General features: G+C 48.9%; 30 protein-coding genes across 30 annotated transcripts; 16 read left to right on the forward strand and 14 right to left on the reverse strand.

Moving 5' to 3' along the window:
• Positions 1-20,383: 20,383 nt before the first annotated feature.
• Positions 20,384-21,676, reverse strand: CLAFUR5_08141 (uncharacterized protein; the record flags this gene model as incomplete). Its single annotated transcript, XM_047907289.1, has 3 exons — positions 20,384-21,049; positions 21,103-21,312; positions 21,368-21,676. The coding sequence occupies 3 exons, from the start codon at positions 21,674-21,676 to the stop codon at positions 20,384-20,386; spliced, it is 1,185 nt and encodes a 394-aa protein (XP_047760015.1).
• A 1,493-nt stretch (positions 21,677-23,169) lies between these two features.
• On the forward strand, positions 23,170-24,626 carry CLAFUR5_08142 (uncharacterized protein; the record flags this gene model as incomplete). The annotated part of the gene is made up of 2 exons (XM_047907290.1): positions 23,170-23,387; positions 23,441-24,626. 2 exons carry the CDS (start codon positions 23,170-23,172, stop codon positions 24,624-24,626), a joined length of 1,404 nt encoding a protein of 467 aa, XP_047759049.1.
• Positions 24,627-25,528: 902 nt separating this feature from the next.
• CLAFUR5_08143 (uncharacterized protein) lies at positions 25,529-25,780 on the forward strand (the record flags this gene model as incomplete). Its single annotated transcript, XM_047907291.1, has 2 exons — positions 25,529-25,542; positions 25,594-25,780. The coding sequence occupies 2 exons, from the start codon at positions 25,529-25,531 to the stop codon at positions 25,778-25,780; spliced, it is 201 nt and encodes a 66-aa protein (XP_047760014.1).
• A 962-nt stretch (positions 25,781-26,742) lies between these two features.
• CLAFUR5_08144 (uncharacterized protein) lies at positions 26,743-27,510 on the forward strand (the record flags this gene model as incomplete). Its single annotated transcript, XM_047907292.1, has 1 exon — positions 26,743-27,510. One exon carries the CDS (start codon positions 26,743-26,745, stop codon positions 27,508-27,510), a length of 768 nt encoding a protein of 255 aa, XP_047759796.1.
• A 236-nt stretch (positions 27,511-27,746) lies between these two features.
• On the reverse strand, positions 27,747-29,011 carry CLAFUR5_08145 ((3aS,4S,5R,7aS)-5-hydroxy-7a-methyl-1-oxo-octahydro-1H-indene-4-carboxyl-CoA dehydrogenase; the record flags this gene model as incomplete). The annotated part of the gene is made up of 4 exons (XM_047907293.1): positions 27,747-28,127; positions 28,189-28,609; positions 28,678-28,939; positions 28,999-29,011. The coding sequence occupies 4 exons, from the start codon at positions 29,009-29,011 to the stop codon at positions 27,747-27,749; spliced, it is 1,077 nt and encodes a 358-aa protein (XP_047759048.1).
• A 695-nt stretch (positions 29,012-29,706) lies between these two features.
• Positions 29,707-33,498, forward strand: CLAFUR5_08146 (Folic acid synthesis protein fol1; the record flags this gene model as incomplete). The annotated part of the gene is made up of 4 exons (XM_047907294.1): positions 29,707-30,215; positions 30,265-32,155; positions 32,240-32,448; positions 32,502-33,498. The coding sequence occupies 4 exons, from the start codon at positions 29,707-29,709 to the stop codon at positions 33,496-33,498; spliced, it is 3,606 nt and encodes a 1,201-aa protein (XP_047760013.1).
• A 4,910-nt stretch (positions 33,499-38,408) lies between these two features.
• On the reverse strand, positions 38,409-38,967 carry CLAFUR5_08147 (uncharacterized protein; the record flags this gene model as incomplete). The annotated part of the gene is made up of 2 exons (XM_047907295.1): positions 38,409-38,603; positions 38,662-38,967. The coding sequence occupies 2 exons, from the start codon at positions 38,965-38,967 to the stop codon at positions 38,409-38,411; spliced, it is 501 nt and encodes a 166-aa protein (XP_047760012.1).
• A 1,005-nt stretch (positions 38,968-39,972) lies between these two features.
• CLAFUR5_08148 (Efflux pump dotC) lies at positions 39,973-42,133 on the reverse strand (the record flags this gene model as incomplete). Its single annotated transcript, XM_047907296.1, has 2 exons — positions 39,973-41,706; positions 41,768-42,133. 2 exons carry the CDS (start codon positions 42,131-42,133, stop codon positions 39,973-39,975), a joined length of 2,100 nt encoding a protein of 699 aa, XP_047759043.1.
• Positions 42,134-43,948: 1,815 nt separating this feature from the next.
• Positions 43,949-45,502, forward strand: CLAFUR5_08149 (uncharacterized protein; the record flags this gene model as incomplete). Its single annotated transcript, XM_047907297.1, has 1 exon — positions 43,949-45,502. The coding sequence occupies one exon, from the start codon at positions 43,949-43,951 to the stop codon at positions 45,500-45,502; it is 1,554 nt and encodes a 517-aa protein (XP_047759795.1).
• A 329-nt stretch (positions 45,503-45,831) lies between these two features.
• Positions 45,832-47,818, reverse strand: CLAFUR5_08150 (uncharacterized protein; the record flags this gene model as incomplete). Its single annotated transcript, XM_047907298.1, has 2 exons — positions 45,832-47,663; positions 47,770-47,818. The coding sequence occupies 2 exons, from the start codon at positions 47,816-47,818 to the stop codon at positions 45,832-45,834; spliced, it is 1,881 nt and encodes a 626-aa protein (XP_047759512.1).
• Positions 47,819-49,960: 2,142 nt separating this feature from the next.
• Positions 49,961-50,695, forward strand: CLAFUR5_08151 (uncharacterized protein; the record flags this gene model as incomplete). The annotated part of the gene is made up of 2 exons (XM_047907299.1): positions 49,961-50,506; positions 50,558-50,695. The coding sequence occupies 2 exons, from the start codon at positions 49,961-49,963 to the stop codon at positions 50,693-50,695; spliced, it is 684 nt and encodes a 227-aa protein (XP_047759513.1).
• An 835-nt stretch (positions 50,696-51,530) lies between these two features.
• CLAFUR5_08152 (Proliferating cell nuclear antigen) lies at positions 51,531-53,600 on the forward strand (the record flags this gene model as incomplete). Its single annotated transcript, XM_047907300.1, has 6 exons — positions 51,531-51,596; positions 51,658-51,865; positions 52,664-52,704; positions 52,754-53,183; positions 53,239-53,528; positions 53,583-53,600. 6 exons carry the CDS (start codon positions 51,531-51,533, stop codon positions 53,598-53,600), a joined length of 1,053 nt encoding a protein of 350 aa, XP_047759514.1.
• Positions 53,601-54,181: 581 nt separating this feature from the next.
• CLAFUR5_08153 (Putative pyridoxal kinase) lies at positions 54,182-55,266 on the forward strand (the record flags this gene model as incomplete). The annotated part of the gene is made up of 2 exons (XM_047907301.1): positions 54,182-54,245; positions 54,302-55,266. The coding sequence occupies 2 exons, from the start codon at positions 54,182-54,184 to the stop codon at positions 55,264-55,266; spliced, it is 1,029 nt and encodes a 342-aa protein (XP_047759515.1).
• Positions 55,267-55,748: 482 nt separating this feature from the next.
• CLAFUR5_08154 (uncharacterized protein) lies at positions 55,749-56,336 on the forward strand (the record flags this gene model as incomplete). Its single annotated transcript, XM_047907302.1, has 1 exon — positions 55,749-56,336. One exon carries the CDS (start codon positions 55,749-55,751, stop codon positions 56,334-56,336), a length of 588 nt encoding a protein of 195 aa, XP_047759516.1.
• A 547-nt stretch (positions 56,337-56,883) lies between these two features.
• CLAFUR5_08155 (uncharacterized protein) lies at positions 56,884-58,806 on the reverse strand (the record flags this gene model as incomplete). The annotated part of the gene is made up of 3 exons (XM_047907303.1): positions 56,884-57,190; positions 57,470-57,639; positions 57,691-58,806. 3 exons carry the CDS (start codon positions 58,804-58,806, stop codon positions 56,884-56,886), a joined length of 1,593 nt encoding a protein of 530 aa, XP_047759517.1.
• A 1,373-nt stretch (positions 58,807-60,179) lies between these two features.
• CLAFUR5_08156 (uncharacterized protein) lies at positions 60,180-60,499 on the reverse strand (the record flags this gene model as incomplete). Its single annotated transcript, XM_047907304.1, has 2 exons — positions 60,180-60,401; positions 60,452-60,499. The coding sequence occupies 2 exons, from the start codon at positions 60,497-60,499 to the stop codon at positions 60,180-60,182; spliced, it is 270 nt and encodes an 89-aa protein (XP_047759518.1).
• Positions 60,500-60,739: 240 nt separating this feature from the next.
• CLAFUR5_08157 (Serine/arginine repetitive matrix protein 1) lies at positions 60,740-62,180 on the forward strand (the record flags this gene model as incomplete). Its single annotated transcript, XM_047907305.1, has 4 exons — positions 60,740-61,111; positions 61,170-61,684; positions 61,733-61,856; positions 61,995-62,180. 4 exons carry the CDS (start codon positions 60,740-60,742, stop codon positions 62,178-62,180), a joined length of 1,197 nt encoding a protein of 398 aa, XP_047759519.1.
• Positions 62,181-62,937: 757 nt separating this feature from the next.
• Positions 62,938-64,153, forward strand: CLAFUR5_08158 (Altered inheritance of mitochondria protein 9, mitochondrial; the record flags this gene model as incomplete). Its single annotated transcript, XM_047907306.1, is given in 2 exon segments — positions 62,938-63,149; positions 63,166-64,153. The coding sequence occupies 2 exon segments, from the start codon at positions 62,938-62,940 to the stop codon at positions 64,151-64,153; spliced, it is 1,200 nt and encodes a 399-aa protein (XP_047759510.1).
• A 1,053-nt stretch (positions 64,154-65,206) lies between these two features.
• On the forward strand, positions 65,207-66,085 carry CLAFUR5_08159 (uncharacterized protein; the record flags this gene model as incomplete). The annotated part of the gene is made up of 1 exon (XM_047907307.1): positions 65,207-66,085. One exon carries the CDS (start codon positions 65,207-65,209, stop codon positions 66,083-66,085), a length of 879 nt encoding a protein of 292 aa, XP_047759511.1.
• A 337-nt stretch (positions 66,086-66,422) lies between these two features.
• CLAFUR5_08160 (Carboxypeptidase S) lies at positions 66,423-68,202 on the forward strand (the record flags this gene model as incomplete). Its single annotated transcript, XM_047907308.1, has 2 exons — positions 66,423-67,646; positions 67,693-68,202. The coding sequence occupies 2 exons, from the start codon at positions 66,423-66,425 to the stop codon at positions 68,200-68,202; spliced, it is 1,734 nt and encodes a 577-aa protein (XP_047760043.1).
• A 236-nt stretch (positions 68,203-68,438) lies between these two features.
• Positions 68,439-69,395, forward strand: CLAFUR5_08161 (uncharacterized protein; the record flags this gene model as incomplete). Its single annotated transcript, XM_047907309.1, has 2 exons — positions 68,439-69,299; positions 69,366-69,395. The coding sequence occupies 2 exons, from the start codon at positions 68,439-68,441 to the stop codon at positions 69,393-69,395; spliced, it is 891 nt and encodes a 296-aa protein (XP_047759975.1).
• Positions 69,396-69,756: 361 nt separating this feature from the next.
• CLAFUR5_08162 (uncharacterized protein) lies at positions 69,757-70,479 on the reverse strand (the record flags this gene model as incomplete). The annotated part of the gene is made up of 1 exon (XM_047907310.1): positions 69,757-70,479. One exon carries the CDS (start codon positions 70,477-70,479, stop codon positions 69,757-69,759), a length of 723 nt encoding a protein of 240 aa, XP_047759977.1.
• Positions 70,480-70,965: 486 nt separating this feature from the next.
• Positions 70,966-71,834, reverse strand: CLAFUR5_08163 (uncharacterized protein; the record flags this gene model as incomplete). The annotated part of the gene is made up of 2 exons (XM_047907311.1): positions 70,966-71,531; positions 71,603-71,834. The coding sequence occupies 2 exons, from the start codon at positions 71,832-71,834 to the stop codon at positions 70,966-70,968; spliced, it is 798 nt and encodes a 265-aa protein (XP_047759976.1).
• Positions 71,835-72,468: 634 nt separating this feature from the next.
• Positions 72,469-74,389, reverse strand: CLAFUR5_08164 (uncharacterized protein; the record flags this gene model as incomplete). The annotated part of the gene is made up of 5 exons (XM_047907312.1): positions 72,469-72,647; positions 72,699-72,873; positions 72,922-73,281; positions 73,332-73,470; positions 73,521-74,389. The coding sequence occupies 5 exons, from the start codon at positions 74,387-74,389 to the stop codon at positions 72,469-72,471; spliced, it is 1,722 nt and encodes a 573-aa protein (XP_047759979.1).
• A 219-nt stretch (positions 74,390-74,608) lies between these two features.
• CLAFUR5_08165 (uncharacterized protein) lies at positions 74,609-76,014 on the reverse strand (the record flags this gene model as incomplete). The annotated part of the gene is made up of 3 exons (XM_047907313.1): positions 74,609-75,010; positions 75,150-75,626; positions 75,676-76,014. The coding sequence occupies 3 exons, from the start codon at positions 76,012-76,014 to the stop codon at positions 74,609-74,611; spliced, it is 1,218 nt and encodes a 405-aa protein (XP_047759978.1).
• A 431-nt stretch (positions 76,015-76,445) lies between these two features.
• CLAFUR5_08166 (Ergosterol biosynthetic protein 28) lies at positions 76,446-76,961 on the reverse strand (the record flags this gene model as incomplete). Its single annotated transcript, XM_047907314.1, has 2 exons — positions 76,446-76,841; positions 76,890-76,961. 2 exons carry the CDS (start codon positions 76,959-76,961, stop codon positions 76,446-76,448), a joined length of 468 nt encoding a protein of 155 aa, XP_047759981.1.
• A 219-nt stretch (positions 76,962-77,180) lies between these two features.
• On the forward strand, positions 77,181-78,233 carry CLAFUR5_08167 (Very-long-chain 3-oxoacyl-CoA reductase; the record flags this gene model as incomplete). Its single annotated transcript, XM_047907315.1, has 2 exons — positions 77,181-77,327; positions 77,379-78,233. The coding sequence occupies 2 exons, from the start codon at positions 77,181-77,183 to the stop codon at positions 78,231-78,233; spliced, it is 1,002 nt and encodes a 333-aa protein (XP_047759980.1).
• Positions 78,234-78,685: 452 nt separating this feature from the next.
• On the reverse strand, positions 78,686-81,191 carry CLAFUR5_08168 (Putative ariadne-like RING finger protein; the record flags this gene model as incomplete). The annotated part of the gene is made up of 4 exons (XM_047907316.1): positions 78,686-78,757; positions 78,826-79,455; positions 79,495-80,960; positions 81,050-81,191. The coding sequence occupies 4 exons, from the start codon at positions 81,189-81,191 to the stop codon at positions 78,686-78,688; spliced, it is 2,310 nt and encodes a 769-aa protein (XP_047759983.1).
• Positions 81,192-81,606: 415 nt separating this feature from the next.
• CLAFUR5_08169 (uncharacterized protein) lies at positions 81,607-83,412 on the reverse strand (the record flags this gene model as incomplete). Its single annotated transcript, XM_047907317.1, has 1 exon — positions 81,607-83,412. One exon carries the CDS (start codon positions 83,410-83,412, stop codon positions 81,607-81,609), a length of 1,806 nt encoding a protein of 601 aa, XP_047759982.1.
• A 2,927-nt stretch (positions 83,413-86,339) lies between these two features.
• On the forward strand, positions 86,340-89,867 carry CLAFUR5_08170 (Plasma membrane ATPase; the record flags this gene model as incomplete). The annotated part of the gene is made up of 5 exons (XM_047907318.1): positions 86,340-86,407; positions 86,542-86,585; positions 86,659-86,771; positions 86,837-87,038; positions 87,268-89,867. 5 exons carry the CDS (start codon positions 86,340-86,342, stop codon positions 89,865-89,867), a joined length of 3,027 nt encoding a protein of 1,008 aa, XP_047759471.1.
• Between the last annotated feature and the right edge of the window lie 44,045 nt (positions 89,868-133,912).

A 133,912-nucleotide genomic window follows, 5' to 3' on the forward strand; every position in this document is an offset into this window, starting at 1 on the left:
AGTAACAACACCTGGGAAAATTCTGTTCCACCAAAAGGAGCAAATCTGGTTACATCAAGATGGGTCTTTGATATTAAGAGAAGCATTAGTGGAGCTATTGAAAAGTTCAAGGCTAGACTAGTTGCAAGGGGCTTCTCACAGAAGTTTGGTGTTGACTTTATGGAGACATTTGCACCTACAGTAAGATAGGACACCCTTAGGGTGTTTATGGCTATTGTGTGTAAGAAGGATCTTCATCTTCACTAAGTGGATGTGAACAATGCATTCACAGAAAGCACCCTCCATGAAGACATCTTCATGTTACCACCACCAGGAGTTGAGCTTCCACCAAACATGGTGTTCAAAATCCTCAAAAGCTTGTATGGACTTAAGCAAGCAGCTAGAGATTGGAATCAACTCTGTGTGTCAAAGCTCAGAGAGATTGGATTCACACAGTCAGAAGTGGATCCATGCCTACTTATCCATAAGAAGAGGGAGATCATAATCCTTATACATGTGGATGACATTCCAATTGCTGCACCAAAGTTGACAGATGTTCTCTGGTTCAAAAGAGAACTTGGCAAGATCTTCAAGATCAAAGATCTAGGTAAACCTGAAAAGATCCTTGGCATGAGAGTCACAAGGGACAGGAAGAGAGGAATCCTGAAACTTGACCAAGGACACTTTGTTAGGGACAGCCTAGCCAAGATGGGAATGAACCATGAGAAGGCAGCACCTACACACTCACCCATGGACAGCTATGAGGCCCTCAAACCTTCAAGCCACATGGATGAGAGGTGTGACAAGGCAGAGTACCAGAGTATTAATGGTACTTGGATGTGGCCAGCAACAATCACAAGGCCAGACATCGCTTTTGCCCTAGGAAGGATGAGCTCATTTGTGAGTGACCCATCCACCTACCACATGAAGGCTTTGAAGAAGATCACTAGGTACCTAAGATCATACCCTGATCTAGGACTTCAGTTCTCAAAGTCTGGAAAAGGACACCTTATTGGATACTGTGATTCTGATTATGCAATGGACAAAGCAGACAGAGTCTCAATCCTTGGGTATGTCTTCTTCCTCTGTGGGGCACCAGTTTCTTGGATGAGCAAGAAGCAAAAGTCTGTAGCAACATCCACAATGGAGGCTGAATACATGGCTATGAATGCATGTGCGAAGCAGTCCCAATTCCTAGCTTCACTGCTAAGGGAAATGGATTGTCCAGAGTTAGTGGGAGACTGTTCCCATCAACCAAGAATCACTGGAAACCAGGAGACTGTATCAAATTTGAGACCAGTCCAATTAAGAGGTGACAATCAAGCTGCCCTCACCCTAGTGAAAGATGCACATGTTCATGACAAGTCGAAGCACATTGACATTGCCTATAACGCTGTTAGGAAACTTTGGTGGAGGAGGCTTATTGCTGTTGAGTACACCCCAACCTCTGAGATGGTTGCAGACGGGTTTACAAAACCAAAGACTGGTCCACACTTCCAGAGGTTTGTAAGCCAGCTGAACCTGTCATAAAAAGGTCCAAGTACTATTGACAGGAAGTGAGCAGACTGTAACCTCCCATACGAGATGAGTGGGAGTGTTAAGATGTAGCATCTCAAAGGGAGTCAACAATCAGGAAGTGATCTGGCAGCCTGAGGCATCCACGATGACTCAGCTTGTAGGGAGATACCTTCTCTCCCCTTTAGCTTAGATAGACATCCAACACAATCAACATATTAGTTCCTGATATATTGCTGCATGCTCGTGCTATTAGTCAGTTAAAGATTGATCTCTTACTCCACTCCGCTACTATCCACCCGTACCTGTTTAACATCTCCTACCTTATAAGACCGCGTAGGTCTCCGGCTATGTTTCTGATAGTCGGCTTCAAGCTATGCTTATATGTACTTAAGCTAGTTAATGCAATGTGTATATACACGGCTTATATAAGTTGCGAAAGCGTCTATATCTTATTAGCTAATTTTCTACGTAGCTAGTAGTACGTCCGTACGGGTAGGTCTACTAAGAACTTCTATTCTTAGGTTTCTTCCTAAGGTTACGAAGAACGGTAACACGCCGGCAGTGCTTTTTGTGTTATTTAAAGCAAACTCCGCTATTAGTAGCTAGTCGTACTAGTTGTCTTAGGCATAATTGATATATATACGTAGGTACTACTCTATAACTTAGTTCGTACGTTCGGACTGACTATCGGTCTAAGGGTGCTATACCGTCGACATCTTATACTTAATGCCTAGGCGTTCGCAAAGCGTCTTCTAGAAGCGACTTACCTACTACGAGCCGCGGTCTAAGTAGATAGAGCGGAATAGGCCTTGATCCTTAATAACGTAGCGGATGATTATATCTATAGCTATCTCGGGCTCTATGTCGACGACTAGTATAAGGTACTTGCGCTTTATAAGACGACATATTAAGGTAAGGATGTTGTTATACTTGACGCCCTCCGGGCTATAGCTGTCTAGAAGTGCTATAATATAGTCTAGGGCCACTTCCTCGAATATACCGTTAGGTATTAGGATTTGCTTAAGGTTGCCCTAGTACGTATTATAGAAAGCCTTGGTTCTAGTGTATATATAACAGTTCTTTATATATCGTGCGATGTCAGCCTATATACTAGGCTAATAGTACGTACGAGTTATTAGCTCGTATATCTTCTCGCGCCCCGGGTAGCCGGCTATAGGGGCATTATAACAAGCGGCTATAAGTTCTTCGCGGATGTTACTACTATTAGGCACGTAGAGGCGGCCTTGAATATAAATCAGGTCGTGCTCTAGTTCGTACTCGCTAAGATTGATATACGTGTTCAATTTCTACGGTAGCCGACTATCGCTAGCTTATAGGCCTTTCTTAATTACTACTACGAGCTCGTCCTGATCGTAGGCGTTCTAGATCTCTTCCTTAATAGACGCCTCGTTCGCGTTAAGTACGGCAAGCGCGAGCTAATATTAGTCGCGAGCGTTCGTATACGTTATTATTACTAATACTCTAAGAGACTCCTATACTTTAGGGGCGAGGTTACGTTCCTTTAAGACCGTTTGTTATCTGTTCTTAATATCGTCTATTACGTCTATGTCCTAAGTACGGCGTGTTAGGGCATTAGGCTTACCGCCTAGCTTACCTAGTCGGTATTCGATCTAGAAATCGAACCCGGACAAGAATTCACTCTATCGTACTTATCGGCAATTCAGCTACTTAGTAGTTATAAAGTATTATAGACCGCGGTAATTAGATAACACCCTAGTCTTACTACCTATTAGCTCTAGCCGCCATTCCTTAAAAGCTCGAACGATGGCTATAAGCTCCTTGTCGTAGATCTTATAGTTATACTCGGCTAGATCTATCTTCTACGAATAGTATATAACTAGGTAAAGCTGTCCGTCTTCTCCGATCTATAAAAGAACGCTACCGGTATATCTATTAGAGGCGTCGTATTCGACAACGTAAGGCTTAGTTAGGTCAAAGTACTATAGTACTAGTTGCTTCGTAAACTCCGCCTTAAGCCTATTAAAAGCTTGCTAGCACTCTAGTATCTAGTTCCAAGTGTATTTCGTAGGTCGCTTTGACTTGTCCTTACTACCGACCCCCTTCGTAAGAGTAGTTATAGGCAGTACGATGTTCGAGAAGCCTTCTACGAACCTTCGATAGAAGTTCGCGAGGCCGAGGAAGGAAAGGACGTCCTTTACGCTTCTAGGTGTCTCCTACTCGAGGATCGTCTTGATCTTCTTTAGGTCTATCTTGATACCTTCGGTAGTAATAATTAGACTAAGGTACTTAACTTCCTTCTAGAAAAACTTGCTCTTCGCGATGTCTAATAGTAGTTTAGTATCGATGAAGCAGTCTAGCACCTTAAGTATATGTTCTATATACTCCTCTCTTGTACTGCTAAAGACGATCGTATTATCAAGGTATACGGTGACGAAGTCGTTAAGGTAAGGCCTTAGGGCTTTGTTAATGTAGGCCTAGAAGACGCTAGGAGCGTTATACAATCCGAAGGGCACTACTAGGTACTTAAAGGTCCTATACCGTGAGGTGAATATAGTCTTCTATTTATCGCCTACTCGGATACGTAGTTTATTAAAGGTAGTAACGACATCGAGTACGGTAAAGTATTAGTACCCGCTTATTCGCTATAGTGTCTCTCGAACCTACGGGATAGGGTATCAGTTCTTGATCGTAATAGCGTTGACTGCTCTATAGTCTACGTAGACGCGTAGTCTACTACCTAGCTTTCTAATAATAATGACTAGCGATGTAATACGTAAGGTGCTTTCTCTAATTTTGCCTTTCGTCTTCAAGTCGTCGATATACTTCTTTACGACTTCGAGCTCCTATAGGCTCATTAGATATAGTCGAGCGAAAGGCAGCTTAGTACCTAGGTCAAAGTCGATAGCGAGGTCGTCTCCTTTACGGTAAGGAGGTAAGGCATCGTCTCCTATACGTAGAACGAAGGCCTTACGTCGCGACTTGAATTTACGCGGAAGCGATATATCTAGGTCTACTTCGTCTTTGCCTTTTATATATTGTTAGAAGTCGGACGCTACTATAGCGCTAAGCTATATACTAACTTCTTCTATAGCCTCCTCCTTAGTTATAGGTAGCGCGTCGTCATTCTGCTCCTAAATCAGGTAGCCTTCTTATAGTTATTAGCCCTCTTTAAGCTAATCTTCTAGACATTCTACGGCCTCCGTAGTACTTATAGACGAGATGTCAATACCTATAATTACCGCTACGTCTGTCCGATCGGCACGCTATTACTACTAAGCTTGTGCTTGTTTTTCTAGTTAATAGCGTACCGTTATTAGTATTCTTTCGTAATAGTCTCCGTAGTAAGACGTGAATATAATAGTGTTCGTCTAGTTCCCGAAGTCTAGCAGGTGTTTCTATACCTACGGTATACTAAGAATGAAGTTATACTTAATGCCGGTAACAAAGTAGTTTAATTCTTCGACGTAACCGTTTAGGTCTAGAGTCGCTTTTACGTACTCCGTAGCTTCGTTCTTCTTAGACGGGTCTACTATACCGATTCTAAATAGAGTAGGTAGCTTTGTCCGATTACAATCCTTTATAAACTTCGTACTACAAAAGATCGACTATACGCCTAGATCTACTAGGCATCTAGTAGGCTTGCCTTTAACGGTACCGTATATAATGAGACGATTACTACGTAGCGGGATGTCGACTTTAATTACTCCGACCTTTATAGTCTCGATATCTATAACCTTAGGTATGTCTGCCTCCGAAGTCTACCGCTATAGTGAGTTGACCTTTTTGTTTCGTTACTAGGGCATCGGCGTAGGTTCTAACATCCTTAGCGGGCCTTTGCCTAACGGATGTATACTCGGTTCTTCTAACGTAAGGTGCTCGTAGATGTTCTTAGGAGGATCTTTGCTAGGCGTAATGTTAGCTATAGTAACAATAGCTACACTCTAAACTATACGCCTTAGTCTAGAGTTACCCCGTTTCTCTATTATTAGGGTTCGAAGTCGATAAGGTTCTAGTCGACCGTAGTAGCTACGTTACCTCTAGTATTACCCTTACGGAACTAGAACTATTCGTAAGATTAGTACTACTAGTTATAGTCCGGGCTCTTATATACGTAGTAGAACGTCTTATCCTTCTAGTACGCCGCTTTATCCTTCGTGAGCTTGCGATATGTCAAGCTAGTACGCTTAGCGGCTACTATGTCGTACTGTTAGTATACCTTCTCGTCTATACGCTCGCTACGCGGCTTACCTATAGGTCCTCGACCGCCGCCGCCGTCTCTAGTACTACTAGAGGAACCTAGTCGCGTATTACCTTAGCTACCGGTCTAGCCTCCTCTACTTAGCTTCTTACCGGGTAGTTACTACTACTAGCGCGGTATATCGTCGAGGTCGATCTCGATATTACGGAGAGTATCTTCTATCTCGGTTAGGCTCCTAAACCGTATACCCGCGATCTTCGCGCGTAGACGTAGAAGAATCTTCTCCTTAAGGTTCTCTATTAGTTCTTCGCGCCCGTCCTTAGTAGTATACTTCCTAAGGTAGTACGTATACTCGGAAAACTTCGTATAGAAGAGGTTAAACTTCTTACCCTACTTCTATTCGAGTTCGTAAAAGGCCTTACGGTAACGACGCTTCTCGAAGTAGTCGCTATATAATAAGTCGAGGATCTCGAGAGCCTTATTCTAATGCTTAATAGTGGGCTTATAAGGTCGAATACGGCCGAGAGCGTTCGTACCTACTAGGCTATAGAACATAATATATAATTCGGTATCCGATTAATTAGGTTCTATAAGTAGGTACTCGCTAACCTTCTTACGCTACTTAATATAGCTGACCTTGTCTTCCTTTAGGTCGGCGTAGAAGACAGGTAGAACCTTAATAGGGTTCTTCTAAGATATGTTAATAGACTTTATAGACTACGTACCTAGAGTTAGGGTAGGGGTAAAAGGACGCGCGTATAGATTAGGCGTATTATTAGCGTCGCCGAACCTACCGAGACCCCCTAATATCAACTAGTATAGAGTCGATGTACGTATATTACGGATGCTATCGTCGTAAGCGGTCTCGAAGTTATTAATACCTATAAATTCGACTTCTTGCCTACGCCCGCCTAGCGCGCTAGCCGTACGTTATAGTAGCGTAGTTCCGAGCTCTCGTAGTAGGACTTTCTCTATATACGTATTGACGCGAACACCTAGAGTGTTTCCTACGTCCTTCTTTCGTAAATCTAGGAGGGCGCGTAGCTTAGAGGGCTAGCGAGCTAGTGTCGTTAGTCTCTTCGGCTATTACTATTACTTCTAAAGTGCTTCGAGCTCCTTAATACGCTACTTTAGACTCTCGACTAACCTACGCTAAGTGTTGTTATCCTCTTATAGGCTCTCGATTTCTGCTATAGCATCTTCCGTATCGCCGTCCTTAGTCTATACCTTAGCTTCTAGTTCTTAGATTCGCCTATCCTTTTCCTCGTTCTGAACGGTCAGACCTTTAATAATGCCCGCCGCTTCTTCCGAGTCCTCCTTTTCTTACTAAAGGGCTGCCTCGAGGTTGACTTTCTTACCCGTTAGGTTAATAACTCGGTCGCGAGAGTTCTTAAGTAAGGCCTTACTATAAGTATATATCTATATCCTAAAGTCGAGGGCATTAAGCTAAGCTTTAGGTCTCTTCTTAACTAACGCCGCTAACTCTTCGTAGGTATATAGCTTGAATACTTATAGATCGTATCGGAACTAAGCGCCTTTAGTATCTTCTATAGGATCTAGGGGTATAGTATACGATAGGTCGAGCGGCGCGTACTAGCCTCCCTACCTATCTGCTCTCGACGATACATCCTGTCCTCTATCTTATTAGTAAATACGCTCACGCCGGTCGTACTTAGTCTTAAGAGTCGTATACGTGATTTCCGTCTTCTACTATTAACCCGCCGTCGCTTATCGTATCTAGTAGGTCTGATCTTAGCTATCGACTATAGTCTAACTTCTGTTATTCTATTAGGTCTACTACGGTTACGATTCGTAATTATCGGTAGCTATAGTCGCGGCTATCTCGAATCCTCGACGGTTCGGCGGATATTAATATTAATCCTACGTGTCTCGACGAACTCCTACGAAAGTGTCTACGACTAACTATGTCGTATCCTCCTCTTCTATACACTTCCTACGTATATAGGACACCCGATTATACTACTATAATCCGCCTCGAACTCGGGGTCTTGTTCGCTAACTCCTACTAAAGTGTCGTAAACCGGTCGGTAATGTCGCCGATAATATACGTACTTACTATAGAGGGATTTAGAGTAGTAGAACTTAATATTACGGGTCTAGGCTACTCTCGGTAGGTAAAAGGGTATCGTAGCTAAGTAATCGAATAAGTTCTACGGAGAAGAGAAGTTCTAGCTAAGGCGCGTATCGAAGATAAGCGCGACGTTCGCCGAGCCGAGGCGTTACGTTATGTTTACGAAGTCACGTGACCCGTAGGCCGTAGGCCGTAGGGCTATACCGTGACACCTAAGCTCGACGTTTACTTTATCGCGGCTTCGCGACTTTCTTATCTTCTCTTCTTTATAGAACTTATTAGATTCTAAGGTATTAATACGTTTGCGCCCTATCTTACGCCTTATCCGTATTAGTCTCGTCGAACTTATAGGTGTCCTAGTTAAGGATACTCCACTTCTCCTTTATATTACCTATAAGTAAGAACTACTTCTCTATAACGTCTAGATCTTCTATTAGGGCTCGCTAACGATCGTATCTACGTATTATACAAACCTTTAGCTCACGATACCGCCTAATAAACCTGTCTATCTAATTGAGACTAGCGGGCTTAAGACCCTTCTCTTATAGTAAAAAATCGGCTATTGCTCGTATACTAGCCTTTAATAGCGGGAAACCTCTAAGATCTAGCTCGAGTATATACTCAAGTATCACCCTCTCTTCTAGCTTTATAAGCTTCTTCGAATTAGGCTCGTAGTCACCCGGAGGAGGTCGTTTATTTAATCAATACCCTAGTATAGTTCGAGACGCGTCGTATACCTTTATAGCAAGTCAATTCGTGATTATCGCGTCGCGTTTCGTAGCCTAGACAGCTAAGGTCAATTTGGCCTCGTTTGAAGACAATACACGCTATAATAGTAGTTATATAGCTATATCTATAGAAGTAGTACAGTTCTTAGTAAAAGTAGCCCGCTCGGTAGTATAGCCCGCTTAGTAGTAAAGTACGTTATCTACTTTACTATTATAGTACTACTATATTCCTACTACGATGTTTCTAGTCCTAATACTACTAGACTAGGACGGATATCGCCGTACTACGCTTATAAGCCCGCTACGGAAAGTCTTAAGATAGCTTATATAATATAAAGTACTAGTAAGATAGGAACACTAGTAAGCTAGGAATTTTGTCTTAGTATAACTAACTCGTATTCTTTATTAATCGTTTTCACTACTATTAGATAGAGAACTAGTGAACTCAATACTCTTATCCGATTCAGAATTGTTCTCTTTGTCTTCCTAGTATGTTCGTACGTTATAGCTAGTCTAACCGTAGTTACTATACCGTCGTCTACTTAGCTAGCCCTCTTTTGTACCCTCTGACCTACGACTCTTCTTTAACTGTTCTATAGCCTTTAACGACTCGACGACTACCTATAACGAGCCAACTCTATACTCTAAGACCCCGCCGTACTAGAGACGCTTTTGTTTACGAGATTAGCGCTTTATAAGAGTCTTAACTTGTCGTTTAAGCTTAGAGTTACGAGCTCTAAGAAGCGTATTCTCTTATAGTATTACTTCGCTACCTTTTATAAGCTAATAGAAGCTATTATAAGCTGTTTTAGAGTTACTTAGTATAGCGTCGTATATAAGCGTAGATTATAACGTAAACTCCTTCGAATTACTTAGAGTTTAAGACTACTATAATGTCGTCTAAGGCGGGGTTAGTCCGAGCGGGGTTCGTAGGCGTATATTAAGGCGATTAAGTACTACTTACGCGTTAATAGGAACTAACCCTATAGCCTTAAAGGCCTTCTTATAGTTTAACGCGGTAAACACGTCGAAAAACGCGTCTTTAAACACCGGAAGAAAGGTTTCTTTATTAATATAGAAGACGCGTTATAAGTACTTTAGCTTTAACAGCGTAAACTAAACTACGTTAAGAGGCTATAGGATATATAACGAATACGCCGGTATATAGAGCGTAAGGATCTTATAGTCTAGATAGTAGTCCTTAAAACCCTAGTTTAAATAGCTCTTATAGCCGTCTAAAATAAGTAATCTATAGCTACCTATAGAACGCGCCTCTATATACGCGTTAAAGTGCTTTAACTACTCGAGGCTAAGCACGTTATTTATCTATCTATTCTCGGAGACCGTAAGCTTCTAATTCCGCGGTATATCTACCTCTTTATACTATACTAAAATGTGGACGCGCCCTTTATAGATAATAAAGGGCGGGGTCGAGTAGCTAGCGGTATAGATGCTCTAAATGATTATAACCTACTCTCTATTACTAGGCTAAGTAGCCGTAGGGCGAGAGCGTCGTTCTGAGCTAGTATCGACTTTTATAGAGCTAATTACGCCTATCTAAAAGCCCGTCTTATTAAAGTTATAGATATCCTTGTTATATACGCTATACTTAGTAATCGTCTCTTATATAGATAGATAGATATTTTATTAAGCTATTATAGTACCCTCTAGCCTATATAGCTATACTATCTTATTTTCGTATATATAGAGGGGAACCCGTATTAGTAAAAACCCCTCCTCTTTCCCGCCTATCTTTTCCCCCTCGTTCTCGTCTTAGGTTTCCCTTATTAAGGGTACACTAGTATTATAGGCCTACCCTAATAACTACCCTATCTACAACCCCTCTAGCTTCCGCCTCTGGTCTATCTACTCCTCCGTCTTACTAGCTAGGCTTAACTACTAGAGGTATCCCTACTATAAGTATCTACCGAGAGATTCGGCGAATATTGCCTTTGTCCCTAACAATTGACTTATAGTCTCTCCTCTCCGCTTAGTACCTCTAATTTCCCCTACTACTCGCTACTACGGGTATTATAGTAGTATATATTCTAGGTTTTACGATAGGTAGCTATACTAGTAGGCTAGGCTTTAGATATCTAGTACGCGTCTCCTAAATAGGGAGGCCCTTAATCTAATATATTTAGACCTAATTTGGATCGCTATACTTGCTTCGGCCCTTATTAGGTTCCTATATAGCTAGTAATTATGTCTCTAGAAGGCTCGGAGTACTATCGGGCCTATTGTCTTAGGGGCTTCCTTTTCTAGTCCTACTCCTATAGGTAGCTCGCTATCTATTCCGCTAGGCTTTAGGTCTTAGCCTTACTCCCGCCGGCCTAGCGAGCCCTACGCTCCTCCTCTTTTCGTACTAGCTATTCGGTACATATCTATACGGCCGTAAAGGTAGTAAGGTCATCCTTTTTTTAACTTGTCCTATATCCGGCCCCTCTCCGGTAGCGGCTTTCTATCTTATTCTTTACCTCCTAGATTATAGTTTATACTAGGTAATCTGTCGTCTTTACCGCGTATTAGATTCTTATTCCCCGGATATATTAGTCGATTAGTAGTGTTTCCGTCTCTATTTCTATCGTACTTATTAACGTTATCTTATATACCCCTAGTATACTATATAGATTACCTACCTACGCCTCCTATACCCTAAATCTGTGCCCCGTATAATATAGCTAGTTTAACGATCGCCTTATATATTACCCTTACCTTATCGAATATTACTCTCTATATAGACGCCGTAAGCCTCTTTATCGAGGCTTCGTTAACTTACGCTCGACTCTAGGCTTTCTTAATCTTTACGTTCTAGCTTAGCTTTAGGTCGAGCTAGATCCCTAGTACTCGTAGCTCCGCTAATAGCTTAGTCTCGTAGCCGTAGATTCTTACCGCCGCCTTTGTATTATAGTACGTTCTCGCTTTACTAAAGTATATAAGCTAGTACTTTTCGGGAGCGAACCGGGTACTATACTTCTTTACCTACTCCTTATATTTCTTATACCTATCTTTAAGGAGGCGACAGTTCTTCTCTATCGAGTCTAACTAGGCTAGAATGTTTATATTGTCTACGAATCCTAATACTAAGGTTTATAGAGAGGTAAGTAGGGGGACTAGATCAGACATAAATATTAGAAATAGAGAAGAGGAGAGAGTAGATCCCTAAGGTATTCTAGCCTCTACCTTTACCGGGTCGGACGTATACCTCCCTAGGACTAGGTATGTCGTCCGTTCCTAGAGAAAGGAGTAGACGAACTTCGTTACCTACTAGGGGATGCCTTTCGATTATAGGATATATATTAGCCTTTAGTATAAGACGTTATCGAAGGCTCCTATAATGTCGAGGGATAGTAAGGACGCCGCTCGGTTCCTACTATAGTACTAGAGGGTCTAAATTTACTCCGTGATTAGCTCTATTACTATTAGTATCGATCGCTAGCTTCTTCCCCCTATCTATATTACTAGGAGTACGTGGTTGTCCTCGGCTAGCTACGTAAGTCTCTAGGCTACTATCTTCTCTAGGACCTTCTCTATCGTATTTAGAAGTACAATTAGCCTATACGATTTAAGCTAAGTATAGTCCTCCTTCTATAGCTTACGTAGTACTACTGTTATAGACCCTCTATACGGCTTCGGGTAATACCCTAGCCGTAGGTACGCGGTAAATAGGGTTATAAGGCTCGGCGCGATCTCTTCTCTATACTCTTTTAGTAGTAGGTTTAGTAACCTATCTAGGCCTAGGGCTTTTCGTTCTTTTAGCTTACTTATAACTCCTATTACTATATTAGAGCTAACCGCCTAATCTATGTCTAGGAGTTCCGGATATATACTCGGGTCGATGTCCGTAAGGTCTGCCTCTACTTACGTCGAAAAGAAATAGTCGGCTAATACTTTTGCCTTACCCCGGAGCGTAGTCTAGGCAATCCCTTCGCGGTCTATAATTAGAGGGAAGTGAGGGGTTCGTTACTCTTTAGGTAGTCGTACCTATTTAGTTAGTCTCTATATCTATTCCGAGTGTTCTATAACGAGCCCGATCGTCGCTCTCTAGTCCTATAGCTTATTACGTCGTATCTATACCTTCTTCTGTTATATCGCGCGATAGTATTACTCCTACGCCTCTTAGGTATACTCCTTCGTCTACTATCGCCTTGCCCTTCTAGCCTCCTTTACCTTCGTAGAGTATTTCGGGGTCTAGAAGGCCTTCTACTACGTTAAGGGCCGGAGTAACGGCGTATATTGTTCTACTACCTACTATATAACCGAGGTAATCTATTCCGCTACTTAATCTAGCTAGGCTATCGTCTCGAGTTCCCTATACTATAATAGGTTCGCTATTAGGAAGTCTAATTACGAATATAGGTTAGTAGGCATATCGTACGGTACTAAGACTAACTTAGTATATACTAAGCTAGTCGAGACAATAGTACGGCAATACTACCGAGACACCGTACGAATAGTAGGAGCGACTTAGAGGACCTAAAGTCGCTTAGCTAGTTAGTACGAGACTATCGGAGGAACTACCGTCGTAGGATAAGATATAGGTAAAACCGATAAGGCGTAGTAAAACAGAACTAGGACTAGAGTAATATCCCTCTATATAGGTATAAGAGACGTAGTCTCTATACCGATAGTAGAGATACCTTTAGTACTAAATACCGTTCTACTATATACCTTCGTATACTATATTAGTCCTTCCTCCTTCCCTATTACGTGTCCTGACTTCCGTATATATATATATATATATATTATACCTGTTTAACAAGTCTCTTATATCGTTCTAGCGTACCTTCTTCTAGTTATAGCGTAGTTTACTTACTAGCTCCTCTATCGCCTTTACCCCTAGCGTCGTTTAAATAGGGATATAGTCTAAGGAGGCCTCTAGTACGTAGCTCGGTCGGCATTAGACTAGTCTCTCTTTAAGTTCTCGTAATAGAAAGTATAGGTCAATTATACTTATACTAATACGGGCCTTCTACGTCTCTTTTCCCTTTAGGGTTACTAAGGCTATTCCGTAGCGTACGGTTATATTATATAGCTTCCTCCTAGGAACGCGTACGGGGGAGTAAAGTCGAGTCCCTACTATAGGTAGTAGAGGTTAAAGTCGCCGAGGAGTACTTACTTCGTATCTTATCTTAGGGTCCGCTCTAGGTAGGCGAGGGTTCCTAGTTCCCTACTCGTTCGACCCTACGGTAGCGGGTTATAGACGTTATAGATCTAGGTAGAGCCTTATGTCGTATCGATCTAGATTAATATTATGTCTCCTAGATTACTCTACTACGGTAGTATAACCTTCTACGACTTAAGGTCTATAGTCTTACTTACGTATATATATATCCTTAGGATAACGCCTCGTTCGCCCGCGATTACGGTATAGTATCTCCGGTCATTATAAGTAGCTAGGAGTCCTACGTAGGGGTTGATCTATAGTTCCTATACCGTAATAACGTAGTACCGTAGCGGGTCTAGCTCTTATAGAAAGTAGCGCTAGACCTTGTCCCTACTTTTGTTTACGTTATACTATACGATAGTAATGTCGTCGTATAGTATTATTTGTTATCCGTAAGGTCTATTTCCGTACTAATATACTATGTCTCCTAAGTCTATATCCCGCTATCCGGCTAGCCCTAGGACCGCTAGGGCGCCCTAAAGATTTGTATTTAGCCTAGTTTATTAGTAGCCCGGTTAAGGTGTCGAGGCCTACCGGGAGGTAGATACGTATAAGGTTAGGTTCCCTTATTTGTCTCTTCTACCCTCTTCCTCTTACTCGGCTCGAAGCCCTTATATATAGTAGGTCCCTCCTACTATTGTTAGGGGTACCTAGCTAGTATAGAGATCCTTACTTATCTCGCTCGTTCTTATACTACTATTCTAGCTAGGCATTAGTTTAAATACGCTAGGTACCTTCGGCCGTAGTATATATACCTACTCTCCTTTTTTAGGCATTCCCTTCCCTAGTATAGGCCTACGTAGTAAGGACACCTTAGGGTCTTCTCCCCGTATTTTAGGGCTATATAACCGTACTGTTAGTATTAGAAGCACTATAGTACCCTATAGCTACTCTAATAGATCTCCGTGTCTATTCTCTCGTAGTTCTAGAATAGCCTATTATCTAGTATGTAGTTAGCTTGTTCCGCTGTCTCTACCTAGATAGTAAGCGATAAATACGTCTTCTCTCGGTCTACTATCTTATATAACTATACCGCCTTTATTAGTCGTACTCTTAGGGATATATTCTAGTTCTATACTTAGAGTTAGGGAAGGTCTTCGACCTTAAATGTCCTAGGGACCCCGTAGGCGATAACGGTATACTATTAGTAGGAGACTCGTACCGACTTCGCGACTTTAGTAGTCTACTCCTTATAGGTCTCGAGTTTTTGTCTATTAGACTCTTATACGGTAAAGAGTCTTACTACGCCTATTACCTCTACCTTCGCTCTAACTACCTCCTTCTAGCCGATTCTATCGACAATCTCCTTACTTATTAGGGCTACGATTTCTTGTTTCTCCGCCGGATTAGTAATATATAGGCGTACCGTATTACTTGCCTTCGTAGGAGGTTAATTCTTACCTACTACTACTCTTACCTATTTAGTTAGTTTTTAGGCTACCTTCTATATTACTTATAAGACTGTCTTTGGGATTTAGTATAATAGCGCTTTTAGCGCTCCTAGTAGCTATACTATAGTGTTCTTATATACCCGGGCTAGGTATTTAGTATCCCCTAGTAAGTTTTCCGCCTCCGTATATAGGGTCGTCTACGCTATATTATTTGTCGTTAGCCTCTACTTTCTATATAGTAGGCCGTAGCTTATATCCTAGGTTTTTCCTTAGTTTGTTCCCCGGTGAAGCTCTTAGTATAGAATGTTTATAAGGCTATAGCTCTCGTTAGTTACTATTCTCTACTACTATTTAGAGTAAGGTCCGCGCTTCCTAATTAGGAAGTTATCCTTCGTAACTCCGTAATTAAAGGGTCTACCGTTAGGAGAACGGAGCCTTAGTATTAGGGTTCTTTATACTACGATTACGCCGCCGCTAGCGTAGGCGAGTCGCTACTACTTAATTGAATTACTCGTCTTAATAAGGGCTATCGAATAGATAGTCCTTGTCGATAGCCTCGGTTTAACGGTCGATCTCGTCTCTTATATAAGCTTGAACTAGGCGCGAATCCTCGCGAATCGAGGTCGAGGATATATCGAATAATCGTCTATTCTTCGGTTAATGTAAGCTTATACTATATAGGGCGAGTATCGACGCGAGGAGTAACTCCGTAGTACCGGCTAGTTAGCGTCGAATAAGGTACGTAATATACTATAGCTACGCGTAGGAGACTTAGAAATTGGCCCTAATGATAGGTAGAGAGGGTAAGAGCAATTCTACCTTCTTTATTAGATAATTATATATTATATTATTAAGATATAGTAGGATAATTAAGAAGTTAGTTATACTAAGACAAAATTCCTAGTATAGCGGTTTATAGTCGTATTGATACAAAGTAGCTAGGTACGTAGGAAAGAGGAGCGCGAGGTACGCCGAGGCTATATATAAGCCGAGGTGTCACGCTAGTGCGCGCGGTCACGTGACCTACGTGCTAGCTGTCTATTCACTAGGCCTAGGGCCGTAACACCTAGCTTACTAGTATTCCTAGCTTACTAGTACTTTAGGTTATTACTAGTAATATTACTACTAACGTACTTTACTACTAAGCGGGCTATACTACCGAGCGGGCTACTTTTATTAAGAACTGTACCACTTCTATAGATATAGCTATATAACTACTATTATAGCGTATATTGTCTTTAAACGAGGCTAAACTGACCTTAGCTGTCTAGGCCACGAAACGCGACGCGATAATTACGAATCGACTTGCTATAAAGGTATACGACGCGTCTTAAACTATACTAGGGTATCGATTAAATAGACGACCTCCTCGGGGTGACTACGAGCCCAATTCGAAGAAGCTTATAGAGCTAGAAGAGAGGGTAATACTTAAGTATATACTCGAGCTAGATCTTAGAGGTTTCCCGCTATAAAAGGCTAGTATATAAGTAATAGCCGATTTCTTACTATAGGAGAAGGGTCTTAAGCCCGCTAGTCTTAATTAAATAGATAGGTTTATTAGGCGGTATCGTGAGCTATAGGTTCGTATAACTCGTAGATACGATCGTTAGCGAGCCCTAATAGAAGATCTAGACGTTATCGAGAAGTGGTTCTTACTTGTACATAATATAAAGGAGAAGTATAGTATCCTTAACTAGGACACCTATAACTTCGATAAGACAGGGTTTATAATAGGTATTATTACGTCTTAGAGCGTCGTTACGGGTTTAGAAAGGCGTAGTAGAAAGAGGAAGGTCGTTCAATAGGGCAATAGAGAGGGAGTAGAGAGATAGCGTATTAGATAGCTCTTATACGAAGCGAGATTAGTAAGCTACGTAAGTCTAACGAGGCCCTTATATAGCGGAAAGTACGAAAGCGTAAGTACATTCAGTCTAGAGGGTCTCTAACCTTCGATAAAGCGTCGTAATTGATACCTCTAGAGGATACTAGGAGGTAGGAAGTAAGTAGAGAGTCGCTAGATAGTGTTCGGCTAGTACTAAGGCTACGACGCTATAAGCGATATAGCGAGTCGGGGTATAACGTACGTACCTATTAAGTAGACTCGCTAGATAGCGAAGAATCTAAAGAGGAATTGTCCTCCTAGTAACGATTCTATAGGATGTCGTCGTGTTAAGATACCGTCGTAATTAAAGTAGAAGTAGTATAGTTCTTAGTAAAAGTAGCCCGCTCGGTAGTATAGCCCGCTTAGTAGTAAAGCACGTTAATATATTAAGGCTCTAACTATATCGTCTACCGTCTACTATCGCGCTCTAATACGTCTTCTATAGGATTATAGGTTTAAGGATATCCGGGTAAATCCTACTCTTTCTTAGACTCGTATTCCGTCTCTTCGTCTAAGAACTACTTGTCCTACTCTTTCTATATATTAAAAGGTATATCGACTAGTAGCGTAGGCGGTAGTAAGAAGTCTAATAGGCGTTATATAATAGGTTTATTAGTAGTTAAATAATCTAGTAGAAGTAGAAGTAGTAACGAGAAGATACGGGCTTACACTTTAAAGGCTTACGTAACTTACGATAGTAGTAAATACGACGGCCTAACTAGATTAATAGATACAATAACTTTAGGCGCATTAGATAAACACTTAATAAACATGATAGGACTGCTAGTTATATATAGAGAAATGAGGTAGTAGTAGTGTATTACTATAGAATCTTGAAGTTTGGTAACCCCGGTCAGAATTCGTCCCGACCCTTCTGTCTCTTCGAATACAGTCTACAGGAAGCGACGTGAACGATCTTGGCTAGGCTTTCATATGAAGGAGTTGTGTGGCAGTCTACTGTACCTCCGAGCATCACGTTGGCGAGTATCGAAAGGCTACGATCTGATCCATCAAGCTCATTGGTCTGTGTCATCATTGAGAAACATGGCGTATCTCATCATCAAAACATCATCTTCGGATAGCCATCAACGCAAACAATGTCCCGCTCATCGGTCAAGGCTTTCTCTCCTCGGCCTGTCTCTTGGTCGACTATGACGCAGAAACGTACACTTTGTGGCAAGCCAATGTCACTGATGACAGTCGACCCTTAGCAGTCGGTGGTATATGGTCAACACACCCGACAGTGAACAATGATACGATCGTTGATGCTTCCACTACCGAGTCCGAAACAGATCAGACCACAGAGGAAGCTTCGGACTCATCATCATCATCAACTTCAACTTCAACGGGTAATCTTACGACAGGAGCAATTGCAGGCATAGCGGTCGGTAGTACGAACTGCTCACGAGCGAGTCAGCTACGACCTATGTGCAGCAACACTTCAAGAGCGAGGCGATGATCGTGCAGACGTTCGAGCGGTTGGACGACAACATCCTGCGAGCCGATATGAGTCGGTACTTGACACTTCTCGCCGAGCGTGGAGCGTAGTCTGATATGGACACCGACTGTAAGAGGCCAGTCAGGGACTGGGTGCCGGCTCATCTCCTCAATCGGACCAACGTCGTGTTTGGTGTTGAGTACGATGCACGAGGCCAGGAAGTTCGGGCCGACATGTTGACCTTAGCTCAGACATGTCAGTGGTCTCTGATGTCCAAGCCAGACCATCCTGTCATCAGACACATCGTGGAGAGCACCCTGACGAAGCTGGAGGAACTCGGCGCCAACAACACGAGGATCGTGGCTCACACTACCGACGATGTTCTGGACTCAACAGGACCGCACGTCTTCACCAAGTCTGTCCTGGAAGCTTTGTCGTTGCAGATGGGTAGGTCGACTACCGAGACTCTCGAACATCGACGAGCCACGGCTGTTGGGAGACGTCCTCATCATGCCCATCAGCTCATTTGCATCTGGGCAGGAACATCCTGCCTGTGGCGCGTGGGGCAATGATCAACAGCTCATATCGCGTCACTGGAGAGGCTTCCAGGGCTAGAAGACGCATTATCCTAGCTGAATATCTTGAGACTGTTACATGACATTTCAGAGCCGCATGGCCGTGCTCAGCCACATCATGTAGGATGATACCAGGAACAAGAGTCAACAGCGGCCGGGTCGTGGTTTCCTTGTGATTTCTCGTAACATCGGGTGATACGTTAGGGCCGGGTGTAGCGGGGGGTTCATTTGGGGGTGTCATGATCTGCTGCGAACGGTACGATATACCAGAAGTATGACCGTCCTTCGTTCTGTTGGTCCAGGTGGCTGTAGAGATTCAGCTTCCATGTTGAATACCCACGCTTTCACTTCGTCCAAATCTGTACCAGATATGATTTGGAGAGTCTTGCGATGCATGAGTGATCACGCAACACTGCAAGGTGTCATGACGAACGTCAAAATGGGTCATCCGCATGTCCTTTAACATGTCAGTGACAACGAAGCTTTGTTGCAAGGCTTTCCTCCCACATCGGGCTGTGAGCAAAGTTTGTTGCCGGCAAGCGCGTCGTCGTCTTCACCACAAACATCGTCGCTTCAATCTGCCGGCGTACTAGAGCGATGCGTGGATACAGCGATCTGCGCGAGGCGTGGCGCGACGCCGGACCCTCATATCGAGTTTCCCAATTGTTTGACTCGGCACGCCAGGATTGCAAAGGCCATCCGTTACAGCAGTATGAGCGGCCATCAGCCTTGTGAACAGTCCTTGGTCCATCGGGCTTGTTGACATCCTCCAGTGCGCTGAGGACGGAAGCTGTACAGCACGTGCAATCCTGAGTCTTCCAAGCTGCTCGGCACTGTCTCGATGGTGAGATTCCTGAGCACGAGCATCGCAGTACCATTGTTCCACCGTTTTGTGCTGCCAGCGGCTCGACTGACCGAAATGCTGCGAGTCACCTCCTTCACGAGCTTCACCATTCCTGTCATTCTAGCGTCTGACCATACCTGGGCGCTACGCTGGACTCAACTCCGATTTTGCATTGATGCCAGGGTATCGGAGAACCACTCGTCCTATTTCAGCGGAAGCGAGCCGAGCAAAGGCGTCCTCACGCTTCAAGACGCTGTACAATCCATCGTCCAGGATATATCATGTTTCCAAAGGCCGGGCCTCGTCGTATCGTAGCCAGTACCAGCTGCTTCCGCCTTTGGGGACCCATGTTTGATGGGACTGTCGTGGCTTGTAGCAATGTCTTCGAGGAAGTCGTTGAATATCCCGTGCTCTCGCTCTGTGCATCCTGTCCATACCACAAGCCCAGCACGGTCCACGCGCCAGCCATCTTGTGTCGGTCATTCCAGGGATTTACCGCCCGGATTCTCGACCATCCCTTGTAGAAGTTTAGGCGCGTCGCTCGTTATGGGGTATCTTCACGCGTAGCAAGCGGCTGACAGTCTCCAGCTCAATACAGCTTGACATAATCAATCGAGTCACCCTCTCGACTTGTGACCCGGCTCCCTTTCGCGTCCTGCTCACTCCCCTCATAATGGACCTCACAAGTCACAGTCTGCCGTATAATCATCTCCTCGCTCCCGCCCGAGCTCCTAGTCGGCGTCGGTATTGATCTTACATGCGTGACATTCTTCCCATAGTTCGGCCTTAGAGCGTCACCTTCTTCCCCACTGGCATGACTTCGGTTCACCGGCGTCGAACCCTTCTTCCCATTCTTCCGTTCCAACGAATGTAGAGCATAGGACCCTCCACTGCTCCCGCCGTACCCGCTAATTCCGTGATTGTCGTATGTGCCCCAGCCGGTGTTGAAGGCTCCCACGAAGGGCTTGAGAGTGGGCATTGTCGCTGCCATGAGTGAATAGTGCACTTCGATGTTCATGCAGAAGAACGGGATGACAGCATTCAACAGCGGCTCGGACGTGCCGATCGATTTGGCCAGGAAATGTATCCGGAGCCCAGCAGCAACGACCACTGGCAATCGCAGCCAGAATACAACGACCACGGTGATCTTCCTCGAAAGGTTTGTTCGTAGTCCCCACACGAGCCATATGGGGAACATCAGGAGTGCGACTTCGATGAGGATGTTGAAGGCTGTGATTACTTGCCATGATAGGAGCTATTGACTGTCAGTGGTCAGTTCACATGTTCCTCCACATTTGATATACTCACCAGATTTCCGCACTGATCGCCAACAATCGTCCAGGGCGCATATCTCGTGCATCGAATTGCCTCTGCCAGGAAAGAAGCAAAGCCCCAGATGCAGGACGCTGCCACGACACCATAGCAAGCTTGGACGCGGCTCTTGATAAAGACGATGCGCGCAATCAGTAATGCAACAGTGCACTTCGTCAGAGTGTCCGTGACAATGTAGTAGACAGCCTATGCCTTCAATCAGCTCAAGCCACAAAACATCGCTCCACAACTTCATCCATACCTTCTCGGCCGCCCCGATCTGCTCCGGCGTCAACAGCACCAAAGCCTTCCCAAACCCGAATGATATTGCCGATGCCGACACAATCATCTGTATCACCCCAAAGACCGTCGCAACACTGCAGACAATATCATCCAGTCCAAAAGGCCCACTAACAGTCGCCCTCATATACATCCTCACAACAAAGCAAAGCACCACCCAAGTTGCCATAAGCGTACAGATCGTGAGCGCGATGCCTCCATGGTCCTGGCTCGTGGTGATGAAGTTCCTGGGTCCCTCCGGCAGTACCTGTTGCTCTTGCATCGCCGACATCTCTCGTCAACAGGGCCCTTGCTGCAAGAGCAGCTCATGCGACGGACTGGGTTGTAAGGACGAAGGTCCAGCAAGTTATGCCTCTTCGCGAGGTGAAGACGCAGATAACAGACGGAATGTCACCAAGGCCCGACAGCCGTTGCCCTAGCTAACGTATCACGATGCTTTGGGCCCAAGAAATAGGCATCAGTGGCACCTTGCTGATACCAAGCAGCTAGCGAAGGCGATCACAAAGGTTGTGCAGATCCCGGCACCGAACGAGTGATGTGGCACAGCTGCTGTGCTTCAGCAAAGACTTCAGCGAAGACCTGTCGATGGCGTGGGCAGACTCTTGCATGGCCCGACTGGCCAGCGACCAGCTGTTCGCAGGGATCTCTTTCCATCACAACTATTCGCCAGTCTCGAAGTGACTGACGAGAGCCCTTAGCTGTGTCCCTTGGAAGTTGTCAGACTAGACGACCGGACACCGGCACGATTCGCAACGATCCCGGACGAAAGTTTTACCTTGAGATCCTTTCAAAGTCTCGCCCAGAGACTTGAGACTTCTTTGTTCCCTGCTAGACATGCTCGTGCTGAGCTGTCAGTCGTCGAGCTAGCACTCAGGGTTTGGAGCATACTGTTCCTACAGTCTGTCAGCATCCATTGACAAGACATCTTACGAGAAGCACCTAGGCAAAATGCTCGTCGGTCGAGCCTTCATAATCTGAGCCAACAAACCCCATGGAGAACTGATCGGCAGTGCTACCGAGAAAACGCAAGCCACGTCCCCCACTATCACGCCAAGTTCAATGGGAGCGCTTTAAGCTTCCATTGCCGGAGCAGCGAAGTGCGTCGACCGAGGCGTCGTGGAACATTATATCCGTGATACCTCAAGGCATGAGCACTTCATAGCGCGCGTGCCCAAGGCATTATGATTCCCAACGGAGTCCAGATCATATCTTGTGCTTCAAGCGCTGTACTGGTTATTCCAGAGCATGAGTTCGGCACATATCACCAAGGGTCTCGCCGCGGAAGGGTGACTCTCCACAAGGCTCTCCCCGCTGGGCGCTGAGGGCGCTTGTGACAGCCGCGAAATACGCAGCCGAGCGAAGCAAACTTATCGGATCCTGCTGCATCTTCCCAGGTTCGTGCGCGTCGCTTGCGTGCAGGTGGTCACACCGTGGCACAGAGGTACCCGAACAATCGGTCGTCCTAGGCCCCACCCGTATTCTGCGGATGTCTAAGGTCTTGGAGGATTTGGCTCTAGTATCGTTAGCTCTGAGATGAAAGTCCAGTCCCAAGCAGGTAGGTGAGCGACCGATAGCAGCAGTGCTTGCGACTAGACCACAGCTCTCTTTTCCCAGTCTTCACAGTTCCATAATCTTGTTATCAATCTTTCTCCCTTCACAGCTTCCTCGCGGTCGGTCGCCACGTGGTAGCCGTTGCACGGGGTCTTGCATGCCGTGAATTTTTCTTTCTCCATCATTCACTCTCGACAGAGAGTCTTCACCACAATGGCCGGCTTCTTCGAAGGTGACAAAGTCGCATCCCAAATCAGCATGGACGACGCATTCGAGCACACCGATCTCCCGCCTGAGAAGGCCGGGACAGCGTTCGACAGACGAGACATGGCACGGATGGGCCAGGCGCAGGAATTCAGGCGAAACTTCAGCTTCATCCCGATCTTTGGCTTCGCGGCTGTGTTGATGATGACTTGGGCGTCGACTTTGAGGTGTGTTGGTGCGGAAATAGTATTTGGGACGTTGTGCTGATGGTTCGATGCAGCTCAGTCAGTTATATCCTACCCAATGGAGGACTGCCGGCCATGATCTATATCTACATCGTGACGCTGTTTGGATTTGGTGCGGCAATACTCTCAATGGCGGAAATGGCATCTATGGCGCCGACTTCTGGTGGCCAGTATCATTGGGTCTCGGAGTTTGCACCAAAGTCGTTCCAGAAGCTCCTCTCTTATCTGGTTGGGTGGTTCTGTGTGTTGGGGTGGCAAGCAGGCATTGCCGGGCAATGCTTCACAGTGGCACTCCAAGTTCAGGGACTGATCATACTCAATGATGCTGCGTACGTACCGCAGGCATGGCACGCTGTACTCCTGACGATTGCGGCTTGTTCTGTGGCGGTGTTATTCAACACATTCTTCGCCCGAAGACTGCCACTCCTCGAAGGACTGGTCCTGATCCTCCTGGTCTTCGGCTTCTTTGCGATCCTGATACCATTGTGGGTCTTTGCTCCGCAGCATTCGAATGCTGACGTGTGGTTGGACTGGACCCAAACATCGGGATGGCCTTCAATGGGTACGGCGGCATTGGTGGCCTTTACTGGTCCGATATATGCCCTCATTGGCCCAGACTCGTGTGTACACATGTCCGAGGAGGTCAAAGATGCATCGCGGACGATTCCTTGGGCCATGGTCTCGACGTTGTGCCTCAATGGCATCACCGGACTGGTCATGACCATTACCTTCGCGTACTGCATCGGCCCTATCGACCAGGCCACGATGCCAGCATACAATTTCGCATTCATTGGAACCTTTTATAATGCAACCCGGTCGCATGCTGGTGCAACCGTCATGGCATGCATCATCACCACTCTCACGCTCTGCTCGGCCATCAGCAACGTTGCGACAGCTTCTCGCCAGATGTTCGCCTTCGCTCGAGACGGCGGACTGCCTTTTGCGCGCATCTGGTGCTACGTCCGACCAGGATGGGATATTCCATTGAACGCTGTTATGCTCAGCTTCACCATCACCTGCCTGCTGCCCTTGATCAATCTTGGAAGCAGCGTCACGTTCAACGCTATCCTCTCGATCGGGGTAGTTGCCCTGCTTACATCGTACATGACATCGATCGGCTGCATCCTCCTCAAACGCATACGAGGCGAGGAGTTACTTCCTCGCCGCTGGAGCCTGGGAGTACCGCTTGGTTGGGCGTCGAACATGATCGGATTGGATTAATTTATATCATGATTGCGTACATTTTTGCATTCTTCCCACTGGGCAATTCTCCAACCGTCCAATCAATGAACTGGGCGTCGGCAGTATACGGAGGTGTGGCGATCGTTGCGGCAGTATACTATGCCGTCTGGGCAAGGCACAAGTATGTGCCTCCGGTGGCAAAGTTGGCGAAGGACTGGTAGGTCTGATTCCTGCTTGTTGGGAACCAGGCCAGTCTCTGTATGTAGCGATGAGCCATGATAGCATGTATACTCAATGTCGATGTTTCCAGAGTAGCGACAAGTGAAGTCCAGATAGTCTTCCCGCGTGGCTGAAATTAGCAGGTGGGTTCTGCAACATGATAACATCTGCCCAAAGCTTTGTTATGGATCCGGAGGCAGGGAGTCCTGACCATCGGCCTTGGCAGGAAGATTCAAGGACGGCAAGAAGCGATGAAGAGATGAAGAGATGAAGAGACGAAGAGATGAAGAGATGGAGAATGTGCGCGATGGCTTTGTCATCTGTCATCTGTGGCACTGTGGGAGCAAAGACGTCTCGGATGTGTATTTTGCGTCCCATTGGCGTGTCACCCGGTGAACATGAGCCTCACATGGGTCAGCTGTTGGTGTTGTTGGCGTTGCTGGCGCAAGTTGTGACCACCATGCCCGTGACACTGAGATTGACGGTCTGAGAATTAGTGAACATTACTGATGACCTCCGAGCAGGTCGCTGATACTGATTGCAAATCTTGGGATGCGTTGTAGAACGCATATTGTCGTCGCCCGGACTTTATTTAGCACGCTACCCTCGTATGTACCTCAAGTTATACCTAACCTCAACCCTAGTGCTACAATCTTGACCCACCCCCAGTGCTCGATCATCTCACCACAAACACCACTGCACAGGCCCCACCACACGCCACAATGTCCCTCTGGCAGTATCTCATCCTCGATCCACATTTCCAGCCTGATATCTAACACCATCCCAGATCCTACCGCACCATACCGCCCCGAACGCGAATCTTCATCGGCGCCGGCATTATGGCCTACGCAGCAGCAGGCCTCTTCCTCTCAGACAAAGCAGAGCAATCTTTCGGCTTCACACCGACAGAGGAGGACAAGAAGAAGCTTCGGCATGCTGTGCCGAAGGTGCATATGGTTGAGAGGGAGAAGTGAGAAAGAGACATGCGTGTTTGCCGGCATGAGCGCAGGCAGCGATGGCCACGCACAAGAAGATGGCGATGGCTCAGGCAGGATGAGTCGACAGAGTAAGAGGAGATGAATCCCAGTGTACCGGACAGGCAATTCTTTGCCAAGGGGAGTGGGATGATCAAGCCCCTCAGCATCGCCGACAAGATCTGCGACACGATAAGGACACAACTCCACCAAAGCTGTGCCACTGAACAGCAAGAAGAAGTCATCGGACTCGTGCTGAAAAGCATCGGTGAGCATCAGCAGGCACTACAGAGGGAACACAACGCCACACGACAGAAGTGCATTGGAGCTTTCCAAGACTGCATCGGCATTGTCCAGCAGCTCGGGCAAGATATCCAGGATCTACGTGCTTAGGCCGTGATCTCTGTCAAGGAAATGTTTCTACCTCTGGCAAGACAGCTGTAGCCCGAGTGGAGCAAGCTCAGATGTCCTGAGGGCGCTTTACGAGGAAAGGAAGCCGTATCTGGACGACAGTCTTGCATTGATTATGTTCTGGAGTGATGTGAGAAAGACTGCGACCAAAGGAGAGGATGGGGTTTGGATGCTCAATAGCCAGTTGAATACAGCAGGTGAGGAGAGTGCCGATGAGGCTGAGGAAGGTTGCGAGACCAAGTCCAACGTCTCCCGTAGCAATGGGTTCACTGCCACGCTTGAGGGCAAAGCCTCAGAAACAGGCGTAGAGAGTCTGGAAGCAAGGCCATAGATCACTCCTTTCATTCTTGCATCACCCCCGCTACATCACCTCTATATCTAGAACTTACTCCTGCTAGGAATGAAGCTAACATTCTTCTGCATAACCTCCAGTGGGGGACAAAGCGATTGGAACACATGCATGTTTGCTGGTACGAGAGCAAGCAGTGAGGGTGGGTATATGGATGTGGTGGAGGAACGATGGAGCTGAAGGTACAGATTGAGATCAAGAGATGGAGAGTGCGCCGAACAATCAGTTCTTTGGGAGGGCGAGCGATATGATCATGCTTCCAGAGCAGGGAGCCACAACCGAGACCGAGCCCTTCCCAGCATTCGATGATACCACCTTCGAGATATCACCCACTCCCAGCCCATCCAAGGCCACACCATGCCGCTCAGCTACAAATCACATCTCTCCATCGCGACCGAGTCCCGGCACCGCCCATCGCATTCGCGACAAAGTGAAGGCCCAGCTCAACGAGCGCTACACCGCAGAACAGCAAGAAGCAATCACAGAGCTCAACTTCGAATGCCTCGGAGAGCAACAACACAATATCCAACAAAGCCGCAAGACCACAGACGACGCGATGATCTACATCGAAGCTCTCAAAGAGTGTCTCGTCACTACATCCAACCTTCAGCGCGAAACCGCCGACCTGCATAAGCACGCCACGGAATCATTCCAGAGAGCATCAGAACGACTACAAGCACATCTGCGCTCCGTGGTCCCAAGTAACAACGGCAGCATGGGGTTCCCGCAATATCACGTCTTGCGACCACACCACGACGCTTTCCACCACGCGAATAGCTCCGCCGAGATTGCCACGAACGATCAAATCAGTCCATCGCTTATTCGAGACCATCCTCTCGGCATCATGCCAGTCAGAAGCCTCGAGACAGTGATTGAAGAAGGCGAACTTGAGACGCCAGAATCCATCCAACACAGCGCCTTCGCTCACGAGCTTCCTCAGCATGACTACCGACCCGCCCACCTACTGTAGCCACATCTCCCAGCCGAAGTAAGCCAGAGGATCACGGTGCAGGGAAAGGAGCCTGGTCTTTGTCGTTCTAAAGCTGCTGTCCTTGACAGGGAAGACGCTGGTGCGAGCGTTGGGTACTTCCATCCGGAAGCAAAGCTGTAGACTCAAGGGAAGATATAGATGTAAACAAATCGCAATGAAGACATAGATCGCACTCTCATATCATTTCGTACACTACCCGTATATCACCTCCACATCTACAACTTACTCCTGCTAGTAATGAAGCTAACATTCTTCTGCATGACCTCCACGGCCCCACCGACCATATCATCAATAATCTTCTTCGCACTGTCCCTCTCATTCACCACCGCAGCGGCCTTACCCATCAAGAACGGCCTTGCATTGTCCATAGTATCGTCATCAACGTCATCACCCATCCTCTCAATGTCCCACTCTACTGGGATGTGGCCCTTGGACGTGAGCTCCTTGATCTCGTTTTGGCGGTTCTCTTCCCAGTTCTGGATGTATGGGTTGTTGCGGACGCGGAGGGGTCGGCCGGTGAAGATGATGGTGCGGACGTTGTCGTCGAAACCGGCGGTCTTGACGGCTTCTTGGTGGGCCTTGGGGGCGCCGGCTTCCTGGGATAGTTGTTAGGAGGGTTGTTTGGGAAGAGAGTGTGGGGTGGGATTGGGGTCTTACCTCGGAAAGCACGAATCGGGTACCAACCCAGACAGCACTGGCACCGAGCGCGAGAGCAGCAGCGAGAGTCTGGTGGTTGAAGATACCGCCTGCAGCAATAACCTGCACTGGCTGTCCAGTCATGGGCGACTTGCGGTTCTTGCAGAGACGGACGACCTCTGGGATCAGGACGGTTGTAGGGACGTCACCGGTGTGGCCTCCTCCTTCACCACCCTGGGCGCAGATCATGTCGACGCCGAGGTCGAGGCACTTCTTGACGTGCTTGGGGTGGCCGATCATGTTCATGTAGAGGATGCCGGCTTTGTGGAGCTTGTCGACGATCTGCTTGGGGGGCACGCCGACGGCGGAGACGAAGAGGCGGGCGCCGGAGTCGATGACGATGTCGGTGAGCTCGCCGAGCTTGCCCTTGGTGTAGTCGTAGCTGTGGGGAGGGTGGTGTCAGAGGAGTGTCATGTGGCATGTTTGTGTATGTGTAGAAATTGTCCTTACTTGGTCTTTCGTGCGCTACCACCGACCTGCGGGAGGAGAAGATCGACGCCGAATGGAGCATTCTTGTCCTTGAGGAAGCCCTTGAGCTCTGCAATCTGCTCGCGGAGCATGTCTGGGGTGTAGCCGACACCACCAATGACACCGATACCGCCGGCGTTGGTGACGGCGGCGGCGAGCTTCGGACCGGCGGCGACGTTCATGCCGGCAAGCATGATGGGGTGGTTAATCTTCAAGAGATCGGTCGTGACGGTGCGGATCTGCTCTGTGTGGACGTCAGGCATTGCTCTCTGGCATACATGTATGATGTACGTGTGGTCTTACGTGGGCTGGCCATGGTTGCTGATACTGCTGTCTTCTGTCGTTAGGCGGTGTACTGAGCGTTGATAGATATAGATGGAAGCAGGGCGGGACTGATGCCTGTGGAGAGAGACAGTGGTATGAAAAGAGAGGGTGTTTGTAACATCAACACGAGTTGCACGACACGACTGAGTGATCCATCGCCTGGGCCGAGGCATCGCATGATGATGAACGATGAAAGCCGCGGCAGCCGATCACCGATCACACCGATCGAATCGCTTTCGTCCTGCACCAAGCGCAGTCACGTGGACCAGCTGCATGGTGTGCATTGCATATGACAGCGATGCCTGTCAATCATGTGAAGCAACATACATCTGAGTGAATGTCGTCCTGGTTGGTGTGTTGTGGACGATGCCCTGGCGACTGCCTCCAAGTGCAAGGGTCGCGTTGCACAACTTAGAACTACAGTCTGCAAGCCAGTGCAGGGATCCTTGGCGACCCACTCTGACTTCGCCGCGTCTGTCACGACCCGACGCGAGCTCACTATCAAACGTTCATCTGAGCAACAACTTAGACAACATCACCATCACGTGGACTTTGACATGCATCTGACAGCAGGACGTACGGCAGACCAACACAGCTGTCAATCATATACAACAATCTCAGCGCTGCGATGCGCCCTCACCCAAACTCACTGACCCGGGAAATAGCCTGCTCGAGTAGCTGAGCATAATGAGAGCCGGGCACGCCAAGTCTATGCAATGGTCAACCATTGCCAGCCCCGGTAGCCATCCTGGATCTCCAAAGTGTCTTCTGACCGCACGCACCTTCGCACACAAGCTCCAAAGTCGCCATCAGTTTTGGACGGGCCATGATCAGAAGTCCAACTTCCACGCCACGAGAACGCGTCTAGGCTGGCAGACCCTCGACGCCGGGCTTGCTCCACGCTCACAGACCTTGCGCGTCTCGAGAGCATTCGCTTTGCACGTGCTGTCTGCAAAACCTTACAACCATGCTCAATTCGGCGTTGCAAGAACCTGGGCAGAGCGCTCGCCTGTGCGATTGCATCGCAAGCGCGCGCTTTCCAGCGTTGCTTCTCCGCCGGCGGCCATGATGAGTGAGCCCCCGGACTCATACAATGCAATTGTAACTGATCACACCGGCGCAGACCGACGTGAAGATTTGGGAGCTCACGACGGTGACAGCTCGATATCCGGAGATCACAAAAGCAAGCATAAACTGTAGGTCGAATAGTAGAGACTAAAGGTCCAGTCCTGACGCAGAGTATAGACCTTCAGACATCAGCGAGAAGCTTGGCGTCCGTCGAACCATCTTGATCAGGGTCAGAGATCACTCAGCGGCTTTGGAAATGCTGGAGACCTTGAGCGAGAGGCTATACAATCGCTTCGTACAAAACGTCAGAAATTCGTCTAGACGAGGACTATCGTGCTGGGCCGAAGCTCTGTTGCAATGCTGCCACGAGTTCGGCGACTGCAAGGTCATTGCATACCATTCGCTTCAATGGGCTCGCATTCCCGGTGCCGTATGGAAAGGCAGACAGCGAACGTATTGGATTTGGGCCAAATTGGAGGCGGGGTGTCCTGCGATAGAGCTGGGGTTCTCGCACGATGTGGGTATTCAACAAAGTATCTCGCAGACTGCCGCAGATGCTCGCATCATTACAGACATCAGAGTGACACTGCTTGGTCGGATTGACGAGAGACGGCTGGCGCAAGCTAACCCGGCGGAAGCCATCAGCGGTCGACAGGAAGCGAATTTTCTGGCAGACATGGCAGCCACAGTAGCCAGCCGAGTCTGTGAGGCCATGAAGTTCCAGACAGTCGACGATGCACTATCTGCCATAGCAGAGACGATGCTGCGAGTATTGGAGTTCCGGTCACATCCACTTGTCTTGCATAGAGTAGGTCTGATCGCACGCAACGCCACGTCTCAGACAGTGACCCTCGTCAATGCAACATGGAAGACAAGCACATCCGGAGTTGGGAACGAGGTTGAAGTTACTTTCGATCACAAATCCTTTGTCCACAACCAGGACATGAGTACAGAGGCTCGAGATGAGGATCATGAAGAGCCTGGCGATGGATTCGACATTCAAGCTGATGTGAATCAGGCTTCTTCAGGGAAGAGGGAAGTATCGTCTGATGTCACCGGCCATGGTGCGCTACAGTCCGTCGACGACAGTGTCACTGCGCTCGCTCATGATGGGAACGGCCTCACATTGAGACCCGCTGACTTCCTCCCATTGCAAAGGTCGCACCTCCACGTGCCACTGTATCAGAACCAATTGGTCCTTGAGAGAGGAGACAAGAAACAACTGTCATTCCGGAAGTTGTCCTCCAAACCCATCGAAATTCATCTGGGCGTGCGAAATCTGAAAATTTCTCTCGCATGGTCACCTGAGCAGTGGAAAACTGTTGCCAAGGTCACCCCCCTCGAGCTGGCTCAGGATATCGAAGATCATTTGGTAAACAAAACCAAGAACAGCATCACATCGTGTAGCGAGGCTATGAATACTCTCATCGCAAACCTGCCAGGTAACCCTAGTGTTCGGTTCGAGTTCACGACCCACCTGGACGGATACGGTGGTATTGGAGAAGCGAAAGTCAGTTTCTTCCAACCGCACCACGACACCATACATTTATTCCTGCCGGGACTTTCGGTGAATAAGCCAGGGAGGCGTTTGATGGTAATGGTGATCTTGAGGGGGAACGTGGTTGCTCAGGACAGCCAGAATCAGTCTATCCAGAAGGCATTGCAATCCGTTGTTGACTCGCTCGAACCTTTCGTCAGAGATATCTTTAAAGACGCCCAGACACAGGATTCGCAACACGCGGCACAACTAATTGCCACTCGCGTTTTGCATGAACCAAGGGTCTCCGCGGGAGTGCTAAAGGTGAATCGTGTAGACAGCACAATCGTCACACAAGCTCCTGGTGAATCCGATAGTGCCGTACGGGCGAGTGCCGCTAGAGGTGCCAACAATGAAGCAATTTTCGTTGCGCTGGGCAGCAATATTGGGGATCGTGTCACCAGCATCGAGGATGCTTTGCGGATTCTGGATAGCAATGACAAGATCAGAGTGCTGCAGACAAGTCCGCTCTACGAGACAGAACCGATGTACGTCGAGGACCAAGAGCGGTTCCTCAACGGAGTTTGTAAGGTATGTGAAGCACCAAGCCTCATGTTGCGCTGACAAGTACATCGTATGGACACAACCGTCACGCAGCATACTGACTTCTTACAGATCGAGACGGAGCTGGAACCTGTCGAACTATTGAACACCCTTCAAGCTGTTGAATCAGGTCTTGGTAGAGTCAAGCTCATTGACAAGGGCCCACGAAATATTGACCTGGATATCGTTGCTTACGGACAACGAATCGTGGAAACAAACCGCTTGATAGTGCCCCATCGGCTGATGCTAGAGAGAGAATTCGTGCTGCGACCATTATGCGAGTAGGTACAGCTGTTTCACGTTCATAAAACACCACCCACTGACATCGACGCAGCCTGGCCAACGACTTCAACCATCCTCAAAGCGGCACAGAAGTAGCGGCACATTTACTGAGGCTCCCGCCTGCAGACACGCCCATGTACCCCCTGACGCCGCTCGCACCTGGCCTGGATGCTCACAGCCTGAACCCAGCAAGGAAGACAATGGTGATGTCCATACTCAACGTCACACCCGACTCGTTCTCAGACGGCGGTATCCACCAACCGACTGAAGTGGAAGCCCTCAAGACGACTGTCGCTGCCCACATCGCAGCAGGCGCCAAGATTATCGACATCGGCGGCCAATCTTCCAGACCCAACGCTCCCGATGTCTCGCCAGAAGAAGAGATTGCACGCATCCTGCCAGCGATTGAAGCCATCAAATCACTGCCAGAAGCTTCAAAGGTGGCCATCTCAATCGACACATACCGAGCGGCAGTTGCAGAAGCAGCAATCAATGCCGGAGCGCACATGATCAATGACATCTCAGCAGGCATGCTCGACCCCGACATGCTCTCAACCATCGCACGCCTGGGCTGTACCTACATCATGATGCACATGCGCGGCACACCAGCCACGATGCAGAACGACGAGAACACGTCCTACCCAGACGGCCTCATTTCCACCATCGCCAGCGAGCTCACAGCCCGCCTCAAAGCAGCAGAAGAAGCAGGCATTCGCCGCTGGCGCATCATCCTCGACCCTGGCATCGGCTTCGCAAAGGATACCGGGCAGAATCTGGACATTCTTTGTAAATTCCGTAGTTTACGCTATGATGAACGGCTACGCACGTATCCCTGGCTGGTAGGCAGCAGTCGGAAAGGATTCATTGGTAAGATCACTGGAGTCGAGAATGCTGCTGACAGAGTCAGTGGTACGGCGGCGACTGTGACAGCGGCCGTGCAAGGTGGGGCGGAGATTGTGCGGGTGCACGATGTGGAGGAGATGGTGAGGGTTGTGAAGATGGCTGATGCGATGTATAGAGGACTGTCTACGGAGAAATCGGTGACGTAAATGTCGTGGCGTTCAGCCAAATAAAAGGCTGTGTTGTACAGTAAGTATAGAGCGTGCATAGCGAGGCGTTCTAGGCCAGGAACGAATAGAACCATTCAAATCTAGCCATCAGCAAGCTGCTGTATCGCAACGGAGCAATTTGGCGACAACAACGTCGATGGCGGAATGGCGACAGCACAACAATGGCAAGCCCCGACAAGAGCTGTGCGACGTCGAAGAACTGGAGGCCATGCCAAGGAAATCATGAAACAATTGTGGCATCGGCCGCGCGGCGTGAAGACGCATGGCGAAGGACTGTGTACAACGAGCGCATAAACTGCGACCGTGGCAGACTCGGAAAGTGTCGACGTGCAACGAGAAACCTCAAGAAGAGCAATTGCGTGGCGGCACCGGAGGGTCACCGCGACGAGAACGGCAGCAGCGGGCGGAGAGCCTTCTTTTAAAGCACGGTGGGCAAATTCAATGGAGCGGCAGCGACAAGGTCAGCAGCACAGCATACGCACGAAGTCAGCAACAATAATAACAACGACCGAGACCCTTCTTCTCCAGCCGCCAGCAACAAAGCCAAGGCGCACTGATGAAAAAGATCAAAAAGTAGAGAAGGGAGGACTCGAACACTCCATCTCGTGAGTTTGGTACAGTACTGGCAAAAAAGAATGATGCCACCCTCAGCATGCCGAAAATGAACGATGACAGCTTTGGGCCCCTCACGGATCCTACCGTTGGACGATTTCTCCTGAAACAGAGTGCTGCAAGCAGCGGTTGGTCAGACCTCCAAAGAGGCGGATGGCGATGGAGGGAGTCGAACACCTCATCTCTCAGCTTGGTATGGTACTGGCAAAAACGAGTGATGCCACCCGCAGCGTGTCAAAAGGATGAGGCAGCTTTGGGCCCACTGAGGATCCTGCCGTTGGACGACATCACCGGGAAGTATTGATGGTCTGTGGTCCCGATGTCAGCGACGAGGGTGAGGGACTGCGCACTTACTCCACTTTGCAGAGAGGATGGTGATCTTGATGCTGCAGCAGCAAGGTTCGACACGAAGGACGAAGATGTTTAGAGCTCATGAGGCTATTGGCGATGGAGGGAATCGAACTCCTCATCTCTCAGCTTGAAACGGTACTGGCGTAACGAGTTGCCACCCTCCGCATGTCAAAGAATGAAGACAGCTCGGGGCCCACTGAGTATCCTGCCGTTGGACGACATCACCGAAAAGATTGTGTCAACGACACGGCCTCACAGAGGCGGCTGGCGATGGAGGGAGTCGAACACCTCGTCTCTGAGTTAATGGTACTGGCGGATGATTGCCACCCGTCGCATGTCAAATGAGTGAGACAGCTAGGGCCCCTCAGTGTCCTACCGTTGGACGACATCACCCGGAGTGTGTTTGATGAGCTGCGATGATGTTAGCAAAAAGAGCAAGGGAGGGTGAACTTACCTGACGACATCTCCGAAGAGACCGGGCCGCCAAGAAGGCGGATGGAGAAGGTGGGAATCGAACACCACATTTCATGAGTTTGGAATGGTACTGGCAATAGCGAATTTGCCACCTTTCGCGTGTCAAAAGAATGAGACAGCTAGGGCCCCTCATGCATCCTACCGTTGGACGACCTCCCCTTTGAGATGAGGTGCCATGGAAGGCAAAGGTAGACCTGACAAAGAAGTCATGTCAGTGAAACGGAAGGGAAAGGAGACTTACCGGAGTCACGTGGAGTGGTCTTGTGCTGGTGGTTGTGGTTGTGGGAGAAAGGAAGGAGGAAATTCTGGAGCGGGAGCTGGAGTTTTGTCCTGCTGCCAGTGGGTTCGACTGTGAGTCAGTGCTGGAGGTGGGCTAAATGCTGCGAATGCCTCGGATGGTATTGCTTACCAGCTGCCTATGCTTGGCCTTGGACCTATGGCATCAAGGCCGAAGCTCTTGGTAGGTAAGGCTGCAGCCCTATCAAAGAGCGCTTGAGAGATGGTGGCGGTCAAATGCTTTGATGTTATTGCTTACCAGCTACATATGCTTGGCTGGGGATTGCGAGCAGAGTTCAGCATGCAAGGCGCGGTGTGGCACAAAGCCATCTCGAGCGCCAAGACTGCCGGCCAGGCTCGTTGTCCCTGAGGCTGAGTAGCTTCAAGCTGCGGCATGAGGCTGGTGTGCCATGAGTTCGCGATTCTCTTGACGTGTGCGATGACAAGAGTCGTCCTGAAAGAGCGTGGACCTGTCTCTCCGCAGGTCGAATGGTGCGCAGAGACTTTGTGAGATTCGGACAGGGTGTCAGCATCACAGCCTTATTTGGCACATATGCTGGAAGCACCGAAGCACGATGCTGATCGACCGACGAGAAGGTACGTAAGGTAAGAACAGCAGCATTGGACATTCCGCAAGAAACAGAGTCAAGTGCGATAAGCTCTACCATCATGCCTTCCAATTGAAAGACCCCATGTCTGATTGTGAATTGCGACCGTCGGAAGGCGCCTGACATGGAAACATGCCGGTCGCGATTGACGACTTCTGATCTCCGAAGGTAGCTACTTGCGCACCAGGTGGACGATGCAAGCAGATCGATTGACCTGAGCAACTCTCACCCCAGGCTCTGACAGCGGCACTATTTACGGACGATCCTGCAACTGCTTCAACTGTAGTTGCCGGCTGAGCATACCATGTTCGCGTTCAGCGTTGTCGGTTTCCCGATGCGTTCGGCTTCGGCATGCCGAGTAATGACCAGCAGACTGACCGACCGAAGTGAACAACACCAGCAGCATCGGAGAATATCAAGGACTGCGATTGTATCAGTTCGCTATGCAGAGCAATCGCCGACTTCGCCTTCACCTCAAGGTGACCGATGGATGAGTGCTCTTGCCGAACGCTGTCGGCACTGGTCAGCAGGTCATGCGGGCGCATCTCATCCACTTTCACCGTCGCTCACGGCATCGACTGCCTTCGAAGCGCTTCTTCTCAAGGTGTTATGTCACGCCGTCCATAACTTTTGAACGCCTTTATCCATAGCTTCCCGCGATCGAAGCCAGATTTCTGGAACCCCTGACAGCCTTGCATTGGCTGCAGCCCCATCGCGACCTCACCAAGTCCATCACCAACAGCCCTCTGATAGGGTCGCAGTCTCATCGACCACGGTCCTCACCCTCACGACCACCTCTTTCGCCAGCATGTCCAGAAAAGCCAGTTCACGAGGTGGTTAAATTCCCGAACTTTTCCTCGCCTCCTTTCCTTTCCTTTCCTCAACTGAGTCAACAATCGGAAGAACCAACTATTATCAACAGCAACCATCAACCATCAACAACAATCAACAACATGGGTCTCGACTGCGGACTCTTCTACCCGATCGGCCTCTGGCTGAAAGCCAAGCTGACCCGAAAGAACAAATCGACAGCGCAACCATGCGTAGCAAAATGGTCGGCGGCGCATCCATGCGAAAAATGGACGGCTGAACAATGGGAGGTTATGAGGACGGAAGAATTACACAGGTATGCTCTCACCTTCCCCTTTCCACCTCTGACCTTCTCAACTGACCAACCTTCGCAGAGCGAGATACGGGTATTAGATAGATCCCAGGCTCAACGAAAGCTGCCACCGCGAAGTGGGTACGGGATAAGGACACTGAGGAGTGGAGGGAGGTGTCCCTCGCTGACCCGAACCAGCTTGATGCGTAAGAAGTCGCTTTGCGCTGCGGATGGCTGGGGCGGTCGGCGGGAGCCGGTCGATGAGCAGCCACCTTCGCGTGGTGACCGGTGTCAGTACTCTCCATATCCTCTTGGCTTTTTTGTGCCTTTGGGGAATGGACGAGGAAGCGAGGAGCTGCTTTGCATGTAGGTACCTGGCAATGTAATCGCATGTGCCTTCCTGATCGTTCTTTTCGCATGTCGCATGTCGCATGATGCTCGTGTTTCTGTTCTGCTATTGCTTGGTCTGGTGTGCTCTTGCCTGGCAGTGTGTTTCCGAGATCGGATACGGTGACTTGCGCATTGTCGCAGTCGCTACTGTTTCTGCTATCGTCACAGCCACTGCTTCTTGTTGTTGCACGTCGCGACGTAGTGCTTTGTGATGGTTCTCCGTCGTGCTTCAACTTTGCGAGGCTGAAGCGGCCTTGGCTTGTGTTTCATTGTTCGTCGCAACCACCCAACATGAGTCCCTTCGATCATCGATCCGCACTTGCCTGCTCAATCTGACGCTATGCTTTCGCGCAACCCCTCACAGCACACATCACTCACACTCCAGCGAAACGGCCGATGGCCCCTGAACCACGATCACGTGTCGAACGAAACCTTCACTGCAACAGCTCCTTGACTTGAAATTTCAGCGACATGCTGAATCCACACAATGCCATAAGAGAGTCGTGAATGCGGGAGTCTTGCCCCGGCGTCAAAGCCCACAAACAGTTCTGCCATTATAGTGTGCACGCGCACCAATGTGGTGCGAACATTTGAGCCTGATCCTTGACGCCATTCGCATCAACCTTCTCCCACACCCCGGATCACTCGACCATCCTGTGGATCTTTCGACCGAAAAGATCCTCGCCGAGCATCATGAGGTGGTTGATGCGCTCCAGGTCTTCGTCCTGGACAGTGTCGAGCTCCCAACCAGTGGCCAGTACCTCCTTGCTCTGCAGCACAGTGTTTGTGCACTATCGATGCCGGTTATACTTCATTCTCGACCTTGCAAGAGTCAGTCATATCGGGAGGTTCTCTTTGGAAGTTGTTGCGGGCTGTATCGCCTGAGAAGTCAGACGGCATGGCTTGATATCGACATTCAGAAGAAAAGAGCGAAGGAACGACTTACATCGGGAACAAGAGTATCAAACCCGATAGCACAACACAAAGACCTTTTACTCATGCTCTAAATACTACCAAGCAGATGTAAACGTCACGAATACTCGCAGCACACCGAACAACCTTCATTGCATCCGCCCTCAGTGATCAGAACACACCAGAAGCACGCTGCGTCCCTTTCCATCAAACCCGCCGGCACACTCCTCAATCTGTTCCCACCGATTCGCCTCGCTCAAAGTGCCTACTACCTCTCCTTGGCACTCTCTCTCCTCGTACACCTCGATGTAGCAGTACCTCTTCTTTTCGCCCTTGCCCTTCCACGGATCGTCTTGGGCCTGGAAGATTAAAGAGTCAGTACATCGTGTCAAGAAGAGGGATGAGAGGTATACTCACCGTATCCGCCTCATAGTGCTTCCTCGGCTTCCACTTGAAGTCGAAGCTCCCGAACGCATCATCACCCTTCTTGAACGATTCGCACCTCTCGCCGACATTGGGCTTGGGCCCTTTGATCCTAACGCGCTGATCGGTCTTGCCCCTGCGCCATCTGCCGTAAGGCTCGCGGCACTCGCCGTCGGAATAGCGCTGGAGGTCGATGTTGAAGTCGGGGGAATTTCTATGCGGGTCGTAGGCCTGGGCTTGTGGTGCGAGGAGGGCGAGGATGCCCGCGAGGGCGAAGTAGATCGATTTTGAGGAGACCATGGCGATAGATGTTGGGGTTGTGCTGCGAGGTTACAAGAGCTGTGTGGATGTGGAGGAGAGAAAGGGAAGGAAAAGTGCGAGCGAGGGAGAAAGTTATACTCGCTGTGCGCCCAGCAGTATGGGTATGAAATGCAAAAAGAATGGATCGTGGTAATGCCTGCGTTGAGCACTGGATGCATGTCAGCGACTGCGCAGCGCGAGCGGGTCCTCGTTGTGCTTATATCACGGCAGACATGCCGTCGCGACGAATGATGGCAGGCGTATTGGAGCATACCAGCGAATGGTATCTAGATGGCTTTGACCAATGACAGCGCTTTAGAGTTGCACTGTCGCACACACCCGTTGGGAAAGTCGCCAAGCATACACCTCGAAATCGAAGCGTGGCGCATTGTCATGTCGAACACAGCATGCTGAGCAACCGATGTCGACATGCGACCGTGCAGCTCAGGCGATCGCGCGATCCCTTCGGCGTAGTCAAAGAGCGACATGGTGGTATGGCGGTGGTGTCGCCGATGTTAGTACAATTTTGGATTGCGCGTGGTGCTCGCGGTGACAGAACCGAGTATCCCAAGCTGAACGATGCTCAAGATGTCGGGTTGTCGATCGAACTGGTCAACTCGGGAGCCTTGGAAGCAGCTCCTCGTTCTCGTTGTCACGAAGAAAGCGCAAAGCCTTGGCGGCACTCCCTCCCTTCCTCGCACCCATCTTGTCGGTCATCTTTGGCAATTGACGGCACCGGAATCAGCATGATACCTAGGCCGTCGCCCGGCTGACACAAAAAGTCGTGAAATCCTGTCGTACATCTATAGTTACATCGATCTGAGCACGCTGTACAGGCTAGCTATGCCTGCTATCGTGATTATTCCCACGAGGGTATCTTCCAAAAGACCATGCACAATGCCCAGCGGATCCAAAGCTCCCTCAACGCCTCGCCATGCATTGGACCAACCGGTCGCGACCCCAAAGCTTTTGCAAAGTATACAGTACGAAATGTCTTTTCAAAATTTACCCTCTTGATACATTCTCCTTCGACGAGTGCTCTTCCGGAATGCGCGGCACGGGAGGTCGTGGACCCGGCTCAAGATCCTTCTCCCAGGACGAGTGCGGCGTAGCTTCTGTTGGCACCTCACTCGTTGGTCGACTCTTGGGGTCCTCGGTGTCGCCACTGATGGGCCGGCCTTGGCTTCGTCGCTTGAAGGAGAGCTTCGACGCACGCTTGTCAGCTGATAACGAAGCCTTTGACGCTCGCTTCTCTGCTGCCTCCTGGAGTCTTGATTCTCTGTTGGCCTTCTCGGCCTCAATGCCTGTCTTTGTTTCTTCATGCTGTCGTGTGAGCTGCTTGCGCTTTATTAGGAACATCGTGACGAAGCCCACGGCGGCGAAGCAGGTGTACATGATCCACATTGGCTGCAATGAATCTGCAAATGCCACACGTACCGCTCCCTTCTGTGGCTGCGGAAGCTGGTCAATGAACTCGGTGTTCGCGCCTGCGTTGCCTCCACTGATTCTGCCGAGCTCCTGGGGGCTGAGGACTGTCGCAAGTCCGGGTATCTTCTTCTTCAGCTGATTCTGATACACCACCTCTCCGATCACGACCGATATGGTCGTTGCCAGCTGGCGGATAAAGCCCAGGGTGGCAGTGGCAGTGCCGATATCTCGTGGTTGAATATGCGCCTGGAGTGCGATGATGGGGGCCTGGAAGATCAGACCGACGCCGAGGCCTGCGACAACCTGGAAGAGGATCAACTTTGCCCAGGAACTGTAAGCGTCGAAGTTGATAAATAGCCCAAAGCCGACTGCCATCATAAAAAAACCAAAGTAGATTGGTGGGAGGAACTTTCCCGTCTTCGCTATCGTAACACCAGTCGCAATGGAGCCAACAGCAAGAGCTAGAGCAGTAGGGAGAAGATAAACTCCAGACAAGATCGGTGTGGCACCACGGATGGCCTGGAAGTACAGTGGCAGATAGTAGGAGGCCGAGATGAAGACGAATCCGTGCAAGAAGACGATGGCCAGAGTCGCACAGTTCGTGACACTCGAGAAGATGGCCATTGGTATGATCGGAAACTTTGCAGCCTTCCACTCCCAGACGAGGAAGATCGCTAATGTGAGCCCACCAAAGATAAGGAGACAGAGAACCAATGCAGAGTCCCATGGCGCTGTGACACCGCCATATTGGAGACCGAAAAGGAACATCAGTGTGCCGCCGACGACTGTGAGCGTGCCGATCCAGTCAACAGCTTTGAGTCCTTCCACAAGAGGTGTTCTTGGTGTCTTGATATCCAAAAAGACCAGCAGGATGATGAAGGCAATACCGTCCAGTGGCAAGTTGATCCAGAAGCACCATCGCCAGGATACAGCTTGAGTGAAGGCACCACCGATGATCGGTCCCACAGAAGATGCGATGGCCCAGACTCCTCCGATCACACCGTAGAAGGCGCCACGAATGCGCAGGGGGAACAGGTCTCCAATGACGATGTTGACCAAGATGATCAAGCCACCGCCGCCGAGACCCTGTACAGCTCGTGCCGCGATGAGCATGCCAATGCTATTCGACAAGGCTGCCACCAGCGATCCGATCATGAAGATGATGTTTGCAAGCAGCAACATGGGCTTTCGACCAAAGATGTCTGATACCTTGCCCCATGATGGAATCGAGGCTGCGTTCGCAAGCAGGAAGGCGGAACCAATCCAAGTGTAACCAGCCGATGAGTGGAAATGCTCGCTGATGGTGGGGAGCTGCGAAATATAACTCAGTATTCGTGTCTCGATTCATCAGCGACCATTGTTCAATACTTACCGCTGTTGTGATGATCGTCACATCCAGTGCTGCGAGGAAGACTGCCAAACACAGCGCAAGCATAATGACAGCGATCTTGCCCTTGGTCCTCCCCATGATCTTGCCATCTTTGTTATCCTCATCTTGTGCTGTTGCTGTCGGCTTTTCACTCTCTTCAAATTGGAGCCCTTGGTGGTAGGGGTGACTTTCTAGCCGTTGAAGCGCATCGCATCGAGGGTCCTCGACTGTGACATGGCCGATACTGTGAAGTGTCTCCGAACTGTCACGCACAGATGCTGGAGACACTGTCTTGCTGTCCGTACGACTGCTTTCTTCTGGTAGTCGTGAAGTATCGCTTCGACTCTTGTGATCTTCTGTCGAGCTCATGATGAAGCTTTCGCGTCGCTCGTCCCGACGGGCGGCAAAAGTCTGGAGCAAAGGAACACCGCCGAAGGAGTCTCACGCTGACCGTCCAGGCATTCGAGACTTTCGTGTGCAGTAGATGCAGATGATATCGATGTCAAGAATGTACAGAAATGCAACAGTCGCGAAGAAAGACGCTGCACCTGTATGAAACGGTTGAACGGCCAGATGCGACGCACGCGGTAGTGACGCCTTCAGATTTAATGCCGAAACTCCGTGTGCAACCTCGATCCGGCTAATCAAACAGCTTGAATCGTCGTACAATCAACACTGAAGCTTTTCGGCCCCGCCTGGCCATGTTTATTGATTCTGCTTCAAATAGTGCCGACCGCCGTCTTACCAAAGTTGTGGCGGTTTGGCATCTTCGTACAAAGGGTCGGTGATCTGCTGGTTCCCACGGTACTTCGCATACCCGTCCTGGCCGCCTTCGTACATGATGGTAGAGCAATCGGAGGAATAGCAGAAGCCGACGGGCATGTGTGCGGCCGCGTTGTGACTGGTCAGTTGTTTGCTTGTGATTCACGCTAGCATCTGGCCACATCTTGAGTTGACTTCATCGATTGAGGGGATCCCTTGCTTCTGCTGCAAAAAGGTTTGAGGCTTGCCATGGAAGTGTCACTGTGTCATCGGCTCTAAAGTTACGTACCGGTACCTCAGACTGCCCGTCAGTCCTCTGAAGCACGAAGACCGTTGAACCTCGTCAAAATGCTAAATGCGTCGGTCTCCAGGGGGTCGATGAGTGTTCATCGCTCAGCAGGCTTGGCATTGCAGCAACAGAAGAGGCAGGATGTCGTAGGGAGGCGCGAGGTGCGAACTGCCTCCAGTCGTAAAGCTCGCGTGGAACTGACAGCTAGCCACGTAGCTGTCGGCACCGACCAAGGCTGCAGGTACGATTGCGATGCTCTGCACGACAGCTGCACGGTAGACGTGGTATAGTGCCGAAGTTTATTGCGACTGCATGAAACAGAAGCCACCTTTGAGAGGTCGCTGCGACACAGGTCACTATCTGGTATCGCGTTTGCTGACAGGCCTTGGATTAAGAGCACAGCCAGGTCCTGAAAGGTCCAGAAGAGAAGCATGTTCCGCTTGCCATCGTGTCAACGGCCGGTCCGTTGCTGGTTGCTGGTTCGAAATGTGTCAAGAACGACAGGATCCGAAATCCCGAGGAATGAAAGAGGAGACCTTCGAAAGACGCCGTCTGCAGAAGCACTGGACTTGTACTCGTGGTGTCAAGCTGGAGATGGCTGCAGGTCATCGGTGCTCAGGCGGCTGCCGTGTTTGCGTGGATTGGTATCACTTCCTGGTGGATTGACGCGTCTTGAACTTCCGAGTACCTGAGGGTGGAGGCCGAGGCGCTCCCGCAGGTGTGCCGCCCATCGATAGGCGCGGTGTAGCCAAGCGACGCTGATGATTGTGGCATGGTCCACAAGAGGTCGCGCTCTCCGCATGCCCACGGCAAACAACAGTCCTGTTGCCATGTCTGGAGGATACTCGCATCGTGGACCATGACGATAGCAGCGACAAGAGTAGACCCAAGGACCAATATCGGTGCTGTAGATGATGACGGTGAAAGGAACGTGGTGAAGTGCGGACCCGTGTGGCGTCGAAGATGTAGGTTGCTTCATGAAGTCGCTCCTTCTCGCGCATGTGAGAGCGTTTGTACCCGCACATCCTTGTTGTTTTCGGCATTGAGCCGAGCAATGTCTAACAAGCACTTTAGGAAAGCACATCCAAGCACCACAACTGACTACCAAAGTGAAGACACTACATCACACCATTATGTGCTGGCAAGGATTCGTGCGATTCCGGTGTGGTCACACGCAGCTCATCGAGGAAGAATGCCAGCACGCGCGCGACCTCGACCTGCCCTTCTGGCTGAAGGTGGACTGTCCACACTACCGCATCTCCCACCGCGACCCTCGAATGGAATGCGGCACAGGGCACTTCTACTGCGCCGAGACAGCTGACGGCCAATACCTGCAAATGGTCGTCAAGCAGAGGGCAGAGTCCGAGCAGCGCCTCACGCAACTTGATGCCGCCCTAACTAATAAGCTGAACCCCTGGGAGGACTCAGTGGTACAGCAGCTCAAAGCACGCTACAGCAACCAGTTCCAGGCCATGCAAGCGTACAATGCACACCCTCAAATCGCCAAGATCAACAGTGTCAGGCAAGGTATTGAGCACGAGAGGCAGAATGTTCTAGCCAAGTTCCAAGACGCCGACAGTACTCTATACTACTCGGACCAATTCTTCAAGCTCAATGCACACCATGCTGGAGGAGGAGTCCGTCCACCTCTGCCTGGCTACCTCCGCCAGTACGGCAAAGTGCGTCACCTGGCCCAACCGCGGCGACCACCACACAATGGCTGGCTTGGACCACCGTATCATGGACAGGCGAACGTTGCCGGCCCATCACACATTTTGCCACAAAAGACAAACAACCAGACCATTCAAAAGCCCCGCGCAGTTGCAAAACACACCCCACCAGTCGAAGCACCTGTCAGGCGAAGCGCTCGCGGCAAGAAGCAGGTCAACTACGCCGAGGATGATGAAAGCACGGAAAGCTCACCAGCTCCATCACCCGTCGCGCCACAGAGCTCGTTGAAGGACATTATCCTCGAGCAGCGCCAGCGTGATGCCGCGCGGACACAACCCTCGAACAAACCCGGGAACCTGAGCTTCCAAGATATCATCCTCGCGCAGCGCCAGCATGACGCCGCGCGAAAGGAAGCTATGAACGAATTCTCGACACGGGCTAGCGTGGTCCCACGAGCAGCAACACCGGAGACAGCTAATGCACCGAGTGGTGTAACGGACTCTGGCTTGACCCAGAAGCAGTACCACGACAAGCTCCGCGAAAGCTTTGCGAAGCAAGTGAAGCTGCAACCAACCATCCTCACACCCCCAGTAACGAGAGACCTCACCGATTATACCACCCGGTCCACCCCCTCTGCAGTGACAGGTTCTCCGCTCAAACGAAAGATTTCCTCATCACCCGCAGTACCACCCAACAAGAGGCTGCAGTTCAATTTCCCGTCAGCCGCACCAGTATCCGCTTCCTCGCCACCGCCACGGAGAATCAAATACGAGCGCGCCGGCTCCGCAGCGTGGTTCGATGAGAACACGCGACCGTCTTCAGCTCCAGCACCAGGCGCGCAAAAGGCAGCCCAGTCTGCATCTCCGCAGCTAGGTACATTGCGTGGCTCGAATGGAATGGAACAAGCGTGGGACCAGCAACAACAAGATGCAACATCCACTTCTGCAGCACTAGGGTTACTTGACGACGGCTTCGACTTCAACATGTTCGCGCCAGATTTCTCCACATTCAGATGATAAAAACACGGCAGCGCTCAAACTCTGGGGGGCACGGGCAGTCAAAATAAGACAGCTTCCAAACGGAGGCGCGCGAATGCCACGAGCAGATGTTTTGGACAGAAAGATTATGTTCACAGTCCACTCTGTGTAAACAGAAAGCAAACAAGCAGCATAGCCACTGCATCCCATCCATGATAACTCCGTCCCTCCTAGCACCGTGCCAACCGCTAAAGCTATAACCAAGGAATAGTCCTGTATGTCCTTAAATAATAACGAAAAAGGGTATAATGCGTATGTTCTCTTACTCCCAAGCCAAGCATTCGCGGATTCTATCCATGCTGCGCCGATCAAATCGAGGTGATCCTCGCTGGTGTCCCATTCGCCGTGGGTTTCTTGGGTCGAAGGTTGATGACAGACTCCAGCTCGCGCAACATACTCGTGTTGGCGTCACGTTTCGCCCGCATCTGTGCTTGTCGTTCACGTTCTTCGTGCATTTTGACGATCCTCTCTTCTCGTGTGAGAGTCGTGTTGGTATGTGCGCGTTGCCGCGGCATAGCGACGGCTTCGAAAACCATCTCCTCTTCAGACGAGGTGGCCATGCTAGATCGATTCGACTTTGAGCCTTCGCCGTTAAGCACTCTCAGAGCGTCTGCTGGTCCGTCATACTCTTCCACTGCTGTCAAACCGCCGAGGCTCGAAACCGGTGATCGAATGCCGCTTGATGCCATCGAAATGCGTCGTTCTTGCTTGGTGATGTTGTTTTGTAGGGATTGCTTTCCTGCCTCCCAGGCTGCCATGAGTTCTTTCAAGTCCGATCCGATTGACTCATACTGTGCCATCAGTGATGCGCCGAGATCTGTCAGGTCGTCGGACTGTTCGATAGATCTGTTGGTCTCTTCCCGCAGGATCTGCATCTTTGCTTGCAAGCCACGAATGCCTGACGACAGCGCGCTGATCTTGCGGACCTGACTTCGCACTTTCTCCCTATTCGGCGTGAAGCAGCTCTTGATAGGTGTGGCGGGCATATTGAAGTGCTCGGTCTCGCTGAGGATGATTCGCAGGCGTTCTGTCGAAGCAGACACTGCCTTGTTGAGGTTGCGCATGACATCGATGGCGATCTGCCACCTGTAGTTATCTGGCTTTCCACCGTCGGCCTCGAGGGCCATGAGCGAGCACAGTAAGACTCTTCGAACAATTCCTGCTCTGTAGCTCAACACTCTGAGTGACTTCAGCGATTCTGGGTCATCTTCCAGCACACTGAGCGCGTCCACACTCAGTGTGTCTCGGGCGTCCGCAGTGGATATGTCGTACACTTCGAAGTATTTGTCGAGATCATCTTCTTCGATCAGGACCCGCAAGGCAGCACATGCATCGATGCAGGCTGGTATTGTTGACGCATGTGCCTTGTGGAGCGCCTTCCTGAGTCTGGCACATCGTCTTGAAGTCCCACTCTCTTCGATCCTTGACGCCGGTGGCAAAGGTGTGCTTAGCCGATATCCCTTCGACACAAGCTCCACCTCCTGGATGAATGACAAAGTCGAGCTGGAGGAGAGCTCGAACGCCTGCCAGTTGTTTGTCAAGACCGAGATAGACTCCACCGCTTGGCAGCGCAACATCTTCAACCATTTCCTGCGCATGTGCTGGTACCCGCCGAACGCGACTACCACCACCACTGTCAGCACTAAGGTGACTCTGCCTGTTGTCCATACACGGCGTGCCCGACTGTACTGCAACAGCCAAGCCAGCGCCAAAGCAACTATTGCCGCCAAGGCAGCTCCATACACGCTCGCTTTTACTGTAGAGGTGCCCGATAGGTCGACTGCTCCGTCCAAGCCGACTGTCGGTGTAGAGGACGGCTTTAGGGCGCCATGATCGAGGTACTCGTTGAGCAGTTGTGATGCTACGATAGTGTAGCGAAAGTGCTCGATGAACTTGGCGTTATCTGCACGGCCGACGTTCGCGTTCCATGCTGTTGACCAAGCATCGTGCGCGCGTGTGATTGCGCTTTGTGGTGTCGCTTGTGTCAGCGTGATCGGCTGGGGGATCTTGACTCGGGGGAAGGACGGTGTCTTGGAGGGCGGCGCAAAGGATGGTCGCTGTGCATCTTCGTCTACAATGATGTCGTTGGATCGTTCATCGTGGGGTTTGTCATCGAGATGCGGCTCGAAGGAACCCTCGCCTGCGGTAGGACATCAGCTCCTGTGCCCTTGCTTCGGTACATGTGTGCAGACGGTGGTATCCACGGTATCGCAGGCGCGTTGCCATGCGACGCTGTCTGGACGTACCTTCTAGATATGCAGCTAGTGGGCTGTCATGGGTGTGTATAGTCTCCATTCATCTGCTGTTCATTCGTGGCATGGTTCCATTCGAGATCGGTACGGGTCAATGTCGCCGGGCAGCCGCGATGGGTCGTGGGGCGGTGTCGAGCCAGACGAGCGTTTCTAAGCAGCACAGGGAAGATATCGTGTCTGTCGCCAAGTGGGGGACGAAGTGAGGGAGGTGGTGGGTATAGTCGGCGCGATTGTGTGTCGGCAGCATGCGACAGCGTCAGCAGGTGAAGAGCGCATGTACCTGGCACGCTGTACATCTGGCTGTCTCGTGGCTGACATAAGGTAACATTAACCGCCAAACGTTAAGGTATCTAGTCTTATCGACAGGGGCACGTAGCGACGCGGGTCCACACTGCGAATCTCAGATCCGTGTTGCTCATTTCCTCCATACGAACACCTGTCACTCTGGACATGACACAGACACGCCTCACAGTCTCACACATCATCGCTCGAACGCTGGTCGGGATGCAGTGATGTTCCACGCGTGCTGCATACTCGTCGTGGAGGCTCATCTGCTGAACGAAAGCTGCACGGACACGTCGGGATGGCTGAGCACACCAGCACCGAGGGCTGAAACAACGCAACTGTTTCTTCGCATAGGCCTCCAAGCCTGTCGTCGAAGTATCATGCAACTTCCCCAGGCACCACAGTCTCGAGAGTCGAAGGAGCGTCCATCGCGACCAGGGACCGCGCCACAGCTCGATTGCGTGCACATCATCCTGCCGCAGCGCCGCTGTTGCTGCAGCCCTGTGGACTGCACCTACCTCGAAGAGCAGTTGCGATACGCGAAACCTAACGCGAGGCTCATGCGCTCGATGATAGCAGCCCTGCAGCGTGACAGCTGTACGATCATCTGCACGCCGAGTCCTTGACTGCATTGCGAGAGTCGTCTACCAAGCACTGATGACACAGCAACCATCTACAGCCTTTGCAAAATGCACCCTAGCTTTGCTATCCATCTCGTCTTGCAGTATTGCTTGTGGCTGTCATGTGCTGAGAGCAACACGGAAACTGTCGGCTTCGTGCCTAATTCACACAATCGGATGCGGCGCAGCCAACAGACTTTCTTATGCTGACCCTACACCCAGGAATATCACACGGCCCGGACGATAGATGGGCGGGTCTTCATGGAATGGATCTATCGGGCTCGTGTCGTGCCGAACGATTGTCCGCGCGCGACGACAGGTACAGGCTGCCACTTCTCATACTTTCAGGTCCAGATTGCCCACAGCCTTTCATCCCAAGGATACTTTGTCAGCTGCGTAGTTAGACCATGTCGATCTATCCGGACGAACAGGGACATCATTAGCCCAGCAATGGCTCACTATGGCGGACTACTCGACACTACGCTGGTGGACCCCTCTGCGATGTCGCCAGGCAAGCTCACGGCGCTTGCTAATCATCGACCGACTAGAGCCTTGCTACACTTTCCCGCCTGCGCCATATGCTATGACTACCACGCTCTCGCGTCTCCTCGCACCTTCACGTTTGCGGACAGATGCATTACACTAGTCGACGGCTTGGCCATTCACACGCTGCGGCTCAAGCATCTCACCTACTCTAGACCCTCTGGGCTGTCATATGAGGTCGCTAGGCCGTCATATATCTGGACGAACAATATGCCCCGGCGGCTCATATGCGTCCAGGCTTCCACCTACTTCGGCATGGCCAATGCACTGTTCATCCTTTGTAAAACTGTATAGAGTGGCGAATCTTTCTATGCCAACACACCTCCACAGCCCTACCCAAGAAGCATGTCTACCAATTGATTTAGTTCCACTTTATCTCGGCAGGCTGCATCAGAGCGGTCGAAGTAATCGCTCTATCATATGTTGATCGCGTAGCTGCAACCCCAGCACGGCAGTACTACATCGCTAAAGCCTGGACCAAACACGTTGACCAAGAGGCAGACGATACTCTGCACCATCCCATACTGCCTCATGCTGGGCAGTAGAACCCATGTCAAGAGCAATCAAGAGCGCGCACGAGCATGTCTCTAAGCTGAAAGCTCGATGTCGAAGACGGCGCGGTCAGCATGATATATCTGCCAGTCCGCATCCTACAATTACTTCTAACCATCGCCAAAGCTATGAACGAATAACAGCGCATTACCGTGTGCAAGACCAGCTTGAGCCAGATCTACAACATGCTCCGCACATCGCCTCAAAATTGGCGCAGTTACCTGACACTTGCACGTACGATCATCACTCATCTGGACACGACCACTTTCGTGCGACAGGCGAATCGAACACAAGAACAGATATGGGTTGTCACAGGTCTCCAAAGGCTCGCACTCGTGGACGCGGACAGTGGAGGTGTACCTGACATCACGGCCTGGTGCTCACGACAGTGGCTTGTCATCGGCCATCGAGACGCCGACAATCTGGCAGCTCTCAAGGGCCTGGGTGAAGCATGGCTTTCGAAAGCGCAACCTGCCTTGGTCAGAATACACGAAGACGGAAGCCCATCTTCGAGGGCAGGGTCCGCGCACTCGCAACGCTCCTTTCAATCATTCAATAGTGTTCGGGATGGGGAGCTATCCACTCAGCAGGTCGCCGAAGCGGAGAGACGAGCTGCGACTACCGATTATGTTGAAGCTAGAGGTTATCTTCAGCCTGCGACAGACTACCTTGAAAGAGCTATCACGGCTGCCACTGCGCAGCGAGCTGTGTCAGGAGAACTACTTGCAACAGTAAGTGAGACCATGTCATGCTCTCAAGGACCTGGAGCTGATTTGTTGAAGTCTGCAGAAGCATACATGTCCATAGGCAACGCCTCCAGCCCACGTATGAACGAGCAGTACTTCAGAAGAGCTCTTCAGCTGCTGAGGGCAGCGACAGAGGTTGATGGATACAGCTTGGCTACATATCTACAACAGTGAGTGTCATAGCCGTCGCTGCTGGGTTGAAAGCCATACTGATTAGGGACAGATACCTCGACGATTATGGGCGACTGGTGGATTGAGTCGGCGGAGTCGGCGGAGTCGTAGCCTTTCTGATCATGATCGGTCGGCCATGATACTGCGTGTTCGAGTACGACATTCAATCCACAACAAGGCGACCATGATGCTGGACATTTCTGAGCCGCCTTGTCCAATTGTACTATCATTAGCATACTGTGTAGCCTAGTCGAGCAATCGTTGTCGAAGTGTGTAAACGATCGGTCTATGACTGAACGACCATCATACTCACGCGCTTTGTCGTCACGTCCTCGCAGTCGGGCCCAGTCTTCATCCTCTTCCGCGCTCGTAGATCAGACCTCAGCCGCAATGCTGCATGTTACTCTCGTGGCAGGTTAGCACATCGTGAAAGCAGAAGTGATCTCCGTGACGGCGTGACGTCTGAGCGGAGCTTTCAACCCGAACGCCGGGATTCCGTGCAGGGATCCTTTCGCGCTAGTAAGATGCGACAGAGCAATCTGGCAACCGGCGGACTTCATCGCCAACACTGTACATGCACATCACGGCATTGGAAACCACTCTTACGTCCGACTCATCCCATTCGCGAAGGACGCTGGAATAGGCTCTGTGGAATCATTACCCGCATACTTCGCACTCGCGCGCAACGGAGTTGACGACGTCGAATCAGCCACGCTCGGCAGGAACCATCAACGGATCGTCCTGACAGGCACCAGGAACGAAGTCGTCCACCTTGAGGCTCAGCACTCAGTCAGCCAGCATCTAGGTCGACTGCTCGCCACAGAGCACGTACTCCATCATGCTCGACGAACGCGAACTGGCCATCTCCCCCATCCAACCCGAAAGCGTCCAACACAATGCTCGCGTACGTCCCTACCCTGCCCTTTTCCTCCCCAAATCCACACTCTTCTAACACTCCCCTCCAGACCGTCTCCAACATCCGTGCCCTAACCGCCTCTCTCTTCGGCGTGGCTGCCGGCACTCTCGGGCTGGAATCCCTGCCTGGATTTATTTTTTATTTCCTAGGCACGGCGATCGTGTCGGTGCTCATCTTCCAATTGAAGGCGGAGCAGAATGCGAAGGCGTTTTTCTTTAGGCCGACGGGGGATCTGTGGGCGGGGGATATGTTTGGGGGTTTGATGAGTTTTGTGCTCACTTGGACGTTGTTTTATGGGTTGTGTAAAGCTTGAGAGGTGGCGGGAGGGGTGATGAGGGTCCTATGCACTCGCGATTCGATCTCTTAATCTGGACGAGATGGCTTTGGGGATGTGTACTCACGAGGCAGCAGTGCCGTACAGGCTGTAAGCACCAGAGAAATCAGCATGCGAGATGGGCTTGGTACTGATGTCTGCTGCTGTCTCGCCGCAAAGCTTATGGCTTGACGTTGCTACCAGAGCATGTAAGGGACTCAGCCGATATGGCCACCATCTCACTGGGAGATACGGCGAAAGACTATGTGGAGGCGCTGCTTGGGGTGCATCAGAGAGAAAAAAGGGAAGATGGAAAGTCCGGAAGAATGCAATAAAGAGCCCTTCAAACGCCGTTCCTGAGCCATAGAAATCAATTGCATGGAGAGATTCATCGAGCTAGATACTCGTCGACACGAAGTATTGCGCCTTGGGCACTTGTTGCAATCATTCACCGTGTATGTATCTCTTGCTGTAGACCTAGTTTGTGATTGGCTGGTTTGGCGATTCTAGCCCCGCTCTCAAACTCTAAGCGCGTGTCTTGCGCGCATATCTAAGACGCGTTCTTGATTTCGCGAAGTCGAGTTGAAGAAACCCCATCTTTGCAACCCCTCAAGCAGCACACTTTCACGGCACCAACACAAACACACCGCTCCGCTTCACAAACTACACACAGTACAGAACCCAATCTTCAAGAGTATGCGAATGTTCAGAGCGACGAAGAAGCACGACTGACATATCATAGTGTTGGAAGCACGTTTGGAGCAGGCCAACCTGCTGAAGAAGGCATGTACAACGTGTGCTGAGCTTAGCAGACTATGCTGACAATACCAAGGTCGTCGACGCCATCAAGGATCTGGTCCAAGACTGCAACTTCGACTGCAATGACTCCGGCATCGCCCTCCAAGCCATGGACAACTCCCACGTCGCCCTCGTGTCCATGATGCTCAAGTCCGAGTCCTTCTCGCCTTTCCGATGCGATCGCAACATCGCCCTGGGTATCAACCTCACATCGCTCACAAAAGTCCTACGATGCGCTCAAAGCGAAGACATCCTCACCATGAAGGCGGAGGACGCGCCAGATGTCGTCAACTTCACATTCGAGAGCGCCGAGAGCGACAGGCTCAGCGAGTACGACATCAAGCTTATGGATATCGATCAAGAGCACTTGGGTATTCCAGACACAGAGTACGCTGCCACGATCTCTCTGCCTAGCTCAGAGTTCCAGCGCATCACAAGAGATCTCAGCGCGTTGTCAGAGTCAGGTATGGCATGGACAAGCAAGATAAGCTGGAGTGTGGTATACTGATGCAACGACAGTCTCCATCGAGTGCACAAAAGACGGCGTCAGCTTCAAGTGCAACGGCGACATTGGTAACGGATCCGTCACTCTCCGCTCGCACACAAACGTCGAAAAGCCTGACCAGAACATCGAGATCAACCTTTCCGAGCCCGTCGCGCTTACCTTCTCCCTAAAGTACCTCATGAACTTCTGCAAGGCTAGCGGTCTCAGCGGAAGTGTCAAGTTGTGCTTGAGCAATGAGGTCCCACTTCTGGTCGAGTACGGTCTCGCAAACAACAGCTATCTGCGATTCTACCTCGCACCAAAGGTATGTTCGCTCATCCACATGCTATGGCGACAGGCACTGACTTTTGTGATCTAGATCGGTGACGAGGAGTAAGATCTCACGTATGTCAACGTTTACGACATCACAGCAGGTGTTTCGGTTGCATGTTATGTATGGCATATGAGGAGGCAAGTAATGGCTCACCTTCCTGAGCTGGCAGGATGCATGAGGAAGAGCACGATATGTCTGGAATGTGTCATCTTGCATGCAAAACTGAGAAAGAGCAGAGCTGTACATCGCATGGGTATATCGAGCATGACCGGCCTCGATCGGCAGGAAGGAGCTGAGTCCGCGCCGACTTCACGGATCTGCGTCGCGAAACTTTGCTGCGTCATCTCAGCAATTGAATAGATCGCGCGAGCACCACACATCAACCTTAGCTTACCCTCGAGATAACACGCAAAGACATACCTCCTCATCCTGCACACGACCCCTTTCACACGTTGTCATGGCGGCTGGCGAAAACGATGTCCCAGAGACTCACGTTCTGGCCATTGCCAGTCATGTGGGTGCTCCTCCTCAAACATAGGTAAGGCGATAAGCTAATCGCTATACAAGGTGACATCTGGGTAAGTCTAGGTCATGTTCTTCGATGCCAGCCATGCTAAAGGTAACGAAGCTATGTCGGGAACACAATGGCGACATTCTGCATGCAGACCTTGGGCTGCGAAGTGTCCGCAATTCATACCGTGAACTACAGTAAGGCATACAATCACATCACAACTGATATCTCCCTGACCACAACCACCTTTTAGGTAACCACGTCGGCTACCGCACCTTCACCGGCCGCAAAACTACCCCCGAAGAAGTCGCCGACCTCTACGCCGGCCTCAAGACCGCCCGTCTCGATCACTTCGACATGATGCTGAGTGGCTACTGTCCTACCGCCGCCACGGTCGAACAAGTCGGTAAGATTGGCAGAGACGCGAAATTCCGAGCGTCGACGAAGCCAGGCTCGTTCTTCTGGGTGTTGGACCCGGTTATGGGAGATAATGGGAGGTTGTATGTCGCGGAAGAGACGGTGCCGGCGTATAAGGGATTGTTGCAGAGTGCAGATTTGATCTTGCCGAATCAATTTGAGGTGGAGGTCTTGAGCGGGGTGAAGATAACGGGGTTGGGGAGTATGGAAGAGGCGGTCAGAAAGTTACACCAGGAGTACACTCTGCCGCACGTTTTGATCACGTCGATACGGCTGCCTACAACACCTGGCAGCGACCGCGATAATGACAAAGCAGAGCTATCCCTCATCGGATCAACCGCGACCTCGGACAACAGGCCGCGCCTCTTTCGAGTTACGGTCCCGGCCCTGCCTGTCTTCTTCTCCGGCACGGGAGACATGTTCGCCGCATTGCTCGTCGCGCGACTCCGGCAGGCCGCGGCACAAGCGGGCCTCCTCGAGATAGCCAGTTGGCGGAGTCCAGACGATGTTGCTGCACAGGATCTCCCACTCGCGAAGGCGACGGAGATGGTTCTGGCTAGTATGCATGCTGTGTTGAAGGACACGGCGGCGCATTATGAACGTGTCAAGAAGGGATTGGACGAGGAGACGGAGCTCAATGAAGGGAAGGGAGAGGAGGGGGCGAAGGAGAGGGAGATGGAGAGACATTTGAGGCTGACCAGGGCGGCGGAGGTGAGGGTTGTGAGGAATGCGAGGGCGTTGAGGGAGCCGCTGGATCTCGGGGACTTCAAGGCAGAGGCTGTTAATGTTAGCGACTCCTGAGTATGAGCAGTGGCAAGCGACTTGGACGCCGCCAATGATGGATGAGCTCTTCTAGGAGGCGACGATGGGTATGATACCGAGAACTACTGCTCACAGACCCTGCCCCAACGGACCGCGCTGTCATGCCATCATAAAGTCCAGGATTCGCTGATCATGACAGACATTCGATTCCGCTCAAGTGCGAGTGAGAGTAAGCCCAGGTCGCCCCTTCTTAGGTCAAGACGACCTCCTTTCCCAACAATCCGTGTTTCCTGTTTCGCGCCTTACACTTTCCTTTCGACAGCATACGTACCCATTTCCTCGGCTTTCACTCCCCACGCAAACATAAACATCACGGTGACTATTCATCAAAGAACGCCCATAACAACATCCACAGTCACTAGTATCAACTTCCACTCTCTACGCAGACACACACATCGCGGCGACTACTGAACAGCAAACACTGAGACCAATATCCACAGCAACCAGTCAGCTTCAACAACATGGCGTCCCTCACTATTACCACCACAGACGCCCAGCGCAACACATTCCCGTTCTTTGACCTGCCAGGTGAGATCCGCAATTACATCTACGACGAACTATTCATCGCATGCTCTCGACCCGCAAGCATCGATCTGAACCTCGACTGTAACATTGGCAACGTAACAGATCCGACCGCCTGCAGAATCAGCAAACAGTTCCGAAGCGAATACCTGGCGCGAGCCGGAAAACATCCCATTGTGACACAATTCACAGACCACATCGACTTCGATGGGACGCTACGCTACCCGATGCCTCGTCCTGTATACCGGACCGAGATTGTCAAGTTACGCCTTTTCGCCACCGCCGTTGAAGGCCATTCGCATCTGGATTGGCTCGAGCCTCTACTTGAAAGGCTCCCGAGAGTCACAGAAGTGGAAATCAAGGTCGCGCTGCGGAAGGAAGTTGTCGATGAACAAAGCGAAGAGGTCGAGCGGTGGATGGTGTTGCGGAATCTACGCAGCGTGGTAGTCTATTGCGGCCGAGGACGCAAACTCGAGAACTTCTTCAGCTTCGACGAGCCTGTCAAGCATACCACGGTCAAGAAATAGGATTTTGAGTATAGACGGTGGGAGCATGTGAGGAACCTGGAGTTTGGGTAGGTACTGCCGTGGGGTGTTATGGATATTGCTGGTCAGTGGTGCAAATCAAGTCCGAAGGAGATTGAGTCCGGTTGAGGAACAGAACAACTATTCTCTTGGGAGCTGCGCTGTGCTCACGAACAGCACACCGGTGGGGTTGGTCTCGGGCATTGTGGCCACATCATCTTCAGAAGAGCGTTCTTCGAGTCTTCCACTTGGTATCAATGCACATTTCATGCTTGCCGTAGCACCGAGAAAGAATAGTCTGAACGTACTCGCTGTCTTCAAGCTTTCTTAATAGGAGTACCCCTTTCAAAGTTCAACCTGCCGATTCAGACCTTGAGACGTGTGACGTCTTCCATTATTTCGAACTGTCAGACGCCATCCAAGGGGGTATCATCCGTAGCAGAGTCTATCAAAGGTCCATCTACAAGGTTCTAGAATTCCGCAGTCGACCTCCACAGATGTCGGTACGCCAAAGGAGCCTTATGCTCCTCCCCCAGACTCACATCTCCCCTTATACATAACTCCCAAAGACCTTTACCCCCTTCCCTTCCCTCTTATAAAGCGGACTGGTCCGCCCCTTCAACCCTCTCCACGAGTTCTGTCCAGCGCCCCGCTGGAAGAGAACTCGATCTGCATCACCACTGGCATCATACTCCAAGTGGCAGTAAGGAGCGAAGTCTTGGCCGATGATTGCGAGACCGAGGAGGTCGCCTGCCTTCACGGTGCTGTTGGAGGTTATGGGAATGGTGGCGGTGTCGAAGGTGTAGGATAATGCGGTGGCGTTCAGAGATGTGGTGCCGAGAGGGGTCCATTTGTATCTGTGGGAGTGTGGTTAGTGGGAGAGGGTGAGTGCATATGTATGAAAATGGTGGTGGGTGCAGATGTGGCGGGTGGGTTTGGGGCAGTGGTCAGATCTGCTGCGTGATCAAAGCAGCAGGACCCGGCGTTTCTTCTTCTTCTGCCACTCAAGAGCGAGCATGAGTGGCAGACTACGAAGACGTCTGCAGTGCTTCTGTTCCAGACCTGCTTGTCCATTTTCGCTTTCTGCGCTGCGTCCGAGTTCGGGATGAGATTGATTGGCAAGGGAATGCACTTACTCAGGCATGATCAGATCATCGTAGCTGTCGAACTTGAACACCGTCAGAGCGAGCGGTACAGTCTGCACACTCCTCGCGATGTTGACAGCAACACTTTTCAGCGTGCCGTTCTTGCTCACTTTCCAAGTCTGGTAGAGATCAAACTGGTCCGAATCGCAAACAGGCGTATACTGTGAAGCCGTCAGCACCAAGATCAAGCCTGTTCTTCTACAAGTACTCACCACAGCATCCCTTGGCGTTCCATCCACACAATCAGTAGCATTTCCCGTTGCCACGCTCCCACTGCCGAGAGTAAGTGGTACCGTGAACTTCGCGTCAGCAGTACAATCTAGCTCCTGCACACTTCCATCTTCATTGAACTTCAGCGGCTGGAAGATATGGCCGCCGAACCCTGTCCTTGGTCCACCAGGAACGCTCGTCGAGTGCCATACATAGCTAGTTTCCTTCGTCTTGGGGTCCGTCAACGGCAGCACACCCTCATGCTGTCCATTACAGCTGTAGCCCGCGATGATTTGCCTCGACCATGGACCCTGCCAACTTCGAGAACGATAGATAAGACCGAGTGAACCATTACAGTAGCCACATGTGTTGGAACCAGAGACGTAGTGCCATCCGTTCCTTTCAAAGAAATCGGGAGATTCAGCTTCTTCATCGATCAAGTCATTATCAGCGGACCTAACGGGGTAGGAGAGGGAAGTGGTGTTCTCGTAATCTGATGTGAGCTCAGAAATGTGGAGCCCTTGAAAGATAGGTGGCCAAATCGAACCGGCGCGAGGGTCGCGGAAGTTTAGGGCGCCGAAGATGAGGTAGCCGGTTCCATTGGCGAGGGTTGTGACCATGTGGTCCGAAGGCTGAAGACTAGCCAATTGAGGGTCGATCGCGGCGGTTTTGTTGAGGAATGTGAAGGGTCCGGAGGGAGAGGTGGAAGTAGCGACCATATAGCCGGAAGAGCCTGCGTTGGCCCAAAGGACGTATTGCTTGTTTTGCTTATTGTAAACGATGTGAGGGCGGCCATAGCCACCGAGTTCGTGGTAGGGTGGAATGGAGTTTTGGTCCCAGAGGAAGCCGTTGTACTTCCAATTCTCAAGGTCAATGGAGGAGTAGGACTTGACACCGAATGCGATGCCTTCTATCGAGAAGCTGTTTCCGTAGAGGTAGTATGAGCCGTTGAAGAAGTTGACCTTGCTGCCATACGCGTCAATCTGGTTGCCGTCGGCATCGAATAGTAGGCGACGACTGTTCGTGAAAGTAACGTCTCTAGCTTGCGAGGAGCCATAGCCACTGTGTGCTGTCGCAACGCCAAGAATGCTCGCCAACACAAGAGACTTAAACAACATGATGGAGAAATACTGCCACTCTTCCAAGCAAACTCAAGAGAGCTTGGTCTACCTTATAAATCTGCATACTTTCGCCTCCACGTTTCAGCACTGTCAATGGCGTCGCTAGTTGAATCTTACTACATCCGACGAACTGTGAGATCCTCGGATGCGAGCGAAGAGCCCTAAGTCTGGGCGTGCGCCAGGGCTTGGTATTGTAGACATCATCCATGCGCGAGCCTTCAACTCAGTGGAGATCTGGAAGCAATACCGGATGCAGGCGGTCTCGCTAGCGCGTCCAGTGCGCGGGTTGGAAGGTGGGGAAGGACATCGGGTAACCACATGGCACTTCAGCCGGCAAATGCCTCGTGCTCTTGCACGCCGAAGTAGTGGATCACATTTCGAACAGCATCAAGCTGACTTGGTATGTGCTGGGTCTTTGAAGCCGACAAATTGTCCAATGTATGGAGAGTCGCTCTTGAAAAGGTCTTCGGCAAGCAAGTCGGCCACATCTTCCAGCTGTGTGGAGTAGCTCTTGATGACCGGTACCAGATTGAGATGGGCCCCGACAAGGGGTATGTATCTGATCCAATGATTGTGGTGTCGAGCAGCAGATTATGCTTCTCTGGGCCTGAAAGCAATTCGACATGCTCAGACCTGGGATACATCATTGCCACGCACAACAGCGACCATCTGATGTCCAAGGTGGACGTGTCCTTCATAATTTGTTCTGTTCCACGATGATGTTCGGACATCCATGCTGGCAAATAGTCCTAGACCTTGTAGCCACCAGTGCCAGGATATTCGAGCGATCACATACCCCCAACAATCCAGGCTCGCAATGGCTTCTGCCTCTCTCGTCCAACTGTTACGGTGGCAGCTACCCCAGATGCCACTAGCTTGCCAAGTGTCTATTGCTTCCATGGTGACTCGCGATTGCCGGCTGTGTTGAGCAAGGCGTCGCAGTCATGCCGCCGCAAAGTCGCGGCGACCGATTCGATGTCGAAAGCATCGCCTTGTTCTATCTTGATGCATTCTAACAGGGATGTCGGAAGCATAACACGAAGCTTGTCTGCCGAGCGTACATACGCCACAACCGAATGACCATGGGCCAGCAACGCAGGTACAACCCGCGAGCCAGGATTGCCAGTAGCGCCAAGCAATAGGACCTTCATGTTGTCAAGATGCCTTCCCTGTCGAGTAGATGCATAACACGAGAGATGGGTGTTGACGAGAGCATAGATATGTTCCAGCTGAAGCGGACCCCGGTCTCCTTTTCTTGGCCGCTGCCGAGCATGGTCACAGCGTTCCTTCAGAAGCTGGCTGTGCCAGCGTAGGACATGTCACTTCTGCTGACGAATATGCTGCTGGGAGTGTTCCAAGGCGTACGTGACTTAAAGCGTTCTCAAAACCCTAGCCACGGCATCCCGAGCTTGGTTGAGATCCTTGTCTGTTCCATCCTGATGAGCGAGCTTGACAGTTCCATGAAGCTCGAGAAGATCTTTCGCACGTTTCAGATCAGAATCCTCAATCTCCTTGCTCTCTGTGGTGCCATTGCCCTGCTCAGGAGAAGGTTCTGGTCGTGTGGATACCAGGGCAAGTGCAGCATTAGGATCCTGAACATCGCGTCAGCATCAGTGAAGCTGGGCCATCGAGAGATACTCACGCAGACTTGTAGAGAGGTCAAGTCCGACAGCAGCTCGGCAACTCTCATATTGACTACGTCGTTGCTGGCGTGGGGTATGTTAATGGCAGGTCGTTGTTGATGGCGCCGAGTGGGTGAATGTCGATGGCAAGCGCGAACAAGGGGACTCATCCTCGAGATTGAGTTTCGGTCCAAGCGGGCCGATGATCGGCTCAACGATGACAGAAAGCGCCAATGTCCACCTTCCCGATTGTGCTCTTCACAACAACTCCTACATCCTCACAACACAAACACGAGACAGCTTTCAAGATGTCGGCGGCACTCAAGACATCCGCCGAAGCCAAGGCGATGCGTACGACCAAGTACCCACCAGAGTTCCAGCGGAAAGTTGACATGGGCAAGGTCAATCTCCCAGTCATCAAGAAATGGGTGTCGGATGAAGTGGCCAGACTGCTCGGCAATGACGATGATGTTGTGATAGAGATGATCTTCAACATCATCGAGGGCAGCAAGTCACCAAACATCAAGCAGCTACAGTACGACCTCACAGGATTTCTCGACAAAGACGCGCCGTCATTCTGTCTCAACCTGTGGAAGCTATGTCTCGATGCTCAGGACAGTCCGAATGGTATTCCGAAGTCACTGCTCGAGGCAAAGAAGCTCGAGCTGATCCAAGAGAAGGTGAGGGCGGTATAGAACACGCTGTTGAGAATGAACAGAGGACACTGACACGCAACAGCTTGCTGAAGACCGCGCACGAGAGCTGGCTGAACAACGACAGAATGAAGAGCGGGAGCGAGAACGAGAGATGACACGAATGAGAGAGCGCGAGCGTGGCCCACGTCGAAGAGGCGGACGAGGAGGGCGTCGTGGTCGCGACAGAGACTCACGCTCCCCACCGCCGAGACGACGGGACGGACGAGGCGAACGAGGCGGACCACCACGCGTGGATAGCTACGTGCCCGGAGGCCGTGGACGAGGCCGAGACGAGCCATCACGGCGTAGACGTTCACCTTCATACGGCGGCAGATCGCCTTCGCGGTCGCGCTCTCCACCAAGACGTCGGAGGCGACGCAACTCGTCTTCGGACATCAGTGACAAAGCAGATAACAAGGGTCGGAGAACACGCTCACCATCACCTAGGAGACACCGCCGCTCGCCATCACAATCGAACGACGACCGTTCGCCGCCACCTAGGCGCAGACGTCGCTCCCCATCACGGTCGAGATCGCCGCCTCGCAAACGTCAAAGCAGGTAAGCAATAGCCACTCTGACTCCGCTGGCCCCACTGATGCTTCTCAGAATCGGTTCTGGCGATCTGATGTCCAACACCGACTGCAAGAAAGACCGTTTGGAAGCACCACGCCTCAGCCGCGAAGGCTCCGAGGTCAGCGAACATGCAAACGGTGGTGCGAAACCAGACGAGGTGGGTGCGAATCGCGACTGATCTACATCCTTTCCCACGAAACGGCCTTTATTGTAGCAGCAACAGTCTACCATCAATGACAAACCCACCTACACTATTGAGCAATGCTCAACTCTGGCTGCCCGCTGACACTTCCAGTCTCGTCAGCCGTTCACAAGGCATACTCCCCTTCAAAGAACCGCATCCCGCGGCACCAAACCTCCGATCCCGCTAAAGATCTCACGCGAAGAGCTCGAAGCACGTCTGTCAGTGGCGAAAGCTGAAGCCGCCCGTAACGCCAAGCGAAAGGACAGTGCCGCGACTGTCACAGAACATCCGGCATAGTCCAGAGGAGGTAGGTATGGTTCTCTCATTGATTGCAGCGTTTGAGCCGGTATTGTACTACATGGGTTGGGTAAGGCATCGTGGAGCAGCACGTGTTGTATAAGGTGATTATCAAGTCAAGCGTCGCGTCACAAGAGCTCGATGACTTTTGCCAGGCTGCCGAAGATAATCTCAGCAGGAAGACTGCTTCAACAATTGCAGCGCGCGCAGGAACGAGTGTGGTGTATATCTTTGTACAATGACATACATATACAGGAGCTCGCATTCGTCATCAAGGCTGGCAACTTTCGCCATCAAGTCCATGGCACGAATCGCACGATGGGTTGACAAGCCGAAGTTCGGAGCATGGCAGAACAGTGACCAGACCCAACACCAAGCCAAGCCACAACAGGAAGGAATATGGTCTAAGCCGCGAGTCGGCTGAGAAAGAGGCAGCCATTCACGTTCTTTCCATCTACATCATCAAATTACGAACTCATGTCATTACCATTAGACGTCCAGCCCCCATTTGGGAGTGTGACTGTCTTTCGCAATGCTCTCCCATCTAACGACTGCTCTCAAGCGCTCTGTCGCTTCACGTGGACCCGCATCATTGATCAACCATGGCCCCGAGACGCTTTTTAATTACACCTCTGGACGCTGGCTCTGGGACGAGGAACTGCAGATGAGATGCCAACGGCGAAGACTCAACATCGCAGAACTTGGCCAGGCTGCGATGCCGGCGACTGGGTCACGGACCTGCGTCAAATTGGCCAAGATGGCCGAGGGCAGTTTCAATAAAGCATTTCTGCTCACTATGGACGACGGCAAAGAGCTAATCGCCAAGCTACCCAACCCCAATGCAGGTTACGGGCATTTCACCACCGCGAGCGAAGTGGCTACGATGGATCATGCACGGAACGTTATTGGTGTCCCTGTACCCCGAGTCTACGCTTGGAGTTCGTCTGTGGATAATCCTGTTGGCGCAGAGTACATCTTGATGGAGAAGTGTTCTGGAGTTGAACTGCATAGGCTTTGGGACTCGATTACCGATCGTCCAGAAAGCTGCCATCATTCACAAACTTGTGAGCTACGAAGCTCTTTTCGCGTCATCAGATTTCCCCAAATACGGGAGCCTCTACTACGCCAAAGACCTGAGACCTACCGATAACCCCGAAGCCTTCAATGTGTCTCTCGGTCAAGACACTAAACTTCCAGAATTTGCCATCGGCCCAACTACAGACAGGAATTTCTTCGAGAATGGCAGGGCTGGTGCAACGGCCAATCAAGGCCCTTGGTCGACGGTCGAAGCATACAATCTCGCGATTGCAGCGCGCGAACTAGCATGTTTACGAAAGTCTTCAGAGTTCCCGGACCCGCAGGGATTCTACAATGGCCCAAGACAATACCAGCAGAGCCTTGAAACGAAGATGCGGACCTTGCGGAATTACGAGAAGGTTGCCGGATATCTGAAGCCGGCAGATCCAATACTCTCCAAGCCAGTTCTATGGCACACAGATTTACATTGGGATATCATCTTCGTCGATGAGAATGATCCGAAAATAATCACAGCTATCATCGACTGGCAGGCAGTTCATGTCGCTCCACTCTTCGCACAAGCCCGGCATCCCACTTTTCTTGAATTCGATGGCGAGATTCCAGATACTTTCGATGCGGAAGCTATTACGCTCCCCGACAACTTCGAACGTCTCAGTGAGACAGAACAGCAGACTGCGAAGAAGCTACGCAATGCGCAAATCCTGTGGAAGCTGTACGAAGTCGAACTCGTGCGTCAATGCGAAGATGTGGAAAGGGCTATTCGCTTTGGCCGAGGCCTGCTCGGTCGGATACCTAGTCTTGCGGGAAACATTTTCAGTGATGGCGAGCTACTCGTCGAGGATCTCTTGATGAGTCTACAACAGGAGTGGAATCAAGTTGTGGACGACCCTGTTGCGAACCCTTGCCCGCTGTCCTTGCCCGCTGTCATTTACTGATGATGACAAAAGTGCCCATGATGAACAATACGTCCTTTGGACGCAAAGTATCGAGCTCATGACCGATTTCCTGACTAGCATTGGCGGGTACCGTGGCTGGGATGATTCGGTATCTCACGAGCAGTATCATGCGGGAAAGGAGCATATGGAACGTTTCGAGGAAGATTTCATTGCTCGGCATTCTTCGACAGAGTCAGAGAAGATACGCTGGTTGGACGTCTGGCCGCTCCCAGACCAAGGGCATGAGATTGCTACCACGACTATGACCAGTCTACGACTGAGTCCACTTCTCGGTGTGACACTCGGTCCACCCTGGCTTTCCAGGCGATATTGTAACATGAGCTCGACTTTGGATCTCTCCGCTGCTACTACGCCTCTCTCTCAGCTTCGCATCAGCGGGACCGCCTGGAAAGTGCAGGGAAGTGCGGTAATCGCCGCAGACCTATGACTGACAGTTGCATGCCGTGCTCGAGTGAGGGACCTTGCTATCGACGATTCGTTGCAGCTATTGAGCGCCATAAGGCCGCCAAGCGACTATTGAGCGAGACACGATGTCCCCATGAGATACGCCTTGTGACGACGCCAACGAGTTCCTGATTACTGGTATTCAGGCAGAATCATCAGCGGCGTTGACACCGTCCTGACGTTCAAAAGTTTGGAGAAAGCGTGGAGAAGGTCGTACGGGGACGAAGCAGTGATCGGCACTCGAATGCTACCATTGGGAACGTAGGCAAGTAACCATGCTTTCGTATCCCCGCGTCCGCATCTTCTAGAGATTCAGTAGCTGAACTCTGCGGATAATGTCAACAGCTGCCTCATGCGTCATTGAACATGATGCCGGACTCGAAGTCTACAGCAGTTCTCTGCCAAAATAACACCAAATGGCACGGTTACAGAGCGAGGAAATACGAGGTCGCACTGGCCATCTCCACTATCGCTTTCCAATCCACGCGACACTGTGCATAGCGTTGACCAAATAGCGCTCTGTTGCGATACAAAAGAGTCGCCAGTGCCGTCACAGTCAACGCTGGAATCCCATCAAGCAACATCAAGATGTTTTCCAAGACTAACAAGCTCGCCGCCCTGGGCGCCACCCTCTTCTTCGCCGGCCATGCCATCGCCGAGGAGATCAAGGCCATATACCTTTTCGGCAACGTCTCCAACTCCAACACCCAAGCCATCAAGACATCTGGCTTCAACGCAGCCATCATCTTCGCTCTAAACCTCAAGGACAACGGCGACATCGTCTACCCAGCCATCACGGCCGGCGATGTGGAGACTCCCCTCGTGACCAATGGCGTCTACGTCGGCGGATCTGCCTACTCCGACCTGGTCAGTGGCTACAAGACTGGCGACACCACAATCGACCGCACAGAAGTCACAGTGGGTCCCTACACCACGATTCAAAGCCTCGTCAACTCCGCCGGCACCGGCGCGGACACTTATCTGGCTAAGAGCCTTGCCGCGCTGAAGTCCGCGTGGAACCTCGACGCCGTCAACAACGACGACGAATCCCTCTACGACGTTTCCAGCACCGTGAAGCTTGGCGAGCTGCTAGGCAACATCGGCTTCAAATACACCACAGCCCCATACACCAACATCGGCTTCTGGCAGACCATCACCGAGCAGATCAACGCCAAGACCGCAGGTCTCCTCGACAGGACTTACTTGCAGTGCTACGATGGTGGTGCGGGCAATGATCCAGCCGATTGGCAGAATGCTCTGGGCATGAAGATTGTGCCGCTGCTTTGGGTGACGAACAATGCGAAGCCATCTGATGGAAAGACGCCGGCCCAGATGAAGAGCCAGTTTACGACGTGGTTGAACGAGGACCAGATTGCAGGTGGTGGACTGTGGAATCAGTATGATATCGAGCAGACCAAGACGCCGTACAGCGATTATTCGGATGTGCTGAACAGTGTCTTTGGGTAAAGCAGTCGGGACAGCTATTGTAGGATTGATGATGACGATTGACCTCTTGGAGGTAGGATGAACGGAATACAGAGCTATGATAGACCAGCCCATGAGCATAACACCCTTATGTTCTGCCTCGTCCATTAATGCCGATATATCCGTCCACCGCCTAAACATTTAGACGGGTGTTTCGCTTGCCCGCCGCGCGCCTATCCTCCCAGTGCCTCCTGATCGCATCATAACATGGCTACGATAGGCAGGTGGGCACACGATCCTGCCATCCTTGTGTACCACAGCCATTGAGTAGGTCCATCTTCATGTGGCAACTCTTCTTTCCTTCCACTACACCATCAACATGGAGAAGTCTCTCCCAACCGTCCACGAGCGTCATGCTCCCATGCCAGCAAGGCAACGCAAAGCCTGGCAATACGCCTTACTCGCCGTGTCCCTCGTCCTTGTCACCGTAAATGGCACAAACCTCTACTACCGGATCCCACGCTTCATCTGCCATCTCCGCGGCTCCGACGATGCTTCCACCTCGAAGACGAAACAATGCCACCAAGTCCCAGCTCTCTGGCCCTCGAAAGAAAACGACAAAGTCCAGGAAGCATTCGACTACCTCTTCACGCCCACGTTCGAGAACGCCTCCATCATCCGCCTCTCTGGCGCCGTTCAGGTCAAGACCGAGTCCTTCGACGACCTAGGCCAGGTCGGCGAGGATAAGAGGTGGGATGTGTTCTACCCGTGTCACGAGTATCTCGAAGCTACATTCCCGAAGATCTACAAACATTTGAAGGTGGAGAAGGTCAATACGCATGGACTGGTGTATACATGGGAGGGTAGCGATGAGTCTAAGAAACCAGTGGTGATTATGGCGCATCAGGATGTCGTGCCTGTGGATCCTGACACTGTGGACTCGTGGACGCATCCGCCGTTCAGTGGATTCTACGATGGTGAGAGGGTCTGGGGAAGGGGTGCGAGTGATTGCAAGAATCAGCTCATTGGGGCTATGGAGACGGTTGAGACTCTTATTGGGGCTGGGTGGGAGCCGAAGAGGACGATTGTGTTGAGTTTTGGGTTTGATGAGGAGTGTTCCGGACAAGAGGGTGCTGGGCATTTGGCTCCTTACTTGCTTGAGAGGTATGGCAAGGATGGTGTTGCGGCTATTGTTGATGAGGGCATGGGATATGCGCAAGCATTCGGTCGTGGCTTTGCGCTGCCTGGTGTGGGTGAGAAGGGCCATAGCGATGTCGACATTGTGGTGAGGACGCCAGGTGGACACTCCTCTGTACCACCGGACCACACCAGCATCGGTATCTTGTCCGAAATCATCACCGCGATCGAAGCACAGCAGTACCCAACCTACCTCACCAAGAACAACCCCTTCCTCGAATTCCTGCAATGCAGCGCACAATTCTCCCCCGACTTCCCCAAGAAGCTTAAGAAACTCCTCGGGTCCCGCAGCAAGACCATCGCCAGCGGCAAGAAGGACAAGACCTGCAAACACAAAGACCAGCTCGCCATCGAAGCAGCCAAGATCTCCAAGGAATCGAAGTACCTTATGCAAACATCCCAAGCTGTTGACATTCATCAAGGGCGGCAAGAAAATCAACGCTCTTCCCGAGACAGCACAGGTCACCGTGAACCACCGCATCAACATTGGTGATGAGCCTGAAGATGTATGGAAGCATCTCCAACACATCACTGGCAAAATCGCGAAGCAGTACAACTTGACACTTCATGCTTTCGATGGGCAGAATGAAGCCTACAACGCCATATCCCTCTCACACCGAGACACAACTCTTCGCGTCGCACCTGTATCTCCCACAGACGCAGACGTGGTCTCGCCATACGCGGTCATCGCGGGCACGATCAGGGCGCTCTATGGTGAAGACACAGTTGTGGCGCCGGCGTTGATGACGGGCAATACGGACACACGCTACTACTGGGACCTCACCAAGAACATCTTCAGGTTTGGACCGGGTTATGTCAATGAGCCGGAGGGGAGAGGTAGTGGGCTGCCGGGGAATATACATACGGTGGATGAGTACGTGCCGGTCAGCAATCATCTCAAGGTTGTGAGGTGGTATACGTTGTTTTTGAGGAATCTGGATGAGGCGGATATTGAGGAGTGAGGAGTGGGGGTTGAGAATGGTGTAGTGAAGAGGCAGCACAGGGGGTTTATTGCTGCTGCGGCTGGTCTGTTACGGCTTGCCTGCTGGTACAACCCGTGCGCCTGATCGCTGGCGACTGCTGCAGTACCATTGTGATGTGACTACTGCTTCATGCTGTTCGAAGTTGTCAAGACTGCTGACGCAAGTAGTCAGACCGCGAAACGAATGATCGATGATCTGAGCACAATCTACTGGAAATGATTGACAGAAGCGGTAGATACGACAGACACATAGCAAACACCAAGGTTTCGCCAATGCGTTCCAGCCACACGGTACGTCCTCACAAGCAACTTATGCCGTCTTCAGAGCAACCACACGGAGAATCTCCACATTTGCTTGGTCAATCCCCGCGATCGGACCTCACTTCAGCTCATCCAAGAGACTATCAATGTCCATGTTGCTTTGGCATCCCAAACATCACGGTCATCGCTATTACCATGTCCAGCAGTGGTATCTTCCCTTTCTTCTCGTTAGCACGCGAACTTCGGGATCTCATCTACTCCCATTGCCTCAAGAAATCCACCAGCATCGAACTCAGCAACGAGATTCGATTTCATGTTCACGAGTATCCTTACCCACATCTCTTCCGCGTCAACCGTCAATTTGGAAAGGAACTTCGAGAGGTCGCAGAGGAACATGCTTCCCTACACATATACAGCACAGCCATACCTGGCGGCCCCAAACCAAAACTGCTAGCCGTAATTCCTGGTGGCCTGAGAATGATTAGGAACATCAGTTTCGAACTCAACTGCTGGAATGGCCACGACATCGTGAGCGACCTGACAGCTCAAGACGAATGGATAACCACTATCATCCACGATCTGGACCCAGACAAATCAAAAGATCTCTCGTATCACATCAACCTCATGTCACGAAGCAAGATCCCTGACGGCGAGGCTGCGATCCTTTGGTCGGGGATATGGATCGACATGCACAATCTGAAGGAGCTGCTTATTATGCAGGCTGGGGAGGTGCTGAGTCGATGGGATGGTGGGACGAACCAGTTTGTGAGAGTTGCGAGAGAGGGGTATGAGGGTGGTGGTGGTGGTGGGGAGAATGTAAGCCTGAGTTGCGGTCCGGGGGCACTTTTGTGGCAGGGAGAGGTGGCTTACTTGTTTCAGTAGGTTTGGTTGAATACTGTGAGGGATGTGTAAGAAAGATGGAGAGATGAGGAGGCTTGGGTGGACGTCATGGGGTGGCTATGGTCTGCAGAGAGCATGTTGTTATTGAGGGAGCGGAGTCGCTGTTACAATGTGCAACTCGGCGACCGTATCTAGACCACCTAAGCTGGACTGCCGAGTACAGAGTGTGCTCAAGCATCGCATCAAGCATCCTTCTCCGCCCAGTATTCACGCCGATACCTCCTCGTTCAACCACCTCGATCGAGATCATGCCCTGCTAGAAGCGCCGCTGAGTGACGCCTAATTTGCAGAGGAGATATTACGGTCGAGAGAACCAAGATGCCCAGCTGTAAGTTGTGACCTTTCGCTAGACCGTCAAAGTTCGACTTCATACTCACCACAGAGCACGCTCAAGTTGGGATTCTTCCTGTGCCTTCTTCATGTTTTGCTCTGCTTCTTTCACCATCTCGATCTTGCCGGTGTCCTTCGACAGCTGCAGGACCAAGCCATCATGGCGGTTGAAGTCACAAAAGTTACCCGGGATCCCAACGTAGACACATAGACCCTTGAGAAATGGCAGTTCTGCCCATCGGCCCTTCGTAAGCTCTGCGTGCATCAGCTCGACTGAGGGAAGGTGGTGCTCCAGCAGGTTGATCCTGATCGACAAGGACTGCAGCTTTGGCAGATGCTTGAACAGAGCTGTGGTCCAGTCGCGGTATGCACACCGTAACACTCCGTCACCATAGTGGAAGGACGAGAAGCCCAAAAGGTCGAGGCGCACGGCACGGATGTGGGTTAGCTGAGCTGGTAAGCAGTCTCTGCGCAAGCCAACGACCTGCATGCTCATGATCTCTTGTAGCCTCAAATCGGATCGCTCGTTGGATCGCTCTTGGTACTCCTGGCGAAAGCGGCGGGATATCAGCTTCAGCTGTGTGGTAGGCATGTTGCTTGCCATGAGGGCCAAGTCGATCGACGAATATGCTAAGTCGATCGAGATAGCTGCCTCCTGTTCTTCGAGACATGCATCGTAGACTTCGTCACGGAGCTCTCGAGCCATGTTGAAGAACGGGAAGATGTGGCGAGTCGAGTCGGTGCCGGTGGTCGCAGTCGGAGCCATCTCGAGTGGCAATGCTACCTCGAGCGGATGTCCAGCTATTACCTAAGATCAATGTGAGATTGGGAGCTCTGCTTGAGACACGAGGACACTAACTTGATCTTTGTGCGAAATGGCGCTGTTGATGACACGGCGTTGTGTGGTGAAGATGATGTTGTGATGGTGGTCGGCTTGCGGTGGTGTGATGTGTGTTGATGCAGCAGATTTGTGTGGTGAAGGCGTTCCCAGTTAGCGAGATGTGTGTTTTGTAAAGTTATCAGTTGTCGCAAGGGAAGGTGGAGCTCGAAGCGAAGCGAAGCTCAGATTTGGCGTTCACATGCAAGCGGAAGCGGCCCGTTGCAGGGATGCTTCGAAGCGGCGGGAACAGACATGTTGGAGATGCGCTCATCATTGCATTACCTCAAGACGCCCTGGCTATACGGAGTATCTTACAATGCCACTCTTGCGCTGTCTTTTGTCCTTGCACCAGTCCACAGTCACACACTCGCTTCACTCTAGAGATCTCTGGCTTATCAGCCCAAAACTTCGGCTGCATCTATCTGCTGCAGCCCCTCCTCGCCCAGCCCGCTCTTTGGCGGTCACCTCTCCCGCAATTGGTCGATAGAGCTCCCTCTCCACCAGCTCGACCTTGCGAGTCGCGGACGACCACTTCAAGACCACTTTATCCTGATAGCTGAAGTTGAAGTGATCCTTTTGATGTTGTCGCCCCTTGCGACGATGTATGTCATGAACGTGAAGTGCTGAAAGCTGAGTTGGTGTCGTCCAGAAGCAACTGTTCAGCTGGTCCCGCATGTGCTCTGGGGTGAAGCCCGGGCTGAAGAAATCGACGTTGATGTTGATCGACAGCTCGCGGAGATTTTGCTGTTGTTGCAGCATTTTTGCGACCCAGCGGTTGTGGGTGACTGGGTCTCCTTGGAATGCTGTCAAATTGTGACTGACGATGGCAGCTATGTTGAGCTCGATGAAGATGACTCGAGTGGCTCCGGCAGGCAGATTGAAGGTCTCGAAGTGGAACCTGTCGCGGTCTTGAAAAGTGAGAGCTGCGGTCTTGCGTACTGGGAGGTCCTCCGTTAGCTGAATCTGAAGCGCAATTCGACTCGCGAGTCGATGTGTTCCGGAGGCTCACCTCGTTGTTGATACTCCTCTTGGAACTGGCGGTTGACCAATAGGAAGTTGGTGTTTGCCACGGCCATCGCCCGCAGCATCATACCGCATTTTAGCGTCATCTCGTGATCGTCCAGGCCTTCGTCGTAGACCATGTCTCTCAGCTCACGAGGCAACTCAAAGAATGGGAAGATGTTGTGTAGATCGGAAGTACCACTCGCGGACGCGACACTGTCCTTGATTGTCGAGACCATGTTGTGCTTCGCTCCAGACGTGTCACTATCGCGATGTTTAATTAACAAAGAAAGCTTGTGGTGCTGGCGATCGGAAAGTGTGCTATGTTGCGTGATCTGGGATGGTGTTTTAGTTTGCTGTGTCTCGGATTGAAGATGCGACCTTGCTTTAGTACCAGAATCTCGGCTTGCGCTAAGTCAAAGTAAATGAGAAACATGTGATCAATCACATGCAAGCAGAATAGCAGGCATAAGGTCGCCTCGATTGTGCCGAATAAAATTGCGGGGGCGCTTCCGATGGAGGTTGAGCAGAAGGTTCCTGATGCGCTCCATGACGCCAGCGAGAAGAAGAGTCACATCTGGACAAGGATTAGATGAGGATAATGAGATGTGTGTCAGAGACAATGTGATGGTTGTGCAGTAGCTGTATCCCAGATAGAAGGAATCGACGAACCATACCGTTTCCCTCTTTCCATCTATCGCGTTGCCCTCGCGGCGACGACAAGGCAGTACGGCCACTCCAGTACAGCCGTAGTACTTGGCTGCCATCCATCTCTTCGCAGTAGTGCCAGCTTCAGTAGTATCAATAGCGCGCAGTCCACGAAGCGCTGCTTTCCATGCATCGCCGGTCTTTGTGTGAATGCTATACATCACCCTATGGCGCAAGACCACGAATGAGATCTTGAGTCTTCAGCTCCTCCCTGAAGTCGTTGAAGTAGCAGGGAGACTCGTCAGACCAAAACTTGTCCGGCTGGATCTCGCCTCCTATAGTCCAACGAATCGCCTTCGCTCGAGTCAACGCGACGTTGGCGCGACCAGAGTCATTCAGGAAACCTGTCGTTGGTCAGTACAAAGCGTGGTTGAGTGGTATGGCCTCATGCTTACCACTGAGCCAAATACGCTTGCCGTCGCTGTCAAATTTCTGGATGCAGCCATCGAAGATGGTCATGAAGGCCTCTTGACCTTGACTCGCATCGAGCTGGACGAATCGGGGCAGGTGGGTCGGAGGCAGGTCGTGGTCTCGAGCATACTTGCGTGCTTTCCTCCTCCAGTCAATGAGCTAGTTTAGGTTAGTATTTTGCTCTGCTCGGGACGGCATAGTACTTACCGAGTTCTTGTAGGCGCACATGATCATGACCTCTTCCTCCATGTCATCCCAGAAGTAGTCGTGCAGTGCTGGAAAGATCTTCTCGAAGAAGATGTCCGGGTGGGTGGCGACTTTGCGAGACTGGAAGTGGTCCTTCTCGACTGTGCCACTGACCCTGATCCAGGCATTGCGTACGGCGCGTTCGGTGTTGGTGTTCTCCCACTGAGCACGTTCCAGTTCACCCATGCGGCTTGTGAGAATGCCAGACAGAGCTCTCTTCAGGCCTGGTCTCTCCTCTTCTAGGAGTCTACTTGTACCACGGCCATCTCGCAGACGCCCACCGTACAACTGACGATTTGGGAAATCCGAGAGACACTCATGCTGCGTACTGGTTAGCTGGAGAAGGGTTTCCGGAGCCATTGCATACTGACCATGCGCATCTGCTCTACCAAACGCACACAAGGGAAGCCCTCCCTGACAAGACGCAATGGTAACGGCAGCTCCAAGCGTTCTCGATACATGTTCAGTTGCGCGGCTCCTCTCGCAGACGTGGTTATCGGCTTCAGTTGCCTGCGAAGCGTCAGCCATCTGCACTCACAAATCTGGTGTGAGGAACTTACTCTTCATCGCCAAATAATACGGCGCCCTTGACGTGATCTCTCCAGATCTTGTTCGCGATACCAGACCAAACGTTGGGCTCAACATCCTTGCAGGCTTCGTCGACGGAAACGACAATGCCTTTGCAGTCATCCCTGTCGCCATTTTCATTCATGCCAAAATTAGCCTCGAGCTCCCAGCAGCGAGCGTTGCCTGTAGTGGTAATCATGAAGCGACTGAGTCGAACAAGATGGCTCTTGCAGGCCTCATAGCTCCACTCGAACTTCTGCATCTCCTCTACATTCTTGCTTGGAAAGCTTCCATCACGAATTTGGGCGAGATAGCCTCCGAAGACCTCCCACACGTCGACTTTGTTCTGGCCTTCGCGTGCTGAAGACTCTGTCTGCTGAGAGTCGTCCTCTTCTGGTTGGCAGCGGGCATCATAGTACTCCGAAAAGGAACTGGAGGACCTTCGACCTCGGGAGCCTGGGGCCCGAAGGAAGCAGGTAAGCTCGCCTAGGTCGGATTCGTTGATGACACCCTGCTCAAGACCATGATCTCTAGCCTCTGCTTTCTCATTGTCACGATTGTGTACTCGATGCAACATGAATTGTAGCTTGTGAATGCCAGTAGCTTGACCATCGACATGGCCAACGCGGCGATGCCGGCCCTGCTCTGCTGTCATCTTGTCCGGACCAAGATCTCGAGAGGATGGGTAGTTGCGATAGAACCTAAACCCAGGTAGGTCGATCTTTGCGATAGCTTTGGTGAAATGGTCGCAATTTGCGTTGGCCGGCGCAAAGGCCAATATGTGGTATCCTAGCTTCCAGAAGAAGACCGAAAGAGCTTGTTGCAAAAGTGTCTTGCCAGTACCGGCCGGACCAAGGACCATTAGAAGGCCTCCTTTCACCGAATGGATTCCATTGATGGCTCTCAGCTGCTCGGCATTCCACTGCACTCAGCCTCTCAGCCACCGCTTCGCCTCCACAAGTGTTCGAGTGTCAATGTCGCGGCCTCCAGACAGGTCAACATCGGGCACAGCGTCGTATGCCTGGTTGAGCAAGATATCGTGCTATCGCTTGTTGCCCGGTAGCCATAGTTCTTGAATTGTCTACAGAGCCGATTTTGTGGTGAAGCTCTTGTAGTGCGGAGTGAAGTGGACGTTATACCGGGTGGCGTCCCACTGATCGGGCTCGTTGGCATGCTGACCGAAATGCTCCTTGGGGTGCGAGGTGATCACGAAGAAGGCATCGTGGTGTGGCAGACTCCAGGGATCTTCCAGAAGGAAGCCGCTGAACTTGTCCTCAGATCTGCCTGGGATGCTGAACCTCATTTCGACATCGAGGTGGTTCGGTAAGCGATACTTTGTCGTCTCACGACCTGTCTGCAGCGTTCTGACCGCCTCGTTGAACGTGACTGCCAGAATAGCGAGGGGGATGCCGGGAAGCTTGTAGAGCTTGCTCTTGTGCGATACAGCCGCCCACAGACTGAGCGACTTTTTTGACTCTGCTTCCTGTTGCACGACAGACAGCAAAAGTGTTTTCAGCCTCATATTGCTTGAGTGTTCCATATGTATGCGTTGCTTCTTGTGCAATCATGGGCAGGGGTAAGTCGTCCTGTAGCATGCGGCCCAGAGGTCGAGCCAAATTCACTTCTTCGCCAAAATCGATGTGGTCCCTCCCGTGCCCAAAGTTGTAAAACTCGTAACGACTCAACGAGGGGAGAAGTGGTCCGGAACCTCCGGGAAGACGAGCGCGTATCTTGCTTAGCGTCGCAGCAGAGGTGGTCTGCCAGGATGCTGGATCGGGATCGCTCAAGAAGCAAAGTTTGTGAGGCTCGTCGGGCCGCAGCAGTTTCTGCATCTCTCGCACCATAGCAAGAGATGAAGAATGGAGCCTTGACCTGTATCTCGAGATCTTACCAAAGCCCGAACAAGTCGCACCAGATACCGTGAATGAGATGTGCTGTCTATTGCACTGCAGCCAGGTGTCTCTGTAGTTGGTCCATTGGAAATTGGCAATGGGCTCTTTGACGACGTCAATGGCGCTGAAGTGGAAGTCGAGAGCCAGAGTGAGTCGCGAGCCAGTATCCTTGAAGCGACATGTCAGGCGAATCACTGGTGCTCGGTACTATTACTATGTCAGTATGTTCACAGAACTTGCAGTAAGAAGTATGTACCAAGTTGACGAAGGCAAGAGAGCACTCGCAATGAGTCTTGGTCCATGGATCACCTGGGAGCGCTAGACCATCTTCGAGGACCATATGGCATGGCACATCGGGCGATACCGCGGTAAGTGCTCGTAGAAGACGTTGATCGACGTTGGGTGCTTCGCTACTTTCTGGATGGAAGAGACCACTCAGCTCAGTATTACGGTCAATGTCTTTGCCAGTGATGGCATCGCGCAGACAGGTCAGATGGGCCACGATTTTGGGATCGTGCTCCGGTATGGGTCGGCTAAGCAGCGCCATACTGTCGGTGGTGTTGTGCGGCAAGTCCTTCACTGGGGTCCACCCCATAGAGCGGATATCGTCACAGAGTTGGAAGATGTGCCGTGCATGCTCTGGACGGTGATGTGACAGCGGAACAGGAACAGAAAGTCCGTGGCAGTGGATAACTCTTCTCGGTTGTGCGGCGAAAGCAGGCAGCTGTGGCTCGGCGGGGCAGTCACTCGCGTTTGCATGTGCTTCAGACACAGTGAAGCGGACCTCCAAGCGTGCGACCTTTCGTCATTGGTCGTCGGGAAGCTCCGGACAGTGGCGCATATAGAGTCGTATCGTCAGGACAAGAGAAGGCGAGCCGTTCAAGCAGATGCTCTGACATTTACAGCCAGTCTTCGAATTGGTACTGAGTGCGTCAGGTTGGGCCAAGCCGCGGTCATAAGCTCATGCTCCTTCTCGCGATTCACATGCAGAGAGACGCCGCGCTGATTCGTCCTCCCACATTTCTTCTACGCCACATAATTGCCCCACTGCATCACCATCCACACCGTGGATACCGTGCTCACAATCACAGGACTCGCCAAACCCTTGCCCCACCTCGCCGAGCCAAACACCAGCCACTCCGTGAAGAAATGGGCGAAAGCCAGTGCATAGGTCCACAAGCAGATCTGATACATGAGCGGATCGGTGATGTTGTACGCAGTATACAGTCTGACGATACTGCTGAGAGCGGTCCAGGTTCCGAAAGTTCTGGCGCTGAGCTCGTTGACGGGAGACTGGCTGGAGGTCTTGTTGTCGCCTGCGCCAGTCGATTGCGTAGTCTTGGATACACCGGAGTATACTTGACGTGAGCCGGCCAGGGAGAGGTAGCATTGCACCGAGTTGCCTATTGAGACGATGGCGAGCTGGAGGACGTTAGCAGTGAATTACGTGCAGGGTGTAAGAACGCGTACGAAGAGTAGCCATTTGGGGAGTACGCCATCGTGCTGTGGCAGGTAGGCAGTCGGCGAGCTCAGTGAAGACATGGTCAAGTCGTATCCAATTGATCATCGCCACCGACACGTCTCCCTTTTTGTTGCACAGTGTGTTGGCGATATTCCGGAGCAGTCAGTTCCAAGCGAAGCGGAAGTCAGCCAGTCGCGTCTCCGCTATCACGTGCCGGGCCGCGCTTCCTGCATTGGCGCATTGTGGTGGGAGGGCTGCTCAACATACACTGCACAAAGCCCTCTAGACAGCACGTCAAGATGGGTATCGAAGAGAGTCTCCCGGTCGATATCCATGCCGCCCCGACAACGCAAGCCTTCGCGTTCATCGGCATCGCCTTCATTGCATGCAAGATCTTCTGCTTCTGGAGGTTGATTGCATCGCTCTTCATCCTGCCCGGTGCTCAGGTATGCCAGCATCTATGCATGCTATAGCTGCAATGGCTGACATGTGCATAGCTCTCCAAGTTCGGCAACAAGGGATCGTGGGTGGTAGTGACAGGCGCGGCGGACGGCATCGGCAAAGAATACGCTCTCCAACTCGCAGCCAAAGGATACAACATCCTCCTCGTCTCCCGAACCAAATCGAAGCTCGACACACTCGCGGAGGAGATTGAGAGCAAGTACAAGGTGCAGACCACGATACACGCCATGGACTTTGCGGCGAACAAGGACGCCGACTACACAGCATTGAAGCAGCTCGCTGCAGGTCTCGATGTTTCCATCCTGATCAACAACGTGGGACAGAGCCACAGCATACCCGTGCCATTCACCGAGACCCCCGAGACGGAGGTGCAGGATATCATCACCATCAACTGCACCGGCACTCTGCGCATTACACAGCTCATCGCACCCGGCATGGTGCAGAGGAAGCACGGCTTGATCTTGACCATGGCTTCGTTTGGTGGAATCATGCCTACACCTCTCCTCGCAACATACAGCGGCAGCAAAGCATTCCTGCAACAATGGTCGACTGCCCTCAGCGGCGAGCTTGCTCCTCATAACGTTCACGTCCAGCTTGTGCAATCCTACCTCGTCACTTCCGCCATGAGCAAGATCAGACGATCGTCAGCTCTGATCCCAACACCGAAGCATTTCGTGCGCGCCGCACTGGGCAAGATTGGAAGATCTGGAGGAGCACAGGGCATTGCTGCGACGAGTACACCATACTGGTCGCATGGCATTATGCATTGGGCGATCGCGAGCTTTGCCGGGACGATGAACGGGCTGGTGCTCAACATCAACAAGAACATGCATCAGGACATTCGCAAGAGGGCGTTGAAGAAGGCCGAGCGGGATGCAAAGAAGGCTTGATTGGAAGGATAGCCACAAAGAGTTGTTCATATCAGAGATACCACAGCAGTTGCATATACCAGAAATGAAGAGACGGCCGCGGCTCTTGCTTGAACAAGTTTCCTCGTCGATGTTGGTGTTGCCAAGGCAAAGCGGTTGGAATGACCCACCGTCAGCTACGAGCAAGGTAGGGAGCTTGCGCTTTGCTTGACACGACAACACCTCATCAACGAGATGACTGTTGTTCCAGCTCTTCCGCGCATTCCTGGCAGCAAGTGACCAACAAATGCCTGTGCTTTCATCACTGACCCAACCGCCGCCATGGGATTTTACCTGCATACACTATAAGGTATCTTCCACTACACACCTGATACACCCTGAACTTCCCTGCTGAAAGGAGATCGTCACCCAAAGAGACTGTCACATTGAACACACTGTCGTCAAGAAGTTGCTACAACATCCCCATCTCCAACCTATTCCCCGTCCTCATCATCCTCCAAATCACCATAGTACCCTCCATGCGCCTCGTTCATATGCTCATAAATCTCACCCACCCCCCTGCGCCTCGCCACAATGGAAATTCAGCCCGAAGTTGGTTCGCGGTCGTCTCTACATCGATGATTGTCTGGCGTCCCTGTGAGCAGCCTACACAAGTAAAGGTTGCTTCGTCCAGGCCGTGTCGATACTCCAGCGGCCTGATCATTCCGTTGAGACACTTGGAGCATTCTAGTATCGGAGCGGTTTCTCCCATGCGGCAGTAATGACACTTTGGTCGCACGTTCAGCCTGTCGGCTTCGTGGACGATGTACTGGGCTCGACAGTGCTTAGCGCTGCATTCGTACCAGTATATGTTCTCCGCTTCGCCATCAGCGTCTGCAGTGTGGCAATGGATATTGGCTTGATCAGTGGCATTGGGATTGTCACGATTGTAGCAGCACAGTCCACAAATGTTTTCTGGTCCCATGCCAGTCACTGATCGATGGTACTGGCATAGCTTGCACATGATGGTAGGACCGAGAGACATAGTCGTCTTGTGAGGCGTCCAGGCTACTTGAGCGTGCAGCGTTGTATCAAGATTAAGCTCCAACATCTTGTAATCCACGAGGCGCCTGAACAGCTCCCGATCCTGGTCCCAGAGCAAGCCAGCCTCACTTCCCATGAAGCCGTCATTATAGTGCTCAGTATAAGCCTTATCAGCATCAAGAATCAGGGACAGACAGCTGACATTCCACGTCTCAGGAATCTCAACATCATTCCATCAATCTCGCCAAAGAAGCATCACTTCCTCAGCAGCACGTCTCAGGGGCTGTACTCCCATCCGGATAGTGAGAGCTCCAAGCAATGCAGCAGCGCGACCGGAGAGCATAGTACCCGGGACCACGATATGTAGGAGAATCCGCCAGAACTTGCGGCCATACTCCTTTCGGACCAATGCCATAGGGATCCTGGTCACAGTCTCCTGTCCAGCGGCAGCAATGTGACCTGGCATCGCATCAGCAGACTCGACAAATGTCAGTCGGGTAAGCACTCGTCCTAAGCGTCGCAGGATACGGTAATCACAAGATCGTCCCAGCTCTAGGAGCTCATCCCGCCGGAAGGAAGTGATGGGGCGGTTGTCTTCGCTGTCCTCGTCCTCGGCTTGAGGCGCCAACTCATACGACAGCGTTGGATCCAAGCATACGCATGGATACTGCAACCCCTTTGGCACCTTAGCGATAGCCTCGAGAACCTCTGCAGTATAGTCGTAAGACTCTTCCAGCCAGGTCTTCATCTTCGCTCGGTCATCCGCGTACGCGAGACCGTTGACTTTCAGCCCGAACAGATCCAGGAGGTCTTGCCCATGAGGGTTTTCCTTATCATTACAGAAGGTCCGCCAAAGAGAACCAAAGACAGGATTCAAGCTCATAGCAGCCACATCGCTCTCAATAATAGCGCGGAGATGCGTGGTAACGATGTCTCGATACGCTGCATCTTCCTTATAAGACCGTGCAAAGTCCTTTAGCGGAGTCGCCTTCTTTGGCAGTCGTTGTTCGAGAAGCTCGGATGTGAGAGCTAGCCGTTGAGATGCAATCACATCTCCAAACGGGAGGAAAGCAGCGAGCTCGCCTTCTGCTTTCACTTTTCCGATATCTGTGTCCACGTACCAGGAGAGCTTCGCAGGAAGTGCGACCGATCCAGCTCCCTCCTTCTTCACACCCATCCAAGCTAGCAAGACCTCAACCGTGACCTCAGAAATGGTACGTGCCTGGGAGTTGTTCAAGTGAATAGCAGCGCCTCGCGTCATGGTGGCTAGGTAGTCGAAATAGGCAGAATCCTGTGGATGGTACGGGAAGTGTAGAATCGACATGACTTGTACCCTCTTCTCTCCCTCGCGCATGGTCTTCGCAGCAGAGACCCAATCCGCGAAGAGTGGCCCGTATCCGCCATAACTCTGCGGATCAGAGAGGGCTTGTAACTCCTTGTCTCCGTTGTGAGCACGGGTCTTAAGGCCTTCGATATGAGGTGGCGCATCGGCGTAGACTAGCATGAGGGTCTTTGCATCGGTGCGCATGTACTCATATGCCTGAGCAAGGCCAGTCTTCGCGGCTTCAGGGTGGTCGTCGGATTCCCCGCGAACGGCGTGCAGAGCGTTTGCTTTGGCGATTAGGGTGGCTCCGCCGTCTTGCTGCATTTGAGCGCAAGAAGTCCAGCCTGACCAGTCGAGGAGGTCGCGGTGGGCATAGTCGCGATACGCTAGTATGCCGATGCCTGTTGATCCGTTAGCTGGCACTTCAGGTGTCTAGACGTTCGAGGAAAGTGGGAGCATACGTAGCACGACGCGCTCCTGGATCACTCACGATCAAAGCAGTTCGTCAGGGCTGAAATAGAGATGATTTGTGGTAGTGATTGCTTCAGTGCTTGGAGATAGCTGGTCATAGACGCCGTGGCGTCAACCAGTATGAGGAGGTCCACAACCTCTTTTTCCGAGCTGTTGGCCATTTGTCTTGATTGTACGACCTCGAAATGATGAACGGCATTTAATATATACTGAGCATGCGTGCTTGACTCACCTGTGGCTGTGCCAGTGAGTCACGTGCATCAAGTTGAGACACCGCCAGCGGGCTGAGGACGAAACATGTCACCAATCTTGAGGGGCGTAATTACAAGCCAGGCGTATTCGTAGTCATCGCAGGACGCATGGCGATCGAGACAGTCATATGATCTGGCCATACGGCTGGCGAAGGCCTCACCATCACCCTGTGCTGGAGATGTGTCGTTGGCTTGGCATTGCCTACAGTCCATGCAGAACCTTCGCAGCAGGTCTGAAGCTCTCGACTGTCTGAAGAGGGAGAGTCTCAGGAACTCTGCTATCGGGAAGTGTGCATAAGCCATTTCGATGCGAACCCCGGTGAAGTCATCCCAATCCCCCGATCCAGCGCAGTATCCTCAATGGCACCATCAGCGGCCAAAGCAAGACTTCCAGCAGATGCATAATCGCCGCGCCGAGCTTCCACAGCATCGCAAGCGTTGTGCATATGGCCAAGGCATGCGCTGCCAAAGACAGGACTTGCTTCAAGGCGATCATCTTCTCCGTCGTCGAAGCCTCCGAAGACGACAATGTTTCTATGACAGCCACTTTTGGCATTTCCAAGCTCTTTGCGGACGACAGAAATAGCCTCAGCAGATCCACCAACATCTCAGCGCTGAGGGTAGTCTTCGGCCCGCCAAGTATATCGGCTCCCGATTCATGTTGATCTGCAGGCTCGGCATACGACGAAACCCTCCGGTGAATGACAGTAGCACTCGATATGTCCCGGATCTCTGCACACTTCTCTTGGCCATTGTTGTCTCGCTGACAACTCAACGAACACTCCCGACTCTTGTCTCGACCCGTTGGGAGTGTCGCTCTTGGCACAGCAGCAAGCTCCGGCCGCACCAGCTTCACGCGCGGAAGACAGCTCAGATCCGCAACTTCGAAGCTACCAGGTACACATATAGGAGGCTGACCGGATCCCGACCTCTGCTTCAAGGCTTCACCATGATGATGATCTACGTTGGCAGGGTTGACAACAGCCGACGGACTGGGCGCCGAGCCGATCGACTTCACGGGAAGTTGTTCCGTTGCTCGGCATGCATTGTGTTGCGGGACGGTCCTGGGGATCTCACGACTTGTTGAGGCCGGTTCCTTGACATGTTGAGTCTTCTTTGGGGATGCAAAAGGGGCGAATAATGTTGCTGCTTTGGCCTCGAGCTTGTCCACGAAGCGTCGTGGCTCGTTGCTTGTCATGTTCGTGTCTGACCTTGGCGTCTTCCGCTTGCGTACTGTGATTCTCGATAGCTCGGGGGATGTCTGCGTATGCTCGTACCGGTATGGCTTGAATGATGGTTGGCCTGGAACTCCAGGACACAGAGCGTATAGGTCATCTTCAGTGAATCCCTCGTCTAGCTTGGACGAATGTTGACCTGAGCCGCGCAGCAACCGCTGGTCGTATCCTTCGCTTGATACACGCCTAGTCTTCTGTCGATAGTGCTTGAGAGCCTCAATCTGTTCAGGAGTATAGCCCGGGTACATGAAAGGCTGTGGCTCACGTGCCGATGGCATGTGCACTACGAACTGGTCATCCTTAAGCACCGAATCTCGGCGTTCTGGGCCGTCTAGGGCATCGAATCGACCCGTCGTGGGTGTAGTTGTCTCTCCCTGTCGACTGGAATGCCGTCGATGTTCACGAGGTGGTGCTTCCTGTTTAGACACATTTCCAATCTTTCGTCCCTGGTTCGCTCTACACTTTACCGTCCTCGATCCAAAGTCGGGTGTTGGTAACGTCTGATCGTTAGTACGTAATCTCAATGCCTCACCTGGGGAGTCTGGTGTGCAGGGTGTCCTTGTGCCTACACTGGGAGAGATGAGACCAGTGCGCGGGTTCGCGGCTCGAGCGGTGATATAGTCGTCGCTGTCTTTCATACGCATGATTGGAGGCCGGCGAGATGTCCGTCGCGAATTGTGTCTGCCCAGGATTCTCGATGGAACGTTGGTTGCAGGCTTGAGCTTCGATCGCAAACTCCGTTTTGGTGGGAGACGCCAATGTGGTGGGCAAAGTTCTGGTGCTTTCCAGTCGTCCACTGACATGGCAAGTCGTGCAGCTTCTGTCGCAATTCTCAGGTTGTGGTGTCCGTCCCGCTCGGTTTCTGTGATCTGGGTGAAATGTGCCGCGTTATACATCGCTGATAAGAATGGAATGCCAGAAGCTGGCCCAGCAACCACACAACATCGACTTTGCAAATGGAATGAAATGCGCTCGTCACTTACAACCTGAGCTAACTGTTAGACGTGCACTGAATGCGTCCTTTCCGTCCGTCTGCAAAGGGGTCGCTCCTGCAGAAAAAGTCATTATGTGGACGGAGTGCTCTTCCCAGCGGACCTGCTTCAATCACAGCGCACGACTGCTTCCAGTCTGCATCTGGTCTTTCCTGTTGTAGATGCACGAGGGGCATGGCTGTCTGCTCCAACCTGGAAGCACTTTGTGCGCCTGCAGCGAAAGCTGTCGTATCACAGCCCTGTCGGTGAGCCATGGATGTGACATTGCACCACACTTGGCGTATTGAGGGATCGACGCGATGACTGGCCATCCTTTCTTGACTTTTGCTTCCAAAGCGCAGAAAGATTACCACTCATGTACCCTGGCAGCGCCAAGTTGGCAGTCTTTGGCAGTCTTGGACTCTTGGGGGATGTGGCCATTTGCTGGCAGGTCCATGCGGAGAAGATTGCACACGACGAGCAGCAGGCAGTGCTCAATCTACCGCTTCGCAATGCAACCGGCCACGTACCACGACCGTTGATCGTCTCGCAAGTGCAAAAGGCTCCATTTGGCAGGCGCGGGATAATAAGAGTATTAAGCTTGATGGCGGGCGGTTCCGGAAAATCCTGTGAGATGCTTGGGGGACTTGGTCTGACCAAGACAAGGTCGCGGGCTGTCAGCTACAGCCATCATTTGTACGTCGGTGGCCGCGCATGCATCTCGCGCATCGTCTCGCAATGTGAGCCTTTTGATGGCTGTTCCTGCAGTCGTCGGAAGGACGCGGCTCATGCAGCGCTCGCAACGCCCGCGGGCATGATGTGATGGTGGTAGAAGCGCATGTGCAGTACCGGTTGAATCGGTGCTGCCTATGGATCCCGGTCAGCGCAATGGATCCGAAGTCCTCTCGTCGCAGCCAAGTCGAGCAGCAGCTCTTGGAAGTTATACCAAGAGGCCGCTTCGGTTTGGAAGCATGTCAAGACCTTGCTGGCCGGGTGTTGCGAATGGGGCTTGTCCGACACGCAGGCCGCGAACTAAGGAGTTCCCCAAGACATGCGTGCTACGACGACGTCGACGTGCTGTATCGGCGTGGTCGCAGACGAGACAGCCAAGGTGTGCAGTGAAACGCTGTCGGTCGCGGCGCGATGGCGGGCGAGCAGCGGTCTATGATGAGCATGACAACGTGAATGATTCGGAAGCTCGCAGGCACGGCAGTGTTGGCGGGCGCCCTTTTCGGGTTGAACGGCATCAGCGAGTGTAAAATCGCGCACCGAAAATCTATGCTATCGTATATCGGCACGCGGCCTGGACGGACCAGGACTGTAGATGGCTGACCGACCGCAGAAAATGTTTTCCCTTGCGTGCAGTAGCGAAACGCAGTCGCCCTTCAATCGGCATCCATCGGACGTGTGAACTTTGAGTCTGAACTCTGAACAAGCACGCGAGGCGCGACGTAACGCCCGCGAACCTAACTGCCTGGGAGCATATCCTAGCAAGGTACGCGGTACGTGAGCATCATGTCGAGCATGTCGAGCAAGCATGGGCGACTGCATGGCAGCGTGGGAGCATAAGGCTGCTACTTCGGGGTATGTAGGTTTGGAGGTCATGCGCCGATGCCATGTCGTCGACAGACGGCGCTCAGCAGGCCGGAGATGTGTTAATCTCTTGTGTCTTTGTTTGTGTGGATCTGCTCGTTGCCCTGCAGGATTGAATGCCGCGAAGCGTGGGCGTGGTGTGGGAGTCCACTGCAGACCAACAGCGTCGAACAGCGCCAGCGTCGAGCCAGCGCAGCGAGCACGAACATGGAGCCCTCATCTCCGCGCTTGGCTCGTGGCTCGTGGCCTGTGGCCTCGTGTGGTTCGGTCCACCACTTCGTCCGTGTTCACCAGTGGTCATGCCTACTGACAACAATTGGAACTACTCACGGAGGCCAGCTTTCGGTAGCAAACGGTTGCCCCGATGACGAAAGTGTAATTGGCCAAGCGGCTGTAATGAAGCTCGCGAGACGCTGTCGCGATACGCGATGAACGATGCCGTGACCGACGATGATATGGCAGTCCCGTCCCTTTCGTGCCTTGTCCCTCTCGTCCCTCGACAGCTTCATCTCGACGAGTCTCGCGCTGCCTGGCCCCAAGCCACCAGCCACTCACCCACCACTGCTGTATGTACTGCTAATCACTGATCCTCATCGTGTCTCCAATGCCTGAGGATTGCTAGCCCGGTCCTCAGACGTCACCACCACGGCGCCATTGCAGGCGAGCTGTGTGCCGATTTTCCATCGACAGCTGCGAGCTTGTTCGTCCTGACCGAACTGTCAGCGAGATGGCATGTCGCGATTGGTTGGTGCGTGATAGCCAGCTGGCAGCAACCCGCCCGAGCCGTAGGGCCCACCGTGTCGCAGTCGCAGTCCACCAAGTGATTGGCACGTCTGTGCCGCGCATGATGCAGCTAGCCATCCATGTCCTAGTCTGCTCTCGCCCGGCCTAAACATCGGTGTCTCTGCAGCGCTGCCAGAGAGCGTGACGGAGGGGCCCACCCATGTGAGGCATTTACCTTCGCACCGGCGATTCTGCATTGCTTCTGTAGAGCAGCCTGCAGTTGACGCTGACCAGATCGCTTTAGTTACACGCTCCCAGCACGGGTTAGGGTGTGGACACCAATCCGCCGTTCTATCCTCAATCTTGAGTTTTTGTGGGTGCGCAGCTCGGCTAGCTTGGCTCGACCTAGCGTCCGCATCTTATTACCTCTCTCTTCCGCCCGCACGAAACTCTTCTTCCTGCTACTCAGTTCACAAGAAGCAACCGCGTCGTCTCTCTTTTACACGTCGTCGACTCATTAGATTGAGTGCACCACGATGGCGGCTCCTCGCGTCAGCTTCTCCGACAAGGACCTGGAAAATGGTGAAGGCGGTGCTGCCGAAAGGTACGACTCGCGAGAACCGCGTTGCTGCTGCCGCTGTTGTTGTCGCTGGCTAGCACTTGCTCCCGCGACACCACCACCACCACCAGTGGCAGTCGCACACGCTCCTCCAGGCGCGATACTGACACGCGCAGCAGATCTCGCAAGTGGTCGCAGGCACCTGGCAACATCGAAGACTTAGGTACGACTAACCATGCATTTCCGCTGCAAGCTCCGCACCGTGCGAAGATTATCTAACATGGATTTCGACACAGACGAATACACTGCCCTCCAAAAGTACATCTCGACCTACCGGGACCCCAAGGCCGCCGCCGCCGAGGAGAATGCTAACAAGGAGGACGATGTGAAGCCAAAGAAGGCATGGCAGGTTCGTGACATCGCCGCTGGCTGGCTTGCCCGCATCGACGCCTTCACCACTAACGCCTCGCGCAGTTCTGGAAGAAGTCAGACGCCGGCGCCGGCTCTGGCGACATGACCGTCCCTGACGACTGGCTCAACGCCGACATCAAGCAGGGTATCTCGGAGCACGATGTCGAGAGCCGCCGCAAGCGATTCGGCTGGAACGAAATCACCACCGAGAAGGAGAACCTGTTCATCAAGTTCTTGGGCTTCTTCACCGGTCCTATTCTCTACGGTAAGCCATGACACCGCATTCCACCAGCTGATGAAACGTATCTGCGTGCTACCGACGGCGTAATGCTGTCGCAATGCATTACGGCAAGCTTTGTTTTGCTTTTTGGCAGCAGATGCGAAGCTCAGCTAGAGCTCCCGGTCGCAAGATCCCCGCTTGGCGTGCATGCAGCCAGTTACTGCACCAATCAGCCTAATCAGCCTGCTGCAGCACATGCTAACGCCATTCGTAGTCATGGAACTCGCCGTCCTCCTCGCCGCTGGTCTTCGTGACTGGATCGATCTCGGTGTCATTATCGCCATTCTTATGCTCAACGCCATTGTCGGTTGGTACCAGGAAAAGCAGGCTGCCGATGTCGTCGCTTCGCTCAAGGGTGACATTGCCATGAAGGCTACCGTCATCCGCAACGGACAAGAACAGGATATCAAGGCTCGTGAGCTTGTTCCAGGCGATATCATCGTCGTTGAGGAAGGTCTCGTTGTCCCAGCCGATGCCCGTCTTATCTGCGACTACGAACACCCAGAAGACTTCGAGAAGTACAAGGAGCTCCGCGAGCAACATGCTCTCGACCCAGAGGAGGACCCAGCGGGCTCCGAGGACGCCGAGGAGGGTGAAGAGGGTGAGGGCATCCAGCACCAAGGTCACGCTATCGTCGCTACCGATCAGTCCGCCATCACCGGTGAATCCCTCGCTGTCGACAAGTTCATGGGCGACGTCGTCTACTACACCACTGGCTGCAAGCGTGGCAAGGCCTACGCTGTTGTCCAGACATCTGCCAAGTTCTCCTTCGTCGGACGCACTGCCACTCTTGTGCAGGGTGCTAAGGACCAGGGTCACTTCAAGGCTATCATGAACAGCATCGGTACGGCTCTCCTCGTCTTGGTCATGTTCTGGATTCTCGCTGCCTGGATTGGTGGTTTCTTCCGCAACCTCAAGATCGCTACCCCAGAGGAGTCCGACAACACCCTCCTCAAGTACGTCCTCATTCTGTTCATCATCGGTGTGCCCGTCGGTCTTCCTGTCGTCACCACCACCACTCTCGCCGTCGGTGCTGCCTACCTCGCCAAGCAGCAAGCCATTGTCCAGAAGTTGACTGCCATTGAGTCGCTTGCTGGTGTCGATGTGCTCTGCTCTGACAAGACCGGTACCCTCACTGCCAACCAGCTCTCTATCCGCGAGCCGTACGTCGCTGAGGGCGAGGACGTCAACTGGATGATGGCCTGCGCTGCTCTCGCTTCCTCCCACAACATCAAGTCTCTCGACCCAATTGACAAGGTCACCATCCTTACTCTCAAGCGCTACCCCAAGGCCCGTGACATCCTCAAGGACGACTGGAAGACCGAGAAGTTCACTCCATTCGACCCTGTCTCCAAGCGCATTACTACCGTCTGCACGCTCCGTGGCGACCGCTTTACTTGCGCCAAGGGTGCACCAAAGGCTGTTCTGCAACTCACTGAGTGTTCTAAGGAGACTGCCGACTTGTTCAAGGAGAAGGCCGCAGAGTTCGCTCGTCGTGGTTTCCGTTCCCTCGGTGTCGCTTACCAGAAGAACAACGACCCATGGGTCCTCCTCGGTATGCTTTCTATGTTCGACCCGCCACGTGAGGATACCGCCCAGACCATCGTTGAGGCTCAGCAGCTTGGTGTACCCGTCAAGATGTTGACCGGTGACGCTATCGCTATTGCCAAGGAAACCTGCAAGATGCTTGCCCTCGGAACCAAGGTCTACAACTCTCAGAAGCTCATCCACGGTGGTCTCTCCGGCACTACCCAGCACGATCTTGTTGAGCGTGCTGATGGTTTCGCTGAGGTCTTCCCAGAGCACAAGTACCAGGTCGTCGAGATGCTGCAACAGCGTGGTCACTTGACTGCCATGACTGGTGACGGTGTCAACGATGCTCCATCGCTCAAGAAGGCTGACTGTGGTATCGCCGTCGAGGGTTCCTCCGAAGCCGCCCAGGCCGCTGCCGACATTGTCTTCCTCGCCCCAGGTCTCTCCACCATCGTCTTCGCCATCAAGACTGCCCGCCAGATCTTCCAGCGTATGAAGGCCTACATCCAGTACCGTATCGCCCTCTGCTTGCATTTGGAGATCTACCTCGTCACCTCCATGATCATCATCAACGAGACCATCAGCTCCGAGCTCATCGTCTTCATCGCCCTCTTCGCCGATCTGGCCACCGTCGCCGTTGCCTACGACAACGCACACTCGGAACAGCGCCCAGTCGAATGGCAACTGCCAAAGATCTGGATCATCTCCGTCATCCTCGGTATCGAACTCGCCATTGCCACCTGGATCATCCGTGGTACGCTCTACCTCCCAAGCGGTGGTATCGTCCAGAACTGGGGTAACGTTCAGGAAATCCTCTTCCTCGAGGTTGCCCTTACTGAGAACTGGTTGATCTTCGTCACCCGTGGTGCACGCACTCTTCCATCCTGGCAGCTGGTCGGCGCCATCTTCGGTGTCGATGTCATTGCGACTCTGTTCTGTATCTTCGGATGGTTGAACCCCAACATCTACCAGGAGCCACTCCCAAGCCCAATGTCTTCCTTCCAGGAGACTCGCAACGGTCACACCGACGTCGTCACCGTCGTTGTCATCTGGGCATACTCGATCGGTGTTCTTATCTTCATCGCCATCACCTACTACCTGCTTAACAAGATTCCAGGTCTCGCCAACCTCGGCCGCAAGAACCGTTCCGTCCACGACACCCAGATGGAGAACATCATCGGTCACCTTAGCAAGCTTGCGCTCAAGCACGAGAGAGACGAGCACGGCGAGGGCCGATGGACATTGGTTGGCAAGCAGCAAGAGGATGAGGAGGAAGAATAGATGCATCATCAAGATACCACATTTGCAAATTGATACTTTTTAGGCTAGGAAACAGACGAGTGTGTTACTACCGACAGAGGAGTTGATGTGTTGCTCTTCGCCTTGCTTGGGAAAGCACACTGTACATAACCTTCTGGTAGATGCTTAACGAAGGCACTGTGCTGATACATATGGCTGTGTAGCTTCAGTGCCCACTCGTCGTAGAATAATAATGTATAACCACGGCCAACAACCAACAATCAAGCATCAACATCGACATTAGGCCATACCATCGTCACATGCGTCCCGGCACTGGCAACACCTGTTCGTCTTCATTTCTCAAGGGCCGTCGTTATACCTACCGGATTGACCTTTGAAGCTACGCGGCACGAGGCTTTCTGCCGGCGGGATAACAAGCATACACGTCCCGAATTCTACTCCCGGTCAAGCCTTGGAAACCCTTGCAACCCGAATCTATGCCGGACTACGCTACAGCCACTAGCTCCTTCTACGCGCTTCTCAGTTGCAGGGATCATGTCGCGCATACAGTGGCACATCGACTCTGCTGCATCGACGATTGATGAGCGATCCACTTAGCAGAACGAACGAGCAAGACGAGCAGTCCTCCACTTGCCGGGGCTGGAAGAACAACGAGCCAAAAGAGAGCGGTCTATCCGCCTCATTTCAAAGGTGTGCCACAGGCCAGAAGAGAGACACGATGGATTTACGAAATGTCCGTTGTTCTGCAGGACAAGACACGCTAACGTGGAGGTGTAATTACAGGAAAAACACCGTTAATAAATAGTGGGTCTGCACCAGATTTTGAGTAAGTAATATCACGTTATTTGTGTAGAAAGTTATTGTACGGGCTCATATAGGGTGTTTCAAAAGCAGGTTATATATTATATATATCTATCTAGAATAGATAAGTATTAACTACTCTTAAAGAGGCTATAGATAACTAATCAGTTACCTAGTTCTTAGCGTACGTAGCCTTAAGTTTTAATAATAGGCTATTACCTATATATACGCTTAGATCGCGACATACTCCCTTAGCCCGTACGCTAGAGTAAATAAGCTAATCCTATATAATTGCGTATACCCTATTATAACTACCCCCCCTATCTATAGTAGGAACGTTAGGCCCTCGGTATTACTACTACTATAGTAAGGGTAAGTTAGTTATTCTAAGTAAAGTAAGCTAAGGTAAGTAAGGTAAGCTTTATACCTCTTCTTTTTTTCTTTAGATCTTACTTTTACTACTACTATTATTACCTATATAATAAGGTATAGATTATATAACTATTACCGGTAAGATAGCTTAGGTAATAGTCCCGTTATACGGACTTTTACTTAGGTATATAATTATCTTACCTACCGGTCAATATTAGAGGTCCTAAATTTAATCTAGGGGTAGCCTCTAGTCCTATCGTATAAATATATTATTATTATCTACTTAACTTTATTAAATTATTCGATAATTGCTCTAACGTACTTTACTACCGAGCGGGCTATACTACCGAGCGGGCTACTTTTACTAAGAACTATACTACTTCTACTTTAATTACGACGGTATCTTAATACGACGACATCCTATAGAATCGTGACTAGGAGGACAATTCCTCTTCAGATTCTTCGCTATCTAGAGAGTCTACTTAATAGGTACGTACGTTATACTCCGACTCGCTATATCGCTTATAGCGTCGTAGCCTTAGTACTAGCCGAACACTATCTAGCGACTCTCTACTCACTTCCTGCCTCCTAGTATCCTCTAGAGGTATCAATTGCGACGCCTTATCGAAGGTTAGAGACCCTCTAGACTGAATGTACTTGCGCTTTCGTGCTTTCCGCTATATAAGGGCCTCGTTAGACTTACGTAGCTTACTAATCTCGCTTTATATAAGAGTTATCTAGTACGCTATCTCTCTACTCTATCTCTATTGCCCTATTAAACGACCTTCCTCTTTCTACTACGCCTTTCTAAACCCGTAACGACGCTCTAAGACGTAATAACACCTATTATAAACTCTATCTCGTCGAAGTTATAGGTGTCCTAGTTAAGGATACTATACTTCTCCTTTATATTACGTATAAGCAAGAACTACCTCTCGATAACGTCTAGATCTTCTATTAGGGCTCGCTAACGATCGTATCTACGTGTTATACGAACCTTTAGCTCACGATACCGCCTAATAAACCTGTCTGTCTAATTAAGACTAGCGGGCTTAAGACCCTTCTCTTATAGTAATAAATCGGCTATTGCTCGTATACTAGCCTTTAATAGCGGGAAACCTCTAAGATCTAGCTCGAGTATATACTTAAGTATTACCCTCTCTTCTAGCTCTATAAGCTTCTTCGAATTAGGCTCGTAGTCACCCCGAGGAGGTCGTCTATTTAATCGATACCCTAGTATAGTTCGAGACGCGTCGTATACCTTTATAGTAAGTGGATTCGTAATTATCGCGTCGCGTTTCGTGGCCTAGATAGCTAAGGTCAGTTTGGCCTCGTTTAAAGACAATATACGCTATAATAGTAGTTATATAGCTATATCTATAGAAGTAGTCCAGTTCTTAGTAAAAGTAGCCCGCTCGGTAGTATAGCCCGCTCGGTAGTAAAGTACGTTATACTAAGTTATTTTACTCTAGCGAATAGTAAGAGAGCTCACTCTACCCTTAGAGAGTATAAGATACTAGTTAGTAGCGTAATATACTAGGCTATCTATAATAGAGCTTATACTATATAAGGTATAATAGGGCTCTAATAGGTAATACCGGAGTAACGGTATCGGAAAGTTAAAAAGGTACCTTTAGGTATTACGGGTAGCCCGCGACCCCTTACTATAGCTACGTCGGCCCGGGTGAACCGCGGACCTTCCGTATCGGGTTAGCGCGGCTTGGCTTCGCTTAATAACTTTGCCGCGCCTCGCGCTCCTCTTTCGTAGCTTCGTAGAATAATAACTCTCTTATTCGGATCCTATAGTACGCGCGCCCTTATAGTTTGTTCTACTACCCTACCTAGATTACGGATCTAGGTAAGGGACGCGTAATAATAGGAACAGACAGAACTATAGAACTCGAAGAACGCGTAGAGTCGTATTAGAATATAGAATACGGTAAGGCGTATAGCGCGTAAGTACCTAGAGAACGTAACGCGGCGACATTATTAGTAGGTAGTCGCGCGCTCGTAGACAGTTAGGAGACAGGCATTGTTACGCCTCCCCCGAACCTAGATAATATAACTTTATAGATAAACGGCGGTATACTACCGCTACTAAAGCCTAAGGGTAAAGGTAAGTAGCGTATATCTCTTTTCCCCGACCTCTCCCCTTTTCCTTAGAGTTAGACATAGGACGACAACCGGCGGGTTATAGTAGATACCGGTGTCGCGCTATAATAGGAAATTAATAAAGCTTACTAGAAAGCCTTCGAGCGAGAAGAAGGTAGTAAGATTGACTTTATAGAACTGTTCGAGTTTAAGCTCGAAGAGAACCTAGGCGGCGACCTAGACGAGGTGTACCTATTACTCGACGAGGTAGAGCACATTCTCGTATCCGAATACTAGAATATTATACTAGACAAACTTACGACCCTCGTATCCTAGTACCCGAAGACTACCTACGACTTCGTACTATAGGTAGTAAACATAGCGATTACTAAAGGTAGACAACTCGATATAATAGAGCGAGCTAACAACCTCTAGAACACCTAGTATACTACGCTATATACCGAGTATAACCGTATCTATAAGATACTACGAAGCGAGGAAGCTATAATATAGAAGATAGCCGTAGACCTATAGAGTAAGAAGGATTATGACCTAGTAAAGTTATAAGAGGTAGAGAAGAAGTATAGGGAGGCTAATAACCTATATAAGCAATTTAGCGAGATTTACGAAAAGGAGAAGAAGAAGGTATAGGATGCCGAAGCTAAGAACTAGGCTCTATAGAAGGAGGTGAACGATCTAAAGACTCGACTCTAAGCTACTAAAGACACTATATAGAATAGAGGTAAGGGCCGCTCTAGTCGCCGACCCTCCTATTCACCTCTACGCGAGACTTTACTCGAGTAGCTAATACGTAAGTATCGTAAAGCTACTAGTAGAGGCGGCGGCGGCGGAGGCGGTAGTAACGATAATAATAGTAATAGTGTTAACGACCGAGGACGTGACAGAAACCATCTACGACCTAATAATAATAACGGTCGCGACTCTCGAGCGCGTAACACCCGTATATAGACTCCCCTAACCGAACTTTTAGAACGCCTATTCACTATTAACCGTACTCTAATACGCGGTATCGAGGTTAGTAAGGGCGTGCCTAACCCGAAGCACTTTAAGAACGATAACGACCCTAACTTCGACAGTTAGTATAGTAGCGTGCTTCTTAAGCTAACTATAACTACTTTCTACTCCGAGGTAGACGGCCTACGTTTTGTATATAGATAGATAGATGATTCATTTACCCGTTGTGGTGCCCTCCGGCCCATGCGGGTTTATGTCTATATATGTTACTGCATAAGGTAGGAAACCTATTCCTAGGTAAAAACCTCCTCTCCTTCTCTAATAGCTTCCTTGCCATGAGTTCTCAGTTTTCCTTCCATTAGGGTGCACTAGTGTCATGGTGGTTAGCCTCTGACTACCTTGTCTGCAACCCTAGAGTTGTCCCCCTCTTCCTGCTCTCCTCCTCCTTCTTTCTCTCCTCAATCCATCTCTCTGTTTCCCTAGTAAGAGAGAACTGCTCCAAAAATCCTTGGTGGATGATCCACCTTGTAATTCTCTGGAGGTCTCCCTTATTGCTGATCATGGCTTGGAAGTTTCTGTTCCTTGCCCTTGCCCTCCATTCACCTCTCCCTGTACTCCATTCTTTGCAAACCAGAAGTCTATGTTCGACATTCTGGGACAGGTAGCCGCATGGGCAACTCTTGTCTTCGATACCTGGGACTTTTCTCTGATGCAGGTATGCCCTGACTCCGATGTGTTCAGAGCGGATTTGTATTGCTATGCTTGCTTTTGACCTGGTCAGGTCTGAGTACAGTAGGTAGTTGTGGCTACCAAACTGTTGGAGTGCCTTTGGGGTTCCTGGCCTCTGTGGGGTTCTTGTCCATTCAGTCTTCCAGAGGAGTCCTGCCATCCTTTCAGCTAGAGACTGTTGCTTCTTCCCTTGGCTGGCTGCTGATCCTCTCCCTTGAGCCCTTCTGTCCTGTTCCTGCTGGGCTAGGTGCAGCTGTTCTGTTAGTTCTTTGAACTTCTGCAGGTCCTGCTGCTTCTGTGGGGCTGGATTGGGTCTTGCTTGTCTGTGCCTTCTTGTGCACTGGCTCCTGATTTTGTTGACTGCCTTCTGGATTACTAGCTGGGCTGGGTATGCAGACGTCTTTCCTGCATACTGGTATCTCAACCCTTGAAGGTAGAGCTTGGCTGGTGGGGAGCCAGACTCCATTTCGACCACCCTTGTTGGAGTTGACTTGTATGCTCCAAGCACCTTTTTCAGACAGGAGGCTTGGGCTCTGCTGATGGGATCTGCAATTCTCTTTGGGATCTTGTCTTGGGCTGACCAGATCTGGGCTCCATATAGCATGGCTGGCTTCACAATGGCCTTGTACATAACCTTTGCTTTCGCAAATGTGGCTCCCCATGTGGAGGCTGTAAGCCCGTCAATTGATTGCCTGTTGTTGTCTGCTCTTGCCTGTGCTTTCTTGACCTGTGGTCCCCAGCTGAGCTTTGGATCCATCCATATTCCTAGCACCCTTAATTCACTTGAGGGTTCTGTTGTGTGTCCCTGAATAGTGATTGGGGCTTGCATATTGTGTCTGTTTCTGGCTCTACTGAAGTGGATGAGTTGATACTTCTCTGGGGCAAATCTGGCTCCATGTTTCCTGGCCCATTCCTCACATTCCTTGTGTTTCTTCTGCAAGATTCTGCAGTTCTCTTCTGTGCTGTCTGACCAGGCTAGGATGTTTGTGTCATCTACAAACCCTGAGGCTGATGTGTTTCTGGAGTTTAGCTTTGCTGGCAGGTCTGCCATAAAGAGGAGAAACAGGATTGGAGACATTGTTGATCCCTGTGGGATTCCTGTCTCTGTAGGCATGCTGTCAGATTTGTATCTGCCCAGTCTTCGTCTTGTGGTTCTGCCTCTGAGGAAGGACTGGATAAACTGGACTGTCCAGTTGGGGATAGCCTTCTGTTTCAGGATGTGGATCAGCCTCTGGTGTGAGACATTGTCAAAGGCTCCTGATATGTCTAGTGAGAGGAGTGTGGCTGCTTTGTTGTTCCCAAAGTGCCATAGGGTCTTGATCTGCTCTGTGATAAGTTCCACAGCTGTTAGTGTTGATCTTTGTTTCCTGCCTCCCATCTGTTCTTCAGGAAGGATTCCATGTTCTTCAGCTAGGTTTGTCAGCCTTTCTGCTATGATCTTTTCTAGGAGTTTGCCTAGTGTGTTGAGCAAGGCAATAGGTCTGTATGCCTTTAGCTTTGTGTAGTCCTCTTTCTGTGGTTTTCTCAAGACCACAGTCAGTGACTCCTTGAAGTGTTTAGGGCAGTGTCCTTGGGCCATGCACTGTGAAAAGATGTTTGACAGTGCAGGGGAGATCTGGTCCTTGCATGTCTTGATGAACAAGTTTGGAATCCCATCTGGTCCTGGGGCCTTGTTTCCTGAGAGTGTCTTAATGATGCTCTTGATCTCTCCCTCTCCCACTGTGCAGGATTGCTCTAGTGGTGTTGGATACACACTGCCCTCCAGATCCTGCAGGTCAGCTTCTACCTGTGTGCCAAAGAAATGTTTCCCCAATGCCTGTGCCTTTCCTGGGAGAGTGTGTTGGATTACTCCTTCCTGGTCTTCAATGTTTGGAAACTGGGGCAGCATGTTTCTGTCCTGTGTGGGTTGTCTTGCCCACTTTGCTAGTTTCCACATCTTCTCAGGATTCTGGGTAATGGATCCAACTGTTGACCTCCACTCCAGCATCTTGTCCCTCTTGATCTGGGCCTTCTTGTCTCTGGTTGCCTGGTTGTATCTGTCCCATGCTTCCTGGGAGTGACTCTGGGTAAGGGCTCTCCTGGCCTGCCTGGCTGCCTTGACCTTCTCTGAGCATTCCTTTGTCCAGAATGGCTTCTGGTACAGTGACTGTTTCTTTTCTCTGGTGTGGGCTGCCGCAGTTTCCTGCATTGTTCTAACCAGTTCTGCCACTGCTTGGTCTATGTCTAAGGCTGTTTCCAGTCTCCTGGTCTCTAGTCCAGCTAGCTTCTGTTCCAGGTCTTGTCTGATCTGTTCCCAGTTGGCTGCCTTCCAGGCCAGCTGAGGTTCTAGGTCTCCTTCCTGCTGTGTCTGTGTTTCAAACTCCACCTGAATTGGGAGGTGATCTGATGAGGACTCCAAGTCCTGGTTAACCCAGCATCTGGTGACCTTCTGCTGCAGGTCATGTGATGCAAAGCACAGGTCAATGGTGCTTGAGCTTGCTCTCTGTGACCAGGTAGTTAGGCCCTTTGGGGTAACTAGGTGCATGTTGTTGCTTTGGGTAGTGGAGAGGAGTCTGTTAGCTAGGAAGTGATGGGCAGGTGCAAAGTCTGATCCCCATGTAGGATGGTGCAAGTTGAAGTCTCCCAGCACGATGTGTTGGGAGTCACTCTGCAGGATGTCTGGCAGCTGTTGTAGTGTGCCCAGCTGGGTGCTGCTTCTAGAGCTGGGGGGTGGGTTGTATACACTGTGGATGTGGATACTGCCTTGGTTGGTGTTGAGTCTGACTGAGGTGATGTCTCCCCCTTCCTGTTGGATTTGTTCCCAGCTGTCTGTTGCCATCTCTTTGCTGATGTACATGCATGTTCTAGGGGTGCCTTGTTTGGCTAGGAGTGTGTGATACCTTGGGTCGTTAGCAGTAGATGGTCTGTTAGATTTGCTGTTAATCCAAGGTTCCTGGACTGCAATAACTAGGTGTTTCTTTGGGTCCAGTGCTTGGAGAAAGCTTCTCTGGACCTTGTGCTGGCTTTTGTTGACGTTGTACTGGATAGTGGTAAGATTAGGTGTCTCAATCATGACTCATCCATGCTGGTCTCCTGCTGGTCTTCTCGTGCTTCCTGCTGCTGGCTGCTATTTGGGATTGTGGTAAGGTTGAGCCTGCTTTGTGACGGGTCTCTTCCTGCAACCACAATTGATTTTGGTCTACCCATAGCAGGGTGGCCTTGGACCTGTGTGGTCTCTTCTGTTCTGCCTCTTTTCAGAGGGTTGTAGACAGTCCTTAGGGGTTCTTGGGTGATTGTCCCTGTCTGGAATCTGATAGGGGTGTTGATCCTGGCTTCTCTTGCCCTCCTCTTTGCCTCAATCCTAGCTGTGCAGTCTTGGGACCAGGAAGGGTGTTTCTTTCCACAGCATGCACATCTGGCTTCACTCTTTGGGGCTGTGCAATTCTGTACTTTGTGGCTACCAGCACAGTGGGAACAAGTGTCCTTTTGGCTTGGGCATCTAGTAGAGATATGACCATACTGTTGGCACTTGAAGCATTGCAGTAGTCTGTGGGTGCTTCTATGGATTTCTGTGTCCATTCTTTCGCATTCCCAGAAGATGCCCTTGTCAAGCACGGTGTTTGCCTGTTCTACAGTGCCTATCCAGAGCACTAGAGAAGACTCTCTCTTTGTGTCCTTTGTCTTTCTGTTGACCCATGCTGCTTTTGTGATCTGTAGCCCTGGGCATACAGCCTGGTTCTGGTCCTGCAGCCTCTTAAGGTCTCCTTCAATGTCAAACTTTGTGGTCATCCCATGGGCAATAACCATATTTTGTTGGTGTGAGACCTTAGCCGTCTTGCCTAGTTTGACTGTCCACTCCTTCTGTGTCTCTAGCCTCTTCCTGTCTTGCTCCTGTGCTGTGAACAGCTTAAGGACACCTCCCTTCTCTTTCCTGGCTCCAATGATGCCTTGTATCCCAATCTTCTGTATGATCTCCTTGCCTGACAGGCCCTCAATCTCTTTCTGCTCTTGCTGGTCGGAAATGTAGACCTTGATAGCTGTTTTCTGGGGGGGAGGGTTTTGGGATGCAACTGCTGCCCAGGTTGGTTGGCTTAGTTTCTGGCCTTCCTGTGTCCTCTTCTTTGCTGCTGCTGCTACTGTCCTGTTAACGATCTGTCCTGTTTGGCTCCTTAGTGCCTTTAGCCCTCCAAGGAGCTCCAAAATCATCCCCTTAAGTGCTCTTTCTGGGTGCTCGCCATCTCCTGCCATTGCCATTGTTTCTGCCTTCCTGCAGACCTCCTTCCACTCGTTACTCTCCTGCTCCTGGTCGTTTCCTGCGATCGCTATCATCGTGTCTACGTTTTGTATATAGATAGACATAGGGTGACCCTTAGAGAAGTATTAAGCCGAGGATCCCCGTGCCTAGATAATAATCATTTAACGAGTTCAAGACTAGTAAAGAACTACTAGATTAGATAACGCGCTAGTACGGCACCCGTAACGAAGGAACTAAGGCTATAGTTAATATCGCTACCTATAAGTAGGAGTAGGGCGAGACCTTTATTACCTTCTACGCTCGCTACTCGAAGCTACGTACTTAGATAGAGTAGACCGACGAGACTAAGCTAATACTATTTCGTAACCGCCTAAACCGTAAGTACTTTATTAAGACTTTCGGTAATAGGGAAGTAGATAGACGCTTATACGATATATAGGATATTATTAAGGAATATACGGTATTAGATAAGAGCTTCTACGACACCGACCGACTATATCTATAGAAGGAGCGCCTATGTAGTAACCCTAATTCAAATAATAACGGCGTATAGGGCGGTAGTAATACCGTAGGCGCCGTAGCTACTAGTACGACCGCTATAATCGTCTAGCGGCTACTATAATACGTAGGTACGAAGAAGAAGGAGGACCTACTAGTTTACTTATAGAACCTACCTTTATTAAACTGTAAGTAGCGGGAGGACCTTAAGAAGTAGGGTAAGTACTACCGCTACCGTATAGGCTCGTATATATTAACGAACCCCGAATGCCTAATATATAGTTACGACGGCGACTACTACCCTCTACGCCTACAAAACAACGCGAACGCTAACCTAAACCTTAGCTCCCTTACTACCGACCTATAGTAATAGGGAAATGGCACGACCGCTACCTAAGCGTAGTAGATAGCGGTTAGTAACCGAACTTTCTAAGATAGAAAGAGTATAAGATTAAGAGATATAGAATGTAAGAGACGGACTATAGTAAGGAGCTTAAGATATCGGTATATACACTAGATAAATAATAACTAGCTATGTACCCTTATATAGTATTACCCGTAATAATATAACAAAAAAAGGCTCGCGGCCTTATAGATTCTACCTCTACCTATCTCTTTCTTAATTAGAAATTTATACATAAATATATAACCCCCTTAATCCCTTTGTTAAAGAACAGACGATTAATACTAGGAGATAGATCGGCTATAGCGCGTCAGATCATATATATAGCCCTTATAGACGTGGTCATTAGCGGTCATTACGAGTAAATACTATACTACGTTACCGACCTCGAATACGATATCGTCTTTAGACTACCGTAGCTCTCCGCGTACAACCCGGACATCTTCTAGGAAACTAGCGAGGTAGCGTTTAAATCTAACTACTACTTCGGTCACTATCTATATAATAAGACATCGATAATAGTATAATCTCTAAACTATATCGGTAGAACCTAGTAAACGAAATATAGACTAAAGCCCTTTACTAGCGAATTAGTAGGATCTATAGCCGGAGGAGCGGAGCTGAATATGTCCGCTCTAGAGGTAGATAAAGAGGTAGATTACTAGGAAGTCTCGTAGCGCGTATAGGAGATGTACGCGTACCGGCCTAGGGCCGAGTGCTTCTATATTATACCTACGGGGCGCGAGGATAACGATAATAACGATAATAGCCTTAAACTAAGCGCGATAGTAGCTAATAACCTAGATCAGTTCTTAAATAAGCAGTTTAACTACAATCCTAAAGAGAAGCTCTCGCCTATATACTACGACATTATAGATACTTTCTTAGTAAAGGACTACGAGGGACTCCTACCTTACCGACTAGGCATTAACTACGAGATTTATATTAAACCCGGTAGACCTTAAGAACCGCTATATCGAAAGCTATACGGACTAGCCGAGAAGGAGAATAAAGCCGTTAAGAAATAGTTACTCGAACAGACTTTAGAAGGTCAGGTACGTAAGGCCGGTTAGAAAACAAGCTAGTTACCGGTACCGGTATTAGTAGTAAGAAAGCCTAGAGGAGGGCTACGAGTATATATTAACTACCGTAGGCTAAACGCTATTACTATTAAGAATCGCTATCCTATTCTATTAATATAGGAAACGCTTAACCGTATATACGGAAAGAAGTACTTTACGAAACTAGATATTATAGTAGCCTTTAATAAGTTACGTATCGCGGAAGGGTACGAGTAGCTAATAGCTTTCGTAATACGCTACGGTATATACGAATGCCTCGTATTACCGTTCGGCCTCTATAACGGACCCGTAACCTTTTAGTTATACATTAATAAGGTTCTATAGGAACATCTAGATAACTTTGTGTTAGTATATCTAGATAACGTCCTTATCCTTAGCGACACTCTAGAGGAACACGTCGAATACGTACGAAAGGTATTAATTAAGCTACGAGATACCGGGCTTACTATTAGTATCAATAAGTCCGAGTTCTACTAGGAACGTATAAAATATCTAGGCCTTATTATTATACCCTAGAGCATCGAGATAGACCCGGAGAAATTGGAATGTATATAGACCTAGGAAGTACTAACTAATCTTAAGGATATCTAAGCCTTCCTAGGATTCGCGAACTTCTACCTAGGTTTATCGAGGCCTTCTCTCGTATTATATCCCTATTAACTAACCTAACGAAGTCAGATAGGCCTAGTAATCACAAAAACCGTAGAATCAACTAGACTAATAATTGCTAGAGGGCATTCGAGGCGTTAAAAGTAGCGTTTAGTAAGGCGGGTATACTAGTATACTATATACCGGGTAGGTAGACCGTCGTTAAGACTGACTCCTTAGACTTTATTAATATAGGTGTGCTCTTATAATACGACGAGTAGAGAGTGTTATATCCTATAGCTTTCTATTCGAAGAAGCTAAGCCCCTAGGAGTATAATTACGAGATCTACGATAAGGAACTCCTCGCGATTATTAAAGTATTCGAAGAGTAGCGCCCGGAGCTTACTTACGAAGTAGACGAGGACGGCGATCTAGTCAAAGTGTTTATAGACTATAAGAACCTCGAATATTATATAACTACGAAGTAGCTAAATTGCTAATAAGCGCGATAGGTAGAATTTCTATTATAATTTAGCTTCTAGATTATATACCGCCTAGGTATATAAGGAACGAAGCTAGACAGCCTAACGAGACGTAGCTAGGACCTTCCGTAGGGGGTGGACGATCCGAGAAATTAGTACTAGTATTAGACATTGCTTCCGCTAGAGCAATTCCTTAAGATCGACTCTATACGAGCTACTATCGAAGATACGCCCGAAGAAGAAGAGACGACTCCCCTAAATCCTAAAGCAATCGAGTTTATTCTAGAACTAGAACAGGTACTATAAACACAGCTAGCACTAGCTTAGGAAGTATAGACTACAAATAAAGCCGAAGTCGAAGCTAAACTCGAGTACCGTATAACGACTACTTACGCCCTAGACTAAGAACTTAAGGCGGTAATTAAGATACTACAGAAAGATAGTACTATCCCTCTACTCTTATAGAAGGCGAAGATATACCCTACGCACTATAAGGTAGATAGTAATATATTATATATACGAAACTAGTACGATAGTTAGAGCCTATAGGTACCCGATAACTAGGCCCTACGGACTCGGCTTATTAGAATGAATTATAACGCTCTAGTAGTAGGATATCTAGGACGAGCTCGAACCTATAAACTCGTAGCACGAGAATTCTATTGGCCTGGCTTAGTAAGATTAGTACGTAGATTTACCGCGAATTGCCGTATATACCGTATAACGAAATCTCTATACTCCTAGCTACCTAGATTATTATACCTACTTTTAGTACCGGACCGACCTTAGAGGTACATTGCGGTAGACTTCGTAGTCGGACTTCCTAATAGTACCCTCGATAGCATAACCTATAACAATATTATGATCGTAATATATAGGCTTACGAAGGAAGTCGAGCTGATTCCGATCGGAGCGATAACTATATAGAATACGGTAAGACTTTTCCTTAAGTATATATTCTCCCGACGCGGATTTCCTAATACTATTACTTTAGACCGCGGTAAGTAATAGGTTACTACCTTCTAGAAGAAACTTTATAAGATACTTTATATAAGTCGTAAGCTGAGTTCTTTATACTACCTAGAAACTAATAGATAGTCGGAACGTACTAACTAAGTAATAGAACAGTATCTTCGTATATTTACTAACGAGGTACAAGATGACTAGGTAGAATAGCTTTGTCTAGCTTAGTTCGCGATCAATAACTACCTTTCTAAAACTACTAGTATGTCGCTATTCTACGCTACTTTAGGCTACAACCCTAAGTTTATAGAGCGCGTAGACCTAAGCGCTAGAAAAGAGGGAGGACTAACTACTCTCTAGCGACTAGATACGCGATCGGCTAAAGCCTTTATACGCCGGATTTACGACCTTTATAAGCACCTTTAAGAAAACATACGGATATTATAAGCTCTCTAAGCTAAAGTAGCAAACCGCTACCGAAGCATCTCGCTAGACTATAAAGTAGGCGACTAGGTATACCTAAGTACTAAGAACATCCGTACCCCTCGACCTTCTAAGAAGCTCGATAGAAGATACGCTAGCCCGTACTAGATTATAGAAATTATGCTAGCTAAGCTCTTATATAAACTAAGATTATCGGACGCTATAGTAGGACTCGACGACTACTTTTATACTTCGTTACTTTAGCGAGCCGATAATCCCGACTTCCTACTACTCGAAGGCTAGTATCTAGTACTACTACCGCCGATAACTATCGAGCCCGACACTATAGAAGCCGATATAGTCGCTAATATAGTCGTAATACCTATATATATATATATAAGGTAGAGAAGATCTTAGATATATATACCCGTAAGCGAGTAGGTAAAGTGAAGAAGGGGTAGAAGCGTAAAGTAGACACTTAGTATAAGGTGAAATAGCTTAGATATTAGAATAAGGAGGATAGTAAGACCTAGTAACCGGCTAAGAACATATTTAAACACGCGGCCGCCGCTATTATAGACTTTTACTATAACTAGCCGGAGTTGTCTACGCCTATAGGCTTCGTAGCTCTATCTAATTAGGTCCTCCTAAGTAATAGGGTCCTTAGGCTTAACACGATTAGGGTTAATAGTAATACCGTTACGAATAAGTCGTTTCGAGCTATACCTCTAATAGAATCTACTTAGTATATATTTACTACGTACCGCTATACTAGCTAGGTTACGGGAAGGCCTACTATCTTAACTAAGGACTCCGGTGTTACCTACTACCCTTAGCTCTACGATAGTACCGGTAGTAGTACCGATACTCGAGTAAAACCTATAGAGCCTATAATAATACCTAACCTTAGCTATAAGGATTATACGCGAGTACTAGCTAAAGACAGACTTAGGTCTAGGGTAAACTAGCTAACTAGGTAGTATATCTCTCTAAGGGAGCCGGTCGCAGATAGGCTAGTTATAGATAGATAGGATATAGATATGTTACTAGACGATAATAAGGCATTAGAGGATAATTAGACTTTCGTACGGTTATAGAGTAGTACGGGCAAGTGGCCGTATAAGATAGATAACGCTTAGAGGACTAAGACGCATTTTAAGAGGGGGGGTACTATTACGGGTAGCCCGCGACCCCTTACTATAGCTACGTCGGCCCGGGTGAACCGCGGACCTTCCGTATCGAGTTAGCGCGGCTTAGCTTTGCTTTATAACTTCGCCGCGCCTTACGCTCCTCTTTCGTAGCTTTGTAGAACAACAACTCTCTTATTCGGACCCTATAGTACGCGCGCCCTTATATCGGGGTACCTTACTTTCTATACTTTTAAAGGTTATTACCTTAGGGTAGTAATACCTTTTTGTTCTAGGTAAGTATATACTATATATAAGCCGCGGTAAGTTTGAAGATTAACGACGTCTATCGGCGCTATCGCTAAATACGATATATTCGAAAGCCCTTATTAAGGCTATTCTAACGATCTATAAAGTAGGCTACTGCCCCTAGAATTAAGGGAGTTCTACCTTATTTAATTTAGATAGCTTAAAGTTCTCTTTACCCTATTTCTTTAGCTCTAAACGCCGCGGAGGTGCCTAGCTACATTAGGCAACTCCTAGGTAATAGTAGCCTAGGCTACGGTACTACCGGCGCCTACGGCTATATAGGCGAAGCTCCCCTAAGACAACTAGTAGCAACTTATAGAGGACGTAAAAAGTATAGAAACTAACGATTAGCTCTTATACCGGTCTCTATAGGTATCAATCACTTAGCTACGTACGGCGCTAGTCCTATCGTATTACGGAGGGTAATAAGAAAAAAGGACGAGGTCCTAGGCGATTAATAAGGCCACCCGGAATTAACGCCCCTATAGCTAGGTATCGGTCGCGGTATTAATACTAGGACCCCGCCTAACGTACGATATAGTTACGATCCGTATTATAGTAAAGGAAGACTAGGCCGAAGTTACGAAGCTATCGAATAAGGAGCTCGCCTAGCGAATTAATTAACTAGAGGTAGTCGTAGTGAACTAATAGTCTTATAGTACTCTATAGATCTATACTAGCTCTACTACTACTAGGAGGTACCTAGAGGCATAGCTATAGTAGGTATTTAAGGTTACGATATTAGCAAAGGTCTTAATAAAGCAATTTACGATCCTAGTCTACGACATGCCTAAAGAGTTCGACCTAACTAACTAAAGTCACCTACGTACTCTCTAAGAGGACAACCCGGTCACTCTTAACTCTCTAATCTAGAAGACAACTTAGCTCTATAGGAAATAGCTAGAAGGTAAGAAGGCCTCGGCGTTAATCGTATAGCTATAAGACGCGAAAGCGGCGGATCTAGTAATAGAACAAGGCCTAATCTAGTAATATAGCCTTAAGATAGTCGAGAAGTACTCCTTATCCTTTCGTGTCCTCTAATACTTTAGATACTAATAGTACGGACACTAAACCTATACGTATATAAACAAGTAGGCCTACTCGAACTATATAGGAGACTATATATCTAGGGACTATATATCGGCTACGAGGCGGTATACAAACTGTCCGGGGTACTACCTATCGTATAGCGCGGAATACCTATAGCGGAAACTAGCGAAAAACAAGGCAATTATAAACCGAACCGTCGCCCTAAGATTCTACGGCGACCGTAAGGCTAGTCTATACCGGAACTAGCTAGTAGCGGTCGGGTATAAGCGCTCTAGGGCCGAGAATAATATAAAGGATACGTAACCTAGGGCGTACGGGAGGCTACGTACTCTACTAGCTACGGCGAGGGAATATAACTAGGCCCGGCTCCCCTTTAGTATATAGCTAATAGGCGTAGACTAGGACGCGCTAGGTAGTAGGGTATAGGACATTATAGAGGAAATAATTGTCGATAACGATAACTAGCCTCTATACGCTTAGTATTATCTAGTATAACGTTAATTATAGTAAGGATATAGTATAGAACTCTTTCCTATACGAGGCGGACCCGTACGTCTACTACGTCCTAGTAATCTAGGAGCTATAGATTAACCCGTACTATAAGAGACTAACGACCTATAAGTTACTAGGCTATACGATATACCTATAAAGCGACGGTAGACCCCGTACGTACTACTATATTAGTAAGGACATACTAGAATCCGACTAGGAGGTAGTATACTACGTAGATAAAGAAGGCGAGGGAGATATTACCTACCTCTCCGTAGGTAGTACTTAGATATATAACTTATATATATAACCGCTAGCCTCGAGGTCTAGCCGCGACCTTAGGGTCTATAGACACCTAGACAGTACGCTTAAGAGACAAGGGTGCCACATCGTAGTAGGAGACTTTAATATATACTACCCTTCCTAGGAAAGCCTTATATAGCCGTACCCTATAGTCGACGAAGTAATCGACTTAATAGCGAGTAACGTAATTGCCCTTAATACCCTAAAGGACCTAGGTACCTAGGAGAGAGGGGGACTCTAAGGTACGATCGACCTCTCCTAGATCTTAGATAGCTACTACTATATAGTAACCTACTATAGGATTAAATATAAACTCGAGGCGTCGTTAGACGATATACTAGTCAGGACCTCTATTACGATATAGATATAATATATACTAGCGAGGACCCCTAAGCTAAACTAGGGAAAGGCTTACTAGGCTAATATCTAGGTATACCTCGACGACTCCGAGAGGCTAGTCTAGATCGCGTAGTAGTAATATAATAGTAAAGACGAGATAGACGAGGTAGTCTAAGGGTTAATAGACGAGATAAGAAAAGCGACCTTACTTTACGTTCCGCTTACCTAACTAACGATATAGTTCAAACTATACTAGACGCCGAAGTATACTATAGTAGTAAGAGAAGTAAGGAGAGCCCGCCGGGTATAGATAAGTAGCTATAGCGAGGAGGCCTAGAAAGTATATAGGGAGGTATACTAATAGAAGAAAGCTATAATACCGAGGGAGAAAGTAGTCGGCTAGAGAGCTATAGTAGAAGAAATCGCCGGCAAGCTAGCGAGGATATAGAAGCTAGCAGAATGGGCCCGATAGGTCCCTATATAGGGCCCCTCCTTCTCTATCCTAGCGCTATAATCGCCTAGTAGCCCGGTTAGCGACCCCGAGGCCAAGGCGCGTCTACTAGCTAGTAAGTTCTTCCCGCCCCTAGTCGAGGCTAATCTAAGCGACATAAAGAGCTCTACTCCCCTAGCCCCTAGTATCGCGGTCTAATAGGATATATCCGAGGGAGATATTACCGCTATACTTAGGAAGTTACCGGCGAAGAAAGCCCCGGGGCCGGATAGGATCATAAATGAGCTACTAAAGAAGTATAGAGATTAACTAGCCCTAGTAGTCGTAGCGATCTTTAACGCCTACCTATAGACCGGATACTACCTAATAGCATTTAAATAATCGACGATAGTAGTCCTACGTAAGCCGTAAAAGGAAGACTATACGTAGGTAAAGTCGTACTGCCTAATTACGCTCCTTAACACTCTTAGGAAGGCGCTTAAGAAGCTAGTTATAACGAGACTCTCCGAGGCGGTAGAGGAGTACTCCCTACTCCCGGACACCTAGATAGGTACGCGCCTATAGCGATCGACGCTATCCGCGATAGAACTTATTACCTCTTAGGTAAAGGCTATCTAGTATAGGAATAGGGATAAGGTAGTATCCTTCCTTAGTCTAGACATATCGGGAGCCTTCGACTATATATTATACCCGCGGCTACTCTATATCCTAAGGTCGAAAGGACTCCCTAAGTAGCTTATTAACTTCGTACGGTCCTACCTCTAAAACCGTAGTACGTCGATCCTAGTCGGTTAGTACAAAAGCCTATTTTAAGTAGTCTATACTAGAATCCCGTAAGGCTTAACGCTAGTACCTATCCTATTCCTCTTCTTTATAGCGACGCTACTCCTAGCCCTAGGATCCTAGAACACCGCTACGAGCGGCTTCGTAGACGATACGAACATCCTAGCGTAGTCTTCCTTGACTAAGGAGAACTATAGGCTACTAGAAGAGAAGCATAAGACCTATAAGGGCTAGGCTAGGAGGTATAGGGCTCGGTTTGCCCTAGAAAAGTATAATCTAATATACTTTACGCGCCGGCGACGGTTCTATAATATATAAGCTTCTATCTAGATATAGGGGTATACGACTAACCCGGTAAACTAGCTTAGGATCCGCGGACTATAGGTAGACCCGGCGCTACGGTAGAGGAAGTACGTATAGGTAATATTACGGAAAGCTAAATAGAATATAGTATTATACTAGAGGCTCACTACGTCTATATAGGGAGCGGACTTTTAGTAGTTACGACTTCTATATACGGCTATTATACGGCTAGTCCTTACCTATAGTAGCTAAGTATAGTCCCTAGGCGAGAGGGCCTACCTATTAAAGGGACTCGTCGCGCCGTTAGTAAAGATCTAAAACTGATGCCTAAGGAAGGTTACTAGGGTATATAAGTCGATACTAATAAGGATACTTAAGTACGAGACCGGTATACCGCCGGTCGACCTATATATCTAGGGACTATAGACCTCCTACTTAGGCAAGTCGGTATAGTACCTAGTATAGAAGGTTATCGCTAGTATAGTCGTAAGGGCCCGCGAATTAGTACTAGCGTATAAGGGCATTCGACCCGGAAACGAGCCGAACTACCGGGTAAGGGACGAATAGCTAGTAATACGATAGGAGGGTAAGAAATCGTTTATAGAGCAACTATAGAAAGAGAGGTAGAACAACTAGGTTATAGGGTATAGTAGACGCCCTTAGCTAGCGGGATAACCTAAGGAATAGTTAGCTACGAAATCCGCGGTCAAGTACCCCCCGAAGCTTATCTACTACCGCCTTACGAGGGTATAGAGTAGTATAGTAACCTAACTACGAAGCGAACACATCGGCCTCTAGGGGTACCTATTATAGAGGAAGGTTCTAGAATATATAAATACTAGCTACCTCTACGGCTATTACTCCTAGAATATACGGTACGTACTCCTCGTCTATCCGAGGTAGTCGCTAGGAAGGGGGGAGTAGATAGTAAAGGCAAGGAACCGGACGATTAGGGCACTTCTTAATAACTTTAAGAACCTACGGCGTATTACGAACTAGATACTAGAGAAGGGCTAGCTAGAACAGTACCGCCTAGTAGGAGTAGTATAGGAAGAGAGGATACGGCGTAGCGCGACGAGACCGGCCGGGAGCGGGGGCTAACGGGGTAGTAATATAGACTACGTACGTTTAGAGGGAAAGCTAATCTAGATAAGGAGAAGTCGGGGGCGGGAAGGGTTTTTACCTATTCGGGTTTCCCTTTGTATATAACAATAGATATATATCTATATAGGCCGAATAGGGTCCTAGAATAGGGGAATAACATATCTAATCTAATCTATATATCCGGACCGCGTAAGTAGGATATAGTATAAGTAAGGAAATAGGATAGGTAGGGATATACCGCCGCTCGGTATAGGTAGGTCTACTCTCTCTTATCTTTATATACCCGATTTATAAATTCCTATAACTAATAATACGCCTTAGTCTTTAATACGATACGAGGGTAGTAGGGTAGAGGGTAAGAAGCTAGTATAACTAGATATCAAAGATACTCGTCTCTTGTCTTACGAGGACGATAGTAAAGGCATCGACTTTATATAGTTTATTAATAGTATAGTGCCTCCTCGTATAGACTAGATCGACTTCGACGATATAGACTTCGAGTATAATCTAATAAACTATAAGATCGCTAATACCGAAGCATATAAGATAGTAGTTACTTTACGGACTAATACTATAAATCTTAAGGTTAAGAGTACTATAGATAGGTACGCCTACTAGAAGGTCATACTCGACTACTTCCGAGCCTAGGTACGACGCTATTACGAGGAACGCGATCAAGTCGATACTAAACTTGCGAAGCTCTAAGAAGAATATAATGTCGTCTTCGAAAACCGATAGGATATAGCGACCGAGCGAGATAAGATATAAGCCGATACTATATTATATTAGACATCCTAGGAAGATACTAAGGCCCGTATCTAGATACTATAAATAGCCTTAGATAACGCCGTAACTAAGGAATACTATAAGAAGATTACCGATAAGCTAGTAGGCCGTATTAATACTACTAATAGCTATCTCGAGTAAGTAGAAGACGAAGTCGACTAACTTAAGGCCAAGATTATATAGTAGGACACTAAGATCTCGTAACTTAAGATATAAGCCTAGCTTACCGCCTTACTAAGCGAGCGAGACCGCCCGCTCACTTTCTCTAAGTAGTTACGACCCTAGTAATAGCCGTAGTAGTAGGAATAGTAGACTACTAGTCTAGAAAGATTCCTATAAGCCGGTACCCGTCGTTCTTAGACTCTAGTAGGTAGCGGCTATCGGGCCCGTACCTATAACCGTACTATCCGCGCCGGTTCTCTCGTACCCTTAGTAGCCCGTACTAATAATACTACGATATTCGCCGCCTAAACCGACTAACGTTTCCCCTATCCTAAAGAGTTCGACAACTTAGGCGAGCTCTCCTATATCGACTAGAAAGAGAGCTATAAGGACTCTATCGCGGTACGATATACTATATAAACACCTTGCCTTAATATCTTTAACTACGTTAAGCGTTATACTCTCGGTACCCCTAGAGATATTATCCGTACGGCTATTAAGAACGACGAATAGGTAAGCCTCGAGGATATATAGGACGAGTTAGACGACAACTTCGGTAAGAATCCTCGAGACATTAAGCTTAAGGCTAGACGCGACCTATACTAGCTAAAGTAGAAGTACGGCTAGGAATTTAGTAAATATATCGTCGAATACCGCCGCCTTAGCGCTAAGGCCGGTAAGCCTATAGTGTCGTACGAGCTATAGATTAGCCTAAACGAGTTCTAGATAAAGAAGATAGAGGACTACTAGCTTATAGACCCTATTAGCTAGTTCATTCGTATCGCTAAAGACAAAGAAGAGGTATATAATACCGTAAAGAGTATATATAGTAAGAGGGACAAGAATAAGGACACCTAGTAAGGCGGTAACGGGCGTCGTAGTAGTTAAGGATAAGGCTAATAGGGCTTTAGACAATAGAGCGCTAGTATAGTACTACGAGCTACGCCGCCTACTATAAATAACACGCTTACGGTCTCTACGCGTACCTAGAATACTAGTCCGGCCGTACGCCTTATTCCCTAGCGTTATACTATACTACCTAAGCTTACCGACGAACTCCGCGACTAGCTACGCTAGTAAGGCCGCTACTTCTACTATCGTAAACCTAGATATACCGGCCTCGACCCTATATATATTCTTTATAACTCCCGCGGTAAGTAGCGTACCGGCGACGTCGACCGCGAGATACCTATCGCTCTTAACGCTATAACCGACGCGCTAGCCCTCTAGATCGAAGTACTACCCGTTTAGGGAAATGCCTAGCTCCTTAGTACCGTTACGCTAAAGGAGTAATATATAAATCTACGAATCATAAACACGAAGAACAAGACTACGAGATATATACCTAAGAGGAAGAATACCTATATATAGTAATAGCTAAGGGTAATACCTATACGCCTATATATATATAACTAACGTATAGAAAGTATATAGTATATACTAGTACTATGACTAGTATATTAGGTAGAAGAGCAAACGTACTTACCCTCTCTAATACTAGCGCCTCCTCTAAGTTTATTGACCTAAGATTCGTTTGCGTAAACAAAGTCCCTACCTTTAAGCTAGAAAGGCTAAGACGCCTACGTATAGCTAACGGAGCGGCTATACGACTACTCGAAGTAGTACTAATAGACGTTACTATTAGTAGCTATACTAGTTAAGAGCTATACTACGTTATTAACCTCGATAAGTACGACCTAGTACTAGGTATCTCCTAGCTCGAAGAACACGACCCTTCGTATAGCTTTAAATATAAGACACTTAGCTTCGATAAGCCTACCTACTACTAATATTATTATAAGAACGGCATGCCTTATACGATTATAATAGAAGCCGATAATAGTAAGCCTAAGGCGCCGAAACTAGTACTACCCGAGCTAGAACCCAATATCTATTTTATTAGCGGAGACGCCTATTATCGTATAGCGAAGCGAGCCTAGAAGCGATAAGACTAGCTAGACGCCGATAAGCTCTTCGTACTATAGCCGGAGGATTTCGACGACGAGGAGTATACCTCTACCTTTACTATATCGCTAGATAATTCAGAAATCTTTATAAATAAGAACAAGGTATAGGACCCGAAGGCTAAGCTACCGCCCGAATGTTACGACCTAGCCGACACCTTTAGGTATAAGAGCGAGTTTAAGCTACCTAAGTATAGCCCGTCCGACTATACAATCAACTTGAAACTAGGATTAGAAGTGTAGCGACCCTATAAGAAGGCCTTTAGTATAAACCCGGATTAGCTAGTAGTCGTTAAGAAACTTATTAATAATAGTATAGCTAACGGTACGGTCGAACTATCTAAATTAGACATATTGTCTCCCGTATTAATTATTAAAAAGCTAGGAGGCGGACTCCGCGTCTACGTCGACTACCGCGCCCTAGATACTATTATACTTAAGGACCGATACCTAATACCTATATTAAGGAAGACACTTAAGCGAGTTTCTAAGGCTAAGTAGTTTACTAAGCTTAATATCGTCGCCGTATTTAATAATATACGTATCCGTAAAAGGGACAAATAGATAACCGCCTTTATTACTAGGTATAGATTATACTAGTTTAGGGTCCTTCCGTTCGGCCTCTATAATAGCCCTAGTAGTTAGTAGCGTAAGATTAACAATATCCTCCGAGAATTCCTAGACGACTTTGCTATAGTATATCTTAATAACGTCCTAACTTATGCGGACGGCTCCTTAGATAATTATAGAGCTTACTATAGCGGTTTATAGTCGTATTGATATAAAGTAGCTAGATACGTAGGAAAGAGGAGCGCGAGGTACGCCGAGGCTATATATAAGCCGAGGTATTACGCTAGTACGCGCGGTTACGTAACCTACGTACTAGCTATCTATTTACTAGGCCTAGGGCCGTAATACTACCCCCCCTCTCAAATCGCGCTTAGTCCCTTAAGCTCGTATCATTACCGCTACGAATACGATACTATCTTCTATATCGTCCTCTATATCTTCTATCTTATCCGTCTCCTTCGTTAGTCCGGTATCTTACTAACCGTCGGTTATCTTTCTTAAAAAAGCCGCCTCCGGGTCTTTATAAGTACTAGTTTTAGGCTCGTAGTTATTAACTAGTAGAAGAGCTATAGGTACCTACGTAATCAATTCGTATAGCCCTCCTATAGTTATTAGGTTAGTCGTAGCTATTAACGAAGCGTTTACGACGTCTTCGTATATATCCTTATTAGGAATTTATCCTAGTAGCGGCGTAAAGCCGGCTAGCCTATCCTTCGTAGGATAGTTATAGTAGAAGTCCGGGATAGAGGCGGCGGTAGTATCTATTAACTCCTTAGCGGGCTCCTAAGTAGGCTTACTATAACCTACCTATTATACTAGGTATTTATATCTTCGCTCTTTCCTCCTACTACGAGGTACTAGGCCTAGCGGTAGCGAGCTCTTAACGTCTAGCACCTCGTCTAATACCTATTACGCGCTCTTATTGCTATTATCGTCCTCTACTTCGATCGGGGTAGGCGGTAGCTAAACTTAACTAGGGACTTACGCGTAGGCTAGTTAGAGTAGATTAGTATAAGACCCGTTATAGAGATTACTAAGGGAGCGTAGTAGGTCTAGACGATACGTATCGTACGGTAGGACTTCTATAATCGCGTATAGCCCTACGTAGCGGTAGTAGAGCTTCTTTAATAGATAGATAGATAGATTTGTCATTCCCCTATTCTAGGACCCTATCCGGCCTATATAGATATATATCTATTGTTATATATAAAGGGAAACCCGAATAGGTGAAAACCCTTCCCGCCCCCGACTACTCCTTGTCTAGTTTAGCTTTCCCTCTGAACGTACGTAGTCTATGTCACTACCCCGTTAGCCCCCGCTCCTAGCCGGTCTCGTCGCGCTACGTCGTGTCCTCTCTTCCTACACTGCTCCTACTAGGCGGTACTGTTCTAGCTAGCCCTTCTCTAGTATCTAGTTCGTAATGCGCCGTAGGTCTTTAGCGTTGTTAAGAAGTGCCCTAATCGTCCGGTTCCTCGCCTTTGCCATCCACTCCCCCCTTCCTAGCGACCACCTCGGACAGACGAGGAGTACGTGCCGTACGTTCTAGGAGCGATAGCCGTAGGGGTAGCTAGTATTCGTGTATCCTAGAACCTTCCTCTATAATAGGTACCCCTAGAGGCCGATGTGTTCGCTTCGTAGTTAGGTTGCTATACTACTCTATACCCTCGTAAGGCGGTAGTAGATAAGCTTTAGGGGGTACTTAACCGCGGATTTTGTAGCTAACTATTCCTTAGGTTGTCCCGCTAGCTAAGGGCGTCTACTATACCCTACAACCTAGTTGTTCCACCTCTCTTTCTATAGTTGCTCTACAAACGATTTCTTACCTTCCTATTATATTGCTAGCTATTCGTCCCTTGCCCGGTAGTTCGGCTCGTTTCCGGGTCGAATGCCCCTATACGCTAGTACTAATTCGCGGGCCCTTACGACTACACTAGCGATGACCTTCTATACTAGGTACTGTGCCGACTTGCCTAAGTAGGAGGTCCGTAGTCCCTAGATATATAGGTCGATCGGCGGTATAGCGGTCTCGTACTTAAGTATCCTCGTTAGTGTCGACTTATATACCCCGGTGACCTTCCTTAGGCATTAGTTTTAGATCTTCGCTAGCGGCGCGACGAGTCCCTTCGATAGGTAGGCCCTCTCGCCTAAGGACTATACTTGGCTACTATAGGTAAGGACTGGCCGTATAATAGCCGTATATAGAAGTCGTAACTACTAAAAGTCCGCTCCCTATATAGACGTAGTGAGCCTCTAGTATAATACTATATTCTCTTTAGCTTTCCGTAATATTACCTATACGTACTTCCTCTACCGTAGCGCCGGGTCTACCTAAAGTCCGCGGATCCTAAGCTAGTTTACCGGGTTAGTCGTATACCCCTATATCTAGATAGAAGCTTATATATTATATAACCGTCGCCTACGGGTAAAGTGTATTAGATTATACTTTTCTAGGGCAAACCGAGCCCTATACCTCCTAGCCTAGCCCTTATAGATCTTGTGCTTCTCTTCTAGTAGCCTATAGTTCTCCTTAGTCGAGGAAGACTACGCTAGGATGTTTGTGTCGTCTACGAAGCCGCTCGTAGCGGTGTTCTAGGATTCTAGGGCTGGGAGCAGCGTCGCTATAAAGAAGAGGAACAGAATAGGTGCTAGCGTTAAGCCTTACGGGATTCTAGTATAGACTACTTGAAATGGGCTTCTGTACTAGCCGACTAGGATCGACGTACTACGGTTTTAGAGGTAGGACCGTACGAAGTTAATAAGCTACTTAGGGAGTCCCTTCGACCTTAGGATATAGAGTAGCCGCGGGTATAATACGTAGTCGAAGGCTCCCGATATGTCTAGGCTAAGTAAGGAAGCCACCTTGTCCCTATTCTTATACTAGATAGCCTTTACCTAAGAGGTGATAAGTTCTATCGCGGATAGCGTCGATCGCTATAGGCGCGCACCTATCTAGGTATCCGGGAGTAGGGAGTGTTCCTCTACCGCCTCGGAGAGTCTCGTTATAACTAGCTTCTTAAGCGCCTTCCTAAGAATATTAAGGAGCGCAATTAGGCGGTACGACTTTACCTACGTATAGTCTTCCTTCTACGGCTTACGTAGGACCACTGTCGTCGATTGTTTAAAAGCTATTAGGTGGTACCCGGTCTATAGGCAGGCGTTAAAGATCGCTATAACTACTAGGGCTAGTTAATCTCTACACTTCTTTAGTAGCTCGTTTAGGATCCTATCCGGCCCCGGGGCTTTCTTCGCCGGCAACTTCCTTAGTATAGCGGCAACTTCTCCCTCGGACACCTCCTATTAGACCGCGATACTAGGGGCTAGGGGAGTAGAGCTGTTTATGTCGCTTAGATTAGCCTCGACTAGGGGCGGGAAGAACTTACTAGCTAGTAGACGCGCCTTGGCCTCGGGGTCGCTAACCGGGCCACTAGGCGATTATAGCGCTAGGATAGAGAAGGAGGGGCCCTATATAGGGTCCTGTCGGGCCCATTTCGCTAGCTTCTACATCTTCTCTAGCTTGCCGGCGATTTCTTCTACTATAGCCCTCTAGCCGACTGCTTTCTCCCTCCGTATTATAGCTTTCTTCTATTAGTATGCCTCCCTATATACGTTCTAGGCCTCCTCGCTATAGCTGCTCGTCTATACCCGGCGGGCTCTCCTTGCTTCTCTTACTACCGTAGTACACTCCGGCGTCTAGTATAGTTTAGACTATATCGTTAGTTAGGTAAGCGGAACGTAAAGTAAGGTCGCTTTTCTTATTTCGTCTATTAACCCCTAGACTACTTCGTCTATCTCGTCTTTACTGTTATATTACTACTACGCGATCTAGACTAGCCTCTTAGAGTCATCGAGGTACGCCTAGATGTTAGCCTAGTAGGCCTTTCCCTAGTTTAGCTTAGGGGTTCTCGCTAGTGTACGTTATATCTATATCGTAATAGAGGTCCTGACTAGTATATAGTCTAACGACGCCTCGAGTTCATATTCGATCCTAGAGTAGGTTACCGTGTAGTAGTGGCTATCTGAGATCTAGGAGAGGTCGATCGTGCCTTAGAGTCCCCCTCTCTTCTAGGTACCTAGGTCCTTCGGGGTATTAAGGGCAATTGCGTTACTCGCTATCAAGTCGAGTACTTCGTCGGCTATAGGGTGCGGCTATATAAGGCTTTCCTAGGAAGGGTAGTGTATATTAAAGTCTCCTACTACGATGTGGCACCCTTGTCTCTTAAGCGCACTGTCTAGGTGTCTATAGACCCCTAGGTCGCGGCTAGACCTCGAGGCTAGCGGTTATATATATAGGTTGTATATCTAGGTGCTACCTACGTAGAGGGAGGTATTATCGCCCCCGCCTTCTTCGTCTACCTAGTACACTACCTCCTAGTCGGATTCTAGTATGTCCTTACTGATATAGAAGCACGTACGGGGTCTGCCGTCGCCTCGTAGGTATGTCGTATAGCCTAGTAACTTATAGGTCGTTAGTCTCTTATAGTACGGATTAATCTATAGCTCCTAGATTGTAAGGACGTAGTAGACGCGCGGGTCCGCCTCGTATAGGAAATGGTTCTGGACTATATCCTTACTATAGTTGACGTTATACTAGATAATACTAAGCGTATCGAGGCTAGTTATCGGCATCGACAATCATTTCCTCTATATCGTCCTATGTCCTACTGCCCTGTACGTCCTAGTCTACGCCTATCGTCTATATACTAAAGGGGAGCCGGGCCTAGTTATATTCCCTCGCCGTAGCTAGTAGAGTACGTAGCCTCCCGTACGCCCTAGGTTACGTATCCTTTATATTATTCTCGGCCCTAGAGCGCTTATACCCGACCGCTACTAGCTAGTTCCGGTATAGACTAGCCTTACGGTCGCCGTAGAATCTTAGGGCGACGGTTCGGTTTATAATTGCCTTGTTTTTCGCTAGTTTCCGCTATAGGTATTCCGCGCTATACGATAGGTAGTACCCCGGACAGTTTGTATACCGCCTCGTAGCCGATATATAGTCCCTAGATATATAGTCTCCTATATAGTTCGAGTAGGCCTACTTGTTTATATACGTATAGGTTTAGTGTCCGTACTATTAGTATCTAAAGTATTAGAGGACACGAAAGGATAAGGAGTACTTCTCGACTATCTTAAGGCTATATTACTAGATTAGGCCTTGTTCTATTACTAGATCCGCCGCTTTCGCGTCTTATAGCTATACGATTAACGCCGAGGCCTTCTTACCTTCTAGCTATTTCCTATAGAGCTAAGTTGTCTTCTAGATTAGAGAGTTAAGAGTGACCGGGTTGTCCTCTTAGAGAGTACGTAGGTGACTTTAGTTAGTTAGGTCGAACTCTTTAGGCATGTCGTAGACTAGGATCGTAAATTGCTTTATTAAGACCTTTGCTAATATCGTAACCTTAAATACCTACTATAGCTATGCCTCTAGGTACCTCCTAGTAGTAGTAGAGCTAGTATAGATCTATAGAGTACTATAAGACTATTAGTTCACTACGACTACCTCTAGTTAATTAATTCGCTAGGCGAGCTCCTTATTCGATAGCTTCGTAACTTCGGCCTAGTCTTCCTTTACTATAATACGGATCGTAACTATATCGTACGTTAGGCGGGGTCCTAGTATTAATACCGCGACCGATACCTAGCTATAGGGGCGTTAATTCCGGGTGGCCTTATTAATCGCCTAGGACCTCGTCCTTTTTTCTTATTACCCTCCGTAATACGATAGGACTAGCGCCGTACGTAGCTAAGTGATTGATACCTATAGAGACCGGTATAAGAGCTAATCGTTAGTTTCTATACTTTTTACGTCCTCTATAAGTTGCTACTAGTTGTCTTAGGGGAGCTTCGCCTATATAGCCGTAGGCGCCGGTAGTACCGTAGCCTAGGCTACTATTACCTAGGAGTTGCCTAATGTAGCTAGGCACCTCCGCGGCGTTTAGAGCTGAAGAAACAGGGTGAAGAGAGCTTTAAGCTATCCAGATTAAATGAGGTATAACTCCCTTAGTCCTAGGGGTAGTGGCCTGCTTTATATATCGTTAGAATGGCCTTAATAAGAGCTTTCGAATGTGTCTTGTTTTAGCGTAGAGATCGATAAGCGTTTTTTTCTAATATTCGAGCTTCTTTAATAGTCGCTTCGTTCGCTAGTTACGCGTACTAAGGTAGACTAGATCGCCGACCTCGTATCGTAGTATAATCGTACGGTAACCGTTAGTATAATCTATCTAGCTTACTTATACTATTTCTATTAAATCCCGAAGTCTATATCTTAGGTTAGTTATACGGCGAGCGAATACCTTAGTAGATTATACGTCGAGCCGTTACTTATATAGTAGTAATACTTATAGTAGGTTAAGTTTAGTATTAGCGTATCGTAGGTTCTTACCGATATTTACTATAAACGGGCTTACTCCTATAGTCTTAGAGACGTAGTCGTTAGCGGTAAACTCTACGAGAGGTAACTAATCTAGCTAATTGTCCTATATATAGCTAATAAATACGCGTAAATATTGTTCTATTATCTTGTTCGTATTCTCGCTTTAACTATCGGTCTCCGGATAGTAACCCGTTAAGATCTTACGTTTAATCTATAGTAGCTTATAGAGCCGCCCCTAAAAGGCGGAGATCTACTAAGGCCCGCGGTCTAATATAATTGTCTTCGGTAGGCCGTAGCGTAAAAAGATGTACTTAATATAGATATAGGCGATATATTCGGCTATTATCTTAAGAATAGGAATATAATGTTACTCCTTCCCTAAGCGGTCCGTAACTATTAGTACGTTCTCGTAGATCTAGCTATCTACCGTATACCTTACTAGGGGTAGATTGACTATAAAGTCTATTACGACATCGTCCTAAGTATCGAGTAGAACTAGTAGCGGTATAAGTAGCCCGTTTTAAGGTTTATTAATACTACGGCTATTACGGTATATCTAATAGGCGCGTACGAAGGACCTAATAAAACGAGTTATTCGAGGCTATATATAGTACCGTAATACTAATCTACTCGTAGTAGTCTTTCCTAGGTGTCCTACTACTAGCGTATTATAGAAGGCTTTAATAATACGTATATAGATAGTATTCTCTTTATCGTCTATAGGCGGGATAAAAAGGCTATGTCCGCTATATCGGTTCTTACTATAGATTATACTATCGATTAGTATTATATGTTTATCGTCGATCTTAATCTTACGAAGGAGCTTAACGGGTTCACCGGCTACTAGCTAAGTCGTAGCCTCTATCGTATCTTCTTATTTATATAACTTACTAATGTCGGTAGCTAGTTATTAATCTACGACTACTCCTACTTCTAAGGCAGACAGTCGGAGAATCGTACTTTTAGAGACTAAAAGGAAGTACTCTAGTTTTAGTAGGATCCGGTCCTATTAGGTATACCTCGGGTCGGACTTGTCTTATAGAATTATATCCTAGGAGCGTCGTATAAGACTATCTAGCTTTGCCCCTTATACGACTAGTCTATATACGATCTTAAAGAAGAATTATGATAGGAACTCGGCCTATCTCGCTTGTCGACGATTTAGCTATTTCGAACTTATAAAGTACTCGAGGTTCTTATAGTCGCTATATACGAGTATAGGGCGGCCGCTCGGGTCTTATAGGTTTTCGAAGTCGGATTCTTTATCGATATTACCTACTATAAGCTTAGGTCTCTATTCTTCGAAAGCTTTGATAATAGTAAGTAGCTCCTTATTATAGATGTCGTAATTATATTCTTACGGGCTTATTTTATTAGATAAGTATATAATAGGTCTTAAGATGTTATCCTTATCGTATTAAGACAGTACCGCCGTAGTGACGAAGTCGCTAGTATCTGTTTTAAGGACGGTTCTACGCCCTAGAATGAACATTATAAGGACAGTACCCTCTATATCGGTAAACGCTTACTTTAGCCTATCGAAGGCCTTTTAATACTCTTCGGTCTACTACTAAGGTATGTCTTTCTTAGTTAGCTTTACTATAGGTAGTACTATCTTGCTATAGTCCTTAAAAAAGCGCCGATAAAAGCCGGAGAAGCTATTAAACGTAATGATATCTTTAATATTAGCCGGTATACCCTATTCTCGTATCGCTTATACCTTAGCCGGATCTATTAAGACTCCGTTCTTGCTAATAATAAGAACTGAGTACTTAGTATATTAGGTATAAAACTCGTACTTAGTAATATCGAGTTATAGGCCGGCCTCGCCGTATTTCTAGAGCACCTTCTTTATATATTCGATATATTCTTCTAAGGTGTCACTAAATATTAAGATTTTATCGAGGTATACCGAGGCGAAATTATCTATAAACTCCCTTAGAGTATTATTAATATAAGACTAAAACGTCCCTAGGGCGTTATATAGACCAAACGGTAATATAAGGCATTTGAACTACTTATATCTTATAGTAAAAGCTATTAGCTATTCTAAGCCTTTAGTAATCCCTATACGATTAAAGGCTATAATAACATCGAGTTTAGTAAAGTACTTCTTTCCTACAATACGGTTAAGGGTATCCTATATAAGGGGAATTGGATATCTTGACTTACTAGTACGTTCGTTTATACTACAATAGTCGATATATACTCGTAGGCCTCTACCGGGTTTCTTAACGATAAGGACTAGTAAAGAGGTATCTACTCTACCTTAGTATCGGCGTATACCCTTCTAGGTAAGCTGTTCGTTGACCTAATAGGCGATGATCTTATCTTCTTAGTTTAATATACGGTATAGTCTACTAAATAGAGGAGTCGCGCTAGGTTTAAGCTTAATCTCGTAATCTATACCTAGCCGGTAAGGTAGAAGCTCCTTTACGTCTTACTTTAAGAAGCAATACGCGAAGTCAAAATAGATAGGTAGGAAGTGATCCTTTAGATTAATAACTTCCGCCTTCTTCTCTATAAACCTATCTATATCGGACTACGTATATATCTTATAGGCGGAAAGTGTCGGACTAACGCGTTACGCTACTAGTATAAACGCCGCTAGGTCGACGACGAGAATCACCTGTACGTAGTGTCGGCTACGAACCTCTCGTCTAGCTACGAGAGAGCTAAGTATTCTCACGCTAGAGCGTCGTAGGCGCGACGGGCGCGTAGCGTAGGCGAAGCCGCGGCGAATAGAGGACTACTAGCAAAACGGGTATAAAAACTATCCGACGAGCGTGTACTCGTGTCGGGAGCGAGTCCCTCTTCTTTCTACGTGTAAGAAGGGCGCGGAACCGTGGCCTATACGCTCGACAGGACACCTCTAGTATAAGTGCAGAATTTTTACCTCCGGAGACCGTAAACCGAGCGGGCTAAGCGACGAACATTAGACGAGCGGACTATAGAACAACAACTAAGCGGACTATATAACGGCGTCGAGCGGACTACGAAACAATCTAGTGTTTGCTAGCGGGCAATACGGTAGGTAGGTAGACACGCGACGAAGCCTATAAGGGCCTATTGAACACCCGGTATAGGAACGAGGGTTTTGCCTAAGGCACTGCCTATCCCGCTACACAACGCACCTAGTCTAACATAGTAGATTGCGACGAGGAAAAGACGATAGCCTAAGCAAGGAAAAGACGGCTATTAGGACGGGGAAAAGACGTATAATACAAGTGGATTAGTTCTGTGATCGGGGAGGATCGAGGGCAGGGTGATAAGGAACTTTATATTAGTTAGTAGGTAGAAACGTAAGGAGTACGCTACCCGGCGTAGTGTGTGCCCCGAGCAAACCTACGAGGCATAGACGGCCGCTTTCTAGAGATAGGCTACGGTAACGCGAAGGGCGTCAAAACCTAGGGCGTAGTGTATACTAGTAGCGACGGCTGACACTATCTATATAGCCCGAGAGGACGGATACGTATGTCGGTTAATAGAGAGCACTAAAGGGCTCAGGCCTATAGAGGTGGATATTGGCTTAAGGAGCAAATAGGGAGGGAGGGCGTAGAGGGAAGCTTTTGCTCCGGGCTAACCTCTCGAAACGAGGCTATACGGTAGTGCTAGATAAGTAGGAAAGCGCGGTTAAGACTTATTACCTTATCTCGTAGCTAGCTTACTAAATACGATTCCTTCCTTACTAACGACCTAGGCAACAATCGCGAGCCAACCTACCCCCCCTTAAAGCACAGTACTACGAGTCTATATTACGGACTAGAAAGAGAAGGAAGAGATAGGAAAGATGACCGGGAGGGAGATAGTCGAGAAGATCGGAGTAAAGGGAATAGTAGGGGTAAGGGCAGATAATAAAGGGGTCAAGCTGTTTATAGCACACGTATAGGATAAGAAGGCCCTCGAAATAAACAAGGAGTAGACACTGAAGATCGGGAGCATAGCGAAAGTCTCCTATTAACAGTATATAGTAATTACGTATAGGGTCCTACGAACCTTTAATATATAAAGGGATACACCAAACCTCTAGAGGCAAAACTAGGTAATAGCACTAGGACTATAGATCACAAAGACAGCGTAGGTCAAGAAGAAGATAGAGGAGGGTAAGAGGGCCTCCTCGCTGATCTTATAGGTTGTAATACTAGAGTAAGCGAACAAGGTCTTAGACCAAGGGTTGTACTAGGACTTTGAGAGGCTAGATATAGAAATCTATTAGAGCAACTATAGAATCCTTTAATGTTTCAACTGTCAACAGTACGGACATATTGCCCTAAAGTGTAGCAAAGCCACACTAGTCTGCTTACACTATGCTAGTGATCACGCGACCTAAGAGTGCTAAAAACGGAAGGAGGATATAAGATGCGTAGTATGTAGGAGAAAACACCCGGCATAGTCAAACTAATGCCTAGTTAGACTATCAGCCTAGTAGAGAGCGCGGGAAGCAAGGGTAACAACACTAACTAGGTTCCTAGTAGGTGAACAGAAACAACTAGAGAGAACCACCCACCCGAATAAGAGACCCCGGCCACAAGAGGAGCTATAAATAGTACTAGTAATAGGGAGACTAACGTTCTTATACAAGGCAGCGCAGAGCAATGGACAAATGAGAATTAACCAAATGATAGGGAGCCAACCCTAAAGGGAAGAACAGGAGGAGGGACGGGAAAACCAATAGCAAGACTAATAGCAAGACTAAACGGACCTAGACACAAACATGTCCTGATGCCTTACACTAATAGACTATTAATCATTTAGTATAATGTGAACAGAAGCAAAGACAAGGTCTAAAGGAGCTTTCTACAAGCCTTAGACCCGGAGGAACACCACATTATAGCAATATAGGAACTATAGATCAACCTATACTCTAGGATTCTATCAACTGTGCGAGACCCGAGATACCACGTAGTAATAAACAGAACCGAGGGAGTCCCACGAACTTGTATCTATGTCAGTAAGAAGGTACTAGTAGAGGACTAGTAGGCCTGGCCGAGAACCGATAGGGATATCACTATAGTACAGCTCAAAACAACTTAAGGCTAAGTCCTAATCTATAGCGTATATAACCCACCTCTAGAGTCCAGAAGCAGCACACAACTACATACGCTAGGAAGGCTCCCGGAAGCAATGGACCAACAAAACCACAACATCGTAATAGGAGATTTCAACCTCTATTACCTAAAGTAGGGATCGGACTTCACCCTAGTACACTACTTCTTAGTAGGGAGGCTCATTAGTCAGATAGAAACAGCCCAAATGGACTTGATCACGCCAAAGGGAACAGAAACTTGGGCTAGAAACAACAGTTCTAGCACGCTAGACCTATACTTTATGTCCTACGCCTTAACACGACGGGTAGAAAGCTGTATAGTCAATGACTAACTAGAGTCCTTATTAGACTACTATCCAATCCAAACCGACATCTAACTCATAGTTAAGGAGGAGAGGGAACCTAAGAGGAGGCTCTGCTAGAAGCAGGCCGAGTGGACACTAGTATAGTAGCGGCTAGAAGGCGAACTAGAATAGGTGAACATTGATAATATACATATAACGGAGGGGATTGACCAAGCAGTAGAGCAGCTAATAGAAGCTATATAAAGGGCAGCCTAGGCCTATATACCTAAGAAGAGATGGTCGCTATACTAGAAGCTATACTAGACACTAGAGTGCATAGCCAAAGTCAAGGAGGCAAGGAGAGTAAGAAGGAGATAGGAGCAACGACGCACCTAAGTAAACTAGGAAGCCTATAACAACGCGTACAAAGTAAAGAAGGCGTAGATCAGAAGAGACAAGACGTAGGAGTAGAGGTCAACTATAGGGATGATTATAGAACACCCGGAACAAATCTGGAGACTAGCAGAATAGGCTAGGAAACTAGACGAGGAACGAAACTCCCCGCCCTAGTTTCCCTTAATATAGGACTAAGACGGGGAAACGCAAACCACTCCGATAGGGAAAGCGAAAGTATTCGTAGACCACTTCTTCGGGACTTAGGTAGAGGCAGACCTAAGCAACATCCTAGGAACATATATTCCTCCGCTAAGGGAGGCTAACTAGCAAGTGTCTACTATAGAGATCGGAAACATTATTAAGAAACTGAAGGGCAACAAAGCCCTAGGCCTAGACAAGATCCCTAACTGTTACCTAAAAGCTAGTAGTAGCCTTATTACTCCAGTACTTACGCCAATCTTTACCTAGTGTATAAAGTAGGGGTATTACCTAAAGGCCTTTAGGCAATCACTGACTTACGTCCTAAGGAAACCCTAAAAGGAAGACTATACTAAGTTGAAGTCATATAGACCAATTGCGTTACTGAACATACTAGGGAAGCTCCTAGAGAAGGTCGTGGCTATAAGGCTCACCGGAATAGTAGAAGAACATAACCTCCTCCCGGTAACGTAAATAGGGGGGAGACAAAAGAGATCTACCCTTATAGCAGTCGAACTGATCATAGAGCAAATCAGACATATCTGGCACTATAGCAACAACAAGGTAGCCTTACTACTTTTACTAGACATATTAGGGGCTTTCGACAATATGTCCTACGTAAGGCTCCTACACATCCTTAGAACAAAAAGCATCCTAGTCTAGATAGTACACTTTGTGTAGTCATTCCTTAAGGACAGAACAACTCAGATCCTCCTAGGGTCCTTTAAAGCCCCGTAGACCCCAATTGCGAACACGGGCATCCTATAGGGCTCTACACTCTCCCTAATTCTGTTCCTCCTCTTTATAGCCGACCTGACCCTACTCCTAGAAACAGTAAACACCTCAGCATCGGGGTTCGTAGATAACACAAATATCCTAGCGTAGTCGGGGTCTATAGAGGAAAACTACGCACTCCTAGAGGAGAGACATAGACAATGCGAAAAGTAGGCAAGAGAGCATAGGGCAAAATTCGTACCGGACAAGTACCAACTTATCTATTTTAGTAAGGCAAAGACAAAACACAACTTAGTAGTACTAGTAAAAATCCAGGGGTTCGAGACCTATCCTACAAGGGAACTTAGAGTCCTTAGGATATAGCTAGACCCGAAACTTAGCTAGGGACTACAAGTGAAGAAGGCGTAAGCGAGAGCGGACACTAATAGACAATTAATCGAGAGACTTACTACGTCAACCTAGGGAGCGACCTTTACAAAGGCCCAGACTATGTACAAGGCCATTGTCAAGCCCGTAATGCTATATAGAGCAGCAATTTGGGCAGCGGAAAAACACATCCCGAAGAGAATTAAGGACCCCCTTAATAGAGCGTAGGCAGCCTGCCTAAAGAGAGTACTAGGGGCATACAAGTCAACCCCTCACAGGACAATAGAAATAGAATCAGGTACAGCCCCTATTAGGGAGTACCTCTAGGGCATGAGGTGTCAATACGTAGAGAAGACATCAGTATACCTAGCCTAGGGAACTATCTAAGTAGCTACTCAAAGGATAAGAACCTAGTAGGAGAGGAGGAGAAGACCTAACCGGCTATATATAATCCTATAGAAGGAAGCAGACCTAAAAACATCACAGGAAATCCTAGCAGCCCTTGAACAGAGAGAAGCTCTGAGGGAGCAAGCTAACACAGGGGACAAAGGGAAAAAGAAGCAAAGCTAAGCAGAAAGGATCGTAGGTCACCTATAGGAAACGCGTTAGAACCAAAAACCGGTGAGGCTAGGAGCCCTACTAGCGGCCAGGACCTTCGGGAGGTATAACTACCTTATCTACAAAGACCTAAAGAGGGCGGAAGCAAGCATAGCTATCTAGATTCGCTCTAAGTACATTGGGCTAAGAGCATACTTACACCAAAGAAGAGTCCTAGGATACGATTCCAAACGTTGCCCCTATAGCTACCTATCCTAAAACCCGGAGCACATAGTGCTGAACTGTACTAAGTAGGTAAAAGGGAGAAGCTAGTAGAGGGCGAAGGCAAGAGACAGGCAATACTAGGCCATCATCTAGGACAGACAAGATATAAGGAGAGTAACAAGATAGATCCTTAACGAGGACTACCTAGAGCAATTCTCCCTAGCAGTAGAAACGGAAAGGTGGATAGAGAGGAGGGAGAGAGAGAGAAGAGCCGGGGAAACAGAAGGGAGAAAGGGAATCGAGAGGAGGACATCACTAGGGTTACGGGCAAGGTAGTCATAGGGTAACAACTATGACACTAGCGTACCCTAAAGGAAGGAGAACGAAAGGACAAGACAGGAAAGAACGAGGAGGGCAAAGACGAGGAGGTTTTCATCCGTTAATCGGGTTTCCTACCTACACAAATAGACCTAAATAGCGAGAGACCTGTATAGGCCATAGGGCACTAAAACAGGCGAATGAATAATCTATCTATCTATAAATAAGGGCATTAAGATAGACCTAGCTAAGATTAAATACGTTAAGAATTAGCCTATACCCGCGAATGTCACCGACATCTTGTCGTTTATAGGGTTTACTAACTTCTACCGTAGGTTTATTAAGGATTTCAGTAAGATCTACTTATTTATAACGAAGCTTACGAGGAAAAATGTTCTATAGGACTAGTCTCTAGTATATTAATAGGCATTCGAGGCATTAAAGTAAGCATTTATCGGTACGCCTACCTTAAAACACTTCTACCTAGGGCGAGAGACTATTCTAGAAACAGATGCCTTAGATTACGTAATAGTAGTAGTACTCTTATAACGTAACGAGCGAGGAGTATTACATCCTATCGCTTATATATTTAAGAAGATAGATCCCTAGTAATATAACTACGACATTTACGATAAGGAGCTCCTAGCTATTATATAAGCTTTTAAGGAATAGCGACCGGAGCTAACTATTAACAAATATAGTACCGACGATTATAAGAATCTACTAGACCTAGAATCTAAGGACAAGCCGACGCTTATATACTCCGATTATAAGAACCTCGAATAGTTTATAAGTACGAAGCAATTGAACCGTAGATAAGCTCGCTAGGCCGAGTTTCTCTCGTAGTTCTTCTTTTAGATCGTCTATAGGCTAGGACTTTAAGGTACTAAGCTAGATAGCTTAACCCGACGTTTATAGGACTTACCGAAGCCTAGAGACCTAGATAACCTACGAAACTAATAGTAGTATTAGGTATTATTAGGCCTAGATTATATCCTAAACCTATCGTCTACTAGAGTGTTATCGGTATATACTAATAACGTTATAACCTCGCTTACGACCGCTATTTAGGGACTCTATACGTAACTAGAGGCTAAGGAAGCCGTTTAATAGCTAGAAAGAGATAAACTATATACCTTACTAAGGAAGTGCCGTATCGATAATCGTTATATAGTCCTAGTCGGAGGTATAATATATATTAAGAATAGTCGACGACGAGAATCACCTGTACGTAGTGTCGGCTACGAACCTCTCGTCTAGCTACGAGAGAGCCAAGTATTCTTACGCTAGAGCGTCGTAGGCGCGACGGGCGCGTAACGTAGGCGAAGCCGCGGCGAACAGAGGACTACTAGCAAAACGGGTATAAAAACTATCCGACGAGCGTGTACTTGTGTCGGGAGCGAGTCCCTCTTCTTTCTACGTGTAAGAAGGGCGCGGAACCGTGGCCTATACGCTCGACAGGACACCTCTAGTATAAGTGCAGAATTTTCACCTCCGGAGACCGTAAACCGAGCGGGCTAAGCGACGAACATTAGACGAGCGGACTATAGAACAACAACTAAGCGGACTATATAACGGCGTCGAGCGGACTACGAAACAATCTAGTGTTTGCTAGCGGGCAATACGGTAGGTAGGTGGACACGCGACGAAGCCTATAAGGGCCTATTAAACACCCGGTATAGGAACGAGGGTTTTGCCTAAGGCACTACCTGTCCCGCTACACAACGCACCTAGTCTGATATAGTAGATTGCGACGAGGAAAAGACGATAGCCTAAGTAAGGAAAAGACGGCTATTAGGACGGGGAAAAGACGTATAATACAAGTGGATTAGTTCTGTGATCGGGGAGGATCGAGGGCAGGGTAATAAGGAACTTCATATTAGTTAGTAGGTAGAAACGTAAGGAGTACGCTGCCCGGCGTAGTGTGTGCCCCGAGCAAACCTACGAGGTATAGACGGCCGCTTTCTAGAGATAGGCTACGGTAACGCGAAGGGCGTCAAAACCTAGGGCGTGGTGTATACTAGTAGCGACGGCTGACACTGTCTATATAGCCCGAGAGGACGGATACGCATGTCGGTCAATAGAGAGTACTAAAGGGCTTAGGCCTATAGAGGTGGATATTGGCTTAAGGAGCAAACAGGGAGGGAGGGCGTAGAGGGAAGCTTTTACTCCGGGCTAACCTCTCGAAACGAGGCTATACGGTAGTACTAGATAAGTAGGAAAGCGCGGTTAAGACTTGTTACCTTATCTCGTAGCTAGCTTACTAAATACGATTCCTTCCTTACTAGGGACTACGGACCTCCTACTTAGGCAAGTCGGCACAGTACCTAGTACAGAAGGTCATCGCTAGTACAGTCGTAAGGGCCCGCGAATCAGTACTAGCGTATAAGGGCATTCGACCCGGAAACGAGCCGAACTACCGGGCAAGGGACGAATAGCTAGTAACATAATAGGAAGGTAAGAAATCGTTTGTAGAGCAACTATAGAAAGAGAGGTGGAATAACTAGGTTGTAGGGCATAGTGGACGCCCTTAGCTAGCGGGACAACCTAAGGAATGGTTAGCTATAAAATCCGCGGTCAAGCACCCCCCGAAGCTTATCTACTACCGCCTTACGAGGGCATAGAGTAGCATAGCAACCTAACTACGAAGCGAACACATCGGCCTCTAGGGGTACCTATTATAGAGGAAGGTTCTAGGATACACGAATACTAGCTGCCCCTACGGCTATCGCTCCTAGAACGTACGGCACGTACTCCTCGTCTGTCCGAGGTAGTCGCTAGGAAGGGGGGAGTAGATAGTAAAGGCGAGGAACCGGACGATTAGGGCACTTCTTAATAACGCTAAAGACCTACGGCGCATTACGAACTAGATACTAGAGAAGGGCTAGCTAGAATAGTACCGCCTAGTAGGAGCAGTATAGGAAGAGAGGACACGACGTAGCGCGACGAGACCGGCTAGGAGCGGGGGCTAACGGGGTAGTGATATAGACTACGTACGTTCAGAGGGAAAGCTAATCTAGATAAGGAGTAGTCGGGGGCGGGAAGGGTTTTCACCTATTCGGGTTTCCCTTTATATATAACAATAGATATATACCTATATAGGCCGGATAGGGTCCTAGAACAGGGGAATGACAAATCTATCTATCTATCTATATTAAGAATATATATAGTAGTTATAGCCTATTCGTTCCTCCGGAGTTAGAAGATAATCTAGATAAAGGTAAAATCCCGGTACGTACTCGTATTATATTACGAGACTATAGTACGAGAGTATAAGAGTATAGTATTAACGAAGTCGATAGCTAAAGAGAGAAGAGAGTCTAAGAACGAGGCCTATACTTAAAGGCCGAGATGTCGGGCGTCGGTATCGGGCCGAGTTTAGTTATCCGGGTCACGTGACCTAGGGTCACGTAATCAGATTCGAATTCTTTACTTACGGAGCGGCCGTAATACTACCCCCTCTCTAAAACACCTTCGTCTCGAAGCGTATATCCTTAAATCTCCCTTAGCGTAAACGTAAAAGCTTTATTACCCTCTATATTACGAATATAGGTTAGTAGGTATATCGTACGGTACTAAGACTAACTTAGTATATACTAAGCTAGTCGAGATAATAGTACGATAATACTACTAAGATACCGTACGAATAGTAGGAGCGACTTAGAGGACCTAAAGTTACTTAGCTAGTTAGTACGAGACTATCGGAGGAACTACCGTCGTAGGATAAGATATAGGTAAAACCGATAAGGCGTAGTAAAACAGAACTAGGACTAGAGCAATATCCCTCTATATAGGTATAAGAGACGTAGTCTCTATACCGATAGTAGAGACACCTTTAGTACTAAATACTGTTCTACTATATACCTTTATATACTATATTAGTCCTTCCTCCTTTCCTATTACGTGTCCTAACTTCCGTATATATATATATACTATACCTATTTAATAGGTTATAAGCCCGAGTTTACTTAATAGGACATCGATATACTAAGGAAGTACGACGTAGGGTATTATACCCTATACCCGGAATCCGTACGGTAACGTACTAATAGACTCGGGGAGTCTAAGCTTATTCTAACTACCGTAGTTAAGTAAGGAGCTTGCTATATATCTAAGGCTACCTTCGCTATAGAAGACTTAACTAGTTATAAGGGCCCCCGGAAGGTCGGCCCTACCCTTACTCGTAAGAACTAGAAGCGCTAGTTCGTTATACTACGAGACTATCTCGAAAGCCGGGAGGTATTCTAGGTTATCGACGACTCGTCGGCTAATGTCCTAGAATCCGTTACGCCTAAGATCACTTCGAAGGCGAACGGTATAGCGAGATATACTATCTTAGTATATTTGTCTAAGGAGGATAACTAAGAAATCTTAGATATACGGGATATAAAAGAGATCTAGAAACTTCTATAGAAGAAGTATAGTAAGGTCTATAAGGCACACGTAGTAGCGCTTATAAAACAGCTAGTATCGTTTAAGCTACCGGACGATTAGACGATTAGATAAGGGTAGATATATCTAGGTAACCTATCTATATAGATTACCGAAATAGATAGTAAAGAGACCCACTATAAGGACCCTATCCGGAGGTTTAAGTATCTACTAAGTAGCCTCCCGGACGTCTACGCTAGTACTAGGGATACTATCTTAGCCTAGCTAAACCTAGGCTAGGAATCCGCTATAATCTTACTTAAATCCTACGAATTACGGATCTAAGAGAGTAAGGGCGAGACCGCTCTATACTCCTAGAGGTAAGGGGGCAAGAGCGGCTACTTTATCTACGATAGTAACTACCTAGTTATATTGTGCCCGGAACTAGATTCTATAAAGGAGTTTATTAAGACGAAGAATACCTAGAAGTAACCGGAGAAGAAGTCCTACGAAGAGCTAGTCCGGGATCTAGAGAAGGCCTAAAACGCCCTTAAGAAGTCTAGGAAACAGTAGAAGGATAGGAGAAACTAATCCGATAATAAGACAAAGGCAAAGGCGATACGAGCCTATACCTTACGAGAAAGCGATACCGAGGAAATATACGACGACGAAGTCGCCTATTCTACTACTAAAGTAAAAGGTAAGTTTCCCGCCTCCGAATAGTTACTAGACTCCTATACCTCCTTATATATAACTGATAATAAGTCTCTATTCAGATCGCTTAGGAAACTAGCGAGAAGGAAAGTAATTAAAGTCGGTAGGGGGTACCTAGATATATTCTATAAAGGAATAGTAACTATAGGAGGACTAACGGGGAAATAAATTGCGCTAGAGAAAGTCTTGTTTGTTCCTAATCTCGGAGTTAATCTAGTTTTATAGAGGTAGTTTAGTAAGTAATTCGATATCGAGCCTCTAAACTTTATACTTAAGTATATAAGCGGAAAGCCTATCGTACGAACAGTACTACGAGGGGGGGTACCGGTAGTATCTTCGATATCCGACTCTCTAAACTAGATAGATAATAGGCCCCCGGAGATGTTACCCGCGGATAACATTCCTAACGAGGAAGCTCTAGCCGCGGTAACTACCGAGGATTAGTAGGAGCTTTAGTATAGAAGATTCGTTTACCTAGGTAAAGGATTACTCCGGAACGTCTATAGGGTAAGTAATAAGAAGGACCCGATTCCTATCCCGGACGAGCATAACTATAAGGTATACTCTATCGCGAATATACGGAAGTTTAAAGGCGCTATCGTAGAACGAAAGAACGAAAGACTTACGCTTATATCTATCGATATCTACGGACCCTTCGAAAATGCAATATTTAGGCTAGGTTTTAAATACTAGCTAGAGATCGTAGATAACTTCTCAAGAAAGAAGTAGGTAATCCCGCTTAAGAACAAATCCGACGTACCGTAAGTACTATAATAATAGCGGCTAACTATAGAGAAATTATCTAAATACTACGTAAGAGTAGTACGGAGTAACAATATACCTAAGCTACTAATAGTTCTAAAAGAATAGGAGAAAGAATTAGGTATTTAATACGATACGACGGATACTTATAACTCTATACAAAACGGAGTAGTAGAAAGGTCAATCTAGGTATCGGAGAACGCGATCCGCGTAATACTTGAGGAATCGGGGATGCCGGTAGAATTCTAGCCTAAAGCGCTAGAGGTATAGGCGGTTATACGTAACCTACTACCGAACGGACCGTTACTTAATAGTGTCTAACTTTCGCCGGAAGAAGCATTTACTAGCAAAGTGCCGACGGT

Source organism: Fulvia fulva, chromosome 3, assembly GCF_020509005.1.
Source record: "Fulvia fulva chromosome 3, complete sequence".
In the NCBI taxonomy this organism is placed as follows: Eukaryota; Fungi; Ascomycota; class Dothideomycetes; order Mycosphaerellales; family Mycosphaerellaceae; genus Fulvia; species Fulvia fulva.